Here is a 144,179-nt window from a genome sequence, read left to right as displayed (position 1 = left end):
CTTCAAGATAAAGTTTAGAATCCTTTGCCCATCATATGAAGTTCATCATGGTCTGGCTCCTGTCTATTTGTTCATGTCTCTCCAGGTTAATCTACTACCTCCTCCCTAATACCTCCTGTACACTTGAGCCATACCAACTATTTTCAGGTCCATCAAATCTCCATGGCCACGTGACAACTATTGCTGTTACTTTCTTTCTCCTTAGAAGATCTGTTCTCCAGCTTCCCCCCTGCCTTGTCCTGCCTTTTCTGACTAGCTTTTACATACTCTTTAAGGCTCAGTTTAAATTTTACTGCATCCTGAATCTTCTTCTTGACCTATCATTGTACCTGCCATGCTGTATTGTAATCTTTGATATACTTCCATACTCTATATCAGGAGTCAGGAAATGATGGCCTGCTTTCTGGTTTTGTAAATCAAATTATATTAGAACACAACCATGCCCATTCATTTATGCATTATCTATGGCTGATTTTGGACTTTAACTACAGAGTTCAGTAGTTGTGACAGAGAATGAATGGCCCACAAAATCTAAAGTATTTACTCTCTGGCCCTTTATAGAGACTGTTTGCCAACCCCTGCTATAGATCAGTGTTTCTCAACTCTGGATACTTAGTCAAACCACACAAAAATGTCCTGATGCCCAGGTTGCAGGTCCCCACCCACACCTGGAGATTCTGACTTAATTACTATGGATGCAGTATTGAGAGTTTAAAAAACCCCTTAGGTGAACCTAATGTGAAAGTTTGAGAACCGTTGCCATAGATTGTAAATTGTGAGAGTTCTAGAACTGTGTCTGCCTTTCATCTCTCTATCCTTAGTTCTAGCACAACAAGGACCTCATGGTAGGTGATTGGGAAATGATTGTTGCATGAATGATAGCAAAAGCAATAATAGGCAACATTTACTGAGCATTAACTATGCTCCAGGATTTATGCCAAGTGCTTTATGTACATTATCTCATTTAATCTTCACAATAAATCTGCAAGGTAATACTATTATTGTCTACATTTTACAGATGAGAAAACTGAAGTTCAAAGAGGTTGAATGACTTATTCAAGGTCACACAGTTAGTAAGGAACAGAGTTGTGACTTGAAGTCAAGCTATTTTGATTTTAGAACCTATGTTCTTCATCAAACCAATCTACTATGTCACTTTGAAGAGTCTCGAGAAATCATTAGAGAAAAAAGTATCTGTATGTGGTCACTCTCAGTGAGTTGGTTTACTGAGAATGAGGGAATTGAGATGTGGGTAAGCGGAGCATTTTTTAAAAAGCGAGGACATGGGAAGATCATAACATTAACACAACCAATAATAATAACACCTCTCATTTCTTGATCACTTACCAGTAGAGGAGTCCCACTTACTCTACAGGACAGAGAGAGATACACACATCAAGGTGGCAGAGTGGGAAGAACATTTCTTCCAGAGGCAGAGGATAGTGATCACTGTCCAGATTTCAACACCTGGTGGCTGTGTGACTTTGGATAGGTGACTCAATCTTTCAGAGCCTCAGTTTCTTTGTTTGAAACTGGAAGCTTTATCTGTTTCATAAGTGCGTTAGGAGGACAAGGAAAGATAATAAATGTGAAAGACCTTCGCTGTACACATATAAGAGACTGTTATGTAAAAATGTACAAAATATATAGAAAAACAAAATCTCAGAATTGAGGGAAAAGCTATTGAGGCTTATTTTTAAGTACCATATATATAATTATGTAGATATATGAGAGATAGATAGCTCTATCTATATGTATAACTAAGGAAGTACAAATCAACAAATCAATAATATAGTTGTGAAACACTTCACAAGAAGATTCCAGTTGGTTTTTGTTGTTGTTTGGCTTTTCAAAATTCAACTGCTATTGATAGTTACATATAACCACAAATGCTGTTTCCATGGCTTCTTGATTTCTTATGCTATTTGACACGATTCTAGAAGCAATCTTTCTAGATTGCATAAATTCTAGAAGCATCTTTCTCCTCATTATACAACACAAAAAGGTATAAGCATATGAGTATATTCAAACAACAAGATGTGTATGTGTGTGTGCGTGTGTGCGTGCACGTGTGTGCGTGCGCACGTGTGTGTGTGTGTGTGTGTGTGTGTGAGAGAGAGAGAGAGAGAGAGAGACAGAGAGAAAGAGAGAGAGAGAGAGTTTTGACCTGGACTTTATCAATAATTGAGTTTTTGCTAACACTTCTGAAGCCTTTACTATTTGTTTTATGTGCCCTGGTGCTACAGTATTACTACAGGAAACCATTTTACAGGCTGTCAACAAGAAAATTTTAACCTTTGGCCTTGAAAAATAGTGAATGGTCCATTTCTTCTAGAGCCCTTCTCCTTTCTAGGCCACATCCTCCTCCACTTCTTCAGAAAACCCCCATCTACACCCAAATTCTGCTTCAGAAGTAATTGTGGAAATATTAAGATTATGATGTCTCATTATTAAAAACAAAGATGAGTGCAGCAAAATTATGAAACTCATGGCAAAGAATCATCCCATTTAGTCTCAATGTTGGCTAATGTTAGGGAATTGGGCTAATGCTTATATGTCAATTATTATATCTCTGCATCGAAAACAACTACCAATATGTACACCAGTAAAATGAGCACCAGATGTGCTCTCTATTTCCAAAGAAGTGAGAGGATAACAGGTGTGTTTTTCAAAAAGGAATTGCTTTGCTGACCCCAAAGTAGCAACTCACGGCAGAAAACATGCCATTATTATGTTGTCTTTCTTCTGTAATTGCACTTGAAAGCATCATATGAGATTCTTAATACAATTACATGCATTTTCATAGTTTTATGTGTGCATGTAAGATCCCCATGTAAAGTTTTGGGACAGTTGACCTACCAAAAGATAGAAATGAAGTGGAGTGTTGTTATCATCTTGAATTTCCCAAAATAAGCCAAGCTAGGAAGGGGAGATGGTAGTTTTGCCATTACAGTGATTCACCCTACTTTAAGTGGACAAGATCTGAAATCTCCATAAAGTACCTGGATGTACGGTGTTTCCCCGATAATAAGACAGGGTCTTACATTTATTTTTCCTCAAGAAGACACCCAAGGGCTTATTTTCAGGGGATGTGTTATTTTTTTTAAGTACGGTACAACAATCTACATTTATTCAAATATAGTTAAGTTGTCTTCTTCTGGAACATCACCATAACCCTCCAAACCCCGAATTCCATCCTGAATTTCTTCTGACTCTATTTCCTTTAGAACCATTGGCCCCAATCTCTCATGTCAAGCAATAGAGCTCTCATGGGGTAGATGAGAAGGGCTGCTCGTCTTCTTTACCCCTCCGCGACAAAATGCATGGGTTGTACAGATATGCTGCATAGCCACGCCCATCACTAGGTCTTATTTTGGGGGTGAGGCTTATCTTACGCAAATGCTTAGAAATCCTGCTAGGGCTTCTTTTGTGGGTAGGTCTTATTTTCGAGGAAACACAGTACCTATCCTCTGAATTGACTTCACAGTAAGTCGTGCCTGAAGAGTTTCAGCAGAGAGCATTACAATGCCTTCCATTGATCAAGGACACACCATTTATGAGACACTTGGTTAATTCTTCTAACTACTGTATGGGGCATGTTTGAGTATCATCTCCATTTTACATAGCAGGAAAGGTTAAGACTTGAAGGGCAGAAGTTTGAGGGAGTGGACTTCTAAGGTTCTTTTCCACTTTGTGATTTAGTGGTAGAAGTGGGTACACCACAGGCAGATCTAAGGTCACATCTGAAAATGATGTCTCCCTTCTCTGAACTTTCCTACACTTTACCTGTGCGTCTTGCAGCCTCTTACTGCATTAGTCCCTAAGGTGTAGTTAGTTTTGCACATCTTTTATAGTCTCTCCTAGACCATGTAGGATCTGTGTTTAATTCATCTGTGTAGCCAACAGTGTCCAGCACAGTATCTGGCACTAGGATGGGCTCCAACAAATAATATTTATTGAATGAATGGACAAACGAATGATATCTTTTTGACATTGGCCACTTCTTAGAACCTGCTGGGCTGAAGGAAGTCTTTTACCAGAATAGCTTAATTTTCCTGCAAAGGACTTTACAGGCTGCTGAAGCACCTGGAAGTTCGCTAGAATTACTGTATTTTGTGACTATATATTTAGTTTAAATTATAGTTGGTAATTCACAAAGCCAGTTTCATTGCACTTAGTTCATTTTTATTTCCCTTTGGAGAGTGAATGGAAAATAGCAGTATGTGTTAACCTTGATTGACTAGCAGTGGCTGCCTTGAACACATGTTCAGAAGGTCTATGAGACTGAATCTGGTCAAAAGACTGCTATGATGGATTAATAATGCTTTCATGAATATAATGAGGAAAGTGTAGGCATAGGTGAGCAACACTTGCCATCCCCTTTTTAAAGTTTTCCCTCAGAGGATGTTCCCCACCTCTCTAGCTAGAATACCAGTTTATAAGATATGGATCATAATGCATTGCAAAATTCAGTTTTGAGTTCCTACTTAACTTCTTATTTCTCATGAGCAATTGATACCCACAATACTTTCTGTCTTAACCTGACATAAGTTAGGCTCCATTGTTATAGCAGATGTGAACTGGATTGGCAAAGGTAAAAAAATACTACATAGGTAAAAGAGATTGTTGTTCTCTCACTTCACTCTAGTGCAGTGGTTCTCCAAGTGTAGTCCCTGTACCAGCAGTATTAGCATAACCTGGGAACTTGTTAGAAATACACATTCTCAGGCTGCATCCCAGATATACTGAATCAGAAACCACTGTTCTAAGCTCTCTAAATAATCCAGAGAGCTAAACATCTGATCATCTTCAATTTTGCCTTTTCCCTGAAGGAAGGAGGTACATGATTGCTAGGCTCAGGCTCCAAAATAAGAACTCCATTAGGACTAGGAGTCTTTTAATTGTCTAAGGAAGAGTTCATTCCTAAAACAAAACTGAAAACAACTCCTACAATTCTTTTTCCAATCTACCCAACCAAAATATCAATAACCCATAGGGAAAAGCATCATAGTTTATTATGACTAACATGATATTTAACATGGGGTCTGTGTCTAAATGCAGTCCTTACACAGACCTACCTTTGGTTTCACAGAATGATAATTATATCCTAATAATTGTTAAATAAAGAGGATCTTTGGAATGTGGTTCTCACAGAAGTACTCAGTCTCATCAGCAAAGCAGTGCTATGTGGATTGTTTGCCAAGACATGGGAATAGTTTCATGATGATCATTATACCAAGTTAGGCATTAAAACACTCTTGTAAAAAGAGAATTCTACTTGTGATACAAACAGCTAACATTTATTAATACCTACTAAGCATGTGCTGAAGGCTTTATGTAAATTCTGTCATTTAATTTTAATGGCCATCCTTGAGGGAGGTACTATTATTACCCTCATTTTCTAGAAGAGGAAACTGAGACTCAAAAGGGTTAAAAAACTTGCTACCCAAAATCAGACAGTGGAAGTTGAATCTGTAACAGAATCTATCTTTTTGAAAGCCAAAGATCTATTCCTTAACCTCTCTGCTATAGGCAATCTTGTATTCAGATTCTCTGGGGGAGCCCATTTTTCTCCCCTACCTCCGGCAGGGCAAACAAACTAAACAATCTTCTCTCACTTTTCATGGACATTAAACACACACACACACACACACACACACACACACACACACACACGAGAGAGAGAGAGAGAGAGAGAGAGAGAGAGAGAGAGAGAGAGAGAGAGAGAGAGAGAGAGAGAGTTGCCTGACTTCCTGGGGTCCCCATTAGAATTTGGAAATAGACTTACATAGAGCATGAGAGATTGTAATAATCCTAATTGTCTTTTTTTTCTGTTTAATCTAACTCTGAAGCAAGTTACTGGGAAAGGCTGCAGAATCTTTTTTCCCCAATGATTATTAAACATTAAAGAACTAATCTTCTTACTGAGATGCCCAAGTTCAATCTTCCCTTAAGTCTCATCTAAGTCTGAGAATTTGGATGAATAAAGGAATTATCCATGACCAAATTATCCATGACCATGCTTATTCCTTGAAAAATGTTATGATAAAAATAATATTTCTGTTAGAAATAACAAGCCATGTAGAATCTTAGTAACAAGAAAAAAATTATCTGCCCTCAATGAGCATACAATTTAGATGAAGAAAAGAGATAAACAAATACATCATTTCTAACATTACCAAACACTAATGGAGTTTCTGTGTCAAGCACTGTGCAAGTAAATATGAGAGATATGGATGCACAATTCTCAATAAGGATGTTTTCATTGGCCCATTTGGACATGGGTCCATTTTCTGCTATTTTACTAAAATGCCAGTGTCAAAATTGCTGCAACAGACTGTCCCACGTCACTTCACAATGTGGTTTTTGTTATCAAGAAGCTTAGAGTCATGGAAGACTGAGTGCCAATGTATTGGTGTTTTATAAGCATTATCAGTAATCTTCACTACAACAATTCTGCATGGATGCTATTTCCTTTTTATAGAAGAGGGAACTGAGGCTGAGAGAGTCACACATTAGGCAAGTGACTGTATTTGTCAGCATTCTCCAGAGAAACAGAACCAAGAGAATATATATATATATATATATATATATTCATATATATATGGATTTATTATATATATTATATATATTATTTATTATATATATATATGGATTTATTATGGGATTTGGCTCACATGATGATGGAGGCAGAGAAGCACCATGATATGCTGCTGCTGTTGTAAGTTCTGGAGTCTAAAGGCCTAAAAATCAGGAGCTCTCATGTATGAGGGCAAAAGAAAATAGATGATCCAGTTCAAGAAGAGAGCAAATACCCACTTCCTTTGCCTTTTTGTTCTATCCAGGGCCTCAAAAGATTGAATGATGTCCACCCACATTGAAGAGGGCAGATCTTTTTTACTTAGTCCACTGGTTGAAATACTAATCACCTCTGTAAACACCCTCACAGACATACCCAGAAATACTGTTTTACCAGCTACCTGGGCAACACTTAGGCCAATCAAGTTGATGCATAAAATTAACCATCATGGTGATTGAGCTAGTATTTGAATTCAGGTCAGTCTATTTTTTTGGGCCAAACTAGATGGAATGATAGGAGCAAAAACTAGATTGCAGTGGGTGGAGGAGTCATTTGTAAGCAAGGAGACAGAAAGGAGAACATAGGTAACTCTTTCCCAAACCTGGCTGTAAAGTTTCAGAGAGAAATGTGTCAGAAATATGAGGGTCAGGGGAAGTTTGTTGTTCTAGCTTGTTTGTTTCGGAGTTGGAGTGTTGAAAGAGAACACAATGCCCGCCCTCTAGGAATTTACAGAGAGTTGTACTCCTCAAATTTGCCATACAGAAAGCCATCATAGGCCAGATGCTGTTTGAGGACCCAAAGGCCAGATGTAGACACTAATTAGTCCAAACAATCTTCTTTGATATTCAGTAATCCAAAGAAGAGACAGCCATCATAAGAAAATTATGAAGGGAGCAGGTGTGGGAGACAGGAAATAGAAAATCTATGTCTTGCAGATCTCTCCAACATGGCTATATACCATTCACAGCTTGCCATTTTCAAGAATTATCCTGACATCTGTCTATGGTAGCCAAGATCTTAAGATGGCTTCCAAGATTTCTGTTCCGTGGTGTACATGTCCTGCATAATTCCCTTAAGTATAATTGGAACCTGTGAATATAGTCAGATATTGCTGCCACGATGTTGTTTCATTGTATGGCAAGGGAATATTATCCTAGATGGCCTGACCTAACCAAATAAGCCGTTTAAAAGCAGAGTTTTCTCTAGCTGGTTGCAGAGGAGGGAGTCAGAAGGATTTGGTATACAATTATTGCTATGAAGATGAAGGGGACCACACAGCAAGCAATGTGAGTGATCTCTGGCTGACAGCCAACAAGGAAATGTACTTCAGTCTTGACACCTCAATGAACTTAATTCAACCAACAACCTGAATGAACTTGGAAAAAGATTTTTCCCAGACCTTGAAGATGAAGGCCCAATTGATATCTTCATTTCAACTTTGTGATATCCTGAGCAGAGAAGCCAGCTGAGCCATGCCCAACAGAATGGTGAGCTAATAGATGAGTGAGATTTTAAGCCTCTATGTGTGTGGTAATTTGTTATGAAGTAATAAAAAATAATACAACCTCTTCTGAGAAGCTCTCCCTGACTAACTCCAGCATGGCTATGGTCCCGAGAGCAGGAATCATGCTGTATACATCACTATGCCCTTCACCATGCTTCGTGTACAGCTTGACACAGTAAAAACATTCAATAGATGAAAGCTGACTGCTAGAAAAATGACAGAGAGGAAACATTCACTTAAAAAAGTAATTCTTGGCTGGGCATGGTAGCTCATGTCTGTAATCCTAGCACTTGGGGAGGCCAAGGCAGGAGACCCACTGGAGTGTAGGAGTTTGAGACCAGCTCGGGCAACAAAGTGAGTCCCCACCTCTACAAAAATATATTTTAAAAAAGTAATCCTTGCTTTATCAAATGATGGGAGATGTGCTTTCTGCGAATGAATGATTGAGTGAATGAATTAGTGAGTACCTCTTGTACTAAAAATGCGTGAATGTCTACACATATAGTCATAAGAATTCAACTGTTATGCAGTGAGGCAACCTCTAAGCATGCTGGCATTGCAAAGTTCAAACAGTACTAAAATTGATGATGGCAGGTCTGCTTCCTATGTCACTTAAACCCTGGTTTACCTGGGATGATAGAATATTTGCATAATCCAAACAAGCTTTTCCATAATGAATTTACTCATCCTATTCCTTCACTGGTTATCCTGAAACATTCAGATTATTTATACCTCTTTATCTTCCTCACTGTCAACAATTATACAGATGTGGCAGCTAATTTTCCTTGCACTGAAATAGAACTTGCAGATCTATCTCCAAAGAGGGTAATATGAATGTATAAATGCTGCAGGAAGAATAAGACTTTAAGTTCTGCAGAGAACATGTGACTGCTAATGATTTATTTCATATATCTATACATATACACATAAGTGCATATACATATGCATGTGTATATGCATGCACACACACACACTTTACAGTTTAAAAAGCCCTTCCAGATCTATTGGTTTATTTGAGTCTCACAACTCTTTGAGGCAGACAAGGCAGAGATTTGTATTTCCATTTGTAAATGAGGAAACAGAGGGTAAGTGAAATTATTTGCCCAAGTTCACATAGCAAATCAGGGGAGTCGCTGAGGGTGCTAGGTCCCCAGTGTCTACTGGTACTGCCTGTAATAATTACTTAGGAATACTTCTGAAGAGCTTTTGATGAATTCCTAGAAATGCTCATGGGACTAACTCATGGTTCTTGGCTAACAGAAGGCCCTTTAAAATGATTTTTTAAAGTCAAATAACATCCTAACCAAAAATGTGAAAATTTGACTTCAGCTTATCTCATTCATTCCAAAAATATTTATTGAACACCTACAATGGGCACTTTTCTTGGCTCTAGAGATGCAGTGGTGAATAAGGCAGTCATGGTCTCTTCCTTGTGAAGTTTACATGACTCAGTCATTCACTGAGTTATATAGAAATGCCATCATTGACTTCAGTTAATCAGCCCACACTCTTTCCTCCTTGACTCCCTTAAGTAGAAGTAGCTTCCATCTGCTGAAAGTGAGAACCATTATTGGGCATGCAGAGGACTTTGAAGTTTTTTGTGCCTCATCAATTTTGCAGAAAGGTGCAATGGAATGCTTCTGAGGTATCTCACTGAAAACCCAGTTCTTCCTCATTACTGGTATTAATTCTTGCCACATCCAAGTTCCCAATCAGATCAATGATGTTCTTGGAAGATGCTAAAGAAAGTACAGATCCCAAGCATATATGAATAACAGCATCCCTAGAGCAAGGTAGACAAGGCACTGGTGTATAGCACACAACACTGTGAGTCAGTGGTTCAAGACACTGGTTGGTATAATTGGGGTAATTAACATTAGGTGCTGCAGTAGACACACTCTCCCCCATCTTTAATCAGTGTTATAACACATGATGAAGGTTAAGCAAATCTTCTTGGCAACTTTCCTCCAAATGACTCAGAGATCCCAGCTACTTCTATAGTTCAATGCCTCCATTTCAGAAGTTTTTAGCTCCCAACCACATGGATGAAGAACAGAGCAAGAGAAAGGACTCCACCATTTTGAACTGCCTTGGCCTGAAATGACACATCACTTCAGCTCACATTCCCATTGGTAAGAACTTACAGTATCCCTCTAAGAGAGGCTGGGAAATGTACTCTTCCTGGGTGCTCAGGAAGAGGATATAGGGTGACAAACATAGCATCCTCTTTGCCACATGTTCCATGGAAGGAAGTGAATTTTCCATCCATTTTCCCTTGTGGGCTGGTTTTAGTCAAGGCCCTTTTGCTTCATGGGAGACTCACTCAAGTTATTCCCAAGGCAAATGAAGAAAGTATTGCAAGGACATGCTTGGAATTGGAACTGGCCTCAAAGGGTGCCAACAACAGAGACAGGTACCGTCTCTAGAGCTCAGTCAGGGGATGCCATCTCTTCTTTTGGGTGTGTCTGCTTTATCCTGCCTGTTTGCTCCATTCACCTCTATACCAATCTGATTTCATAACAATTCCACCATGTACATAGTATACAATGGCCTCTTAGCCCTAAGTCTTTTTGATGATTTTTCGTCTCAGTTGCCCTAGAACAGTTTCCCAGATTCTTATAAAATTCCTAGGGGCATAAGTCTATTGCTTTAGCTCTTTTTTTTCAAACCAGGCCATCCAAGCCACTTAGGTCCCTGGCCAAACTACATATGAGCCACCATTAGGCCAAGGATCCACCCCTAATAACACAGGATAGACCCATGAGGCTGGGACATATAATCCACTGACCATTCAACAAGGTTATGGAACAGGTAGTTTCTCTTGAAGCTTCTCCTGCTATGGTACTGCAGACAATGATTGACTTATTTAGTATACAAACATCATTTGTCCATAATGATGTTAGGACAATGGGTCTATCTGACCACAGAGGAGAAAGCTCCTCAGTGCTACAACCATGAAAGGCCAGTAGATTATCCAACAATTAGCTTGTGGGAATATTATGTATTAGCTCACTTGGTCTCCAGTTTACCATCTTTCCAATGTACCTTCCTATGCAACAGAGGTCAAAAAGCCAAAAACTACATTTCCCAGTCTCTCTTGTACCTGGGGTTCTGGATACAAAACAGATTCCTCCAATTGGATGCACTTGCTTGGAGTTGTGAAGGCAGAAGTAAAGCATATGTCATCTATCTGCCCTTTTATTTGTTTTCTACTGGCAAGCTAGGTCTTGAAGACGTAATTTTTCTGTACTGGTGAGTCGGGGCCATTCTCTAGCTTCCTGGGTGTCAGTAAGCAGTTGTAGCAGAAACACTGGCCAGAGTCTGAGTCCCATTATCCAGTCACCATCTCTGTGGGGGTCAAGAGGCAGTTGGGGTAGAAGTACTGGCAGTCACAGCTTCCTAATTCCATCTTGCTGATTCCTGGAGGACAGTAACAGCAGCACATTCTTGAATTTGGTGGTTCCATCAGTGGCCTTATAGGTAGTAGTTCTTCAGATGGGCCAGTTCTGTCATGTTTTAGGAGTCATTTTTGGATATCCAGAATACAGCCCACTCCTTCATCCCCTCAAATAATTTTTCTATATGGATTCCCCATATTAAATAATTTCTGATTAGTATACCTTGAGTGCTTTCAGTTTCTTGCCCTGAACTCTGACTGATACACCAACAAATGTACTGCCCTTGTATGGAGGGGGAAATAGAGGACCCTAAAACTCAAAGTCTATTCATCAACCCAGTGTAGACATGTGAGATTCTGGTAAAAGTCTCTAATTGGAAGATGCCTATGCATCATCCCTACCCTCACTCCACCCCCGATTTAACTCCAAAAATGTAGACAGTTTTATCAATCACTAAGGAACTTTAAAGTGTGCTGAAGCAAATTTCAAAGTTAAAAGAAAGTTGATTTTTAGATTCAACTCAGCAAACAGCGATAGAGTGTCTCCTCTTTGCCAAACACTACAGTAAGGGTGGATGATGCAAAGATAAGGAAAAATCAGCCTCTGTTCTCTGAGAGTGTACTACCTCTGTGTTGGGGAGAATGACTTTAATACAATACAACTCGTAATAAATACCAAAGAAGAGTTCTAGTCAAAACGCAATGGGAACACGGAGGAGGAAGAAAGAGATAAACTCTTCCTAGGGTGGGACAGAGAATGAGTCCTAGATGACATGTCAGCTAAGCTGGATCTTAAAAGATGAGTAGGATTTTGTCAAGAGGAACAACACTGCTCTTCCAAGAAATCCACTAAGCCCAATCTTCACTTTTTAAAAAAGTCCCTATGAGTGTATTTTTCACTATGTCTTTTTTCCCTACCTTTACTTATCAACCAAAAGTGCTTTTGAACCATGTCTACATCTTGGGGCAAGCAGGGAATGAAAAAAAAATCATGGAGAAGAATTGCATTGTGGAATTCGTGAGTGGGTGCTGGCAGTCCACACTGGGGAGGCAACTGTTATAGCTGAGCACTTACTGAAATTACTTTCTATCAGAGAGACAAGATGTAATCAAGTTAAAGGATGCAGTCCTTGAGCAAAACAACAAAGAAAGAAACCAGTGTGGAAATTATTTTCTAGGGGCCTCTCAGCAAATCAGGAGAAATTCTAGGAAAAGCAGGATGATGTAGTTGAAGAAGCAGGGCATGGAGGGACAGAACGACTTGAATTCTGGTCTTGACTCTGATGCTAGTCAGGTCTGTGACATTGAAGAGCCTCTTCCCTGTGCTAACATTTGATGATTTATTTATTTGTCTTTGGACAAGTAAATAGGGAGCAAGTGTAGCCAGCAAACACTAGATTCCAGAAAACTGAAACCTGAGAGACTGAAGAGACCCTAAATGTATTTACCCCAATCCCAATTCTAACCATTTCTACTTTCTTTAAAACAAGAGTGGCCCAGGAATTCACTTTATTAAAATTTTTTTCCATTGAAACACTGGCCTGGAGAATTCAGTATGTGACTTAACCCCAATTAGACCCTGTTTGTCTGTTGAAGCAAGTCAAACTCTTTGTAACGTCAGGTCTTCAATTGTTAAATGGCAACAGAACCAAATCCATGGAAAATTGCCTTAAAGATGGGAAAACAGAGGTCCAGAGAGATTTAATGACTTATCTAATGTCAAACAGCTAGTAAGTGTCAGGGCTGGTCCCAGAAACCAAAATTATCTTGCTCCGGAACCCAAGTTCTTTGGCACTATCCAAATAATACTGAAATAGCTAAAGCACTTACTATTGAATCTCTTCAACTTCTTCATGAGGTATGACTAGTTGGCATTTGCATTTTTCAGAGGAGGTGAGTAATGCTTGTGGATTTTATATCAGTTTTCTATTGCTGTGTAACAAATGACCACAAACTTAGTGGCTTAAAACAACATTCACTAATTATATCAAAGTTTCTACAGGCCAGAAACCTGAGGACAGTTTACCTGGGTCCTCTGCTTGGGGTTTCACAAGGCAGAAATCAAGGTATTGGCCAGGATTGGGCCCTGAGCTAGAGGTTCTCTTCCAGGCTTTTGTGGTTGCTGGCATGATTTATTTCCTTGCAGCAGTAGAACTGAAAGCAGCTTCCTCTTCAAGGCCAGCAAGAGAGAGAGGGATTTCTTCAAGTCTCTTCCCTTAAGGAAGGCCTAGAGGTTCAGCTAATTAGGTCAGCCCCACCCAAGATAATCTTCCTTTGGATTAACTTATGCCCACAACAATCAAATTGAGAACCAAATCAAAGATTCAATTCCCTTCACAATAGCAACAAAGAAACTAAAGTACATAGGAATATACTTAACCAAAGAGGTAAAAAACCTCTACAGGAAGAATTATGAAAACTGAGAAAGGGAATAGTAGAGGATGTAAACAGATGGAAATCCATACCATGCTCGTGGATCGGCAGACTCAACATCATCAAAATGTCTATACTACCCAAACTGATCTACAGATTCAATGCAATACCTATTAAAATCCCATCAGCATTCTTCACAGATATAGAAAAAATAATTTTACGCTTCGTATGGAACCAAAGAAGACCCCGAATATCAAGAGCAATTCTAGGCAACAAAAACAAAATGGGAGGCATTAATATGCCAGATATCAAACTATACTACAAAGCTGTAGTAATTAAATCAATACGGTATTGGCACAAAAATAGGAATATTGACCAGTGGAACAGATCTGAGAATCCTGATATAAAACCATCCTCATATAGCCATCTAATCTTTGACAAAGCAGACAAAAATATACGCTGGTGAAAAGAATCCCTTTTCAATAAATGGTGCTGGGAAAACTGGATAGCCACTTGTAGAAGGCTAAAGCAGGACCTACACATTTCACCTCTCACAAAAATCAACTCACGCTGGATAACAGACTTAAAACTAAGGTATGAAACTATTAGAATTCTAGAGGAAAATGTCGCAAACACTCTCCTAGACATCGGCCTAGGCAAAGAGTTTATGAAGAAGTCCCCAAAGGCAATCACAGCAGCAACAAAAATAAATAAATGGGACATGATCAAACTAAAAAGCTTCTGCACACCCAAAGAAACAGTCATGCAAATAAACAGACAGCCTACAGATTGGGAGAAAATTTTTGCATCCTACCCATCTGATAAGGGGCTGATAACTAGATTATACTTAGAACTCACAAAAATCAGCAAGAAAAATTCAAATAACCCTATTAAAAAGTGGGCAAAGGACTTGAACCAAAACTTTACTAAAGAAGACAGAAGAATGGCCAACAAACATATGAAAAAATTCTCAACATCTCTAATCATCAGGGAAATGCAAATCAAAACCACAATGAGGTATCACTTAACTCCAGTGAGAATGGCCTTTATCAAAAAGTCTCCTAACAATAGATGCGGGCGTGGATGCAGAGAGAGGGGAACACTCCTACACTGTTGGTGGGACTGCAAACTAGTTCAACCTCTGTGGAAAGCAATATGGAGATACCTTAAAGCGATACAAGTGAATCTACCATTTGATCCAGCAATCCCATTGCTGGGCATCTACCCAAATGATCCAGTGACACTCTACAAAAAAGACACCTGCACTCGAATGTTTATAGCAGCACAATTCATAATAGCAAGGCTGTGGAAACAGCCCAAGTGCTCATCAATCCAAGAATGGATTAATAAAATGTGGTATATGTATGGCATGCAGTACTATTCAGCTCTAAGAAACAACAGTGATATAGCACATCCTATATTTTCCTGGTTAGAGCTGGAACCCATACTACTAAGTGAAGTATCCAAATAATGGAAAAAAAGCACCACATATACTCACCAGCAAACTGGTATTAACTGAGCAGCACCTAAGTGGACACATAGGTACTACAGTAATAGGGTATTGAGCAGTGGGAGGGGGAAGGGGGCAAGTATATACATACATAATGAGTGAGATGTCCACCATCTGGGGGATGGTCATGCTGGAGACTCAGACTTGTGGGGGGAGGGGGGAAAGGGCATTTATTGAAACCTTAAAATCTGTACCCCCATAATATGCCGAAATTTAAAAAAAGAGTTAACTGATTAGGGAACCTTACTTAACTGCAAAATCCTGCCACCTTTGCCATATCCTGTTGTTTAGAAGAAAGTAATAAGTTCCATCCACACACAAGGGGAGGGGTTTACAAAAGGGTATAGATACCAAAGTGTGGGAATTACAGGTACCATCTTAGAATTTTGCATAGCATAAAGTTTAATCAACATTTCCAATTGAAGTTTTCTACTTTTCTATAAGAGGCACCCAAATTATTCCATATTTCTGGAACCATATTGTAATTATTGTTTATAACCCCTGCTAAAAACAATAGCTCTGTTTTTGTTGCCATTTAACAATTTAAGACATAAAGTTACAGAAGCAAGTGCTGACAGAAATACTGCCTACCTTTCAGGGTTGTTGAGAAGATTTCATGAAATTTAATAAAATATTTGAAAATCCCTCACATAGTAGTATGCACAAAGTAGGTGCTTAATGTATAATGGCCATGGTAGGGAAGAGCAGAGAGGCCCATCCTGATGCTGGAGACTTCTTAAGACTCTGGGAAGACCCCTCTGGGAGAAGGCCCTCACTCACTGCATCCTTTGACTTGGAAATACAAGGTGAGTTCATTATGCTGACTTCAGGGCTGTTTGGGGACTGAATAGAGAGAAAATATCTGAAACATTTTGGAAAAAAATATGCTAAATGGTAAATATAAAAATAATACATCATCCTTTTGAAGGCAAGGTATGAGATATATGCTAGCTGCTTCTGTCAGACAATTTGAATGTTAAAAAGCATGTTTTAAACAATCCTATCAAAAAGTGGACAAAAGACATGAACAGATTTTTTTCAAAAGAAGACAAACGACCAACAGACATATGAAAAGAAAACGACCAACAGACAGTATCACTAATCATCAGGGAAATTCAAATTAAAACCACAATGAGACACCATCTTACCCCTGTCAGAATGGCCATTATTAAAATGTCAAAAAAACAAAAGATGCTGGCACGGATGCAGAGAAAAAAGGAACGTTTATACACTGTTGGTGAGACTGCAAATTAGTACAACCTCTATGGAAAACAGCATGAAGACTCCTGAAAGAGCTAAAAGTTGGTCTATTCAAGCCAACAATCACACTACCAGGTATATACTCTGTGGGGAAGTAGTTGAGGCAGGGCTGTGAGGGGATTAGCTGTTTTATTTTTTTGTTTGTTTTTTTATGGAGCTTGGTCTTTTAGATAGGGGTCACTATAGAGGGTAAGGAAATTGATAGGAAATAAAGAGAATAAAAGAATATATAGAGACTAAGGTATAGATTTATATACAAAGATTAGATTTAACAGTGGGGTTATTTAGGAGACTGGACATATGTCTATGAAAGTTTAGCAATATGGTTAGATTTCTATAGGTTTTTATAATCATAGACATCAATTATTAGTTGTTAGGGTAACATATTTGTATATTAGGGAATGTAGTTGTTAGAGGAGATAGGTAGTGGGTTGGGGTTAAAAATCTTTATAAAGGGCTTTTAATCTATCTAGGTGAATAAATAGGTATAAAGTTTTTTAGGGGCGAATTTTTAAGTTTTAAGAGGTAGTTTTTAATTAATAAAGGTATAATAAAAGAGGTAGGTTAAAGAAGACAGAGGTGGAGCAAGATGGCGGACGAATAACACCGCCAGACAGAGTGTCTCTGCAGAAAAGACAGATTCTAGCAGAAATTAGAGGAAAGAAGCAAGAAGACGAGCATACAGCGGACAAGGGCCAGAAGGAGGGGTACCTGAGACCCCGGGAGACTCCACGGAACGAGGCTGTGGAGGAGAACTGGAGGCTGAGACCACCGGAGCAGTCCAGAGACCAGCGGAAGGGTAGGTGGATTTGCTGTTTCCCCTCCCCTGCATTTGGGACTGCTGGTGGGCTCCCCAGAGGGTGGAGAGACCTGTGGACACCAGCCCAGAGACCGCCGCCGCCAGCCAGCGGTGAGCCTGTAGCAGACGTGGCACCAGGTTCCCAACTTCCTCCGGGCACCTCCGTGTGCACAGACACGAGCTGCGCGGCAGGCGCCATATTGCATCCTCCTCCCCTCCGCCGACCCTACCCGCGGCTGCCCAGAGAGACAATACAGCCACCAGCCGGAGGCACCTTCAGGGAACGGGACCTTCCCGTTTGGGACCCTACAGCTGACTCAGGGAAACTCAGACTGTGAGCTACCTACCCACCCGCCCTCCCAGGTGCTGCTGGCACGGTGTTCCCAGGAGAATGGTGCCGACTCAGAGGCTGAGAGACACAGACACAGCTTAGGCTCCATGTGGGTGAATTGGGACTGAAAATCCTCTCCCTGGTGGGGATACAGTTTGAAGTCTGGGATCCAGAGTTCGGACCTGCAGACCAGATCCCCTGCACCGAGGGCTAGCATTGCCCGGGGCACAGAAGGGTTATACATGAACAGCCTACTGAGGTGTGTGTGCCTCCAGGGGCGAATCGGTGTCCTAGAGGGCAACCCTCCTCCCAGGAAGAGGCCGTGCACCCAACCCAGGTGGCGTTCCTGTGCAGGGAACCTCCCCGCTGACATCACACTCCCGGGAGGTCTGGTGGCTTGTGGTCTGGCCTGCTGGCAGAGGCCCAGGAGTAGCTGTGGAGTTGGGGAGGGTGGAAAGAAGCGAGGCCCGCTCCAGACTGCGGGTCTCAGACAGCCCCACCCCCACACACAGACTTTCTGGCTGAGCGGACCATTCTAGCCCCGCCCTGACAGCTTTCCCTGGAAGCAGAGACCAGAACTTTGACCCCTGCTAACTGCCTGAGGGCAGGCTTACCCAACCCAGCTCCACGAAGAACCAGAGCTAATAACAGGACACAAAATCAACAGTATAGCCTGTTCCTCCAAGCAAACGCCACCTACTGACAGGTACGGCATCTTGCACAGCCTTTCCACGGCACCCACTGACTCAATATACAAGGAGTGGTCCAATTTCACCCACAGACACCACCTAACGCCTCACAAACTAAACAAGGTGTGTGAATACCCAAACAATAACTTAAGGAAAGAAACAACAACCGATCGATATGGGAAGAAATCAGCGAAAGAACTCAGGAAATATGAAGAACCAAACGGAAAACACACCCACAAAGAGGAGCACCAGCCCCCTAGAAACGGACACCAACCAAAATCAGCCAACCAATATGACAGAAGAGGAATTTCGTATGTGGATCCTAAGAACACTCACCGACCTGAAACAACAACTCAATAACCAACATAAAGAAACCACAAAAAGCCTCCAGGATATGGAAAAAGAAATAGACACAATGAAGAAAAGTGTAACCGAACTCCTGAAAATGAAGAATCAATTCAAGGAACTAAAAAATACAGTGGAAAGTCTCAAGAACAGGGTAGATCAAACAGAAGAAAGAATCTCAGAGCTTGAAGATAACAACCTCCAATTAAATAAATCAGTCACAAAATAGAGCAGAGAAACAAGAGAACAGAGCAAAGCCTACAAGAGCTGTGGGATTATGTGAAGAAACCTAATGTGAGGGTCATAAGGTTACCAGAAGGGGAAAAAGACAACACTCAAGGGTTGGACAAGCTGTTTGAAGATATAATAGAGGAAAATTTCCCAGGCCTGGCTCAAAATCTTGATATACAAGTTCAAGAAGCTCAGAGGACCCCTGGGAGATTCAATGCAAACAGGAAGACGTCACGACATGCAGTCATCAGACTGACCAAAGTATCAACTAAAGAGGCCCTTCTAAGAGCTGTAAGACAAAAGAAGCAAGCAACATACAAGGAAAAGCCAATTTGAATAACATCAGACTTCTCTAATGAGACTTTACAAGCAAGGAGAGACTGGGGCCCCATTCTCACTCTTTTGAAACAAGACAATGCCCACCCTCGAATATTATTCCCTGCCAAACTAAGCTTCGTATATGAAGGAGAAATAAAAACATTCTCAGACAAGCAAAGGCTCAGAGAATTCACCAAGACAAGACCAGCCCTACAAGAAGTACTTAAAACAGCGTTATGCACGGAATATCATAATAATAACCCACGAATATAAAAACAACCAAAACCCAAAGATATTAAAGGCCAGATATTACAATGGCTCAAGACAGAAATCATAGCAACAACATCCAACCCAACAGAATGATCAGTAATCTACCTTACCTATCAGTTCTCTCAATAAATGTGAATGGCTTAAACTCTCCACTCAAGAGACATAGGCTGGCTGAATGGATAAGAAAATACAGGCCAAGTATATGCTGTCTTCAGGAAACACATCTAACCTGCAAGGATGCATATAGAGTAAAAATAAAAGGGTGGAGATCAATATTCCAAGCAAATAGAAGCCAAAAGAAGGCTGCTGTGGCAGTTCTAATTTCAGACGATTTAGTTTTTAAACCAACAAAAGTAGTAAAAGACAAAGAGGGTCATTATATAATGGTGAAGGGCCCAGTCCAACAAGAAGAGATAACAATTTTAAATATATATGCACCCAACTTAGGTGCACCCAGATTCATAAAGCAAACCTTACTGGAGCTAAGCAAATGGATTAATAGCAACTCCATAATCGCCGGAGATTTCAACACCCCACTGACGGCACGAGACAGATCCTCCAAACAGAAAATTAATAAAGAAATAATGGACTTAAACAAAACTCTAGAACAATTGGGTCTGACAGACATCTACAGAACATTCTACCCGAAATCCACTGAATGTACGTTCTTCTCATCAGCTCACGGGACATTCTCTAAGATTGACCATATCCTAGGACACAAAGAAAATCTCAAGAAATTTAAAAAAATAGAAATCATACCATGTACCTTCTCAGATCACAGTGGGATAAAACTAGAAATCAACCCTAACAGAAACTCACATTTCTACACAAAAACGTGGAAATTAAACAACCTCTTACTAAATGATTACTTCATAAATGAAGAAATCAAGACAGAAATTAAAAAAATCCTATGAAGAAAACGACAATGGAGAGACAAGTTATCAACTCCTCTGGGACACAGCTAAAGCACTTCTGAGAGGAAAGTTTATCTCCATAAATGCCTATAACCAAAAGACAAGAAGATCACAAATAGACAATCTAATGAAACGACTCAAAGAGCTGGAAAAAGAAGAACAGACCAACCCCAAACCCAGCAGAAGAAGTGAAATCAACAAGTTCAAATCAGAACTAAACGAAATTGAAAACAGGGAAGCTATTCAGGAGATTAATAAAACAAAAAGTTGGTTCTTTGAATAAATAAACAAAATTGACACGCCATTGGCTAAGCTAACAAAAAGCAGAAAAGAGAAATCTCTAATAAGTTCCATCAGGAATAAAAAAGGAGATATCACAACTGATCCCAAAGAGATACAAGATACAATTTATGAATACTACAAAAATCTTTATGCACACAAACTAGAAAATGTGGAGGAAATGGACAAATTTCTAGAAACACACAGCCTCCCTAGGCTCAACAAGGAAGAAATAGATTCCCTGAACAGACCAATCTCAACAGCTGAAATAGAAACAGCAATTAAAAATCTCCCTAAAAAGAAAAGTCCCGGTCCAGATGGCTTCACACCTGATGTTTACCATACTTACAAAGAAGAACTAGACCTATATTGCAGAAACTATTCCACAACGTTGAGAAGAACGGAAACCTCCCTGACACCTTTGATGAAGCGAATATTACTCTGATACCCAAACCAGGAAAGGATGCAACAAAAAAAGAAAACTACAGACCAATATCCCTAATGAATATAGATGCAAAAATTTTCAACAAAATCTTAGCTAACAGAATCCAGACACTTATCAAAAAAATAATCCACCACGACCAAGTGGGCTTCATCCCAGGGATGCAGGGATGGTTCAACATATGTAAATCTATAAATGCAATTCACCACATAAACAGAAGCAAAAACAAAGACCACATGATTCTTTCAATTGATGCAGAAAAAGCTTTTGACAAAATTCAACAACCTTTCATGATACGAACACTTAAGAAAATAGGCATAGAAGGGACATACCTAAAAATGATACAAGCCATATATGACAGACCCATAGCCAACATCATACTGAATGGGGAAAGATTGAAATCATTCCCACTTAGAACTGGAACCAGACAAGGCTGCCCACTATCTCCACTTCTGTTCAACATAGTGCTGGAAGTCTTGGCTACAGCAATCAGACAGGAAAATGGAATCAAAGGTATCCAAATAGGGGCAGAAGAGATCAAACTTTCACTGTTTGCTGATGATATGATATTGTATCTAGAAAACCCCAAAGATTCAACCAAGAAACTCCTGGAACTGATCAATGAATTTAGTCAAGTCTCAGGATACAAAATCAATACACAAAAATCACAGGCATTCATATACGCCAACAACAATCTCATTGAGGACCAAATCAAAGTCTCAATTCCCTTCACAATAGCAACAAAGAAATTAAAGTACCTAGGAATATACTTAACCAAGGACGTAAAAGACCTCTACAGGGAGAACTATGAAACACTAAGGAAGGAAATAGCAGAGGATATAAACAGATGGAAATCCATACCATGTTCGTGGATCGGCAGACTCAATATCATCAAAATGTCTATACTACCCAAACTGATCTACAGATTCAATGCAATACCTATTAAAATCCCATCAGCATTCTTCACAGATATAGAAAAAACAATTTTACGCTTCATATGGAACCAAAGAAGACCCCGAATATCAAGAGCAATTCTAGGCAACAAAAACAAAATGGGAGGCATTAATATGCCAGATATCAAACTATACTACAAAGCTGTAGTAATTAAATCAATACGGTATTGGCACAAAAATAGGAATATTGACCAGTGGAACAGATCTGAGAATCCTGATATAAAACCATCCTCATATAGCCATCTAATCTTTGACAAAGCAGGCAAAAACATACGCTGGGGAAAAGAATCCCTCTTCAATAAATGGGGCTGGGAAAACTGGATAGCCACCTGTAGAAGGCTAAAACAGGACCCACACCTTTCACCTCTCACAAAAACCAACTCACGCTGGATAACAGACTTAAACCTAAGGTATAAAACTATTAGAACTCTAGAGGAAAAAGTTGGAAACACTCTCTTAGACATCGGCCTGGGCAAAGAGTTTATGAAGAAGTCCCCAAAGGCAATCACAGCAGCAACAAAAATAAATAAATGGGACATGATCAAACTACAAAGCTTCTGCACAGCCAAAGAAATAGTCATGAAAGTAAACAGACAACCTGCAGAACGGGAGAAAATTTTTGCATCCTATGCATCTGATAAGGGACTGATAACTAGAATATACATAGAACTCACGAAAATCAGGAAGAAAAAATCAAATAACCCCATTAAAAAGTGGGCAAAGGACTTGAACAGAAGTTTTTCTAAAGAAGACAGAAGAATGGCCAACAAACATATGAAAAAATTCTCAACATCTCTAATCATCAGGGAAATGCAAATCAAAACCACAATGAGATATCACCTAACCCCAGTGAGAATGGCCTTTATCAAAAAATCTCCAAACAATAAATGCTGGCGTGGTTGCGGAGAGAGAGGAACACTCCTACACTGCTGGTGGGACTGCAAACTAGTTCAACCTCTGTGGAAAGCAATATGGAGATACCTTAAAGCGATACAAGTGAATCTACCATTTGATCCAGCAATCCCATTGCTGGGCATCTACCCAAATGATCCAGTGACACTCTACAAAAAAGACACCTGCACTCGAATGTTTATAGCAGCACAATTCATAATTGCAAGGCTGTGGAAACAGCCCAAGTGCCCATCAATCCAAGAATGGATTAATAAAATGTGATATATGTGTACCATGGAGTACTATTCAGCTCTAAGAAACAATGGTGATATAGCACATCTTATATTTTCCTGGTTAGAGCTGGACCCCATACTACTAAGTGAAGTATCCCAAGAATGGAAAAACAAGCACCAGATATATTCTCCAGCAAACTGGTATTAACTGAGTAGCACCTAAGTGGACACATAGGTACTACAGTAATAGGGTATTGGGCAGGTGGGAGGGGGGAGGGGTGCGGGTATATACATACATAATGAGTGAGATGTGCACCATCTGGGGGATGGTCATGATGGAGACTCAGACTTTTGGGGGGTGGGGGGGAAGTGGGCATTTATTGAAACCTTAAAATCTGTACCCCCATAATATGCCGAAATAAAAAAATAAAATAAAATAAAAGAGGTATAGTGACTCTCTCTTTTCTTTTTTTTTTGATTAGTTATTGTGGACTTAAAGGTAGATATACGGGAGAAAGCAGGAAACCTATCTTTATAAAACAGGTTGTTTATAACCGCTGGGCGCATCTCTGGGCAAAGTGTATTTATTGTCTCTGGCTCCCATCCTGTGGGCCATATTTGCTTTGTCTTGTCTTTCAAGACATAGGGAAGCTTGTAGACTTTGAGATATCAGGAAGCCTTCTTGGAAAACATCTCTATTGGAGATTTGAGAGCTCTCCCATGATAGCAGCCTCTAATAAGTGAACCATTGATTTTATATATTTTTTTAGGGTAAAACCTTATAAACTCCTGTTGTTGTCTTTAATATGGTAATGCAGGGCAATACAATAAAAATACTAGTCTTATGAGCTATATCTCACTAATTCCTGAATCATATTTTCCCAACAACACCCAAAGAAAAAGAAGTCATTTTATCAAAAAGACATAAGCACTCGAATGTTCAATGTAGCACAATTCAAAATTACAAAGATAGGGGATCAACCCAAGTGCCCATCAATACATGAGTGGATAAAGAAAATGTGATATATATATATATATATATATATATATATATATATATATATATATACATATATATACACACACACACACACACACACTCACACACATATATATACACATCATGGAGTGCTACTCAGCCATAAAAGGGAATGAAATAATGTCATTTGCAGCAACTTTGATGGAACTTGAAATGATTATCCTAAGTGAAGTATCTCAGGAAAGGAAAAGTAAAACACTACATGTTCTCACTAAGAAGTGGGACCTAAATGATGAGTGCACATGGGCACAAAGAGATGTAAAGGAAATTAGAAACTAAGAAAAGAGAAAGATAAAAACTTACCTATTTGGTACAATGAACACTGTCCTGGTGATGGGCACACTGAAAGCCCTGACTTCAGTATTATACAGTGTATCCATGTAACAAAAACATTTGTACCACCTTCATATTTTGAAATTAAAAATAAATAAATAAATAAAAAGCATGTTTGTTCCTTAGTCATGAGTTTGTCTTCTTTAAATTGAATAAGGTAGATAATAAGATCCCTTTTGTTTGCATGATAAAAACTATCATTTCAGCTCCCATTTGTGTGTGTGTGTGTGTGTGTGTGTGTTGGTGAAGAGTAATGGGGTGACCCTCAGGCCTTTATGTATTCCTACATATTCTCTCTTATTTTCTTCTTATTTTTCTTCCCTTATATGCACTGCCACTTCCTAGCTCTATATTATTTGATTGTCCCAAGGCAGTTATGCAAAGGGAGCAGTGTGGATGAATGCCTCAATTAACAAAAAGGACTTTTGCAGAATCATTATACAATCTCTTTTTTGTGTTATATATTCAGTCACTATAACTATAAGGAAGAGAAAGAGAAACTCCAACAAAGGACACTGTTCATGAGCCAAGCCCTCTAAGTAAACTTCCATTATTACATGAATAAGTGTTAATAAAATCAAATTTAGCCAGATGAATTTCAGGTAATTTATTTTTGGGTTTTTGTTTCATGTTTTCTTTTTCCCTCTAAAGTCAAAACCAAATTAATTGCCATTATTATTTCTAAAGTCTTTCTGCACAGTACAATGCATGACTAGATGCATTATACTACATATAACAGTACCACTTTCCATTAAACCGGCTTGTACCAATCCTTGTACCATCCTGGCATATACAAGTCAAATGTAAGGGCCTAACCCAAATGGTCACAATTCTTGTAACTGGCAAACTCAATTATGTGGAGTTGCTGCATGTTCTCTTAGCTTAACCTGTCATACTTGAGAACTGGGTCAACCTCTACGAAAGCTTATCTAGTCCTCAGGTGGTGAGAAACATGGTACAAAATGATGTGAGGGTTGGCTGATTCTATAATGCCAAAAGGCAGTCTTTTTTTATTCCTAATAACTATTTTTTTCTTTTTTTCTTTCAGCATATTACAGGGATACAAATGTTTAGGTTACATATATTGCCTTTGCGCCACCCAAGTCAGAGCTTCAAGCGTGTCCATCCCCAGAAGGTGCACACTGCGCCCATTAGGTGTGAATATTCCCATCCCCTCCTCCCCCTCCCACCTGCCCAACACCTGATGAATGTTACTACTATATGTGCACATAAATGTTGATCAGTTAATACCAATTTGGTGGTGAGTACATGTGGTGCTTGTATTTCCATTCTTGTGTTACTTCACTGAGTAGAATGGGTTCCAGCTCTATCCAAGATAATACAAGAGGTGCTAGATCACCATTGTTTTTTGTGGCTGAGTAGAACTCCATGGTATACATACACCACATTTTATTAATCCTGGCTTGTACCAATCCTTGTACCATCCTGGCATACACAAGTCAAATGTAAGGGCCTAACCTAAATGTATTGATGGGCACTTGGGTTGTTTCCATGTCTTTGCAATTGTGAATTGTGCTGCTATAAACATTTGAGTACAGATGTCTTTTTTATAGAATGTCCTTTGTTCCTTTGAGTAGATGCCCAGCAATGAGATTGCTGGATCAAATGGTAGATCTACTTGTATCTCTTTAAGGTATCTCCATATTGCTTTCCACAGAGGTTGAACTAGTTTGCAATCCCACCAGCAGTGTAGGAGTGTTCCTATCTCTCCGCATCCACACCAACATTTATTGTTTGGGGACGTTTTTTTTTGTTTTTGTGTTTGTTTTTTTTTTTTTTGAGACAGAGTCTCACTTTGTTGTCCAGGCTAGAGTGAGTGCCGTGGCGTCAGCCTAGCTCACAGCAACCTCAAACTCCTGGGCTCGAGTGATCCTTCTGCCTCAGCCTCCCGAGTAGCTGGGACTACAGGCATGTGCCACTATGCCCGGCTAATTTTTTTTTTTTTTTAATATCAGTTGGCCAATTAATTTCTTTCTGTTTTTATAGTAGAGACGGGGTCTCGCTCTTGCTCAGGCTGGTTTTGAACTCCTGACCTTGAGCAATCCACCCGCCTCGGCCTCCCAAGAGCTAGGATTACAGGCGTGAGCCACAGCGCCCGGCCCTGGGGACGTTTTTGATAAAGGCCATTCTCACTAGAGATAAGTGATATCTCATTGTGGTTTTGATTTGCATTTCCCTGACAATTAGAGATACTGAGCATTTTTCATATGTTTGTTGGCTATTAGTCTGCCTTCTTTTGAAAAGTTTTTGTTCATGTCCTTTGCCCACTTTTTAATGGGGTTGTTTTTTCCTTGCTGATTTTCCTGAGTTCTATATGTATTCTAATAATCAGCCTTTTATGGGATGTGCAGCAAGCGAATATTTTCTCCTATTCTGTAGGTTGTCTGTTTAAAGAAGCATCTTAATAATTCATATATGGTAGAATTCACTTCAAGGATCAGTTATTTAGTCACCCAAAAATGTACCTCAAGAACCAGAATTATCAATATTTGTCTGTCTATGTTGATGTAACTTGGTATAAAACTTTTTCATTTCTACTCTCCCTTGAACACAGCAGAGAGAACTCTCACAGTCATGTATGGCTTTCAGTTTCCTCTTCAAAACCAGAGTAGGACAATAGCAAGGAATGTGTCCTGAAAAGGACTTTCCTTACCTCCCAAGTGGTCATTTACCAAAATGCCCTTCAGCATTCCACATGACCTCATCACCTCCCCTTTTATCAGACTCTTAAATAAGTCCTGAGGAACAAGTTTGTAAAATCAAATGCTTTCCTTCCTCCCTCTTTTTCTTACTGGAACATTATTGTTCATTAGCATCCTACTATGCTCCTGGGAAATTTCCCAGGTATTTTAAAGATGCTATATTACTTAGCTACTCGATTCATAAACAAAAGTTGTTTATTTTAGCCAAATTTTAGATATGAAGAAATTGAAGCTAACAAAGATTAAATAGTCCCCCTCCCTGCCAAATCCAAGAACTATTCATAAAGTAGAAGCTAGAACTTCAACCTTAGGTGTTCTGACCATAAAGATAATACTTTCCCTATGATACTACATGCAAAAAGTAACACCACTCTTTACTGTTCCCCATCTATGCATTTTTTATGTTTTCCAGCTTTTTTAACAAGGTAGCATGTGGTGGTGGGAACCAAAGGTATTTGTAAGTAGACAGCGAAGGAAATCTTGGCTTTTCATCTTTTTTACTTATTGTTGGTTATTTATTCAAACTGCATCACAACAAATGGTAACCATAAGATAATGGCAACTAAACAACAACTATAATAATAGCTAACAATTTCTGAGCACTTACTATGTACCAAAGTCTGAGTTAAGCACTTCATTCACATTATTTCAGTGTTTTGTATATTAGAATAACCTGTATGTGTATTAGAATCACCTGGTATCTTATAAAAACTACAGATGCTTGGGCCTCAACCCCGGAGACTCTGTTACATTATCTGTCTGTTACATTATCTCATTTATTTTGAGGATAATGAACTTTTTGAGACAGGAGCTATTTATTAGCTCTTATTTACTGATGAAGCAAGTAATATTGAAAACAAGTAGATTAAAATCACATAACTAGTAAGTAGAAACTCAAGAGAATGAGATAATAGACTTCCCAGTCAACTACACCTGGGATGGAAACTTGTTTCTCCTTTAATTCTGTGAGCTTGGGCAAGATAATTATTTTCTTTTGATAGTAATTGTTTACATGCCAAACTGGGATGACAATAGCATCCTGACAAAGTTGAAATAATCACCTAAGGCACGAAGATGTTTTTTGTGGTTTTTTTCCCCCAGTGGTGAAAAAAGAGTACAGATGCGGTCAACCTCCTCATGGGGAAAACTAGGAAAGGAAGCACAGTTACTCGTCCACATATTTCTTCTTTTTTTAACCGACAGGTGAAAATTATATATGTTTATGGTGTACAACATTATGTTTTGATATATGTACACATAGTGGGATGGCTAAATCAAGCTCTTTAACACGTGCATTGACTCACATACCTATCATTATTTTGTAGTAAGAACACTTAAAATCTACTCTTTTAGCAATTTTCAAATATACAATATATTGTCATCAAATGTAGTCACCATGATGTACAGTGCAGTTTATGAACTTATTCCTCCTGTATAACTGAAATTTTGTGTCCTTTGACTAACATCTCTCCATCCCCATCCCCAACCTCAGCCTCTAGTAACCACCATTCTACTGTTTCTATGATTTCAACTTTTTTTACACTGCACATATAAGTGAGATCTTGCGATATGTGTCTTTCTGTGACTGGCTTCATTTACTTAACATAATGTCCTCCAGTTCCATCCATGTTGTTTGTTGTGAATGACAGCATTTTTTTCTTTTTAAAGGCTGAGTAGTATCTCAAGAATTCCATTATGTATATATGCCACATTTTCTTTATTCATTCATCTGCTGATGGACACTTAGGTTGATTCCGTATCATGGCTGTTGTGAATAATGCTGCAGTTAACATGGGAGTACAGAGATATCTCTTCAACATTCTTGTTAATATTTTATATCCTTTGGATATATACCCAGAAGTGGGATTTCTGCATAATATGTTCATTGAGGAACCTCCATACTTTTTTCCATAAACGCTGTACTAATTTACATTCCCATCAACAGTATGCAAGGGATCCCTTTTCTCCACATCCTTGACAACACTTCTTATCTTTTATCTTTTTGATAATAACCATTTTAACAGGTAAGAGGTGATACATCATTGTGGCCTTCATTTTCATTTCCTTGATGATTGGAGATGTTGAATATTTTTTTCATATACTTCTTGGCCATTTGTTTGTATTCTTTTGAAAAATGTCTGTTCAGGTCCTTTGACCATCTTTAAATTGTTTTTTGTTTGTTTCTTTGTTTTCTTAGTATTCAGTTGTTTGAGTGCCTTATATATTTTGGCTATTAATCCTTTATCAGAAATACCATTTGCAAATATTTTCTCCGATTCTAAAGGTTGTCTCTTCACTCTGTTGACTGTTTCCTTGGCTGTGCAGAAGCTTTTTAGTTTAATGTAATACCATTTGTCTATTTTTGCTTTCATTGCGTGTGCTTTTGGGGTTATATCCAAAAAATCATTACCCAGATCAATAATATCATGTAGCTTTTCACCTATGTTTTCTTCTAGTAGCTCTACAGTTTCAGGTCTTATGTTTAAGTCTTTAATCTATTTTAAGTTGTCTTTCATATATGATGTGAGATGATTCTTCTGTACGTGGATATCCAGTTTGCCCAGCACCATTTGCTGAGAGACTATACTCTTTTTGTGTTCTTGTGTCTCTCATTGTGTGTTATTGGTGTCTTTGTCAAAAATCAATTGACCATAAAAGTATAGATTTATTTCTGGGCTCTTTATTTTGGTTCATTGTTCTATGTGTCTGTTTTTATGCCAGTACGATGCTGTTTTGATTACTATAGCTTTTAGTAGTGTTCAAATCCGGTAGAGAGATGCTCATTCACATATTTCTAACAGCAGCTTCTTCATTATTTCTGAGAATGCATATCTACTTGAGGGACAGAGTGACTGGTGTTACCAAAATTCCCAGAGGAAAGTTTATATACAGTGTAATGCATCATGAAGGTAAACCTAGCTGAAGAAAAAAATAAGATGCTTAGAAAGGTTATTATCATTACTCATATTCAGTAATACCTAATTCTAATATTAATAAGAAACCCAATGACAATGAATATTAAAAAGAAAGAAGTAATCATTAGGAATAGTTCTGTTTCTATAACAAAGTGGTTCTTAATTCTATTATTTTTTAATGTCCCACAGAAAGAAAAGAATATCAAAATTGATCTAGACTGAGAAACTGAAAGAAACCTTTGAATGCTAAAGTCACACCTAATGGGTGCCGTATGCACTATCTGGGGATGGGTACATTTGTAGCTATGACTCAGATGGTGCAAAGGCAGTATATGTAATCTCAATGTTTGTACCCCCATAATATTTTGGGAAAAAAAGAAACTTTTGTCTACTTTAAAGTAATTTGGCATCTTGGAAGTATAGAAACAGTGACTTTCTTCTGGGATGCTTGGGGACAGCCCTTCCCAAAAGAAGAATGCTCTGGTAAGGAGAGATTAATCTTTTAAGCCCCCAGGCACACACATCTATGAACCCTTTCCTCAGAGGAGGCCCTAATTGCTGGTATCTTCCTGAAGTCTAAGAATGCAGGATAAAAAGGAATGAGCAAAAGAGAATGCAAGGAGTTTTGGAACAACCCCAGGAGGAAGGAAGACAGTAGAAGGGGTTTAATACAGGTATTTTCATAACTCACAACTGTTGATCACAGAACGTGGCTGTCAGTGTGATTTTTCTTAACTGCTGCTATTTAGGGCAAGGAAGTTACACAATGTGAGATGAAGTGGTAGACTTTCATGGAATCATTGTCTCATACAGTAGGAGAACTGCAAAGGATCAGAAAGGCCAGGTATTTGGGCACCTATATTTGACAGATGAGGAAACAGTGGTACAAACATAGCAATGGACTTGCTTGGGGTCATAGAGCAATTTAGGAGCAGAGTTGGGGCTTGAAATAAAATGAGAGCTCAAGAGGGCAGAGAATGAATGTTCTTCTTCTCTGCGGTCTCCAGTGGGCCATGATTGGTGCTTTGCCCATGGATGGTCAGTGAACAGTTGTTGATTAAGTTGCACTGACTTCAGATATTTTGACTTTATGACTCTCATGATGTATAAAGTGATGCCCAAGATGTAGCATATGCTGAAAATATGTGGGAGGATGAAGGAAACTGGATACATAGCTATATATAGTATAGAAAATATTTTAAAAGAAAAATAGAGAAAACTGTATAGGAATAATGCAGTGATACTCAAGTGGAAGGGGTGCTGGTGGGAAGGGGCATATGCTTTTAATATAAAATGCCCCCAAGGCATGTTATTTTTTAAAATGCCCAAAGGTCATTCTGATTCACCATCCCCTTCACCACTATAATCAGAACTACTTGAATACAGTGTTAAAAGATAATATTGCAGTCATAAGTTACTAGATTACAAAAAGAAAATTTTTCTTTCAATAAATACTTGAATAGGAGCCATTGCTGAGTTTATGTCCTTGGACAAAGACAGCACTGATAGAGAAATATCAAGAGTGCTGGCCTGTGCCCATGAAAGAAAACTGAGTAAAAATGTTGATGACATTAATTTAGCACTACATAGATTTCATCAAGGGCTTGTGTGATTCTAGAAAACCAACAGCATCATCTCTAGAGAAAACTAAATGCAGACTTACGCACAGAATTTTTTTATTACTTCATATTATGGGGTTACAGATATTGTTAGGGTTACATATCTTGCCCCTGTCCCCCCTCCCCCACCCCACTATGCCAGAGCTTCTAGGATGTCCTGCCTCCAGGTAGTGCACACCGAACCCACTGTGTAAGTACATACCCTTCCCCTCCTTCCCCCTGCCCACTTCCCAATTACAGATTTTTTTTTCACACATTTTGGTTACAATGTATATCTTTACCTCTCCCTAAAAAGGAATAGAGGTAATCCCTTCCCTCACCCACAATGCTCACCACTTCCTTAAGATGTCGGTCTCCCCCCCAAAAAAATCCCTGTTGAACACTATCGTTTTTTGAGCACCATAGTTTTAATCAGTCAGCACCAATTTGATGGCGAGTAGCTGTGTAGCCCATTTTCCAGATCTTATGTCATCTCGCTTTGTATTACAGGCTTAAGCTTAATCCAGGATAGCATAAACAGTGCTAGCTCACTGTCATTTGTTAGGATTGAGTAATATTCCATTGTGAGCATATATCACATTTTAGTTATCCACTCATGAATTGACGGGCACTTAGGTAGTTCCCATGCCCTTATAAGTCTCTCCATTATAAAGACATCTGCACCTGAATGTTTATGGCAGCACAATTCACTAACGTACAGAATTTAAAAGCAATAGGTCACACATTTTAAAGGGAATGTGAAGTCAGGTACGAGGACTGCCAAAGAGTCTGCACTGTCACCTCCAAAAATTTTGCTGCCTTTACTACAAGGCATGCTCCTCTTCCTCTTTGTCTGGGTAATGTCCCCAGGACTGGGAAGTCCTTGAGGGAAGATCTGCTTGATTCATCTTTGAGCCCCCACAATGGGACATAGATGGAACACAAGATATGCCTGCTAAGTAAAGGCTTCAGTGGCTGCTCAAACCCCTTAAACCGGCTTCTTTTACTGTAATTAAAAAAACAACAACAACAACAACAACAAAATAAAAACTACCCACTAGTAGAAGATTGATAGCTTGAGAGAAGAGAAAGGCAGTTAGGGATCAAGACACAAAGGGCCTTGCATACCAAAGAGTTTGGATTTTATCCTAGTTATAAAGGGAATCTGTTTAAGAGTTGAAAGTTTAAGTGATCTGATTTACACTTTCAAAATCTCCTTCTGTCTGTTGAGTTGAGAATGGACTGCAGGGACCAAGGGTGGACACACAGAGGCTGGTGAGGAGGCTACTGCAGCCAGCCTGGAGTCAGATGATGGTGGCTGGGATTAGGGTGGATCATACTGAATGAACAGGAGAAGAGACGGGAACAAGGCAGTAGAAGTAGACAGAGGTCAGATCCTGTAGGGACCTCTAGGCCATGCTAAAGACTTTTGGATTTTATTCTAAGTGCAGTGAGAACCTTCTGGAAGATCGAGAGCAAGATGTGCCCTGGTTATGTTCTAGAACTGTGGTCCCCAACTCCAATCAGCTGCCTGTTAGGGACTGGGCCACAGAGCTCCACCACCCCTACCCTTCACCTCCCACCCACCCCCCACCAATAGAAAAATTTTCTTCCATTAAACTTAGGAAGGGGAGTGAACGGAAAGAGGTGACCAGTGCAAGCAAAGCTTCATCTGTATTTACAGCTGCTCCCTATCACTTGCATCACCACCTGAGCTCTACACCCACCTACCCAATTTTTCCCTGGAAAAATTTTCTTCCTTCCGGGAAACCCAGTCCCTGGTGCCAAAAAGGTTGGGGACCACCATTCTAGAACAATTTTCTGGCTGCCATGTAGAGAATGAACTGTAGGAAAGCAAGAATGGATATAGGGAGAAAATAGAAAGAAATCATGAAGTGGAGGTTAGTTGCTCAATGACTTAAGAAAAGCAGCTGAGAAAATACAACTCCTTTTATGATGTGTGGACATATTGCAAGGCATATTTTCTCATTTGACTTGAACATAAAATTTTAATGGTTTAATAGGTATGTTTTGTCATACCAACAATTGATGGACCTTGAAAAATGATGTCTGGGAATGCTGCTACCAACTTGCATTGTTCTGAAAGAGAAATTCCAGAATGGCATTCTAACATATTCCCTCACAAAAACCTAGATCCAGAAAAATAACCTGATTCATTTTCTATTCATTTGCCCCTACTCCTTCCAAGAGGTTGTAATATAGTTCATCTTCAGAGAGCTTCTTGTTTGAGTTTATTGAGAAAACACTCACTTATGAATTAGACCAGCCTACATTTCCTTCCCCTACAACCTGCTGGAGCCTGGGTCTTTGTATATATTTTAGGCATGTGGCTTTCCACCTACCATTTTCCAGTGCAGTAGTTTGCAAACAATTGCAAGTGATAGAGGTGTGGTAAAGGGCTTCAGGATCCACAGGAGGGAAAGAGAAAGACAGCTGTGCAAGGGGTAAAGGTATAGCTGGGCAGCCTTGATGATAAGTGACCTTCCCTCCCTGCCCCTAGCATGTCAGAAATTTCACTGACAACACTCTGCAGCCTGCAAACATCAACAGGAGAGTGGAGGTTGGGCACTGGCTATTGGGTAGAGTCTGTCCCATTGGAACCTTCAGACAGAAAGGTTTCTAGAATCCTGGCCAGCAGGGCTGAAATGGCAGAAGCAGACAAAGTTTGATCCATTGTCTGGAAGACAGGTCAAGAGAGAAACAGGTGAGGTGGGGGAGTGGAAGGAATGTGACTCCCAAAGGCAGCTTCAGTGGCAGAGGTGGAAGCACAAAAGATCATGAATGACCAGGGATAAATTTCAGAGTTTGAAATCATGGGGGTGGTGGGAGCAGTTTGGAGAGGTCTTTCGTGTGGTGGCATGATTGGAATAAGGGGAAGGGGAAGGTCAATGACAGTGAGAGGAAAGTCAAGAAACTCAGGGACCCCAGTGTTTGCAGGGTCATCACAAGGACACACAGAAGTCCCCAAAGATTCTTGCAATTGACAAAAGCAGGAAAACTATGAGCCAGAAGCCAAAGACCTAGAGACTGGAGGAAGTGTGCATGCTCCAGAGACTTTTGAAGGGGACCAGAATGTCAGGTGATAGGGCACAGGGTTAAGCAGATCTCAGTATCAAGGAAGCACTACCTCTTTTCAATGGGGGTAAGAGTGACAAAGAAGGTAGGACTGAAATTTGGGTCTTCTCTCTGTCTGTGGGAGATGTCTTTCTGGAGGGCCCATGGGGGGGCTGGATGAGCAGGGTTGAGCCACCCACTCACGTGTCCCAGCTCAGAGTGGGGTCAGAGGTGAAATAACCACCATCAATCCCTGCTCTAAGCACTCTCCAAACAGTGCCCCATTTGGTCCTCCACAACAGCATCATAAGGTAGGTGCTATCTTTAGTCCATTTTACAGATGAAGAAATCGAGGCAGAAAGATGTCAAAAGGTTTGCCTAAGGTCCTACAGCTAGGAAGTGCCAGCACTGGGATTGATTTTTTTTTATTTCAGCATATTATGGGGGTACAAATGTTAAGGTTACGTATACTGCTCATGCCCCCCTCCCTCCTCGAGTCAGAGCTTCAAGCGTAACCATCCCCCAGACATTGCACATCTCGCTCATTATGTTTGTATATACCCATCCCCTCCTACCCCCTCCCACCCACCAGACACCTGATAAATGTTACTCCTATATGTCCACTTAGGTGTTGATCTATTAATACCAATTTGCTGGTGAGTACATGTGGTGCTTGTTTTCCCATTCTTAAGATACTTCACTTAGTAGAATGGGTTCCAGCTCTATCCAGGAAAATACAAGAGGTGCTATATCACCATTGCTTCTTAAATCTGAATAATATTCCATGGTATACATATGCCACATTTTATTAATCCACTCATGAATTGATGGGCACTTGGGTTGTTTCCATGTCTTTGCAATTGTGAATTGTGCTGCTATAAACATTCTAGTGCAGGTGTCTTTTTCATAAAGTGACTTTTGTTCTTTTGGGTAGATGCCCAGTAATGGAATTGCTGGATCAAATGGTAGATCTACTTGTATCGCTTTAAGGTATCTCTATATTGCTTTCCACAGAGGTTGGACTAGTTTTCAGTCCCACCAGCAGTGTAGAAATGTTCCTATCTCTCCACATCCACGCCAACATTTATTGTTTTGGGACTTTTTGATAAAGGCCATTCTTACTGGAGATAGGTGATATCTCATTGCAGTTTTGATTTGCATTTCCCTGATGATTGGAGATGTTGAGCATTTTTTCATATGTTTGTTGGCCATTATTCTGTCTTCTTTTGAAAATTTTCTGTTCGTGTCCTTTGCCCATTTTTTGATAGAGTTTTTTCCTTGCTGATTTTCCTGAGTTCTAAATAAATTCTAGTTATCAGCCCTTTATCAGATGCCAGCAGTGGGATTTAAACCCAGGTCTGACCAATGTCGGTCCCTGTGCTTTTCACCAAAACCTCCTTCCTGTCTGTCAGAGGCTGGGTTGGGCTGCATGATTGCAGCAGACCCCATCTGAACCCCATCACCCATTCCCCTTGGTTCCTGGGGACACAGAAGCTGGCCTGGCTAGAAGGTGGGGTTCTGGGGGACTGAAGTTGTAGCAGGGACTGCTGACTTGAATCAGTGGGGGAAAGGCACTGAGGCCAAAAGAATGACCAAGGCTGACAAGCACTCAGGAGAAGTCAGAGCCAAAATGCCAGGAATGTGTTCAGAGGATCCAGGGCCAGGAGACAGAATGTAACAGAAGCTAGCAGGGACCAGGGGAAGAGAGGGAGGTTCTTGAGTTCAGAGCCCCCACTAGTGCTTGCATCACTGATGGAAGCGCTGACCATTCACTAAGCAGCACACAAAGGGCTTTACAGTGTGACCTCTTTTCATCCTCACAACAACTCTGAAACATAACCACAGCATTTTCCCATTTTTTTCAGAGAGGAACCTGAGGCTCAGAGAGATTAAAAGACTCAGCCAAGGCCGCACAACAAGGGACTGGTAGATCTGGGAACCAATTCAAATCTGTCTGACCCAGAGCCCAGGCTTCTACCAGTTAACCTTTAAGATGAGTGTGTGGCAAGTATACATTGGTGAGCGGTCACCGTGAAGTCCCAGAGGCAGAGTGGCCAGATCTTTCCAGCCTTGCCAAGCAAGGATTCCATGCCTGTAATACCTGCAACAGACAGGTCAGGATTCTTCTATCCTTTACCAACATTTCTTCAGGTAATTAAGTTCTCCCTCCCATGAGAAAAAAAAATTTGATTTCTAATTCTAATTTATAATCAACAAAACTTTCAGAAAAATCTACAGAGTTTAGTTCTAATTTTGCATAAGTGTGCAAGTATAGCCTTCAGGAATACTACAGAGATTTTTATTCATTTATCTCCTGTATCGACGATGCGTTTACAGCCTGTGGGAAGTATAATTAAAAATAAGTTGTCACAAAAAATCAATTAAAAGAATTGATTAATATTAGAAGGATTTTATTTTTCAAGCCTGTTGACCATCAAAAAGAAGAAGAAAAAAACCTATGTCAGAAATTCTAAGAACAAATGAGAATAACCAGTATTTGGCCAAACACTAAATGCACCACCAGGCTAGGTTGCATAGAAGGATGTGGTCTCAGAGAATGAGACTAGATTCATGAAAAGTTTTATTTTCCTGGTCTTGCTGGATGACCTTAGGACAATCACCCATCACAGGGAGATTTAATAACTCACCAAATATTTATGGAATGCTTATACATGCCAGATGTTCAAAGGAGAAATAAGAAAGGTAGGTGGTGCTCTTCATCCTTCTAATAGGAGGAGATGGTCCTTCTATCCCAGGAGGGGATAGGGCTTCATTCCATCCCATCCCACTCCAACTTTTCCATCAGGGAGCTCAGAGCCAGGGGTGGGCAGGACTGACTCACCAAAGAGCACTTGCTCACCCAAGGTAGGGTTCCTGCCCAAGAAGGTCCGATTTTGGGATGGCAGGTTCAGGGAAGGGTATAGAACAGAGGTGTTGTGAAGGCTGGAGACAAAATTCTCTTATGGGACTTTTGTGTGATAATAATAAATATAATTAAATGTGAAAAAGGAATCCAGACTATTCAAGTTACAGGTCCTGCACTTTCACTTACATGAAGAAATATATCTAAAGGCCTAAGTATTCAACCTGGCACACAGTAAACATTCCACTAATGGTGACAACAATGATGATGACAATAATAGCAATGACAGCAACAGCTAATACTTAGATGGGGATGGCAACATGTTTCAAAGTCCTTTGCATGTATTAACCTAATGCATCGTCACAACAACCTTATGACGTAGATCTTGTTATTAGTCTTATTTTCCAAGTGAGGAAACTGAAGCATGGAGAGTGTATTAGTTTTCTGTGGCTGCTGTAACACATTGCCACAAACTTGGCTTAAAACAAGACAAATTTTTTTTTTCATTTTTTGAAATAGATTCTCATTCTGTCACTCTGGCTAGAGTACTGTGGCATCACCATAGCTCACTGCAACTTCAAACTCTTGGGCTCAAGTGATCCTCCTGCCTCAACCTCCTGATTAGCTGGGGCTACAGATGTGCACTACCATGCCTGGCTAATTTTTCTGTTTTTTGTTGAGACAGGGTCTTACTCATGCTCAGGCTGGTCTGGAACTCCTGGCCTCAAGTAATCCTCCTGCCTTCCAAAGTGCTAGGATTACAGGCATGAGCCACCACATATGGCCAAGAAAAAGGTATTCTCTTGCAGTTCTGGAGGTCATAAATACAAAATCCATATCACTGGACAGAAATCAAGGTGGCAACAGAGCCACACTCCCTTGAACGTCTCTAGGGGATAATCCATTCCTTGCCACTTTCATCTTTGGTGGCTGCTGTAATATATTAACTTGAGGCTACTTCACTCCAATCTGTGGTCACTCCATGATCACATTGTATTCTCTTCTGTCTGTGTCCAGTTTCCCTCTGCCTCTATCTCACAAGGATACATGTGATTCTATTTAGGGCCCACCCAGGGTAATCTCCCCATCTCAAGATCCTTAACTTAATCATATCTGCAACATCCCCTTTTTCATATAAGGTAATATTTACAGGCCCAGGTGATTAGGACCTGGATATTTGGGGGCCACTATTCAGTCTATCATGGAGAGGTTAAGTAACTTCTCCAAGATCACACAGATATTTATTATTTTTAATTCTTACTATATAATTTGGGACAAATTACTTAACCTTATTTGTGAAATGGTAGTGAAAATCCCTGCCATGTGGTATGCAAATGAATAATTATTAAAATCTTCAGGAAGAATGTGAAGATACAAAAGCAGGGCTTCTCTCTTTTCCAGCTTTGTGGCTGCCCCCAGGTCCATAATAAGCATTCAGGACAAGTCTGTTGAAGGAACAAGTAAATGCATGAATGATAGCGCAATATGTTCGTGCTGACCTCCATTCACAAAGCCCTTTCTATCCATCTTCTCAGTTGACTTCACAATGGGCCTTTGAGGTGGGTACTATGGGCTCTATTATCCCAATTTTATCCAGGTGAAACAGGCTCAGGAAGGCTAATAACAATAATAATATCAGTCAACATTATGGCATGCCAAGTACCATGGTAAGCCCTGGTCCAATGTTGCACAGCTAGCACATTACATGAGGTAAATGACAGAGCTGAACAGGTGAAAGACTGGGCTTTTCAGTGCTCAGGACTCAGGCTGTAAAGGAGGTGTCTCTAGTGACCAAAGGCCCTAGATTTTCCTCCTGGAGAGGTCTGCTAAACTCCATGTTTGTAGGATGTCAGGCCATATGTTGTGCCTTGGGGTTACAAACTTTTGTGTCAGAGACCTCAGTATGAATGCAGATTCCATTGTTTGACTTAGGCTACTTCACCTTTCTGAACCTCAGTTTCCTCACCTGTAAAATAAAGATGGCAATGGTTTCTACTTCAGACAGTTGTTGGGAGGTTGAAGCAAGGTAGCCTTGTGTAGGTACACAGTGCCGGGCCAGGCCATCATGTAGGGTTCAGCAGCTGCTATTGCTACTGCTGTCACTGTTATTAGCATTGTTGTCATCCATTGGCTATATAGCCAACTTGAGTGTGGATAGTTCCACTACCCGAGTGATCTTGGATAAAGGAGGTTATTTTCCAGTCAAAGCTCAAAAAGACTTGGTACTTGGTACTCCACCCTTTCATTCCTTTTCAAGGTTGCCTTTATGGTTATTTATTTGAGCCATTTTCCCTCAGTCCATATGTCTTCAGGGGTTGGAAAAAAAGTGATGCCACACAGAGGTGCTCCAGTACTAGGTGTATTCTCTTTTCTCCCTCTCCTTGGCCTTGTCTATGCCCAACAGATTTCTGCTGCCCAAGCAGCCCCCCATCTAGACATCATCCAGGGTACCACAGGGCCCTGGGCTATGACTTCCTCTGGCAAAGAGCTGCCTTGGAAACTTGGATCACCCAAAGGAAGCTAAGTTATCCTTGATACCTGTGTGCCTTCTGCCTGAGGACAGGCCTATAGCCAGCCACCTCTGTGTCACTTGGGTATTTGGCATGGGTATAGCTCTTGAGGGCCTTGTTTATATCTTGTTCAGCAGCACTACACCACCCCTGCTGTTTCACAGAAGACAATGCCTCCCCTGGGACAAGTGAGTCACCTTACTCATCACCCTACACCATCACCAGGCTGGCTAGGGACCTAGCCAGCTGTACAATCTGGGAAGCTTTCCAACTTCATCTTTTTAATAAAAACCCAAACTGCAAACTCAAAGCTGGATGCTGGGGGAAAGGGCTGCCTGTACAAAGCTACATTTGAAAGCCTTTCTTACTTCTTTGAATTTGAATATTTTATATACTATACTTTATATAACATAAAAATATTAGATATCAATAATGGTAATGACAAAGATTTGCTATGTAGAAGATACTAATAAGCACATATTATATACATATCTTATTTAATATTCACAATGACCTTATGAACGAACCATTTTCTAGTTGAGAAAAACAGAGGCACCTCTCTAAGGTCACATAACTAGTAAAAGGCTGAACTAGAGTGTAAACCCAGGCCTGTGGGATTCCAGAGCATGTGCTGTTCATGCTTAACCACTGATATGAACTGAGATGACAGTCATTCTTTGCTCTTTTTCCTCAAATGGTTTTTCAAAACCACTTGCAAAAGAACCCCAGTTTCCACCAGAGGCAGACACTGAATCTTCTGGTGCTCTGTTGTTCTTTTTCATCTCTCTTCTTCTTCCCTTCCTTATAAATTTCCCCTCAGAATCAGGGCCATGGCTTCTAATTGTGCAATCTGTGAACTGCACAAGGCCACATGGCTGGAAACTCAGGCAAAAGGAGCATGAAAAACAGCCTGCACCTTTCACCAAGCAACTTTTCCAAAGGATAGCACCCAAATTGAGGGGCACCTTTTCCTAATTCACACAAAGACACTGCATGGACTAGTCCATTTCCTGTTCAGAATAGGGATGTGCCATGAGCTGTTTGCCACTAGACTTGTTGAGCTCCTCTGGCTTTTAGGAGTGGCAGATTAACCTAGAGTGGTGTTGCATCCATCCATTCATTCATTCATTCAAGAAGTATTTACTGAGCTTGCATTATGTGCCAGGTATTATTTTTTTCTTTGTCCATTACTAGAATTTTTTAAAATATTTTTATTTCAGAATATTACAGGGGTACAAGCACTTTGGTTACATATAATGCATTTGCACCATCCAAGTCAGAGCTTCAAGCATGCCCATCCCCCAGAAAGTACACACTGCACCAATTAGGTATAAATTTACCCATCCCTTCCTCCCCATCCCACCTGCCCAACACCTGATGAATACACTTCCATATGTGCACATAAGTATTGATCAATTAGTGACAATTTAATGGTGAGTGCATGTGGTGTGCATTTTTCCATTCTTGTGATACTTCATTTCAAAAAATGGGCTCCAACTCCATCCAGGATAATACAAGAAGTGTTAGTTCACCATTGTTTTTTTATGGCTGAGTAGAACTCCATGGAGTGTGTGTGTATATATATATATATATCACATTTTATTAATCCACTCACGTATTGATGGGCACTTGGGTTGTTTCCACATCTTTGCAATTGTGAATTGTGCTGCTATAAACATTCGAGTGTAGATGTATTTTTAATAGAATGTCTTTTTTTTTCCTTTGGGTAGATACCCAGTAATGGGATTGTTGGATCACATGGTAGTTCTACTTGTAGCTGTTTGAGGTATTTCCATATTACTTTCCACAGAGGTTGTACCAGTTTGAAGTCCCACCAGCAGTGTATGAGTGTTCCTATCTCTCCGCATCCACACCAACATTTATTGTTTTGGGACTTTTTGATAAAGGTCATTCTCAATGAAGATAAGTACTATCTCACTGTGGTTTAAATTTGTATTTCCCTGATAATTAGAGAAGTTGAGTATTGTTTCATATGTTTATTAGCCATTAGTCTTTCTTCTTTTGAAAAGCTTCTGTTCATGTCTTTTGCCCACTTTTTAATGGGATTGTTTGATTTTTTTTCTTGCTGTTTTACTTGAGTTCTTTATAGATTCTGGTTATTAGCCCTTTATCAGATATATTGCATTCAAATATTTTATCCCATTCTGTAGATCATCAGTTTGCTCTAGTGATAGTTTCCTTGGCTGTGCAGAAGCTTTTTAATTTGATAAGGTCCCATTTATTTATTTTTGTTGTTGCTGTGAATGCCTTTGGGGTCTTCTTCATAAATTCTTTGCCTAGGCTGATATCTATAGGAATTTTTCCAACATTTTCTTCCAGAATTCTTATGGTCTCATGCTTTAGGTTTAAGTCTGTTATCCATTCTGAATTGATTTTTGTGAGAGGTAGGAGATGCAGATATGGTTTCAGTCATCAACATGTGGCTGTCCAATTTTCCTAGAACCACTTACTAAATAGGGATTCTTTCCCCAGAGTATGTTTTTGTCCACTTTGTCAAAAATCTGATAGCTGTTTGAGGATGGTTTTACATCTGGGTTCTCAGTCCTGTTTTGTTGGTCTATGTCTCTGGTCTTGTGCCAGTATCATGCTGTTTTGGCCACTAATAGCCTTGTAGTATAGCCTGAAGTCTGGTAAATTGATTCCTCCCAATTTGTTCTTTTTGCTTAAGGTTGCTTTAGCTATATGGGGTCTTCTCTGGTTCCATACGAAGTGTAGAATTATTTTCTCTAGATCTGTGAAAAATGATGTTGATATTTTAATAGGGATTACATTGAATCTCTAGATCACTTTGGGCAGTATGGACATTTTAAGAATGTTGATTTTGGTAATCCATGTGCGTGGTATGGTTTTCCATTTGTATATGTTCTTTGCTATTTCCTTCCTCAGTGTTTCGTAGTTCTCCCTATAGAGGTCTTTCACCTCCTTAGTAAAATACGTTCCTATGTATTTTATTTTCTTTGATGCTATTGTGAAAATTATTGACTCTTTGATTTGGTTCTCAGTTTGACTGCTGTTGGTGTATATGAATGCAACTGATTTATGTATATTGATTTTGTAACCTGAGACTTTACTGAAATTATTTATCAATTCCCGTAGTCTCTGGGCAGAATCTTTAGGGTTTTCTAGATATAAGATCATATCGTCAGCAAAGAGTGATAGTTTGACTTCTTCTGCCCCCATTTGGATGCCCTTGATTTCGTCCTCTTGTCTGCTCTGCCTAGGACTTCCAGCTCTATGTTGAATAGAAGTGGCGATAGAGGGCAGCTTTATTTGGTTCCAGTTCTAAGTGGGAATGTTTTCAATTTTTCCCTGTCCACTATAATGTTGGCTGTGTATTTGTCTTATATACCTTTTATCATTTTGAAGTAAGACCTGTCTATGCAGATTTTTTAAGTATTCCTATCATAAAAGGGTGTTGAATTTTGTAGAATGCTTTATCTGCATCTATTGAGAGGATCATATGGTCTTTGTTTTTACTTCTATTTATGTAATGAACTACATTTATAGATTTGCATATGTTGAAGTCTTTCTGAATCACTAGGATGAAGCCTACTTGGTTATGAAGGATAATTTTTTTGATGAGCAGCTGAATTCAATTTGCTAGGATTTTATTGAGAATTTTTGCATCTACATTCATAAGGGATATTGGTCTGTAGTTTTCTTTCGTTGAGCCCTTTCCTGGCTTTGGTATCGGGGTGATGTTGGCTTTGTAAAATGTTTTGGAAAGGATTCCTTCTTTCTCGATGCTGTGGAATAATTTCTGCAGGATAAGCACCAGTTTTTGTAGATCTGGGAAAATTTGGGTGTGAAACCATCTGGTCTGGGAGTTTGTTTTTTTTTTCTTAGGAAGGCTTTTTATGACTGCTTCAATTTCAGTGCTTGATAGTAGTCTGTTCAGGAATTCTATTTCTTCCTGACTGAGCCTAGGGAGGCTGTGTGTTTCTAAGAATGTGTCCATTACCTCCACATTTTCAAGTTTATGTGCTTAGAGATTTTTGTAGTATTCAGAGATGATATTTTGTATTTCCATGGTATCAGTTGTAATTTCTCCTTTTTCATTCCCAAATGAACTTAGTAAAGTACTTTCCTTTGTGTTTCTGGTTAATCTAGCAAGAGGCATGCCAATTTTGTTTATCTTTTGGAAGAACCGACTTTTTATTTCATTAATCTGCTATATAATTATTTTCTTATCAATTTCATTTAGTTATGCTCTTGGTTATTTATTTTCTTCTGCTGAGTTTGGGATTGGTTTGCTCTTCCTTTTCTAGTTCTTTGAGTTGATTCATTAGATTGTTAATTTGTGATCTTTCTGTCTTTTGGATATGGGCTTTTATGGCTATGATTTTTTCTCTCAGAACTGCTTTAGCTGTGTTCCACAGATTTTGATAACTTGTTTTCCCTTTATCATTAAGTTCAATGAATTTTTTGATTTCCATCTTAATTTCCTCTTTGACCTGAGTATCATTATACAGTAGGTTGTTTAGTTTCCATGACTTTGTGTAGAGATGAGTGTTTCTGTTGGAGTTGATTTCTAATTTTATTCCACTGTGGTTTGAGAAGATGCATGGAATCATTTCTATTTCTTTAATCTTGTTGAGACATGTTTTGGGGCCTCGGATGTGGTCAGTCCTAGAGAATGTCCCATGAGCTCATCAGAAGTATGTGTATTCAGTGGTTTGGGGGTAGAATGTTCTGTAAATTTCTGTTAGATCCATTTGTTCTAGAGTTCTGTTTAAATCCATTGTTTCTTTGTTTATTTTCTTTTTGGAGGATCTGTCCTCCTCTGTCAAAGGGGCGTTGAACTCTCTGGCTATTATGGTGCTATTGTTTATCATTTTAGTTAGATTAGGTAGGATTTGCTTTATGAATCTAGGTACACCTGTGTTGAGTATAAAAATATTTAGAATTGTTATGTATTCTTGTTGAATTGTTTCCTTTACCATTATATAATGGCCATCTTTGTCATTCATTACTTTTGTTGATTTGAAAACTAAGTTATCTGATATGAGAACTGCTACACCAGCTTTCTTTTGGCTTGCATTTGCATGGAATATGGTTTTCCAGCCCTTTACCTTGAGTCTGAATCAGTCCTTATGGGTTAAATGTGTTTCCTGAAGACAGAAGAGACTTGGCTTATGTATGTTTATCCATTTGGCCAGTGTATGTCTCTGTAGTGGGCAGTTTAAGACATTCATATTTATTGAATGAATTGATAAGTGGGGTGGATATCTGTTCATCTGGTTCAGTATAACTTTGTTGCTTTGTTTTAGCTCTTGAGCCATTATAATATCTGGCCTTTTATCTTTAGCTTTTGGGTGATTTTGCACTGGGTGGTGTTTATTGTGCTTGTCTGTGAATAGTGCAGCTCTGAATACTGAATGCAGGGCAGGGGTCTTGTCTTGACAAATTCCATCAGTGTTTTCTTTTCTGAGAAAGACTGTATTTCCCCTCATATATGAAACTTAGTTTGGCAGGATACAGAATTCTAGGCTGGGCATTATTCTGTTTGAGAAGACTGAGAATGGGACCAAATCCCTTCTGGCTTGTAAGGTCTTAGTTGAGAAGTCTGTAGTTAGTTTGATGGGTTTTCCTTTATAAGTTACCTGCTGCTTTCACCTTATGGCTCATAAGAGCACCTCTTTCATGTTTATTTTGGCCAGTCTGATGACCATGTGTCATGGTGTTTGCCTCTTTGTGATGAATCTCCCAGGAGTCCTTTGAGCTTATTGTATCTGGGTATCTAGATTTCTAGCAAGGCCAGGGAAATTTTCCTCAGTTATTCCCTCAAATAAATTATCCAACCCTCCTATATTTTCTTCTACCCCCTCTGGGATGTCTATGATTCTCACATTAGGCTTCATTACATAATCTGATATATCTTATAGGCTTTGCTCATTCTTCTTATTTCTCTGCTCTATCTCTGTGACTGATTTGTTTAATTGAAAGTTGTTGTCTTCAAGCTCTGAGATTCTTTCTTCTGCCTGATCTAATCTGTTCTTAAGGATTTCCACTGTGTTTTGTAGTTCCTTGTTGAAATTTTCATTTCCAGAAGTTCTGTTTGATTTTTCTTTAATAACTCGATTTCTTTAGTGAATTTTTCATCCATTTCCTCCATTGTTTTTGTAGTTTCTTTGTGTTGGGTTTCTATCTTATCTTGTATTTCATTAAGCTTCCTTACAGTCCATGTTTGAAATTTTTCATCTGTCATTTCAATATTCTGCTTTTGACTTGTATTCATTGCTAGGGAGTTGGGGTTCCCTTTTGGGGGCAACCTTTTGTCTGATTCTTCATATTTACAGAGTTCTTTTGCTGATTTCTTTTCATCTGGAGCAGCTTTTACTTCTTAATTTTGGATTTTCTTTTGTTTAGTTAATGACATTCCCAGTTTAATCTCTGAATCAGTAGGTGGTGCTTGTAAGTGAGAACCTCTATGATTGAGTTGGTAAATGTTGTAAAGGGTATGCAAACTGACCTCCCTATCAGTAGATGGTGTTTGCTGGAGAGAACAAGCTGCGCTGTTGATTTTGGATCCTATAACCAATTCTAGTTTCTCAGGAGAAGCAATCTAATGCTCCAGTTGGTGGGTGTGGCCCTAGAACTTCCAGGTGAATCCTTTATTGTCCACCAAAGCAGAGGTGGGTGGGAGAGTGAGGCTGGACAGGGTTAGATTAGATGCCTACCCTCAAGCTCCAGAAACCTTGGCTAGGGATCTATGGGGTCAAAAGTCCATTCCCCACTTCTAGACAAAGCTGCCAGTGAGAGTCTCAAGGGCCCCACTCCACCAGAATGTCTGTATGTAGAGGTCGGGCTGTCTGAGACCTGCAACCTGGCAATCCGGAGCAGGCCTCACTCCTTTCAACCCTCCCCTATTTCTTAGTTTCCCCTGGGCCTCTGCCAGTATGCAGGATCTCAAGAAAGCCAAGCTTCCCTATGATTGTGATGCAGGCAGGGAGGATCCCTGCCCAGGATCCTGGCCTGAGCTGGGAGTGCAGCTCTTCCATGGGAAGGGGTGCCCCACCAGCATGTTGCAGTTAGAATCTATACTGTGCCCTCCCCCAATCTGCCCCTGTAGGCACCCACACATCCAAGACTTGATCACAAATAGCCTGTCTATTTGCCTGGGTACTGGACTTGACGCTTGGGTCTACAGGATCTGGTCTGCAGGCCAGAAATCAATCCCTGATCATGCCAGGGATAAAGATGCCAGACCTGTTTCACCCATAGGTTGCCCAAGGTAGTTCGATGTCCCTCTGCCTCGGGGCCTGTCTTGCTCTAATGGGGCTTTCAGGCAAGCAACAACAGGGTGGGCTTCTGGGCGGGGAGCTCCCAGTCTGAGCACCCCTCTGGCCACTGCAGGACCCCAAACGGAAAGGTCTGAGCCCTGCTCCCTGTGGGAGCCTCCATGTGGTGGCTCAATTGTCTCTCTCTGCAGCTGTGAGTGGGGTTGGGGGAGGGAACAAACAGAGACTGGATGGAGGAAAGCCAGCAATCAGGTCTTCTCCAACCCTCTCTTTGTGAGGCAGTCCACCCAGAATGATGGAGCTCTGAAGTCATGCAGAAAACCCCAGGACCCACTGGATCCCTGTGGCTCCTACTGCCTGGACTGGAGTTGGGAATTATCTGTGTAAGGATGAGCAAGACAGAACCTGAGGAGTTGAACCCCTCTGTGGAGGACAATGTCACCAGGAGGGTTGAGAAGTAATATAGTGCTTTCTATTTGGCTCATGTCTGTGGGGTGGGAAGCCCCCTGGGGGGGCTGGAAGTGTGATGTTCTGTTCACAAGAAGCTCCGTGTTCACTGGCAGCAGCAGTCTCTGGACTCTTGTGGGTAGAAGGACTCTCCAGCTGCTCAGGAGTGTTCAGATGGCGGCAGACCCAACCTATAGGGCAGGGTCAGGGCCAGGCAGACAGGAGGTGGCTAAGGCCTAGGGGGCGGGCTCAAGTTAACATGCCACAGTCTGCTTCTTGGTGTGGCAGGTATTGTGCTGGATACTGGGAATACATAAGTTAATAAGACCCTCATGAAATTTATAGTCTATTGGACACACATAATAAAAAAGTAAGCCAAGAAATAAATTCAAAATTACAAATTATTAACAGCTGTGCAAATGAAAATAGTATAGAATTATGGGATAGAAAAACAGGGAGGCCCTACTGTCAATTGTGTGGTCAGGGGAGGCCTCTCTTAAAAGGAATATTTACACTGAAAGTAAGGGATAAATAGGATATATCTAGATGAAGAATGGAGAGAACCATATTCTAACCAGAGGGTACAGTACGTATGCAGTAGGCTGACCAACCGTCCTGGTCTGTCCAGGACTGATTGATTCCTGAGCATGAGACTTTTAGTGCTAAAACCAGGAAAGTCTTGGGGAAACTGGGATGAGTTAGTAAGCATAGTGTGATGGCCCTGTGGTTGGAAAGAGCTTGATGTGTTCAAGCAATTGAAATAAACTAACAGAGTTGTTAGCTTAGGGTGTAATAGGGAAAGTATTTGAGGTAAGGGTAATGGACAGGTGGGAACCACATCATGCAAAGCCTGGGACACCATGGGAAGGAGCTTGGATTTGTTCCAAAGAAAGCCACTAAAAAGTTGAAACAGTGTTATGACCTCATTTGAAGGGCATTTTTAAAAGATCTGCTGTGTTGAAGATGGATTATAAGAGAATAAGAATGGAGTCAAGGGAGGACAGTTAGGAAATGATGACAGTAATCAGGGGAGAGGTGATGGTGGCTTAGACCAGGGTGATGACAGTTGGGGTGATGAGAAGTAGCGGGATTCGGGATGTAGATTAAAGAGAGCACCAGGCTGTGCACAGTGGCTCATGCCTATAATCCCAGCACTTTGGGAGGCCAAGGAGAGAGGATTACTTGAGGCAAGGAGTTTGAGACCAGCCTGAGCAAGAGCAAGACCCCATCTCTACTAAAAATAGAAAGAAATGAATTGGCCAACTAAAAATATAGAAAAAATTAGCCAGGCATGGTGGCGCATGCCTGTAGTCCCAGCTACTCGGGAGGTTGAGGCAGAGGGATCACTTGAGCCCAGGAGTTTGAGGTTGCTGTGAGTTAGGCTGACACCACGGCACTCTTGCCCAAGCAACTGAGTGAGACTGTCTCAAAAAAAAAAAAAAAAAAAAAAAAAAGAACAACAATAACAAACCCTTGTGGGGAGAGTTGGAGGAAAACCAGGAAACTCCAGTGTTATGGGACACTGGAAAGGAAATTATTTGAAGAAAGAGGTAATGTTCAATTGTATCTCATGCTGCCAAGAGGTCATGTAAGATGAAAACAGAGAAGTGACCATCTGATTTTTTTAACATGGAGGTAACTGGTAACTTTGATAAGAGCAGTTTTAGTTAAGCAGTGGGATTTGAAGCTCGATCAGTGTGGATTGGAGGAGGTAAAGAGAGATAGAACAGGGAGTATACACATAACTCTTCCAGTTTACTCTTTTTACCACAGAGGCCTCAGGCTGTATCAAACTGAGGTAGATGAATAGTATGAAGACCATTGAGTGTCCTTAGATCTTCTCCGTCACACTCTCCATAGTCTCCATTCCACTTGCTGCCTCAGATTCAGAAACTGCTAAGCTAGCTGGATGTCTTTGGTTTAAGTCCTTCCTCTCTTCGCATCTTACTTTAATCATTTGTAAAATGATGAGTTGGAGCAAGGTTAACATAGCCCAAAGTAAATTCATGACATATTAACTGCAACATTTGCTTAGTTAACATAAAGAATTTTTTGGTCTAATATGATTGGAGAACAGAAGGATAAACAAAGTTAAACAGATATTCTTTTTGTAGGATTTCTCAGAACCTGTAATAGTCTAATATAAATTTCTCATTTCCAAGAGTGGAATATAATATGTATCATGTCTCTAATGTAATTAAGCAAAGAACTCTTATTCTCAGATGATCTATAAACAGCCTGTGAAAATAGTATTCCAAGAAGTATGTGTTGAGAAACACTGGATCTCTAAGGGCTCTTCTAGAGATAATCTCTTTTGACTCTTATACTAATATAGGTATAATACATTCATTATTTTATGCTCCAATCAGTCGAAACTATCAAAATTATTATAATAACAACAGCTGTTATTTTATTGGGTGCTTAGTATGGATGAGATTTTTTATAACGTGCTTTACATGTATAATGAGAAAAAAATCAGCCTCTATCCCATAAAAACAGGGAAGTGGAATGCAACTTGTCTAAAAATTTAAATTAAGTTCTTTTAGGAAGTCATTTTCAAGCCTCAGCCAGACCTTTGCTTACTGAAAGAAAAGCTAATGCTAAGCTTTAAGGGCTAAAGACAGCTGAATTGCTCTGCATCAGGAAGTGGAAAAAAATTGGTTCCTTTGTTTCCAAGAGAAGGGGTACAGAGCCGAAAAAGGCAAGCTAGGTGAGTTGTAGAAATGGCCGAAAAAGGCAAGCTAGGTGAGTTGTAGAAATGGCCAAAGGATTTTGAAGAAAGTTTTCAGTCTTAACCTGTTTGCTCTGCTGAAACAACTTCTTCTACTTCCCCATACTTTCTGTAAAATATGCTATACACATACAGGCTTTGCGAATTGTTGCTTTTGTTGGGGGATAGTGGTGGTGTTGTCAAAATCAAAGACAGAGTTTGAATTCTAAATTTAGAGCTAAAAAAAATTCAAATGGTCATAGCATGAAGAACAAGAAAGGCATAGACAGAGGTTACCATACAATTGGAAACCCACAGAAATTTGCAGACATCTTGGGGAAGGGGAATGGGAGTTTGAGCCAATGTTACCCAGGTCTTAAAGGTAAGAAGACTTCAGTGGCTCACAGCTGTGTTCCACAAGCAGGATCTCACTGAATCCTCACAACAGCCCTATAAAGTAGGTGCTGTTATTTATTCCTACTTTTCACCTGAAGAAACTGAGTCAACTCAGGCTCAGAGATGTTAGGTGACTTGTCCAAGGTCACACAGCCTGGCAGTGGTAGAGTCATGATTCTAGACCAGATCACTTTGAGTCAAAAGCTCTTATACTCAACCACTTTCCAAACTGCCCCCTAAAAGGGATTGCAGGTAGAGTGCACACAAGGCAAGATTTGGCTTATTTTTGAGATATTGCTCACTGACTAAGGCACATATACTCAGGCTGCCAATGGATCAATCCTCAGGCAGGCAGCACAGGAGTGCTCAGGTTTCTTCTGGAGACACTGTGGGCATCCTAGTGCCTGCCAGACACTGCAGCCATTACCTCCTGCTTCTAAAAAGAGACCATGTCCCCCACCATCCCTGTCTAATTCTTATTCATTCTTCTAGACTGAGCCACATGTCAACTCCCTGATGCCCCCCAGGCAAAATTATAGTAAGTATCATGTGTCCTTCTCCCCTACTAGGCTAGACACTCCCCCAAGAAAAGGGATCCAGCATCAACCTTATCCATATCTGCAGTGTCTAGCAAATGTGGGGCCTGGCAAATGTTTGCTGCATGCAATTACATTTTGACTCATGTGAGGTGGAGACCCTCCTGAGAAGTGATGGTACCCACCCCCACCCCAGCTGGCCTCATGCCTCACCTCCCCAGGCTCACTGCACTCTGATGACAGCTGGCAGAAGGGTGCTCAGCCTGTTCATATTCCTTCTGCTTTTTGCAGACAGCCTTATTTTTCTTGGTGGGGCTGCAAGCAGGGTGGAGATGGAGTGCAGACTAATTTCATCTTATTTTTAATCTGCAGGGGCCTAATATTCTAAAATCAGCTCTTCAGCCTGAAAGGACAAAGCTACCTTAAATAGAAAGTCAGCCTGGTATAGCCAAGTGTCATTATATTAATATGCAAAGCTACCAGTCAGCTAATCTCCACAAACCATTTGTTTCCTTAATTGCCCTCTTAGGGCAAAAGTGAAAAAAAAAAATAGGGACGATGAATAACAATTTTATTTAATTCATCCTTCCCATTCTCTCCAACTCCACTTACTGATGCAGTTGTGAAGCTGGCAATTTTCAGCTTCAACCATCTAACCACCCCTCACCCAGACTCCCCACCCCAGCCTCTCCCACCCACGTCAGCATCTGTCTCTGCACCTCTGAGTTCTGTCCACTGACCCCACTCAGAGAAATCTCTTAGGACTGTGAGCCTCAAAAATATACCCCAAAGGGGTGAAGAACAATGACAAAAGTGTAAGTCCTGCATTCCCTACAGTATAGGAGACCATGTGATTCAGAGCACTGTTCTGAGTAGCAGGCTGCATCTGAACCCTGGCCCTACCACTTACTAGCTCTGTCGCTTTGGACAGGTCACTTGAACTCTCTGGGCCTCAATTACCTCAATACAAATGGGGCAGGATTAATCCAGGGTATAAGAGTACCTACTGCATAGGGCTATTGCAAGGATTAAACCAGATCATGCCCCAGCATGTAAGGACCTGAAAACAGAGGGTGCTACTCATGTTAGCTGTGTGGGTTTTTTTGTTTTTTTTTGTTTGTTTGTTTGTTTTTCACAGTTATGTCAGGTAACTGCAAACAGTGTCTTCTTTCCCATCCACTGCACAGCCAAACCACAGAAATCAGGGCAGCTGGTGGTGTGTCACATGGCAATTTGGATGGCAGCTAAGAAAAGGGGAGGAATGAACATGGTGATTTCCATGAATCGACCACCTAGGTCCTTATTATTCCCCATCTCTAGTTTTAGGAACTTCTCTCTAATCCCAGCCCTAATCTCTCAGCAGCCAGTAATTTTCTAGTAGTCTATTTAGATCTTAGAGTATCAAGCCCAATAAAAAGGCAAATCCAACAGAAACTTCCCCAGAAAGGGCTGCTCACTTGTGCACAATTTACACCCCTCTCCACCGCCAGTTCACATTTGGAGGGTAGCTGGGCCTTGATAATGGGGCCCAGGCCCACTAATGTGTTATGCCCCCAGCATCATGTGCACAGGTGCACTAACCAGGAGCTCAATATCAGGAAAGGTCAGTGGAGATCCTGGAGGCTAGGGTTATGCCTGAAGCTATTCTATGGATGGCTGAGGAAGTGCCCTAAAGTTTGTTCTTTTTTTTTTTTTTTTTTTTTTTGAGAGTCTCACTTTGTTGCCCAGACCAGAGTGCCATAGCATCAACCTAGCTCGCAGCAACCCCAAACTCCTAGGCTCAAGCGATGTTACTGCCTCAGCCTCCCAAGTAGCTGGGACTACAGGCATGTGCCACCATGCCCGGCTATTTTTTTCTATATTTTTAGTAGGCCAATTAATTTCTTTCTATTTTTAGTAGAGACAGGGGCCTCGCTCTTGCTCAGGCTGGTTTTGAACTCCTGACCTTGAGTGATCCACCCGCCTCGGCCTCCCAGAATGCAAGGATTACAGGCGTGAGCCACCATGTTCGGCCTAAAGTTTCTTCTTAAGGTTTAAAAAACATCATCCTGAGAAACAGCCCTCTTTGTGAGACTCTGCCACTGATGGACTGAACAGGTTCCTCAAGTGGGACTCAGGTGGAAACTGTAGTGCTCGCCTCACCAGGAGTGTGGTAAAGATTAAATGACACACATTCTGTTATCAATAAAGGTTGATTTCCCACCCTTTTCCCCCACTCATCCCAAGCAAGGCCCTGAATAAGATCTTGGAACAAGTCCCCACTTGTCTGCCCTGAAGTCAGCAGTCCTGGATTGATTCCTGGGTCTATAATTTGTGAACTGTGTAGCCATGGGCAGGTGACTTATTTTTTCTCCGAGTCTCAGTTCTTTCATCTGTAAGTTTGACTTAATACTGACACTTACTTCCCAGGCTTTTGAAAATTAAACAAGATAATTCCCATAAAGAGCTCTGCATAGTGTTTGAACATGGCAAACACTCAATGAAAGTTTGCTTACAGTAAAATAAAAGTAAACATTACCATTTGTTTTTTGTGTTCCTTGAAAATTACTTCTGGGATCTTCAAATTCATTTGCTTTTCCTTTCAGTAACTTCCCGAGAATGTCCTATCATTCTTTTTAAATTTCATAGTATTACAGGGGTACAAACATTTTACTTACATGAATTGTTTTTGTGCCATTTGTATCAAAATTAGGTGTGCCCATCACCAAGATAGCATGCACTGTACCCGTTCCTATCATTTTTATCTGAACCACTCTGTCTACTCTTGCCAACTCCTAGGTGGAAACAAGTGAACCCACTCCACTCTCACTAGGTCTCTCAGCCCTTCCTGCTCCAAGAGGCATGGTCAACACCGGCATTTTGGCTGCCATTTCAGATGCTGCCACAGGTCTTTTCACAATGTGGAATTGTAACCCTACCCTCCCGCAAATGACTTCACAAGGTTTCATTATTGGTCCCCAGGGAGTTGGCTTGATTACAATTTTTAATGGTGCACACGTTCATACGACTTCTGTATTAGCTACCATCTCCTTGAGTGTTCTTTAGTATGTAATAAATATTATTCTTCACTGAAGCTGAGATCCAATTTCTCATCTTCAACATGTTAGGATCACTTAGAAACCACTGATTACACTGACATAAGGAGACCTAGCTGAGACCTTGTAGTTGAGGACAGAATGTTCTCTACCCTGCTTCCAAGTGAGGCAGGCACCCGCAAGCCCATAAACTCCAAAATGAGCAGCAAAGTGAATCTTCCGAGAGAGGCAACCTCAAGGCTATTCTTGGAGGAATGGGATGGGGGCTTTGCTGTGTTATTCACAGGTACCTGTGGTCTGTGAGTCTGGAGGGGATACATGTGCACTCTGAGTATGACATTCCCCATTAGGATGATTCAGCACCACCACTTGTGGACACAGGGCAGTGGTGATTGAATTCTGTCCCTGAATCAAAGAAAGCTGCCAGCTAGAAACTAAGATCATGAAGAATCTGCCGAGTCCATTCACAAAATATGAAAGGCTGAAAGCAGAGCTACTGCGTGTGATCCCCGCTGGACCACCAGGCTCTTTAGTGCTTGATGAAAGGCCCTCTTGCCGACATTGCTGCATAGGACAGGAGTAGGACTTTTTTAAAGATAAAGTTCACATACCATAGAATTAACCATTTTGAAATGTGAAATTCAGTGACATTTAGTACATTCACAATGATGTACAACCATCACTTCTATCTAGCTCCAAAATATTTCATCATCCCCAGAGAAAACCCCATACACGTTAAGCAGTCACATTCTAATGCCCCTCTCCCTCCTTGTCCCGAGCCCCTGGCAAACACTAATCTGCTTCCCTTCTCTAGGGATTTGCCTATATTGGATATTTCATTTAAATAAAATCATACAATATGTAACCTTTTGTGTCTGGCTTCTTTCATTTAGCATAAAGTTTGTGAGTTTCATCCATGTTATGCAATGTATCAGTATTTCATCCCTTGTATCGCTGAATAATATTCCATTGTATGGATACAACACATTTTGATTACCTGTTCATCAATGGCCATTCGGATTATTTACACCTTTTAGCTGTTGTGGATAGTGCTGCTATGAACATTTGTGTACAAGTATTTCTTTATCTATTTTCAATATTTTGGGATATATACCTAGAAGTAGAATTGCTAGCTCATATGGTAATTCTATATTGATCATTTTGAGAAACCACCAAACTGATTTCTATAGTTACTGCACCATTTATATTCCCACCACAATGTACAAAGGCTCCACTTTCTCTACAACCTTGCCATTTCTCACTTTCCTTTAAAAAAATTATAGCTACCCTAGTGGTTTTGAAGTGGTATTTCATGGTGGTTTTGATTTATATTTTCTTAATGAGTAATGATGTTAAGTATCTTCTCATATATTTGTTGGCTATTCGTATATCTTCTTTGGAGAAATGTCTATTCAAGTTGTTTGTCCATTTTAAATTGGGTTGCTCTTTATATATTCTAGATAAGAGACTCTTAGATATAAAATTTGCAAATATTTGCTCCAATTCTGTAAGCTATCTTCTCTCTCCTCTTGATCATGTCCTTTGATGAAAAAAAGTTTTTAATTTTAATTTTGATGAAGTCCAATTTATGTATTTTTGTCCTCTGTTTCTTGTGCTTTGGGTGTCATACCTAAGAATCCATTGTCAAATCCAAAGTCATGAAGATTTACTTCTATGTTTTCTTCTAAGACTATTATAGTTTAAACTCTTAAGTTTAGATCTATGATACATGTTGACTTAACTTTTACATATGGTGTGAGATAGGAGTCCAACTTCATCATTTTGCATATGGATATACACTTGTCCCAGGACTCTCAGTTATATTCTATTGATTTGTATGTATATGCTTATGCCAGTCCCACACTGTCTTGATTACTGTACCTTTATAGTACATTTCAAAATTGGCAAGTGTGAGTCAATTTTTATAGGTTTTTTGTTTTTTGGCTATTCAGTGTTCCTTGCAATTCCACATGATTTTTTTTTTTTTGAGACAGAGTCTCGCTCTGTTGCCCAGGCTAGAGTGCTGTGGGATCAGCCCAGCTCACAGCAACCTCAAACTCCTGGGCTCAAGAGATCCTCCTGCCTCAGCCTCCCAAGTAGCTGGGACTACAGGCATGCGCCACTATGCCCGGCTAATTTTTTATATATATTTTTAGTTGTCCAGCTAATTTTTTCTATTTTTAGCAGAGACAGGGTGTTACTCTTGCTCAGGCTGGTCTGGAACTCCTGAGCTCAAACAATCCTCCCACCTCGGCCACCCAGAGTGCTAGGATTACAGGTGTGAGCCACTGCACCCGGCCTCCATATAAATTTTAGGGTCAGCTTTTCCATTTCTTCAGAAAAGGCTGCTGGGATTTTAATAGAAGTTGCATTGAGTCTGTTGGTCACTTTGTGTACTATTGCTATCTTAACAATATTAAGTCTCCTAATTTATGAATACAGAATGTCTTTTCCATTATTTATGTCTTCTTTAATTTCTTAGAGGGAGCAGAATTTTGATATTCAACTTTCCTTACAGACTTTAGTGAAGGTATGTTAAGATGAGCTGGAAGAGCATCAGTTGAGTTGGGACTGGCATCTTCTTAAATGGACACAGGCTGAGCTTAGCACACATTGCCAACAGGAGGGAATAGGGATGAACCTCAGAATGTTAATGATATTGGCAATTTTGAAATGGAGAAAAAGAATCCCAGAACGGAAGGAGAGGGGTGTCTGAGATATCATGAGCTTGGCATTCAGAAGATGTCAGCTGCCTTTTGTGGTCTGTTCCAGTGTAATTGCTTTTAGACTGGAACCTGGTCCAGTAAGGCTGGTTTCAGGTAAGACTCATGGTGAGAATATAAGCAAATCTCTACATGGAAGCTCTGGAACAGTTTCCTAATTATAGCTAATAAACATATTGGACACTGTCCAAAAGAGATCTAATGAAGAGTAAAACTGTTCTTCCCATTTATTCATTCCTGTGCAGCACTTAGGGTAGCAAGCTGGATTTGGATGTGAAGGCAAGATGGTTCCCAGGGTCTTCATAAAAATAACAGAGGAGCCAGATCATGTGACATCTTGTAGGTCATGGCAGGGACTTTGCCTTTGACTCTCAAATGAGGAGTTGATGGAGAGTTTTGAGCAGAGGGGTGACATGATATGACTTTGGTGTATAGAGAATAGACTTTGGTATAGGAGTGGAAGCAGAGAGATAGTTTCAAGAGATAATGGTGGCTTGAACCAGGTTGAATCCAGTGTAGGTGGTGAGAGCTGGTTGGACTCTGGATATGAGTTTTGCAAACAGAGCAAAGAAAATACTTGAAGGAGATAGACTTTGTGCTAGGCCTTGAGAGGATGTGAGAAGACAACAAGTACAAAGGCAAAAAGGTGGGACTGCATGTGGTATGTATATCTGTGGGTCACTAAGAAAATCTTAAGAAAATAAGACTGGAACAGAGGCTGAAAGAAGACGACAAAAAAGGAAAGAATGGCCAGGCAAAATGGCATCGTATCATCTTCAGAAGCAAAAGGCCACTAATGCCCAAGCAGGAGAGTTTTGGCACTGGGGCCCTTGCAGGCTTTGGAGCAGGACTGTGAGCTGCTTGGCAGTAGGGGCCCTACTTCCTGCACCTGCCATTGCGCTCCTAGCACAGCACTTACACATGGAAGGATGCTAAATAAATGAAGTAATATGTGATAGACCTTAGGGAGATTAGGCTCTATAGCAGGAATTCTAATTGCAATTATAATCAGGATTTATAGGACAATTCAGTGTAGTCCTAAACTTGGTTGGAAAGATGAAAACAAGAAAAGCAATTAACTGCAGAAATGTACAAGAAACACAGGCTATGTGGAGGCTGAATGTGCTTCGCCACTTCTGTAAAGATTGCTAGCCTTTAAATGTCAGGAAAGAGCTTTCTAGATGATCAAACACTTAGGACTTTCATTTTACAATTCTTTCTCCTCATCAGATGTTGACAAGGATTTTTCTACTTGACCAAACTTTATTCAGGCTCCTGAGCCTTCTGCTAGGCCCATCTGTGCACTTCTGTATAAAATCCAGTTTCAGTAATGAATCCTGATAAGTTAGTTTGGTAAGAATACCCCGCCCTCAATGTCTGACCACCCTCAATATCTGATCAGGTTCCTCATTCCACACCCCCCTCCCCGCAGCCCCGAGATACCTGATCACTTGGCCTGCCTTCAGCAAAAATCCTGGTAGGTCAGTTGAGCCAGAATCTTATTTACCGCTGTTGTTTCCTCTTTCTATCCACCAACCCTACCTTGCTCCTTTCCTATAAATTCCTACTTGCCTGTGCTATATTTGGAGTTGACCCCAATCTGTGCATAATTGTACAGCCCCACTGCAGTGGTCCCTATGTCTATCTCAATGGTCCCGAATAAAATCTGCCTTACCTTGCTTTAGTAAGTGTCATTGAATAACTTTCTTTAACAAAATGAAAGCAATCATTTTTTTCTTACCTTGATTGACACAGGAGCAATACTAATAACAAAAATTGACTATGAGACTTTACTGAACTTTAAGAAAAGCTCTGCTCAATGAAATTATGGTCAAAAGAGTCTACTATTCTCTAGATTAATCAAAAGTATGAAAAGAAACTAGCTGATGACTGGATCATTTACATAAATACAGAGCAGTGCTGCTGCTGTGAGCAAAGAACTGAGTTAGGCAGCATCGCTTTCCTGAAATAGATCAAACTCCTCTTCTATGAGGTTTTCTAGAGTTTCAGCAGGTGTTTGAGCTACTGAGATCTTCTCACCATCCAGGCACTCTTCTCTCAGGCTTCTCACTTTGTGGCTTAAGGATTCAGTGACTATGTTTTGGCAGTGCCTCAGTGCTGGAGAAAAGCCTACTGAATGCATGTATCCAGGCCTCACTACTTTCACTCTCGGTACATTCTCTACCACCACCACCACTACATAAATGGCTAGGAGGGGAAAACTGAAGCATTCCTATATCACAGTGGCCTCTGTTCACAACCTTTACGCCACTCTAGCATCATGTTTCTGGAACCTCCTCCCCACAGCACAAGTTCATCAGCCAGTGGGGCTGATGCTCCCCGCTGCAAAGCAAGGAGCCTTCAGGGTTCAAGCCATATTCAGACGGGATGAGTTGTGGGTGTACAGCCTTGTGAGTGAAGTCAGCATGGCACAGAGAAATCATCCACTAGTCAAGCTCTCCGGCTCTTATTGCTGCAGCTTCTCCTTAACACAGCATAGATCCCAAGTTTGGAATTTTGTAACCTATTCATGTTGGCCCTGAATTATAGGCCCACAAAGTTACAGATCAAAAATGCTCTCCTGCATGTGTGTAATAAACATTTTTTTGAGTTTTTGGGCATTCTGTACCAGGCTCTGGAAATATAGCAGTGACCAAGATCGACTTATACTCTCACGGAAGAGACAAGAAATGAGCAAGTGTGATGCGCGCTGTCAAACATCAAGAACACAGTGCCATGGTCACAAGTGCACAGATGGAAGTAAAAATCATTGGAGGAAGGGAAAGGAGCAGAGGGGCAAAAACCCACCTAACAGGGTACAGTGAACACTATTCAGGTGATGGGCACATTTATAGCCCTGACTCAAGCCACATAACAAAAACATTTGCATCCCCCTAATATTTTGAAATAAAAACAATATTTTTTAAAAAAGAATATTTTTTTAAAAAGTTCCATGGGAGCCTGAAGAATAGGATCTGCACATTGTCTAGGGTTCAGGGAAAATTGCCATCAGTGAGTGAGGCTTATTCTAAGCCTTGAGAGATGAGTAGGATTCAGACAGGTAAAGAGAAGAACAATCACAGCATGTTATCATGGGGGTGCAGTAAAAACAGGTTGTAAAACATACTAATCACAAATTTGTAAAGAACTCTATATATGGTCTTAGAGTGGAAAATAGAAAATGATATACTTCAAATATTAACAGTGGTTATCTCTGGGTAGTAGGATTATGAATTATTTTTGCTTTCTGCATAAAACTCCATGTTTTCCAAAATTCCTACTATCAGCATGTTTACATCTGTAGGCAGAAGGTAAAATTTGATCTTATGCAAAGCAAACCTGTCTCAGCCCCAGCCACTCCAGCCCTGATCCAGTGTCTGTGTCCTCCGAATTACTTCCAAAGAGCTCTTCCCTGGCCCCCAAGTGGCCAGCCAAAGAACTATCCCCTCATAACTCCTCCTCAATTTTAGATCACCCCTGGTCAGTTAATGGAATCCTCTCCTGGGAGCCCCTATGCAGCTCCACATGCTACATCAATCATCCTGTCGCCTCTCCAGTCTTCTTACATTTTCTGAGCCCCAATTTCTTTCAACAGCTCTCTTTTTCTTTCCTCCCCCTAGAGTTGCCATCAGATTCCACCAGCAGGCTTGTCATGGAGATTGCCTGCAAAGTAATTCTTGAATGCTACAAACATTGTTAAAGTCTATTTTCCATTATGAGCACTTCCGGCTCAGCTTAAGAAGGCTGCTCTCAAGTCCATCCATACATGAATTTGAAAGATTTTTCTCTGTAATCTGTGGCCCACTAAGGGGATTTGCTCATTTCCTTGTTATCTCCTCTGGCTAATATTTCACTTCTGAGGCAGTAGGGGATTTGAAGCCTCACTCCTGATTCTATGTGATGCCACAACTATAGACAAGAGTAACATCAACCTCAGGACCCATCGGCTAATACATTGGGATGTGCAGAAGGTGGGTTGCTTTTCCTCCTTTTCCTTTTGCAGATCAGGACAACCCAAATCCAGCCATTCTACTTCTCTGGTTTCCAGCTGCACTGAGGTGTCTGGGAAAATTGCCTGGAACCTCGAGGGAACAGGTAAAGGGAAGGTGGGAGCAACAACTTTCCTCTCACTGGCGCATCTCCTGCCATATGCCCACTCCCTGGTGCCAATCCCTTGTGTTTTCCAAACCGTGTGTTTGACAGCTGCACAGCTGCTGAGCAATTAAGCCTAGTCATTTCAGAAAATCTGCAAAGGGACAAAGAAAAAGACTGTCTCCTCCTGTTCAGGCCGTGGTCTAAAAAGTTGTATGAAATTATTTTATGGGAAGTCAGCAGGCAAGAAAGGACAAAATGCTAAGTGAATTTTAGAAACTGTTCTCCAAGAGTTTATCACAGAATCAAAGAGTCTTAAAGTTGGAAGACATTTCCATAAATATTTTCACCATGACTTATGATGCAATTTGCTGTCTCTAAAAGATAAAAACAAAGTTATGGTCTGTTGATCCCTCACTTGATGAATAGAGGTGTTTATCAGCCTTATAGCTAGGCAGTAGGAGGCTACTTCAGAGGCCATGAGATGGATAGCCCATAATGATATCTACAAGCACAATCAACTGTAGATAAATCAGCCAAGTCAAGGCTTACCGCCCTTCAGCTGGTTAGCATGGAGACTCGACATCACTTCTCAGTGTTCAGCCCAATTGACCCCTCCCATTTTCCAAGGCACCCCCCCACTATGGTCTTGTCCAGTCCCAACTTCCTTTCCTTCTCCAGATACCCTCGGGGATGATGTGGAGAAGGGATTGATGTGAACATATGTGTTCATATAAGGAATTGACTATTTCAACTGAAACCTCATAACTTTATGACAAGTACAACAAGAGGTTTGGTTTGTGGTGGATGTTTCTTGTGTCTTTTGTGAAAAGAAAAATCAACCTCATATGTGTGCCTAATGATAAATGCTCTTAGAGTTGTAACATTTCAAAATTTGACAACCTCTATGGAAAGTAATATGGAGATACCTCAAAGAGCTACAAGTAGAACTAGCATTTGGTCCAGCAATCCCATTACTGGGCATCTACCCAAAGGAAAAAAAGACACTCTATAAAAAGACATCTGCACTCGAATGTTTATAGCAGCACAATTCACAATTACAATGATGTGGAAAAAACCCAAATGCCCATCAATACATGAGTGGATTAATAAAATGTGTCATATGTAGACCATGGAGTACTACTCAGCCACAAAAAGCAATGGTGATATAGCACCTCTTGCATTATGCTGGATAGAGCTGGAGCCCATTCTACTAATTGAAGTATCACAAGAATGGAAAAATAAACACCACATCTACTCACCATTAAATTGGTATTAACTGATCAATACTTATGTCCATACATAGTAGTGACATTCATCAGGTGCTGGGCAGGTGGGAGGGGGAGGAGGGGATGGGTATAGTCACACCTAATGGGTGCAGTGCACACCGTCTGGGGGATGGACATGCTTGAAGCTCTGACTTGGGTGTGGGAAAGGCAATATATGTAACATAAACATTTTTATCCCTGTAATATACTGAAATAAATAAAATAAAATAAATTGTTTAGTATGTTTGGCCAAGGAATTTCAAGTACTTAAAATATTGGCTGATTCACCCAGCAGTTTTATTCCATATCTGCTGGAATCTATTAAAGCCAAAATTGAAGAATGGAAATCTAAGGGGGCTGTTTTCAGACCCTAGAATGATTTTTCCCGTGACTTGCAATCTTTTCTGGGAGGCAGGAGTGTGAGGCATGAAGGAAGAGTGTGTCAGAATCTCTGAATAAGGGGACAGGGGCAATGTGTAGGCTTATAACAATTTTCCTATGATTTTTAAAATATAAATCCTAGGGTATAAAGCTCTGAAAAATATTCCTGACTGGAGACAATGTAAAGAAGATATAGTAAAAAATATTGCAGAGGGACTGAGTGATAAAAAGGAAGTGAACACTGCCTAGCCCAGTTTCATGGCCTTGATACAAGGAGAACCAGGAGCATCCACTAATGGGTCAGCACAAATCAATCTACACCACTGGAAACACTCTCCCAAGTGCAGCCCCTTCTGACTGCTAGAACAAGCAGGGCAAACTCCCAAGTCCACGTGAGCTGCTGAAAACATAGCTATACTGTGTTATCCTTGAGGGCAAAGGCTAGGTCTTGCCCACAACTCTATCCCCAACAGCTAGAGCTCTGCCTGGCACATAATCACTTCCCGGTAAATAAATGTTTCTTATATAAATACACTGTAAAAGGAAATGAATCAGCAATATCTCAGATATGTGGTAGATCCACATTATATCATATTTTTCCTATCTTTATACTCACAAAACTTGTTTGAAGAACAATAGATGATATAGAAAGAAAATAAAATCCCTTTGTATTTCATCTACCCAATAATACAAGTTTAGGTCTGCTTTCACCTGAACACAGTGGTAGTTTAGTAGGTACTCAAGAAACATAAATATTTCTTCTATGAATAAATGTCGATGTGACTTCAAAGGAAATGTGTACTGAGAAAATAACCTGCAAACAGCAGACCAAAATCAATGCTTGATTTTCTATCTTGTTTTCAGCTGCTTGTTCAAAAATGGAGCAGGTCAATTAAGACAAATCAAGTGGGTTAAAAACAATACTGAACCACTTTCAACAAGAAAAGGTGAGCTGCATTCTCAGTGCCTACGTAAAGTTGAATATGCTCAGGATTTTTTTCCTGTCTGTGATCCACTGAAGAACATTGCAAAATCATTTCGGGAGCCACATTATATCTAAAGAGCCAATGGGAGAAAAAATTAGCTGTTGGGAGTGCAAGGAAAACATCAACATCTGTATTTTCATGCACAATAATACTATTTTCTCAGTGTGAAGTCCAGTTTATATTACTTTCATTTTCAGACCAAACAGACTTTTAAAGAAATAATCAAATGAAAGGTGATCTGTTTTCTTCCGATGTAGGTATTTACATATAACCATTTGCTCAATCTGAAGAGCTTCCTCATTTCTCTGCTGTACTGTGAGGCCATCTCAGAGATGGTTTGCATAAGTAATGCATTTATTTACTAATCTTCAAAGAGTCTCTATTTTTCCTGCCTTCCCACTGTAGTCATTAGAGGTCACAACCCTGCAGGAAATATGGGCTGCCATGGTAACACAAAATGTCTGCTGCTGGGCTTAGCGTAATTCCTCCCTAATAGAAAAACAACGAGCAGTAAATCCCATCTTTGATAAACTGGCTTATTGTTGTATGGAGCCTCTACCTGGGAGGTGGAGATTCCCCCAGAGCAGTTTTAAATGATACAAATGCAATCCACATCTGGATTGATTTCTCATTTTACACAAGGAACTGGGTAAAATTGTACCAGGCCAAGTCAAATTCCTTGTCACATTTAAAAATCATTGGCATTGCACTTAGTCAGTCATCTGTTGAGCACATTTATCAGATGCTATGTGGTGCTGTGCTAGGGACTAGAAAAAGAAAATTATTTTTCTAAATCACTTTTAATCCCCATAAATAACTACAAATAAAATCCACCAACTTCATCATTTTCAACTATTTAGTAATGATAGCTATTTTATTAGTTTATAATCTCATGTACTGAAAGTGAGGTGAGCATGCTTGGGGTTAGACATTTGAGAAAGATATTCTAATATTGACCATAAAGAGAAATCATATACAAAAACAAGAAAAGACTCTCTCACTTATGTTTGAGAACAAAAGAAATGTCAAGTAAGAAAAGGAAGAGCTGCTACCCAGGTGTTTTGTTCTGAAAGAGAAGTGTTCAGAAAAAAATCCTGAAAATAGCAATGATTACTTAAACAAAATTACACTGCAAATGCTAAAAATCACAATTCTTGTCGAAGTGCATGCTCATCAACATGTATATATGCCTTGGAGGGCCAGTCACGTGATCACTCTCTTAGACATTGACAGGAACACTCATTGACGAGATGATGGTTTTCTCTCCAACAACTCTGCTTCTCTCTTAAATCTCTAAGGCAGACTTGGAATCTGCTGTTTGTTTCTACTGCTTTTCATTACATCCAAAAAACTTACCCTTTACTCTACCCAGGCCACTGGCCTCACTGTTCCCTGAATGTGCCATGCTTGTCCTGCCTCCACATCACTGCACACACTCTACCTCTTATCTGGAATGTCTTCCCCCTTCCCGTGTCACTAACCCTCCCCATCCAAATTCTATGACTCCTTTCTGGCCTATTATCATACATTTGGGCATTTAATGATAATCTGTCATGTATACTGCTTGCCAATTATTTCCAATATACAAGGAAATTGTAAAGTCCTTGAGAGCAAGCATCAAGAGTATCCCTATTGCTTCACTGTCTGCCACACTCTGATGAAGCAAGCTGTCATGATGGAGAGGCCCACAGGACAAGGAACCAAATGTGGCCTCTGACCAACAGCCAGCAAAGAACTGGGGCCCTCAGTTCATTAACCCTCCAGAAACTGAATTCTGCCAACAACCACATGAGCTTAGAAGCAGATCCTTCCCTAGTCCAACCTTCAAATGAGATTCCAGCCCTGGGTGACACCTTGATGGCAGCTTATGAGAGACTCTGAAGTGGAGGACCTAGCTAAGTCATGCCTGAATTTATCATCCACAGAAAGTGAGATTACAAATGTGTATTTATCTAAGCTGCTAAGTTTTGGGACAATGCATTACATAGCATTATATAACTACTACCATAAACCTAGCCACTAGGCTTATAGCAGGACTCCATAAATACTTGTAGAATTTATAATTTTGATATATTTTCCAGTGACTTAAATGTTTTGGAAAAATAGCATCACACTTCTTGTTAGATGAAAGTGGGTCATCTGGGTCAGCTGCCAACTTCAGAATATGGAGAGTGAAGGTTAGGGCATCCATTTCTCATTTACCCCTTCATGATGTCTACCAAATACTGATAACATTTGTTGAGTTCACACAGGACTTTCTCACAATCATCCTTTTGAATGGACCAGTTTGCCAGCTTCTGCTTTTGATACATCCCCACTGTCAATTAGAACTAAGTCAAACTCTTTAACCTGTTGTTCAAGCCCTTTCATAGCTGAACCCAAACTACCTCCACAGCCTTGTTTCTTACCACATCTCCTTCTCAGCCCTATAGTAGCCAGAGTAAAAACACAAATCTACCCATGTCCTTCTCATGCTTAAAACTCTCCAATGACATTCTATTGTTCTTAGGACAAAGACTCTGCAAAGCCTGGCTTCTGCCCACAGCTACAAATTTATCTTACACTACACTTAGCTGAATGTTCTCCTCTCTAGTCACAATGGCCTGCTTTCAATTCCATGTACTATGTTCTGTATTGCCACAGAGCTTTTGAACATGCTGTCACCTTGTCACCAGGCTAGCTCCTATTCATCCTTCAGCTCTCATCTTAGCATCACTCCCTCAGGGAAGTAAGTATTGGCTGATTTTCCTGACCAGATCAAGCACTGCATTTCACATTCTCATGGCACCATGTACCTCTCCTTCCTAGATCTTGTTATATTTATTTGCGTGACTTATTACTGTTAAGTCTTTTTCAACCACTGTAATGTCGGTTCTATATGGCTAGGCCTTGTTCACTGCTGTATCCCCAGCACCTAGCACATATTACGTACCCAATCTATCACTCTATCTATGTATCTGTATACATATATATTAATATTTTAATTTATGTATTATTTTTAATCAATGAACAACATTGCATACATTTATCATGTATAACATGATTTTTTTTTTGGAGAGTCTCCCTCTGTTGCCCGGGCTAGAGTGCCGTGGCATCAGCCTAGCTCACAGCAACCTCAAACTACTGGGCTCAAGCGATCCTCCTGCCTCAGCCTCCCAAGTAGCTGGGACTACATTCATGCGTCACCATGTCCGGCTAATTTTTTCTATATATATATTTTAGTTGTCTAGCTAATTTCTTTCTGTTTTTAGTAGAGATGGGATCTCACTCTTGCTCAGGCTGGTCTCAAACTCCTGACCTAGAGTGATCCTCCTACCTCAGTCTCCCAGAGTGCTAGGATTACAGGTGTGAACCACCATGCCCGGCCTAACATGATATTTTGAAGTAAAAATACATTGTGGCTTGACTAAATCTAGCTAATTATCATATGCATTACCTCACATAGTTATCATGTTTGTAGTTATAACACTTAATATCCATACTCTCTTAGCATTTTTCAAGAATACAATATATTGCTATTACCTATAGTTACTATGCTGTACAATAGATCTCTTGAACTTATTCCATCTAACTGAAATTTTGTACCCTTTGAGCAACATTTACCCAATACCCCCCCCACTCCTCTATCCTCTGGAAATCAATATTTTCTCTACTTCTATGAGATCAACTCTTTTAGATTCTACATATATGTAGAATACATACTCTATATTCTACTTATATGTAGAATCTAAAAGATCATGCACTATTTGTCTTTCTGTGCTTGACTTATTTCATTTAGCATAATGTCTTCCAGGTTCATCCATATTATTGCAAATGACATAATTTCCTTCCTTTTTATAGCTGAATAGTATTGTATTGTGTGTCAATATATATATTTTAAAACAAATGTTGAATTGAAGTCACTTCTCTTCTTTTAGCTTCAATTTTCTCCCTATTTAGTGAGAGATAATGTTCTACTCTGTCTTCCAGTTCTGACTAATTTGTGATTCCAAGTTAGACAATATCCCCACCTTCCACCTCCAACTCCTGAGACAGCAAGTTTTCTGGGCCACTGCACTCCATTCACTGAGACTACTGAAATAAAGGGCAGATCCTTGGTCTACTTTTCTAGCTCAAGAAACTAAACATTAAAATTTAGAAGAAATAACAGAGCATGCAAAAATGTTTCTCTTTTGTAGTCAAAGGGAAATCCAAAGAATTAAAAAAGATTCCACATTGATGAAATGTATGAGTCATTTGTTTATGTACTTGAGTGTTTGTTTATTTAAATCTGATTGTAGCCTAGGAGCTGTCCACACCTTTCCTGGGGTAAAAAGCTATTTGTGAGTACAGCCTCACATTCTGATGGCTTTAGCTCAACAGAAACTCAGTAATGACGTTTATAAATCTCTTTTGGAAGGCATCACTGAGAACAGAGCTTGAAAAGAAAACAGAAGTGGAACTTTAGGTCATCAATTCCTTTAATGGTATGCCTGAAAGCACCTAAGAGATAATCTGTTCCAACATCCTCACTTTACAATTAGGGAAACTGAGGACTAGAGAAGGAAAGTAACCTGCCCAAAGTAACAAAGCTAGTCAGTTCATCTACCAAAAAGACTTTAGTGCAGAGTTGGGACTAAAAACCAAACCAAGACTCTTGACCTTCAATTTCTTCACTCAATAAATACCACTTCTTGTTCTTTCTCTTTCTCTCTCCTTCTCCCTCTCTCTCTCTCTCCCTCTCCCTCTCCCACCCTCTCATAAAAATGTGATGATTTTCTTCTGGATCTGTTTCCACCCTTCAATAAGTATTTAGTTGTATGCTTTGCATTTAGGACGTTTTAATCAAATGAATACTAAAGAGAAACAAATAGCTAAAGACTAAGTCTCTGACTATTGTGATGAGAAAATTGAAGTATAATGAACCCATGAAATGCAGGAAGGGAATCCAGAAAACTCCATCTCCAGCCCTTCTCCAATTCCCAAATCCCAGAATTATATATTTGGCATATAATTTCCTCCACAAAACTTCTATTTTCCTCCTAAGAACCATCACGTTCTTATAAAGCTAATTGCTCCATCACACCAGCCTTGTAGTGTGTGCAATTCAAAGTTATGCCTCAGCAAAATTACAAATTACTACATGTCACAGGCCTTTAAGACCCACTTATAAATATATGAAGCTGTGAATGCTATATCAAAAGAATACCCAGGGTCTACTGAGTCTTTAAAGCATCAGCCTCACCAAACCTGGAGAGGTATTTGAGTTACTGGTCCTAATTCAAAGGAGATACCATGTTACGCATTTGAATTTGGAAAACTACTGGCTCATGAGTTACACGTGAAAGCGGAGAATATATTGGGCAGGTCTAGAAATGGGAGAGTAAAGAAAATCAAATCCATCCTGATCATGGAAGAGCCTTCCTTCTCCATCCTATCTGATTATTGGAGTCTATTTTGTCTGCAGCTGTTGAGTTGAGCAGTTTGTACCCAACAGTGTTATACTATACTGTGGAGATTTACAAAGAAATATCTCAGCTAGGTCCCTGCTTTATAGGAGCTTAAAGTAAAGCTGAGGAGTCCAGGCAAATTCACTAGAAATTGGTAAATATCAATGCAAGTGAAGAGAGGATATTTAACAGCATTTAGTGGGAAAGAAAGCATTTGAACAAGGCAAGATGAGGAAGGCTGAAGTGGACTTGGAAGAATCTATGGAAAAGCTCCCAAATGGTCTAGGGTTTGGCTGCAGTCATGCTCACCATCAAGGAGGAGCCTGAAGAGTCTTTTGCCTATTTTAGGTTTTTTTTTTTTTATCTCTTTGGAAGCAAAAAGAATCCCCAATTATCACCCAGCATGGGAGCTTCTACATAATGGGGGCTCAATAGACCCATTTGGGGGGAAAATTTCACTGAAGTATAACTTACATACAGAAATGTACACAAATAATGTGTTCAGTTTGATGAATTTTCAAAAAATGAACACACTCTTGTAACCAGCACTCAGATCAAGAAACAAAACATAATCAGTACTACAGAAGCACCTCTAATTCCCCTTCCCAGTCACTACCTCCCCACCCAAAAGGTTAATCAGATCAATTTTGCCTGGTTTCAGACTTTCAAAATGGAATCTCGTAGTATGGTAGTATGCTCTCTTTTGTGTCCGGCTTCTTTTACTCAACATTGTATTTGTGAGATCTGTCCATATTATTGCATGTAACTGTGTATATAGACCACTTTGGAAGCAATTTGGCAGTCTCATGATGGTTGAGTGTAGTTATCATGTCAGGGACACATGAAATCATCCATTCACTGCTTCTGGGAACAATCAAATGGAATAGATATTCAACAATGAAGAAAGGAATGAAGGAAGGGGAAGAAGAAATAGGGCTTCTATAGCCGGGTCCTTGAGGGAAATTGGCAATTAGGTGAAAGGTGAAGGGGATAAGAGGTCTGAGTGGCAGACCTGATTGAGATTAACATAAACCATTAGGTTAACCCAGAGACAAATAGGAGTGGCACTTGAAATTTACATAAATGCTATACCCAGCCGCAATCAAGTTTCTGTAGGAAGAAGAAAATTGACAAAAAAATCTCGTCGAATTGAGAAGAAACAATGGTGGCACTGAATTGTCTTTGTCTGGCAGAAAAGCTGAGAAAAGAAGGGAGATTTTAGAAAAGATTTTTGTCTAAGTTGGCACTAAGGTAACCAGTGGACGGTGGGATTCAATGCCCTCCCCTTTGGGGAAGAATAAATCCATATGCTCTGACAGCATTCCTGGAAGCCATTCATTCTCTCCTCTCAGATTCTCTAGCTTTTCTGAACAAGAGAATACGGCATTCATTCAGTAAACATTCCTCATCTCTGTGCCAGGCACTGGGCTTGATGTACAGTGCTGAACTAACTCAGCCTCTGTCCTCATGGAGTTCACAGTCTGTCCAGGTAGGCAGACAGCCACCACCCTAACACAGTGCAACAGCGATATGGCACAGCCTCACACCACATAGAAACATCCCTCTAGACAGTCTGCAGAATAAAAAGCTGCCCCTCTCACCTTCAGCACTCCTCTCCACTCCACCCCTATGCAGGGAATCCAGTCTAGGGAGAACATGACACATCCTTCAGACCATTCTGCCTATTCTATGCCTTAGGAGAAAGGGACTATTTCCCAGGACCTGTAGGAGGCCTGAGAGAAAGGAGACAAGTGCTGGGGACTTAAAACAGCTCTGTTTCTGAAAATCTCATGGATGGGAAATCACCACAATTCCAGAGACAGCTCCTCCAGGGTGACTTTAATATCTTCCCCTGCCTCTCTGCCCTAGAACATAGCCAAATCCTAGGAACACAGATTCTGATTCTCTCTTCTGCCTTTCTCTTCCTGGACATAATGATATGGTGTAACTGGGCATAAAGTCCATGGCTGCCTACTTGGGGAAAACTACAGCACGTTGCTTGGGATTTAAAATCTAAGCTAGCTGGGCACAGTGGCTCACACCTGTAATCCCAACTACTCGAAAGGGTGAAGTGGGAGGATTGCTTGAGACTAGGAGTTGGACACCAGCCTGGGCAACATAGCAAGACCCCATCTCCACAAAAAAAATTTTTTTTAAATTATCTGGGTGTGGTGGTATGCACCTGTAGTCACAGCTATTTGGGAGGCTGAGGCAGGAGGATTACTTGAGCCCAAGAGTTTGTGGCTGCAGTGAGCTATGATTGCACACTGCACTCCAGCCTGGGCAACAAGGCAAGACCCTGTCTCAAAAAAAAAAAAATCTAAGTTTGATCTCTGTTGAAAGAGTTCTAAGAAACTGTGTAGGCTGGGACTATTCCTGAAGACAAGTCGGACTGGTGGCCAGCAGGTAACAATAAGAGCTGCTATTTTTGTTCTCTGTCCTCATGTCCACCTTTCACCTCTGTAAGGCTGCAGTCCCCACCCCCTCGGCTGCAAACCAGTACCAGTCCATAGCCTATTAGGAACTAGGCCGCACAGCAGGAAGTGAGCCCTTGGCCAGGGAGCCAAGCTTCATCTGTATTTACAGCTGCTCCCCATCACTCACATCACTGCATAAGTTCCGCCTCCTGTCAGATCAGCAGCTGCATTAGATTCTTAGAGGAGTGTGAACACTACTGTAAACTGCGCGTGCGAGGGGTCTAGGTTACATGTTCCTTATGAGAATCTAATGCCTGATGACCTGAGGTGGAGCTGAGGTGGTGATGTGTGTGTGGGTGCTGGGGTGTGGCTGCAAATACAGATTATCATTAGCAAAGAGGTTTGACTGCACAATAAATGTAATGCCCAAAAACATCCTCCCACCCCCGTGTGTGAAAAAATTGTCTTCCATGAAACCGGTCCCTGGTGCCAAAATGTTGGAGACCGCTGCTCTAAGGTATAATAGCAAAATTATGAAATGCTTATTATGGGCCAGACCCTGTCTAAAGACTTTACCCATATTAATCCACTTAGCCCTCACAATAGCACCTATGAGGTAGGTGTTAATATTAAATATTACCCCCTTCCCATTTTACAGATGAGGCAATGAAAGCTTAAGTGCATTGCCTCAAGTCACACAACTAATAAGTCAGGGAAGCGCAAATCAAATTCAGGCTGTCTGATGCTACAGTCTAGTTTCTAAGCAGTACCCCACACTCTCTCTTATGTGCTGAGTCTTTTTAAATTTGTGTGCCAGTCCTATGAGGTAGAAGTTATTCCATTTTACAGAAGAAGAGACTGTGGGTCAGAGAGGCTTGATTAGGTTCTCATAGCTAGCATGTAGCAAGACAGGATTTGATGCTAAATCTGTTTCTCTGTAAAACCTCATCTTGAAGCCAGTAGAGCAACTTAAGTAACTCCGAGGTTCAGAGATAAGGTGAAGGGATTTGCTCCGCCTGACCTGAGTAAGGCTTCTAGCTTCAAGTTTTCACCCCTTCTTCCCTCTTCATTCAATGAAGGGAAGTGAGATCAAAGAACTCTGAGACAAAGATGAGCAATCGAAACTGTGAACTAATTTCATGAGGCATAGGGGAAAGGGGGCCCAATATTTTTATTTATCAAAAAAGGAATATGGTACAATTGTTAAAAACATGGTCACGAGATTTCAACTTGCCTGGGCTTGAATCTTGATTTCTATCACTTGCCAGCCATATGACCCTTGGGAAAGTCACTCTCTGAGTCTTGGTGTTCTCATCTATAAAATGAGCATAATAGTTCCTACAACATACAGCTGCTTGAGGAATTAAATGAGAATTAATGAAAGCCATTTATTGCAGTACCTGGCTTAAGGCAAATGCCTGGTAAATGGCCTCTAGTATTAGTTTTAGTTCTCCTTTTTGTCACTTCCCTCATGCTCCTTTCTTAGACACAAGGTATACTTGGTGCTTAGGCTGCTGGTCCAGTTGGCACTTGAAAGACATGCAGATATAGAGGTCATCAAGATGAAGACTGGGAGGCAAAATGCTCAGACATACCAAAGCCACTTCCAATTGCAACATAAATTTCCCAAATCTAAAATCATTCTCACATTGATTGGCTGGAAAATGAAATTTAAAAAAAAAAAACAACCTCTAAAATAACCTTTATTTTTGAAAATGAAAATATGCTAAAGTTCTCTGTAGCTCCTGAGAGCAAGCTGTTCCCTTGGTCTTCAAGGGTGCTTAGCGAAATGACAAATGATTACACATAAAGGCAGCCAAAGGTTCCCAAGATAATCTTTTCCCAGAAAAAAATTTATATTGAATGTTTGATAGCTTCATGGGTACAGAAGGAATTCTACCTCCTTGCTGACTTACAGATAGTTAGCTAAAGTGGGTGAGAGGGGCCTAGGCAGGCTGGGGCTTGCTGTAGCTGGCCACTTCGTTAGTTCCAGTAGCTGTAACTTAAAGCTGTTTTGGCTTGTTTTGCAGCAATGAAGAGTGGTTTTGTGCAGGCCTGCTTGTGTCTTGTCACTTCTCTGGGGATGAGGGGTGGGTTATGGACTGACTACATTTCTAAAAGTGTAGTCTCATACACACCTCATATATCTTTATAACACCAGCCAGAAAAGGCTACTTCCTCTTCTCCCTGCCCTCTTGAATCAGAGTTGCAAGCACCACTTAGGGCCGAACTAAAAATCAAACATTACTGATAATAATAATTTTTAATCTGGCCACTGGGCAGAGCACTTTATCTGCATTAGCTCATTTAATGTTCACAGCAACCCTATGGATTTGGTCCCTGTTATGGCTCTTCATTTCATAGATCAGGACACCTAGGCCATAGAGAGGTTAAATAGCTTCTGAAGTTCTCAGTAAGTGGAAGTGGCAAAGTTAGGGCTGGCACCCCATTTATTTGACTAAAAGTAGAATGATGCGTCTTTAGGGGAAAAAAGAACTTTCTGGATTCTAGTGATTGCTGCCATTTTGGAAAGTAGTCAATTTGTGAATGTACTAAAGCACTGAGTGACCATTCTCAGCATCTCTCAGCAGCTCCTACTGGAAACAATTTGCAGAGGGAAACTCCAAAAACTGAATGTGCTGGAGAATAAAAATGAAATGGATTTTTGACACATTTTAAAAACAAAGCAATGTTTTACATGTCATGTTCATGTTGTCTCAGTATTAAGTTTACAAAACTATCTTATGATACTAAAATAAATTACTAAAAAAAGTATAAGACCAGAAAGCACATACATAAAAATTATAGAAACACAAAAGTGTTTCTGTGCAAGAGAAATTTTAAATGAATTTCAATGAAGTGAAAAACACCAGAGCACTGAATGCCTTTATTGGAAACGACCTACACTTGAAGAATTACTTTGCAAGCTCCTGAATTTCATGTTCTAATAGCTGTCAAATAGCATTGTCATATTGTGGAGGAAAATGTGCTCACTTTCTGCAGATGTGCCTATTTCTAGCACTTACTGGCTGAAAAATCACTTGTAAAGAATTAGGTAAAGGATAATATGAAAGGCCTCAGGACTCAGGAAGTATTTTCTCCTAGATTTTATTAAATCTAATGAGTCAGATCAGTTTGGAGCCCTCTCATTTTGTGTGTAGTATTTTCTTAAAGGATCACTAACAAGAGGGAAAAAAAGACAATATTCTGTACCCTCTGCACCTCCAAAAAAAAGCTCTTAAAAATAGAATCAAGTCCTTTGCATAAGCATGCTTGAGGTAGCCATTTTATTTGCAACCAAGTACTCAGCTTGAGCCCAGTTGAAAAGCCTAGTGTGCAGCCATGCTGAAGGTCTCTCATTTTGAAATGAGAGCCTGACAAGGAAATCATAATGGCCTTTCTAATCCCAAGTCAGTCTGAAAATGTCACAGCTTCCATGAGAACTCAAACTGGCTCAGCACCTACTGCATGCAAGACTCACTATTATAGGTGCTGGAATGGGTACAAAATTGATAAGGCCCAGTCCTTGCTCACAGGGAACTTTGTTGTCTAGCAAAAACACATGGAATTCACAAAAAGGGAGTTAGACGCCTTGAATAAATCTCTCTGGGCCTCCATTTCACATTAATAATGGGACATCAGGTAATAGTCTCTAATTCTGTGAATGTGAATACCTCAGAAATAATACAGTCCATACTGCTAGAAAAGTCCAAAGGAGGAGAAAGGCTGCTAATGGATGAATATATATATATATATATATATATGTATATATATATATATATATATATATATATATCCTCTAACCCACTTCATTTTCCAAACACATACATGGCATTGTACTGACTGGCATCTTTAAATTCAGAAATTATTTCCAGAGAGAAAAACTTGGGAAGTTCAAAATGGCACTTTTTGGCCATGAACACAAGGAATGTGACACTTCACATGATTGCTCTGAGTAATTCACCCAGGCTGGAGTATTCAGTCCATAAAGGCTGTGTCTGCACAACTGTAAACATCTACACACACACATCTAAGAGCATCAACTCAAGGATACATTTTACCCATAGTTGTTTAGAATCTTGTAGTTGCAGGCTTCAGATCAAATGAGCAAAAAACACATTTTTGATTTTCCATTCAATTAGGAGTTAATAGGATTTGCAATTCTGAAGTCTAATGGAGTTGATTCCTTTCTTACAACCTAATTTATAGAACTTTCCTACAGATCAGCTTAGTAATAACTCTAGTGATAAAGCAGCTGTCATGCCCTCCCTCCCTAGCAATTTCCTGAGGGCACATTGTATGCTAGTCATTGTCCTAAGATCTGGGGAGGCTCCAAAGAGGAATGATACTCTGTGCTTGTCCTTGAAGATTTCTCTGCCTCGTAGGGAAGACAGTGATCAGACCAGGAGTTGGCAAACATTTTTCAGCTTAAAATGAGGTCTCGTACTCGAGAAAGGTTGACAATTATTGGTTTGTGGGGGACCTTAAGCTCAAATGTTCACAGCACCAGGCAAGTAACAAGGCAGGCAAAGTAAAGTTCTGCCTTATGGGATGAGGAAGCCACGACTTAGTCTCAGTGAACACTTGCCATGCAGAAATAATGATCCAAGATTGCCAGAGCTTTTGATTGTTCTCAAAAATCCAGAAATCCTGATTTTTTTAAATGGGAAATTTCTCTCAAGTTTTAAATGTTAGAAACTAATATATATATATATATTTCTGACACTGTGCAAGGGCCAAAGAAGAATTATCTGTGAGCCCACTGCAGAAGTCTGCAGGCTGTCAACTTAAGATGCCTGCTTTAACAGTGTCACACTGACTAGGTTTTTGCAACTGGACACGTGACTTAGTGAAAGTCACTTGACCTCTCTGAGCCTTGGTTTCTTCAACTAGAAAATGGGAATAAATGTCTACTTAGGCTATGATAAGGATACTAATGAGATTAAAAATGTAAAAATGGTTAAGAAAATATTTTTTTTAAGTACAAAGCATGGGACTCCAGAGACATACCAGTTTCAGTTGCTGTGTCTAACCAGCTCATTCTAAATTAGAACAATAGCACCAATGGTTTAAAACAGATACTAAACATCTCTTGATATTTTTGTAAGATGAGGCCGAGCATTTCTATATAGGTGAACTTATTTGCAAATGCACCTGATTTCCACATGACATAAACACTGGGTTAATGGGTTTTGAGTAAATAATAAAACTACATTCGTGTGCATCTGATTTGGCAATTATTTAAAATTATATTAGGCCCTGTCTGATGCAGAGGGCATAATTGGCCTTTCTCAGAACTACAGATTAGCACCTTTGTTCTCACTATTCAAGCCGAGAGAACCCAATTTTATAAATAGAGAGATTGGTATTGTCTCCACACCAGTTCAGGGAAATGTTTAAAATTATGAAGTTTAGAACACCTCTTTAAATTAATTCTAGTCATCCCTACCACTAATCACATCACTCAAGCAACACTGACAAATAACACTGCAATTTCTAACAAATAGTTGCATAAAGGCCAGTTAAGCTAGAAAGTGCATTGTGAATTTAAAGATTACAGCTCTGCTGAATGATAAGCCAAATCAGTCCTCAAGCTTTATCTCAACTATTCTGTTACCTATTTTACAGAAACAAATCATGTAGCTCTGTATGGTTTTTATAGAGTCAAATTTTGTTCTGTGATTTTAGTTTATCACCCCAAACACCAAAAACCAACTTTTAAAAGGTGCTGCAAAAATCTGGTCAGTATGCATATTTTTTAGTCTCTGAAATTAGCCCTTGTTAGTAAGATTATTATGTAGAATGTCTAGTTTCAGAATAATGTAGAGTTTCATTTGAAAGGAAAATTTTGCTTTTTGATTACTTGCTTTGAAAACTCTTGCTGCCTTAATTCCATCAGGTTTCTATACTTCTTGCCTGTCTTTATAATCAAAGAGGCCAGAATGTTCCTTTCACTTCTCATACAAAGATCGAGCAGGATTATGGGAAAAAATAAATAAAACCTGTGATTGAGAATTCCCACAGATTGTGCCTGCATAGGCAAATCAATCTATAAAAAAGAAATGACATATCTAATGTGAAACCCCTCTATACAGTTTCCAATGAACACATCATGCCAAGGAACAGATCAGGGACCCTTGCAGCTGTGATTTCGATCCTTTTTTTTTTTTTTTTTTTTTAATCCGGAGATAGCTTCCCTAAAGGAGAATAGCCCCTTTGGAGACCTTTCTGTGTTTCAGTTCTTTCATAAGCTCTACTTGGCCACTAATTTGCTTCCATGGAGAGGTGACTTGAAAACACCACAAAAATAAGCCATTGAGTATGTGGATAGACAGATTTTTAAGCATTAGTAAATTGACTTTTTTGAAAACTAAATTAAAGCCAGAAAAAGTCTTTTTGGCCTATCAATGTGAAATCTTGTCATAAGAAATGCCAGGCAAAAGAACTAAAAAGCATAAATCAAAATCTGACCTACTTTTTACTATTTTGCTTGTTCTGACCTTATACAAATACCACTATATAAATATTTCTTTAAAATAGAATAATATTTTAAACCCAGGGCAAGACCTCCCAAAGCATAGATTGAGGGCATGACAAAACGCTGGTCATCAGCATCATGATTAATCGCATTTTAAGATCTTAGCTATTCTGGTTTTCTGTTATTCCCAAAATGTAGGACACCTGATTTAATCAGTCCTATGGATCCTTTGTCAAAATTGCAGGACCTGAAGAGCACACAGAAAAATAAAATATCTATATGAATATCTATGTATCTATATAATATTTTGTATATACATAATTTATAAAGCATTAACCTGAAAAAAGGATTTTTCTCTTTCAAAGATACTAAGGAATATCAATATAGTACAATTATTATTAACTAAACAACTACTAATTTTTTTAAAAAATGGAAAATACAATTTTAAAAATATTCACTTAGATGAAACAGTTTTTGTTGACCACATTTTAAATATTTCATGACTACAACAAACATTCTCACAATACTTGTTGAGGAGAACCCCAACAAACAAAAAGCAACAGTAACTTTCCTTCCATGCCTTTAAGTGGACATTTCAGTACATGCTAATCACTGCACTGTTGATAATAAAAAGAAGATATGAAATTCAATAATCCCATTCTATTTTTATTTCAAATAAACAACAATCATAAAAACTTCTCAATATTGCCATATTTTAAAATAAAATTACAGTTATATCTCAGCACTACACATAACAATTTATTGCACCTGAATAATTATTTCAGTTGAATAAAGTCCATATGCTTCAAATAAACCTGAAAGACATTTGTTTTTTAAATCTAATTCTCCCAGTTAAACAATATACTAATTAATCACATATTTCATAAAAGTTACAGGGATGTAATAGCAGCTTGTAAATTGCCTTGCATTGCATAATATATGATTTCATAAATCATCACAAAACATAAAACAATGGGAAAGACCTAAGGCTGGGTAAAAATTAAACTATAAAACATGATTTCAAACTAAATTTATCATGTTATTTTTTTTAAGAAGCTATAACCAGACATCTAAAAATAAAAGGAGAAAATGTTTTCCATGAAAAGACAACTCATTTTGTTTATATTGCAGCCATCTTTGGAGACAGTGCAGATATACAGAGAAAACAAGATCATGCAGCCACTGATTTCCATTTTTAAGAGGAATTATTAGCTAACCAACCAGTTCAGATTTGATTACATATAAAAGGTCTCTGTTTCACATGGGGGAGGGAAAGGGGCATGGGATCAAAGTGATGAGAAAAACAACATAAATAGCACTTACTCAATCACTAACGAAATTAGAAATCGAACTGGTTTTTACTCCTCATAGGTGACATTAAAGCAGAAGAATCATCTACTTGCATTGCATTTATTTACAACCCCATCAAAAAGTATTTTGCCTCTCCCTATTTTCTTCCACTAAATTCCCTTTAGGAGAATCACAGAAATGAGATGGCATTAATCAAAATGTACAATTTGAAAATCTTTCCAGAAAATGCCTTCTGTTCTCCTTATTTATTCCTTCTGAATTCTAGGAGCTATGGTAGTCAATCTCTAAGTTAGCTACTATTTGCCATAACCCATAGATGCCCATTTTCTGCATCCTTTCTCAGAAAAGCCAATATAGAAAGCTGATTTTTCCTGTCTAGACACAGATACACAAAAAACAAATATTCTTGCATTTAATGAGTCTCTATATAATACAAAGAAGAGACAAATTTCTAATTTAAAAGACAGAATAAACCAAAATTTCAATGAAAATTACCGTGAGTATTAATATCAACAGTACTGTAAGGAGATACATATGTGATTTTTCTTTATATCACTTTTGTCAGGTAAACTATGATTTTTCTTAGCATTTAAACCATCAAACTCCAAAGATATCACCCCATACCGACAGGAGATTCCATTCAGATTTCAAAATGGTCTTATCAATATACTTGAAATCATCCAATCTACTTTTTAAAACAAATTTTTAAAATCATGCACATTATAATTATACTAAAACCTCTTCAAACTTCACTTAATTTCAATTTTAGCCTCCGAAAACATCATAACTTCTTTAATACCTTGGTGCCCCCTTTTGGTGTAGCTAGATCAAGGCTTTTTTTTTTTCAATTAAAAAAATCATATACACTGTATGTATTCATTCACAAGACATAGTGTTAAACTTGGGAAATGTTGATTCACACTACAGATGGCTCATGGTTATTAGAGCCTTTGTTCTGCCTTTACTATTACCAGTTATTGATCTAAAACATGTGCAAACAAACAAAGCTAACTCTTTGAGTGGGAAAGGAAAAGCGTCCTTTCCCTCAGACAATTGGCATAGCACCGCTCAGATTCCTTGAGTTCTCGTCCCAGTCTTCATGGTAAATAAGTGACCCGTTACCTTTGCTACAGGACATTCAATGGCTCTCTGACGGCTGCATTCAGTAGATATGTTTTGTCCTTGATACATTTATGCTGTAATGTCTATCATCCTGAGGAAAGAAAGGCTGGTGAGCATGTATAGATCCCAACATCTATTGACAAACAGCAAGCCCAAGCATGGAGACACAGTCTAATAAACAAGCTTTGTCAAAAGGGAAAAATAAAAGTTAGCATTTTAAAGAGTTTAACTGAAATTTAAGAAAAGGAAAAAAAAATTAAATATCCTTACGACTTTTCATATGTTAGAGCTGGTAATTATGCCTCAGAAATAAGTTCTTTCCACGTTCAACAGCACTGTGTGAAGAAGACGAGCTGATTTCCAGCAGGGATATTGAATCCTTCCATCTGAAGGACCAATCAAGTGTGAAGTACAGTATAGTTTTAGATTCAATTGAAAGGAAAAAGCTTGACTACTAGTTCATAGCATGACAACTTTCATGGATTAGTTCAGACCCTATTCTCCTCCCTGAAAGGGTATCACAGCATGAAGACAGTTTTCAATGCACTAAACTTTAATAGCTGAGTGGGGGAGCCAAAGCTTCCCTTTGGTCTCTATAGAAACAGTATAGCCAAAATTTGAGGCAAAATTAAGGTCTTTGGTCTTAGGTGCTGTATCTCCCCTCAGAGGTTTCTTTTCACAAACAGACTTTGGCCCTTATCAAATGTACACTCTTTTGGGGACTACTGTAAAAAGGAAGAGGCAAAACCTACTCCATTATTTTCCCCTCTGAACTCTACACAGGCAGCCATTTCAATGAAATACCAGAGAGCCAGATGTGTGGTGCCCCAGGTCAAATGCAGGTGGAAAGATGGCTAAGGAAAGACTTTGCTCTTTGTTGTGTTGGTGGTGGTTGCTGTTGTGGTTGTTGACGGAAAGCACTTCCCACTTATCTCTGCGACCAGTGCCCTGCGCCTGCCTGCAGCACTCAGGCGGGGCAGGCTCCCCCCCTCCCTCCTCTCCCTCTGTCTTCCCCACTTATCTGGCCTTTGGGATTTTCCCACAGCGGCATCCACAGCATTCCCTGAATTGTTCCCCCCCTCCCCCATGCCCGCCCGCATCATAACTGAGTACATTGTCAGAAGAAAGAGGTGTTTCAACAACACACCAAAGAGGTGTTAAAGGTGGCACAAATCAGACAGTTCATTAAAAATTTACCATGTTCGAATTTTCTTTGTCAGAAATCCTTGTCAAAGGCACCAAGACCACCAAACTTAAGGATTTTCTCTAACAATGCAATTTTACTTCCCACTCACGTCAGCTGTATCTGAATCTACCTAAAACATTCTGCAGTTATTTTCTTTCTTCATAGTTACAGCTTCATCTCCAGGCTCAGGACTCCTTTACTGATGAGAAAATGCAGGCTCCTCACCTGCCTAAGAAAGTGGACTCCAAATGTGTGGCGAAGAAGATCTAGGATTTATTTCACTGGAGACTTATTTATTTCACTACAGATACCACCAGAGTAGGATAAGGACTGAGGACATACTCTCATCCCTCAGTGGGGCTGATGGGTTCAGATACTGATGAGAAAATATCTAAAGGACATGAATTAGGGAATATAAGAAATGACTTCCTTAAGAAAATCCTATCAATGGCATGATAGAACTAGCTTGGAAATCTATCAAATCAGCCTTTTGGAGCTATAGGTAGATCCAATTTCCTTCACATTTAGATGTTACCAACAATTCTGCAATACAGTTGTCATCTTCCATTTGGACTTGTAGAACCCTCAGCTTTAGGGACCTAGAAGCAGCTCAAAAGCATTTTTAATAGTGAAAGAGCAACTCATTGATATCCAGCACCAAACAACATAGCCAAAATAGACAGCCTGTGGAATTACTGCAAGGGTGAGGTGACTACTTGGGTTGCCACCTGAAAGGAAAATGACACTACTAATAACTGGCAATACATAAAAAGGTCATTTTTACACTTGAAACCCAATAATCATTGGAGAAGCAACAGATGATAGAATAAAACAAGAAATGGGCAGGAGGAAGTCATTGGAAGCAGAAACAGCAGAAATTACAAGGGGTGGGGGCATCCATGGTAATGGTGGCAGGGACAACAACAGTAGCTCATAGAGGTGAGAAGAAATGATGCCCAAAAGTTTCTTAGGGCACTCCAATCTATTAAGTTGCACAATCTGGAGAAGAGGGGACATTTATCACACACAGAGCAGTGACAAACTCATTTGTGCACTCCTGCAGCCCATCCATGTGTAGTTACACCTATGAAGCACCATATTAAAAAAAAAAAACCATAAGCATATATATAGTATCTTATAGAAATATCTTTGCCAGCAACCATTTGAAATTTTAAAGCTGGTGTGTAAATCTCAAAGTATGAAGAACATTTGCCAATCCAGAGAGACTCATCCCACTGAAGATGCTATATAGCTGAAATATTCCTGGAATGTATGTGATTTTTAGTTCCGTTGTATTGACTGAAATAACTCCTAATGTTTATTATTATTTTTAAATGGCTTAGCATTGAGCCACATACACAGTGGACACTCCACATTGTCGAGTGGATGAAATCTTGAAGATGTGGATAGCAAAATAATTAATAAGGGTTTACTTTAGTCAGGTTCCTTAAATAATTCATTCATTCATGTACTTATTCATTCAATCAGAATTTATTGACTGGGTAACACACATGTGTGCACGTGTGTGTGTGTGTGTGTGTGTGTATGTTGAGGGGGTGCCAGTGTTGACAAAAGTCAACAAAACCCTCCTATCATCCATCAACTTAATATCCATCAGTTGAGCATCCATCACACTAATATGAAAATACAAATGATCAAGAAACACTTGAAAAAATATTCATCTTCATTAATGTTAAAAGAAATGACAGTCAAAACAATGAGACACATATTGATAATTACCTGTAGTGGAGTTGATGTAGAGAGACAAACAGCCTTTCAATAAGGGAATTTTGTCAAGCTAAAAAACACACATTTAACTCTTAGGCTCAGCCATTTGATTTCTAGGAATGTATCCTAAGGTAATAATTAAAGATGTGCATAAAGATTACACTACAAGGATTTCACTGCAATATTATTTGTATTAATAAAGAATACGACAACCTGAATCAGGGGCTTGAATACATTATGCTACAGTCATACAATGGGATAACAAGCAGCCATAGAAATGACTTTCTAGAAGAAAATGTTAAGTAGAAAAATAACAAGTTTAAAAATCTTTATTAATTTGAAGGATCAAAGTAAATCATATTTATATTAATTCAAACTGAACAAAATTGAAGAGAGCTGAAATTAAAAGTCCACTGTGAGGATAGAAAGACTCTCCAGCAGCTCCAGAGCCTGCTGACTGCCAGAGATGTGGGGGAGGGAGTAACAAGCCACCCCACCTACCCTTTTTGCTGACTCCAAGCCTCTCAGGGATTGATCTCTGCTGATATCTTGCTTCTTGTTCTGATCCACAATTTCTTCCAGTGGAATCTCTGGTAGATTCCGGCACTTTTTGCTCAGAATTACAACCAATCCATGTTTGTTTATTTGTTTGTTTCTTTCTTTTTCATCTAAAACTTTTCCTTCTTTCTGAGATGACCTGGCAGCTGATCTCTCTGGTATTTACCCAAAGGAAAAGAAGTCATTTTATCAAAAAGACACCTGCCTTCGAATGTTTATTGCAGCACAATTCACCATTGCAAATACGTAGAATCAACCCAAGTCCCCACCAATTCACAAGTGGATTAACAAAATGTGGTATAGGTATACCATGGAATACTACTCAGTCATAAAAAAGGATGAATTAATGCCTTTTGCAACAATTTGGATGGAACCAAAGACCATTATCCTAAGTGAAGTACCTAAAGAATGGGAAAGCAAACACCACATGTACTCACTATTAAATTGGAACTAACCCGTGGACACACATGTGCACAGAGGGGGAAATCAAGCAGGAGGGAGGGAGGAGGAGGTAATGGATACAATGAAAACTTTCTGGGTGATGGGCACACTTTTAGCCCTGACTCAAGCATTACAGAAGTGATCAATGTAAACAAAGACATTTGTAACCCTGTAATATTTTGAAATAAAAAAAGTAAACATGTAAAGGAAATTTTTTAAAATACAGATTCTATGAGTATTTTAAATTTTATATCTAGTTTAAATGTTTTTAAAATTAAATATTAAGGGCTGGGCACGGTGGCTCACACCTGTAATCCTAGCACTCTGGGAGGCTGAGTTGGGAAGATTGCTTGATCTCAGGAGTTCGAGACCAGCCTGAGCAAGAGCAAGACCCAATCTCTACTAAAAATAGAAAAAAATATCCAGTCAACTAAAAATGAAACAAAAAATTAGCCGGGAGTGGTGGCGCATGCCTGTAGTCCCAGCTACTTGGGAGGCTGAGGCCGAAGGATCGCTTGAGACCAGGCGTTTGAGGTTGCTGTGAGCTAGGCTGATGCCACGGCACTCACTCTAGCCCAGGCAATAGAGTGAGACTCTTTCTCAAAAAAAAAAAAAAAATTAAATATTAAGTATTAAATTATGAACTAGTCATTCTAAAAGGTTAATCCAAAGGTAATTTCATTTGAACTATGCTACATTACTAAAATAAAGAAAACAATGTTAAACCAGAAATTTAAATTAAAAAATAAATAAATAAAAGTCCACTGTGGTGCCAGAAATAAGCACTGTTAGAAGTTTAGTATATATGTTTTAAGACTTATTTTTTTTGCATGTACAAATGTAGTCAGTAAATTGAACTAACAGAAGTCATAGAATTAGAATTATAAACCACTCTCAATATTTTCTTCCACTGTCCCTGTCTCTTTAAGTAATAAAACACAGTTTTAAATGGTTACTTAGAATTACTATTCCATGTTATAAACAAAGCTTTCAACTTAGAGTACTGCTCCTACCCCAGCTGGAACCTGCTACAGGTGAAGAGCCTACACCTGGTAAATGGACCATGGCTCTTTTCCCTTTCCCTACCTTACACCATCAGCCCTTCTCCCCATCTTATTAATTAACTGTGAGTTCTGACCCTGTTTAGAGTAACAGATAAAATACAGGATGCTTAGTTAAATTGAAATTTGAAATAAACAAGGAATGTTTTTAGTATAAATAGGTCTCACATATTGCATGGTAGATAATACTAAAAAGGTCTTCATTGTTTATTTCAAATTCCAATTTAACTGAGCATCCTGTGTTTTTATTTGCTGTATCTGGCAACCCTAGTTCAGAGGCAAAGCAAGGGAGAGAAAAAGAGATGAAGGAGACAGGGAAGTTCTTTCTTGACTGATACTGTTGTAAATTGGCTTTTCACAATCTGGGCCCAGCAGGTGTTTAAAGCTGACTTTTTCGTGAATGCTTTTGTAATTTCTTCTGAGACCCCCACATTGCAGGGGACCACTAATCTACAGATCTCTCATGCATGCGTGGCTCTTGTCTGATACCTGGGGTACACTCACCTGTCCCTTGCTCTGACAGCTTTTGGGAGAGCAGGCAAATCCCAGCACAGCAGCAACACTCATGTCCTTGCTGTTGGAGTACTGGTCAGCTCTCCACATTTTCCAGGTGAGGGTAAGACACCATGTCACCATATCTGTCCATCTGCAGGGGACACATATCAAGCTCTCTAAGCCGTCACTTGAAATTCCTCTCTTCTGAGTTGATGCAGAGCGAGAGAAGCACTCTCCATCCCTCCTTGGAGTGGAGGGAACACGTCACAGCCCTCTTGAAAGAAATCTTCCTTACAAATATTCCCCTAATCTCCAACAACCAGACCTTTTTACATTCTTACTTTGAGTGAATGGGTTAAAGGTTTTGAAACTGGTTATTGGTTCTCTACTTTGAAATTCATACAGGGTGGCCTGTCTCACTAATCACTTTAATATCTATGCTATCTTGATGCCTCAGTCAAAACTTCTAATTTAAGTTTTGTTACACCAACACTCTTATTATAGTTCCTCTTGTCAGCTCTCTCACATTCTTCACAATTGCAAACCTTCCTGACAATCCTCATACCCTGCCCTGTCATCACCATCAATATTTAGGATTTCTAATGTCAGTGCTACTCGGCAAGTGCAGTGGTTCTCAAAGTGTGATCCCTGGACCCACAGTATCAGCCTCAGCTGGGAGCTTGTTAGAAATGCAAATGGTCAACCCATCCTAGACCCACTGAATCAGAACCCATGAGGGTAGAGCCCAGCACTCTACATTTTACTAAGGCCCCACAAGGAATTCTAAGGCATGATTAGACTTAAGAATCATAGGTCTAACCAATGAGCTCTCTCCTACTTTCCAAAGAAGTTATTTCACACCTTCATTCTCCTCATACCCTGTTATCCTTCAGCCACCCCACTTCACTTTCAGCAAATGAACTCACGTTCAAATTCACATTTAAAAAAAATGGAAAGCTTCAGCTAGAAATTCCCTAACATTCTTGCTACCAAATCTACAGACTGGCCTGTACCTCTGCCAATCCTTCTCTCCTATTAAAATGGAAGAAGATATCTCCTTTCTAAGGCTAGTCTTGCCATCCATGCTCTTAGTCCCAACCTCTCTAGCTGCTTAGGAGCTTTGCTTCATTGATCATTTACCCTCCCACTTAAAACAGATAATCTCCATAGGGCTTCAAATCTCCCATTTAAAAAATCTCCCCATCCAGATTCCTTTTTCAGCAATTACACCAGATCTGGTTTCCTCTTTACAGTCAAAATTCTTGAAGAAATTGTCTAACTTGTTGTTTCCATTTCCTCATCTACACTAACTTTTGCTTTTGCTCCCACTGCTCCGTTGAAGTGACTCTCATCAAGATCACCCATGGCCTTCATGTCGCTAAGTTCCACTGGACACTTTGTGGCTCCTATCTTGCTTGATTTTTAGTCCAACATTGTCCAACAGAAGTTTCTGCAGTGATGAAAGTGGTACGTATCTGTGCTGTCCAGTATGGTAGCCACTAGGCACATGTGGCTACTGAGTGTTTGAAATATGGCTAGTGTAACTGAGGACTGAATTTTTAACTTTATTTATTTTAAATTTAAATAGTCGCATATGGCTAGTGGTTACCATATTGGCCAAGACATCTTTAGGCTGCAGGCCACTTTCTTCTTGAAGCATTTTCTTCTCTTTGGCCTTTATGTTGCTCTTTCCATACCTCCCTTTAAGGCTCCCTTTAAGCCTTCTTTGTTGGCTACTTCTTTGCTATTAGAATTTTGAGCATTCTACTGCAGTCCCCTGGATCTTAGCACTTTCTACCCTAGGTTTCAATAACCACCTATAGAGAGAGAATTCAAAAATTTTTATACCCAGGTAGAGTTTGTACATGTGTCTTGAGCTGTATGTGTGTAGATTAAACATATTAACGATGAGAAATGGAATTGCATCAAAATAAAACGTGTGGACGACTTAGTCCTCCTGATATCACCTTTCTGGAAAAGAATTTGGAAAAATGTATTAATTTTTGCTTTCACTGGTAGAGTAGGAGACAACCCACCTGTGTCCTCATAAGCAATTTAATTCTGAACTGCCTCAGGTTCACTCACACTGAGCTCACTTCCTGGTACATCAAGACAAACAAGTAGAAAACATCTACTCTGAACAACTGCCCCAGCCCCCTCCATGTTTTCATTTGACCCTTCCTCTTTCCTTCCTCAATCCAGGTTTCCTGGCTTTCTAAGCCAGCTTTCTTTCTTACAGAAGAATTTCAAGTACAAAATGAACTCTTACACTTAATGTAGATTCATTCATGACTAACATTTTCCGAAATTTGACACACCACACCTTGCTCTCTTTCTCTTTCTTTCCACACACATGCGTGCATATGCACACACATATTGTTGTCATTGTTGTTGTTGCTGGGCCATTTGGGAATAAATTCTAAATATTCTGAACTTTTGTCCCAAGATATTTTCCTGTAAATCTACAAGAAACAAGTGTATTTTCTTGGATAAATCTTGTTAAATGATTGAGTCTGGGAGGTTTAGCACTTATACAGTATTATTATCTAGTATACAGTCCATATTCAAATTTTACCAATGATATCCTTTGTAGAAATTTTCTTTCAATCCAGAATCACACACTGTGTTCACTTCTCCGGCCTCTCCTAAGTCATCTTCTTTTGACCATTTTGGTTCTGCTACCCCATCAGACCTCTCTATTTCAAGAATGATAAGACCATCTTTCCCAGCCTCACTTGTCTGAGACAAATCAGCCTAGTTATGATAGCCCCAGGAGCTATTCCATAAAGAGGGCCCAAGGGGGGCGGAGCAAGATGGCAGACGAACAACACCGCTAGACAGAGTGTCTCTGCAGAAAAGACAGATTCTAGCAGAAATTAGAGGAAAGAAGCAAGAAGACGAGCATACAGCGGACAAGGGCCGGAAGGAGGGATACCTGAGACCCTGGGAGACTCCACGGGAGGAGGCTGCGGAGAACTGGAGGCTGAGACCACCGGAGCAGCCCGGAGACCAGCGGCAAGGGTAGGTGGATTTGCTGTTTCCCCTCCCCTGCATTTGGGACTGCTAGTGGGCTCCCCAGCGGGTGGAGAGACCTGCGGATACCAGCCCAGAGACCGCCACCGCCTGCCAACGGTGGGCCTGTAGCAGACGTGGCACCAAGTTCCCAACTTCCTCCAGGCACCTCTGTGTGCACAGACCCGAGCCTCGCAGCAGGAGCCATATTGCCTCCACCTCCCCTCCACCGACCCTACCCGCGGCTGCCCAGAGAGACAATATAGCCACCAGCCGGGAGGCACCTCCAGGGAATGGGACCTTCCCGTTTGGGACCCTACACCTGACTCAGGAGAACTCAGACTGTGAGCTCCCTACCCGCCTGCCCTCCCAGGTGCTGCTGGCACGGTGTTCCCAGGAGAATGGTGCCGACTAAGAGGCTGAGAGACATAGACCCAGCTTGGGCTCCCTGTGGGTGATTGGGACCGGAAATCCTCTCCCTGGTGGGGATACAGTTTGAACTCTGGGACTCAGAGGTCGTACCTGCAGACCAGATCCCCTGAACCGAGGGCTAGCATTCCCCGGGGCACAGAAGGGTTATACGTGAACAGCCTACTGAGGTGTGTGTGCCTCCAGGGGCGGATCGGCGTCCTAGAGGGCAACCCTCCTCCCAGGAGGAGGCCGTGCGCCCAACCCTGGTGGCGTTCCTGTGCAGGGAACCTCCCCGCCAGCATCACAGTCTGGTGAGGCCTGGTGGCTTGTGGTCTGGCCTGCTGGCAGAGGCCCAGGAGTAGCTGCGGAGTTGGGGAGGTTGGAAAGAAGCGAGGCCTGCCGCAGACTGCGGGTCTCAGACAGTCCCACCCCCACACCCAGACTTTCTGGCTGAGCGGGACCATTCCAGCCCCACCCTGATAGCTTTCCCTAGAAGCAGAGAACAGAACTTTGACCCCTGCTAATGGCCTGAGGGCAGGCTTACCCAACCCAGCTCCGCCCAGAACGAGAGCTGATAACAGGACTCAAAATCAACACCATAGCCTGTTCCTCCAAGCAAACGCCACCTACTGACAGGGACGGCATCTTGCACAGCCTTTCCACAGCACCCACTGACTCAATATACAGGGAGTGGTCCAATTTCACCCACAGACACCACCTAACGCCTCAGAAACTAAACAAGGTGTGTGAATACCCAAACAATAACCTAAGGAAAGAAACAACAACTGATCGACATGGGAAGAAATCAGCGAAAGAACTCAGGAAATATGAAGAACCAAACGGAAAACACACCCCCAAAGAGGAGCACCAGCCCCCTAGAAACGGACACCAACCAAAATCAGGAAACCAATATGACAGAAGAGGAATTCCGTATGTAGATCATAAGAACACTCACCCAGCTGCAACAACAACTCAATAACCAACACAAAGAAACCACAAAAAGTCTCCAGGATATGGGAAAAGAAATAGACACAATGAAGAAAAGTGTAACCGACCTCCTGGATATGAAAAATCAATTCAAGGAACTACAAAATACAGTGGAAAGTCTCAAGAACAGGGTAGAAGAAACAGAAGAAAGAATCTCAGAGCTTGAAGATAACACCCTCCAATTAAATAAATCAGTCACAGAAATAGAGCAGAGAAACAAGAGAAAAGAGCAAAGCCTACAAGAGCTGTGGGATTATGTGAAGAAACCTAATGTGAGGGTCATAGGGTTACAAGAAGGGGAAGAAGACAACACTCAAAGGTTGGACAAGCTGTTTGAAGATACAATAGAGGAAAATTTCCCAGGCCTTGCTCAAAATCTTCATATACAAGTTCAAGAAGCTCAGAGGACCCCTGGGAGGTTCAATGCAAACAGGAAGACGTCACGCCATGCAGTCATCAGACTGGCCAAAGTATCAACTAAAGAGGCCCTTCTAAGAGCTGTAAGACAAAAGAAGCAAGCAACATACAAAGGAAAGCCAATTCGAATAACATCAGACTTCTCTAATGAGACTTTACAAGCAAGGAGAGACTGGGGCCCCATTCTCACTCTTTTGAAACAAAACAATGCCCACCCTAGAATATTATTCCCTGCAAAACTAACCTTCGTATATGAAGGAGAAATAAAAACATCCTCAGACAAGCAAAGGCTCAGAGAAATCACCAAGACAAGACCAGCCCTACAAGAAGTACTTAAAACAGCGTTACGCACGGAACATCATAATAATAAGCCACGAACATAAAAACAACCAAAACCCAAAGATATTAAAGGCCAGATATTACAATGGCTCAAGACAGAAATCATAGCAACAGCATCCAACCCAACAGAATGATCAGTAATCTACCTTACCTATCAGTTCTCTCAATAAATGTGAATGGCTTAAACTCTCCACTCAAGAGACATAGGCTGGCTGAATGGATAAGAAAATACAGGCCAAGTATATGCTGTCTTTAGGAAACACATCTAACCAGCAAGGATGCATATAGACTAAAAATAAAAGGGTGGAGATCAATATTCCAAGCAAATAGAAGCCAAAAGAAGGCTAGTGTGGCAGTTCTAATTTCAGACGATTTAGTTTTTAAACCAACAAAAATAGTGAAAGACAAAGAGGGTTATTATAAAATGATGAAGGGCACAGTCCAACAAGAAGACATAACAATTTTAAATATATATGCACCCAACTTAGGTGCACCCAGATTCATAAAGCACACCTTACTGGAGCTAAGCAAATGGATTAATAGCAACTCCATAATCGCCTGAGATTTCAACACCCCACTGACGGCACGAGACAGATCCTCCAAACAGAAAATTAATAAAGAAATAATGGACTTAAACAAAACTCTAGAACAATTGGGTCTGACAGACATTTACAGAACATTCTACCCGAAATCCACTGAATGTATGTTCTTCTCATCAGTTCACGGGATATTCTCTAAGATTGACCATATCCTAGGACACAAAGAAAATCTCAAGAAATTTAAAAAAATAGAAATCATACCATGTACCTTCTCAGACCACAGTGGAATAAAAGTAGAAATCAACCCTAACAGAAACTCACATTTCTACACAAAAACGTGGAAATTAAACAACCTCCTACTAAATGATTACTTCGTAAATGAAGAAATCAAGACGGAAATAAAAAAGTCTATGAAGAAAACGACAATGGAGAGACAAGATATCAACTCCTCTGGGACACAGCTAAAGCACTTCTGAGAGGAAAGTTTATCTCCATAAATGCCTATAACCAAAAGACAAGAAGATCACAAATAGACAATCTAATGAAACGACTCAAAGAGCTGGAAAAAGAAGAACAGATCAACCCCAAACCCAGCAGAAGAAGTGAAATCAACAAGATCATATCAGAACTAAACGAAATTGAAAACAGGGAAGCTATTCAGGAGATTAATAAAACAAAAAGTTGGTTCTTTGAAAAAATAAACATAATTGACACACCATTGGCTAAGCTAACGAAAAGCAGAAAAGAGAAATCTCTAATAAGCTCCATCAGGAATAAAAAAGGAGATATCACAACTGATCCCAAAGAGATACAAGATACAATTTATGAATACTACAAAAATCTTTATGCACACAAACTAGAAAATGTGGAGGAAATGGACAAATTTCTAGAAACACACAGCCTCCCTAGGCTCAACCAGGAAGAAATAGATTCCCTGAACAGACCAATCTCAACAGCTGAAATAGAAACAGCAATTAAAAATCTCCCTAAAAAGAAAAGTCCCGGTCCAGATGGCTTCACATCTGAATTTTACCATACTTACAAAGAAGAACTAGTACCTATCTTGCAGAAACTATTCCACAACGTCGAGAAGAACGGAAACCTCCCTGACACCTTTTATGAAGCGAATATTACTCTGATACCAAAACCGGGAAAGGATGCAACAAAAAAAGAAAACTACAGAACAATATCCCTAATGAATATAGATGCAAAAATTTTCAACAAAATCTTAGCTAACCGAATCCAGACACTTATCAAAAAAATAGTCCACCACGACCAAGCGGGCTTCATCCCAGGGATGCAGGGATGGTTCAACATACATAAATCTATAAATGCAATTCACCACATAAACAGAAGCAAAAACAAAGACCACATGATTCTTTCAATAGATGCAGAAAAAGCTTTTGAGAAAATTCAACAACCTTTCATGATACGAACACTTAAGAAAATAGGCATAGAAGGGACATACCTAAAAATGATACAAGCCATATATGACAGACCCATAGCCAACATCATACTGAATGGGGAAAAATTGAAATCACTCCCACTTAGAACTGGAACCAGACAAGGCTGCCCATTATCTCCACTTCTGTTCAACATAGTACTGGAAGTCTTGGCTACAGCAATCAGACAGGAAAATGGAATCAAAGGCATCCAAATTGGGGCAGAAGAGATCAAACTTTCACTGTTTGCTGATGATATGATATTGTATCTAGAAAACCCCTAGGATTCAACCAAGAAACTCCTGGAACTGATCAATGAATTTAGTAAAGTCTCAGGATACAAAATCTATACACAGAAATCAGAGGCATTCATATACGCCAACAACAATCTAATTGAGAACCAAATCAAAGACTCAATTCCCTTCACAATAGCAACAAAGAAATTAAAGTACCTAGGAATATACTTAACCAAGGACGTAAAAGACCTCTACAGGGAGAACTATGAAACACTGAGGAAGGAAATAGCAGAAGATGTAAACAGATGGAAATCCATACCATGCTCGTGGATCGGCACATTCAATATCATCAAAATGTCTATACTACCCAAACTGATCTACAGATTCAATGCAATACCTATTAAAATCCCATCAGCATTCTTCACAGATATAGAAAAAATAATTTTACACTTCGTATGGAACCAAAGAAGACCCCGAATATCAAGAGCAATTCTAGGCAATAAAAACAAAATGGGAGGCATTAATATGCCAGATATCAAACTATACTACAAAGCTGTAGTAATTAAAACAATATGGTATTGGCACAAAAATAGGAATATTGACCAGTGGAACAGATGTGAGAATCCTGATATAAAACCATCCTCATATAGCCACCTAATCTTTGACAAAGCAGACAAAAACATACACTGGGGAAAAGAATTCCTCTTCAATAAATGGTACTGGGAAAACTGGATATCCACCTGTAGAAGGCTAAAGCAGGACCCACACCTTTCACCTCTCACAAAAACCAACTCACGCTGGATAACAGACTTAAACCTAAGGTATGAAACTATTAGAACTCTAGAGGAAAAAGTTGGAAACACTCTCCTAGACATTGGCCTGGGCAAAGAGTTTATGAAGAAGTCCCCAAAGGCAATCACAGCAGCAACAAAAATAAATAAATGGGACATGATCAAACTACAAAGCTTCTGCACAGCCAAAGAAATAGTCATGAAAGTAAACAGACAACCTACAGAATGGGAGAAAATTTTTGCATCCTATGCATCCGATAAGGGACTGATAACTAGAATATACTTAGAACTCACGAAAATTAGGGAGAAAAAATCAAATAACCCCATTAAAAAGTGGGCAAAGGACTGGAACAGAAATTTTTATAAAGAAGACAGAAGCATGGCCAACAAACATATGAAGAAATGCTCAACATCTCTAATCATCAGGGAAATGCAAATCAAAACCACAATGAGATATCACTTAACCCCAGTGAGAATGGCCTTTATCAAAAAATCTCCAAACAATAAATGCTGGCGTGGTTGTGGAGAGAGAGGAACACTCCTACACTGCTGGTGGGACTGCAAACTAGTTCAACCTCTGTGGAAAGCAATATGGAGATACCTTAAAGCGATACAAGTGAATCTACCATTTGATCCAGCAATCCCATTGCTGGGCATCTACCCAAAAGATCCAATGAGACTCTTCAAAAAAGACACCTGCACTCGAATGTTTATAGCAGCACAATTCATAATTGCAAGGCTGTGGAAACAGCCCAAGTGCCCATCAATCCAAGAATGGATTAATAAAATGTGGTATATGTATACCATGGAGTACTATTCAGCTCTAAGGATCAATGGTGATATAGCACATCTTATATTTTCCTGGTTAGAGCTGGAACCCATACTACTAAGTGAAGTATCCCAAGAATGGAAAAACAAGCACCAGATATATTCTCCAGCAAACTGGTATTAACTGAGTAGCACCTAAGTGGACACATAGGTACTACAGTAATAGGGTATCGGGCAGGTGGGAGGGGGGAAGGGGCGGGTATATACATACATAATGAGTGAGATGTGCACCATCTAGGGGATGGTCATGATGGAGACTCAGACTTTTGGGGGGAGGAGGGGAAATGGGCATTTATTGAAACCTTAAAATCTGTACCCCCATAATATGCCGAAATAAAAAAAAAAGAGGGCTCAAGAACTGAAGGGTTGCCCTTCTGTAATATTCTATAATAAAATTCTATAATTCTATTCTTCCCTGTGGGAGATGCAGTGCTGGCAATGGATCTGCCTACAAGGGGCCACTGCCCAAGCGACGGTAAGGTTCACCTACAATATCCAGGAGTAGTCAAAGTCAACCCTGAAGCTGAGCCCCACCCTCAGATGAGCTGGGCCACTTCATCTACCTGGAAATTGATGGCAGCTTCAAATAGCAGTAAGCAAAATTCTTCCCACAGATTGAGCACTGTGATGGAGAAGGACCATTAGTAGGTTGAAAATGCCTTTGGAAAGCAGTCATCTTAGATGGAGTAACTGTGACACTGTAATTCATGTAAGCAGACCACACCCTCTGAACACTCACTATACAGAAGAGAAAAAGCACCCTTAAAATTGATCCTCATGGGCCCCAGGGAGCCCTTTCTAAAGCATTCGTAGCAAATAGAACATGCCCCTGGATAGTGTGTATTAATAAATGCTGGAACAACTTTAAAAAAATTATGTGTACAATCAGACCTCTCCAGTCTCATATAGCTAGCTGCTTATTTATCATTTCTTTACAAGTATCTCCAACGGAATTCCTGAATTGCACTTCCACAAAAGCCTATTCCTTTGCCAACCTTCCCCATCTCAGTAGATAGAGCTCTTATCCGCCTAGTTACTAAAGCCAGAAAGCTGGTGGAACTCTTCTACTCCCATGTTTCCAACTGCCATGTACATTCTGAACTTCTTCAAACCCATAGCTCTAATTGTGGAAAGTCAAAATATAATTAGTCATAACATTTCACATTGCTTAATGAAATATTATTGGGAGGCCGGGCGTGGTGGCTCACGCCTGTAATCCTAGCACTCTGGGAGGCTGAGGCGGGCAGATTGCTGGAGGTCAGGAGTTCGAAACCAGCCTAAGCGAGACCCCGTCTCTACTAAAAATAGAAAGTAATTAATTGACCAACTAAAAATATATATACAAAAAATTAGCTGGGCATGGTGGCGCATGCCTGTAGTCCCAGCTACTCGGGAGGCTAGGGCAGTAGGATCACTTGAGCCCAGGAGATTGAGGTTGCTGTGAGCTAGGCTTATGCCACGGCACTCACTCTAGCCTGGGCAACAAAGCGAGACTCTGTCTCAAAAAAAAATAAAAATAAAAATAAAAAATATTATTGAGGAGTGGAATTGCTGAGTCATATGATAATTTCCTGATTAACTTTTTGAGGAACTGCCAAACAGTTTTCCACTGTAGCTGCACCATTTTACAGTCCCACCAGCAGCAATGTATGAAAGTTCCAACTTTCCACATCCTTGTCGACACTTGTTGTCTGTCTTTTTGATTCTGGCCATCCTAGTGGATATGAAGCAGTATTTCATTGTGGTTTTGATTTGCATTTCCCTGATGACAAATGACTTTTAGGATCTTTTCATGTGTTTATTGGTCACTTGTACAACTTCTTTGGTGAAATATCTATTCAAATCATTTAAAAGCTTTTTTATTTGCACATAATTTTAGGTTCTCAGAAAAAGTTGCAAAGATAGTACAGATGGTTCCCATATACTCTTCAATCAGCTTCCAGTAAACTCCTTTCATTAACCATGGTGCATCTGTCAAAATGAAGAAATTATCACCGATATTTAACTAAACTACAGACTTTATTTTGACTTCACCAATTTTTCAATTCAAATCCCTTTTTTTGTTCCACGTCTCAGTACAGGATAGCACATTGCACTAGGTTGTCATGTCTCCCTTAGCTTCCTGCAGTCTGTGATAGTTTCTCAGTGTTTCTTTATTTGTCATGACTTTGACAGTTTGGAAGAGTACAGGTCATACCTTTTGTAGAGTGTCTCTAAATTTGGTTTTCTCTGGTGGGGTTTTTCAAGATTATACTGAGGTTATGGTTTTTGGGTTTTTTTGAAGAATAGTACAGATGTGAAGTTTCCTAGTAATTGCATCATACCAGGGAGTACACGATATTATCAGTGATGACTTATCAAAGATGATGTTAAACTTGATCATTTGGTTAAAGTGTTTGGCAGTTTTCTCTACTGTAAAGTTCCTAATTTTCCTTTTCCATACTCATTCATTGGAAACAACTCCCTTGAGGGGAGGGGAATTAATGTCTACCTCTTGGAGTAGGGAAAATTTACATATATTATTTGGAATTCTTCTCTAAGGAAGATGTGTCACTTGCCCTCAATTCATTCATTCAATCATTTATATCAGTTTTGAATCAAATATATTTATTTTATTTTTTAGGATATAATACAATACTATCATTTATTTTGCTTTTCAAATTGTTCCAGTTTTGGCCACTGGGTCTATATCAGGTTGCTTCCTCTGTCCCTTTGATATTCTCCCTCCCTTCCTTCTTTTCTTCCTTTCTTCCTTCCTTTCTGACCTTCTATCTTTATTTTTAACACTTTCTGTTACTACATGATGCTAAAGGCTCATCTGGTATTTTCTTGCCCTAGTTCTAGAATCAGCCATTTCTCTAAGCATTCCTTTTACTTAGGAATGATATTCAGACACCAAGGTCTGGGCATTGAAGTTGCTAGCTGCAACTGGGCTGTCAATTTCTAGGCCTTTTCAGTGAACAGAACAAGAATATTTATGCATGTACACCAAAGTAAGTATCATTCATATCTATATTTCCATATTTATCTCTCAGTATAAATACATAGGTAAATATATCATTATATGTATACATAAAGATATGGGTCCATAATATCTACAAGTCTAATCTAGCACCACAGTGCTCATTTTGGCATCCTTTCTTTGCTTATTTATAACTTCTTTCTCTGACAGTAAAAAAAAAACCTGACTATAATTACCTGCAATTTATTGACTTATTTAACTCTATAATGCTTGTAAAGTCATTTCAGAATTGTTAATCTGTATCTCCATAAAAAAACAAATTTGACAACTAAACTACAGTGTTTATGCACAGCTCTTTTTTTTTTTTTTTGAAAAGGAAAATAAAATTGTGGGTAAATTTATTGACATCACGGGAATGAAACAACATAAATCCTGGAGAGCAAAAGTTCAATCCAAACCTTAGAAACTTCTTGACCAATTTTCAATATTATTCAGAAAACATTTTAAAAAGTTCCTAGTAATTAATGTCATTGATCATTCATCTTTTCTTTTTAATGAGATGGAATTTATTTTTCTTTAATTGAATTTTGAAAAACATTCAACTCTTCAATTGAGTTTTTTTTTTTATTTCAGCATATTATGGGGCTACAAATGTTTAGATTACGTGTGTTGCCTTTCCCCCCTTACCCCCCGGAGTTAGAGCTTTAAGCGTGCCCATCCCCCAGATGGTGCACATCACACTCATTATGTATGTATGTACCCATCCCCTCCTACCCCGTCCCATCTGCCTGACGCCCGATAAATGTCATTCCTATATGTCCACTTAGGGGTTGATCAGTTAATACCAGTTTGCTGGTGAGTACATGTGGTGCTTATTTTTCCATTCTTGGGATACTTTACTTAGTAGAATGGGTTCCAGCTCTATCCAGGAAAATACAAGAGGTGCTATATCACCATTGTTTCTTATAGCTAAAAAGTACTCCGTGGTATACATATATCACATTTTATCAATCTACTCATGTATTGATGGGCACTTGAGTTGTGTCCACATCTTTGCAATTGTGAATTGTATGCACAGCTCTTTTTTGTCTTTAGCCTTACAGTATTCAGGGAAGTTATATATGCCAGCTCCTTTTCCCCCATCCCTTTCTGTGAAGTTATCTCATACATTTGTAGCACAGATAGGATTTTTTTGTCACCATCTGCAAAGTCTGCATGTTAGGATCCCCTGACATACTTGTTAAAATATTTTGATAAATGAATTTTATTTTTTAGAATGGTTTTAAGTTCACAGAAAAATTGGGCAGAAAGTACAGAATGCCTAAATATCCCCGACCCCCACAAACGCATCACCTCTCTCATTATCAACATCCCCACCACCGTAGTACATTTGTTACAATTTATGAACCTACATTAACATGCTATTATAATATCACCCAAAATCCACGGTTTACCTTAGGGATCACTCTTGGTCTTGGACATTCTATGGGTTTGCACAAATGCATAATGACATGAACCCACCATTGTTGTATCATACAGAGTAGTTTCACTGCACTAGAATTCCTCTGTGCTCCACCTATTCATCCTTCCCTCCCTCCTAACCCCTGACAACCACTGATCCTTTTACTCTCTCCATAATTTTGCCTTTTCCAGATTGTCCTATAGTTGGAATCATACAGTATGTAGCCTTTTGAGATTGGGTTTTTCACTTAGTAATATGTATTTAAGTTTCCTCTGCGTCTTTTTATGACATGATAACTCATTTCTTTTTAGTGCCAAATAATAATCTATTGTCTGGATGTGCTTCAGTTTTTACCTTTATCTACTGAAGGACATCTTGGTTGCTTCTAAGTTTTGACAATTATGGATAAAGCTGCTATAAACATCATTGTTCAAGGTTCTGTGTGGAATTAAGTTTTCAACTCATTTGGGTGAATACCTAGGGGCATAATTGCTGGATCATATAAGAAGAGTATGTTTAGTTTTCTAAGATACTGCCAAACTATCTTCCAAAGAGGCTGCACCATTTTGCCTTCCCACAAGCAATGAATGAGAGTTCCTGTTACTCCACATTCTAGCAAGTATTTGGTATTGTCAGTGTTTTGGGTTTTGGCCATTCTGTGGTTGCTTTTCTTTTAACATGGACAAATTAAAATTCTCCCTTTGTGGTATAAACTTCCATGAATTTTGACAAAAGCATGCTGTCATTTATTTACCAATATACTACTATACAGAACAGATCCATTAACTTAAAAATGTTCTTATGTGGCCCCTTCAGAGTCAACGCCAATCTCCTGACAACCACCAATCTCTTTCCATCCCTACAGTTTTGCCATTTCTATAATGTCATACAAATGGAATGATGCAATATGTAGCATTATAAGTCTGGCTTCTTTCACTTAGCAAAATTTATTTAAGATGAAATTGATAGCCCATTCCTTTTTGTTGAGTAGTATTCAGTTGCATGGATTTACCACAGTGTATCAGTCCAGATTCTACTAAAGAAACATAACCAGTAGAATATATATATATATATATATATATATATAGTATATTTATACTATATATATATACTATATAATATATATAGTATATTGTCTCACTATATATATATAGAGAGAGACAGACAGACAGACAGACAGAGAGACAGAGAGACAGAGAGAGAGTTAGCCCTCTGTATCCATCAGTTTCACATCTGTGGATTCAACCAGTCAACCTCCATATTAGGAAACGGAGGAAGGAAATAGCAGAGGATGTAAACAGGTGGAAGAATATACCATGCTCATGGGTCAGCAGAATCAACATTGTTAAAATGTCTGTACTACCCAAAGGGACCTACAGAGTCAATGCAATCCCTATTAAAATACCATCATCATTTTACACAGATAGAGAAAAAATAGTTTTACGCTTCATATGGAACCAGAGAAGACCCCGTATAGCAAAATCAATCCTAGGCAATAAAAACAAAATAGGATATATCAATTTACCAGACTTCAAATTATACTACAAGGCTATAGTAATTAAAACAGCTTGGGGCCGGGCGCAGTGGCTCACGCCTGTAATCCTAGCACTCTGGGAGGCTGAGGCGGGTGGATTGCTCGAGATCAGGAGTTCGAAACCAGCCTGAGCAAGAGAAAGACCCCATCTCTACTATAAATAGAAAGAAATTAGTTGGCCAACTAATATATGTAGAAAAAAAATTAGCCGGGCATGGTGGCGCATGCCTGTAGTCCCAGCTACTCAGAAGGCTGAGGCAGAAGGGTCACTTGAGCCCAGGAGTTTCAGGTTGCTGTGAGCTAGGCTGACGCCACAGCACTCACTCTAGCCTGCGCAACAAAGCAAGACTCTGTCTCAAAAACAAACAAACAAACAACAAAAACAGCTTGGGACTGGCACAACAACAGAGACATTGACCAATGGAACAGAACAGAGAACCCAGATATAAAACCATCCTAATACAACTATCTAATATTTGATGAAGCAGACAAAAACATACACTGGGGAAAAGGATCCTTAATGACTAAACGGTGCTGGGAAAACTGGATAGCCACCTGTAGAAGACTGAAACAGGATCCACACCTTTCACCTCTCACAAAAATCAACTCATGCTGGGTAACAGACTTAAACCGTAGGTGTGAAAATTTTAGAATTCTAGAGGAAAACATTGGAAATACACTTCTAGATATTGGCCTTAGGCAAAGAATTTATGAAGAAGACCTCAAATCACCACATCAACAAAAATAAATAAATGGGACCTGATCAAATTAAAAAGCTTCTGCACAGCCAAAGAAACTGTCAAGAGAGCAAACAGACAACCTACACAATGGGAGGAAAATTTTGCAAGCTACACATCCAATAAAGGGCTGATAACTAGAATCTATTTAGAACTCAGGAAAATCAGCAAGGAAAAATCAAACAACCCTGTCAAAAAGTGGGCAAAGGACATAAACAGAAACTTCTCAAAAGAAGACACAATAATGGCCAACAAACATATGAAAAAATATTCAACATCTCTAATGATCAGGGAAATGAAAATCAAAACCACAATGAGATACCACTTATATCCAGTGAGAATGGCCTTTATTAACAAGTCCCACAACAATAAATGTTGGCATGGATGCGGAGAGATAGGAACATTCCTACATTACTAGTGGGACTGAAAACTAGTTCAACCTCTGTAGAAAGCAATATGGAGATACCTTAAAGAGATACAAGTAGATCTACCATTTGATCCAGCAATCCCATTACTGGGCATCTACCCAAAAGAACAAAAGACAATCTATAAAAAATACACCTGCACTTGAATGTTTATAGAAGCACAATTCACAATTGCAAAGATGTGGACACAACCCAAGTGCCCATCAATACATGAGTGGATTAATAAAATGTGGTATATGTATACCATGGAGTACTATTCAGTTATAAGAAATGATGGTGATATAGTACCTCTTGTATTTTCCTGGATAGAACTGGAACCCTTTCTACTAAGTGAAGTATCCCAGGAATGGAAAAATAACCACCACATGTACTCACCAGCAAATTGGTATTAACTGATCAACCCCTAAGTGGACATATAGGAATAACATTTATCGGGTGTCAGGTAGATAGGTGTGGGTAGGAGGGGATGGGTACATACATGCATAATGAGTGCGAGGTGCACCATCTGGGGGATGGACACACTTGAAGCTCTAACTCGGGGGGGGGGAAGGGGGGAAAGGCAACACATGTAACCTAAACATTTGTACCCACATAATATGCTGAAATTAAAAAAAAAATTTAAATATAGTAATCTAACACCTCTTGTATTATCCTGGATGGAGCTTGAGCCCATTCTACTAAGTGAAGTATCACAACAATGGAAAGACAAGCACCACATGTACTCACCATTAAATTGGTACTAACTGACCTATACTTATGTGCACATATGAAAATAACATTCATCGGAGGTTGGGCAGGTGGGAGGTGGAGGGTGGGATTGGTAAATTTACACCTAACAGGTACAAGGCACACTATCTGGGGGATAGGCACACTTATAACTTTGACTCAAACAGTACAAAAGCAATTTATGTAACCAATACATTTGTACTCCCATAATAGTCTGAAATAAAAGAGAAAAAGTTTGTATGCTTTAACAATTATTTTCATATGATCAAATAGCTCTCTAGGAGGAAAGGAAAAACAAATTCCTACAAGGAATTAAAAAAATATTAGGGCCGGGCGCGGTGGCTCACACTTGTAATCCTAGCACTCTGGGAGGCCGAGGCGGGCGGATTGCTCAAGGTCAGGAGTTCAAAACCAGCCTGAGCGAGACCCCGTCTCTACTATAAAAAATAGAAAGAAATTAATTGGCCAACTAATATATATATATATAAATTAGCCGGGCATGGTGGCTCGTGCCTGTAGTCCCAGCAACTCGGGAGGCTGAGGCAGTAGGATTGCTTAAGCCCAGGAGTTTGAGGTTGCTGTGAGCTAGGCTGACGCCATGGCACTCACTCTAACCTAGGCAAGAAAGCGAGACTCTGTCTCAAAAAAAAAAAAAAATTAGGAAATGGCAATAAATATATGTAACAATAAAAATACATATTTTAAAAGATATAAAACAGCTATTTACATAGCACTTACCATGTATTAGATATTATAAGTAATCTGGAGATAGTTTAAAGTTTATGGAAGGATTTGCATATGTTGTATACCAATAGTATACCATTTTACATAAAAGATTTGAGCATCCACAGATTTTGGTGTCCACAGGAGGTCCTAAAACTAATCCCCCACAGATACTGAGGAACTACTGTATATATTGCAAGAAATTGGCAATTGTGGGGTCTGGCTGGGCAAGTCCAAGATCCATATGGCAGATCAGCAGGCTAGAAACTCTCAGGCTGGTGCAGACAATGCAGACCACAAGTGGAAATTTTTCTACCTCAGAAAAACCACAGTTTTGCTCTCAAAACCTTTCAACTGATTGGACAAGGCTCACCCAGATTATAGAGGTAAATCTCCTTTGTTTAAAGTCAATTTATTGTAGATGTTAATCACATCTACAAAAGAACTTCACAGCAATACCGAGATGAATGTTCAATTGAATAACTGGGTACTACATCCCAGCCAAGCTGACACATAAAACTAGCCATTACACAGCTTGTTTTCCCCATTCATCTGTTGAAGACTTCTCTTGAATCAGAATAGAATTCCCTCAGAATGGAGTAGAATAAATACGTTGTAGTATATTTGCACAATAGAACACTATAACAACAATGAGAACGAATGAACTACAACTCTAACCAACAGCATAAAAGAATCTAACAAAGAAGCCCTACACAACATAATTTATCATGGACAATTCCACAAGGCAAAATGTATTTATGCCATTAAAAATCAAGATAGTGATTATCTTTGGGGGAGAAGTGGCTAGCAAAAAGGAGCCTTATAGGTGCTGGGTTTGGTTATTTGACCTGGGTTATGCTTAATTAGTGTAATCAATTTGTAATAATTCAATGTATTATATACCTATGCATGGTTATGTATACTTGTTCACTGTTATATATGGATGTTGTACTTCAGTAAAAATTTCAGAAAATTTCCCTTGAGGGTCATAGGATCCAGGTCACATCCTGGCACTGCCACTTACTATTCTACTTATGTGATCTCAGGAAACTTAACCTTTCCAGTTTCAGCTTCCTCAGCTATAAAACGGGATAATAACATTTTTTGAAAGAGTGTTGTCAGGATTTATTTATATAATATATGAGAAAAAGCTATTTTAATTCCTAAAAAGCATGTGGTGATGATCTTGTGGATCTGAGAAGATGCCAGTGAGAATAGAATGGATTTCACATTCCCTTTTTTTTGTTTGTTGGTTGGTTGGTTTTTGATTTCACATTTCTCTCTCTACAGAGCCTTGGCACATGGACAAAGACAATAGCCAGAAAATAGTATAAATGGTTACAACCTCAAGGGGATGTGACTGATAAAAAGAGTACAAATTAGCCGGGCGCGGTGGCTCACGCCTGTAATCCTAGCACTTTGGGAGGCTGAGGCGGGCGGATTGCTCAAGGTCAGGAGTTCGAAACCAGCCTGAGCAAGAGCAAGACCCCGTCTCTACTATAAATAGAAAGAAATTAATTGGCCAACTAATATATATATATATAAATTAACCGGGCATGGTGGCGCATGCCTGTAGTCCCAGCTACTTGGGAGGCTGAGGCAGCAGGATTGCTTGAGCCCAGGAGTTTGAGGTTGCTGTGAGCTAGGCTGACACCACGGCACTCACTCTAGCCTGGGCAACAAGCGAGACTCTGTCTCAAAAAAAAAAAAAAAAAAGAGTACAAATTAAAGGCAAGTGGCTATGACTAAAACATAATTTGATATGGGGCAATCTGTAGCTGCTAATATACTTAGAATATACTTTTCTGTATTTTAGCTAGATTTCCACGTGAGAAAAAGGCATATTCAAACAATAATATAGGTTATTAAAGGCAAACCTCTCTTTATTTTAATTTTATGGCTATTTCTTAACAAAATATTGGAATTAGAAATAATTATGTTGAGATGCTCTGAAGTTGATGAGACTGGACCTTAATAATTTTTAAAACTTTGATGGCCAAAAGAAGAGACAAAATGGCTATTTTAAAGTTGAAAGAAGCTTTCCTCTTGTTACTCTATGAGTGGACGCATATTTCTTGTTTGAAGAAAATATTTGGATGGTGTGGTACCAACCTTCCAAGTTGGTCGCAATGATCTCTGCTGCCTGGTATTCATACCTTTGTGTAGTTCCCTCCCACACTGGACCAAGTTGGTCTTTGTGATCAACAAAATATGGCGGAAACAATGTTATATCACCTCTCAAACATAGTTATAAAATAAAATACAGAGGCATCCATCTTCAGTTCTCTCTTTCTCTTGCTATCTCTTTGATCACTCACTCTTGGAGAAGCCAGCTGTCATGTCAAGGAAAAACTAGATGGCATATGGCAAGGAAATAGCCAGTAAGGACCCAACTAACATCCATATTTATGAGCTTAGAAACAGATATCCCTCCAGATAAGACTTTAGATGAGAACACAGTCCCAGCTGAAAGCATGACTGCAACCTCACGAGAGACCATAAGCCAGAGGGACCAACTTAAGCCACTCCTGGATTTCTAATGCACAGAGTCTGTGAGATAAGAAGTGACGTTTTAAGTTGTTAAATTTAGGGGATGATTTTTTACACTGCAGTAGATAGCTTATACAAATGGTTAATTTCTCTGAAAATATAAATCTAGAGTCCTATTCTATTTATTTTTATTCATTTTTGTTTTTTTTATTTCAGCATATTATGGGGGTACAAATGTTAAGGTTACATATACTGCCCATGCCCCCCGTCCCACATCGAGTCAGAGCTTCTAGCGTGACCATCCCCCAAACGTTGCACATCTCACTCATTATGTGTGTATATACCCATCCCCTCCTACCCTCTCCCACCTGTCCAATACCCAATAAATATTATTCCTATATGTGCACTTAGGTATTAACCAGTTAATACTAACTTGCTGGTGAGTATATGTGGTGGTTATTTTTCCATTTGGGAGATACTTCACTTAGTAGAATGGGTTCCAGCTCTATCCAGGAAAATACAAGAGGTTTCATACCACCATTGTTTCTTAAAGCTGAAGAGTACTCCATGGCATACATATACCACATTTTATTAATCCACTCATGTATTGATGGGCACTTGGGCTGTTTCCACATCTTTGCAATTGTGAATTGTGATGCTATGAACATTCGAGTGCAGATGTCTTTTTTGCAGAGTGTCATTTGATCTTTTGGGTAGATGCCCAGTAATGGGATTGCTGGATCAAATAGTAGATCTACTTGTATCTCTTTAAGGTATCTCCATATTGCTTTCCACAGAGGTTGAACTAGTTTGCAGTCCCACCAGCAGTGTAGGAGTGTTCCTCTCTCTCCACATCCACGCCAGCATTTGTTATTTGGAGACTTTTTGATAAAGGCCATTCTCACTGGAGTTACGTGATATCTCATTGTAGTTTTGATTTGCATTTCCCTGATGATTAGAGATGATGAGCATTTTTTCATATGTTTGTTGGCCATTATTCTGTCTTCTTTAGAAAAGTTTCTGTTCATCTCCTTTGCCCACTTCTTGATAGGGTTGTTTGATTTTTTCTTGCTGCTTTTCGTGAGTTCTAAGTAGATTCTAGTTATCAGCCCCTTATCAGATGTATAGGATGCAAAAATTTTCTCCCATTCTGTGGGAGAAATGTGGGCTAGGGGGAGGAAGTAGCTCCCCAGTCTGCCCTGCACCCTAGTGACCCAGTGGCTGTGGCTCCCGTTGGCGCTACTTCTCTCAGCAGTTTGTTGATCTGGATTATTTTCTTGACAAGCACCTGGATTCAATCGGCTAGGATTTTGTTGAGAATTTTTGCATCTATATTCATAAGGGATATTGATCTGTAGTTTTCTTTTTTTGTTGCATCTTTTCCTGGTTTTGGTATCAGGGCTATGTTCGCTTGATAAAAAGTGTTGTGGAGGGCTCCATCCTTCTCGATATTGTGGAATAATTTCTGCAGGATAGGCACCAGTCCTTTGTAGGCATGGTAAAATTCGAGTGTGAAACCATCTGGTCCAGGACTTTTCTTTTTAGGAAGGTTTTTTATTGCTGTTTCAATTTCAGTGCTTGATATTGGTCTGTTCAGGAGTTCTATTTCTTCCTGGTTGAGCCTAGGGAGGCTGTGTATTTCTAAGAAATTGTCCATTTCCTCCATATTTTCCAGTTTGTGTGCATAGAGGTTTTTGTAGTATTCATATATTATATCTTGTTTCTCTGTGGCATCCGTTGTAATTTCTCCTTTATTGTTCCTGATGGAGCTTATTAGAGATTTTTCTTTTCTGCTTTTCATTAGTCTAGCCAAAGGCATGTCAATTTTGTTTATTTTTTCTAAGAACCAACTTTCTGTTTTATTAATCTTCTGTATAGTTTCCCTGTTGTCAATTTCATTTAATTCTGATTTGATCTTAATGATTTCACTTCTTCTGCTGTGTTCAGAGTCAGTCTGTTCTTCTTTTTCCAGCTCTTTGAGACAATTCATTAGGTTGTCTATTTGTGATATTTTTGACTTTTGGATATAGGCATTTATGGAAATAAACTTTCCTCTCAGGACTGCTTTAGCTGTGTCCCAGAGGTTTTGATAACTGGTGTCTCTTTTGTCATTTAATTCAAAGAAACTTTTGATTTCCATCTTGATTTCCTCATTTATGAAGTGAACATTCAGCAGAAAGTTGTTCAGTTTCCATGACTCTTTATAGAAATGAGAATTCCTGTTAGAGTTGATTTCTACATTTATTCTATTGTGGTCTGAAAAGATACATGATATAATTTCTACTTTTTTAAATTGTTTGAGACATGCTTTGTGTCCTAGGATATGGTCATTCTTAGAGAATGACCTGTGAGCTGATGAGAAGAATGTATATTCAGTGGTTTTGGGGTAGAATGTCCTCTAAATGTCAGTCAAGCCCATTTGTTCTACAGTTCTGTTAAAGTTCATTATTTCTTTATTAATTTTCTGTTTGGAGGATCTGTCCTGTGCTGTCAGTAGGGTGTTAAAGTCTCCAACTATTATGGTGTTGTTCTTTATTTATTTGTTTAGAAAGTAGAGTTTGCTTTATGAATCTGGATGCACATAGGTTGGGTGCATATATACTTAGAATTGTTATATCTTCTTGTTGAACTGTGCCCTTCACCATTATATGGTGACATTCTTTGTCTTTTATTACTTTTGTTGATTTAAAAGCTAAGTTATCTGTAATCAGCACTGCCACGCTAGCTTTCTTTTGGCTTCTATTTGCTTGAAATACTGTTCTTCACCCCTTTACCTTTAGTCTAACTGCATCCTTGCATGTTAGATGTGTTTCCTGAAGGCAGCAGATACTTGGCATGTATTTTTTTATCCATTTTGCCAGCCTATGTCTCTTGAGTGGGGAGTTCAAGCCATTCACTTTTCTTCATTGTTTCAATTTCTTTAGTGAATTTTTCTTCCAGTTCCTGGAATCTCTTTGCTTTTTCTTTGTATTGGTTATCCAGTTTTTCTAGCAAGTCATTGAATTTTCTTACGATCCATGTTCGAAATTCTTCTTTTGTCATTTTAGTGGTCTGATTTTGGCTGATGTCCATTTCTCAGGGTCTGGTGTTCCTCTTTGGGGGTGCACTTTCCGTTTGGTTCTTCATATTTCCAGAATTCCTTCGCTGATTTCTTCCCATCTGAATCCATTGTTGCTTCTTGCCTTTAGGTTTTCATTTGGATAATGGCATGCCCTGTTTAGTCTCTGAGCCAGTAGGTGGTGTTTGTGTGTGAGATTCGACCACACCCTGTATGGTGGGTCAGTAGATGCCATAAAAGGGTGTGCAGAATTTACTCCCTGTCAATAGGTGGCTCTTTCTTGGAGGAGCAGGGTACACTGTTGTTTTGGGGTCCTGTAACCAGCTCTTGTTCCTCTGGAGAGGCCTCAGGTGCCTCAGATATTGGGTGGGGCCCTGGGACTTCCAGGTGTGTCCTTATTCTCCACCTCAGTGAAGGCTGGTCTGGGAGTGAGTTTGGGCAGAGCTGGGTTGGGTAAGCCTGACCTCCAGCACCACAAATGCTGTAAGTAAGGGTCAAAGTTCTGTTGTCTGCTTCCAGAAAAACTGTCAGGGAGGAGATGGAATGGCCCCACTCAGTCAGAAAGTCTGTGTGTGGTGGTGTGGCTCTCTGAGACCTGCAGTCTGGAGCAGGCCTCGCCCCTTTCCACCCTCCCCAATTCTGCAGCTTCTCCTGGGCCCCTTCCTGCATCTCAGACCTCACACCACTGGGCCTCCCTTGGCTGTGATGCAGGCTTGGAGGTTCTGTGCACAGGGTCACTGCCTGAAATGGGCACACGGCCCCCCTTTGGGAGGAGGGTTGCCCTCAGCAACCATGATCTGCCCCTGAAGGCACACACACCTCAGTAGACTGTTCACGAATATCCCTTCTGTGCCCCCAGCAATGTGAGACCTGGGTGCACAGGTTCTGGTCTGCAGGTCTGACCTTTGGGCCCCGGAGTTCAATTCCTGCCCCCAACAGGGAGAGGAGTGCCATTCCAAATTCACCCATGGGGAGCCCAAGCTGGGTTGATGTCTCTCAGCCTCAGGGTCTTCCCCATTCTCCTGGAATCACCAGGCCAGAAGCCCCTGGGACAGCTGGCAAGTTCGGAGCTCACTGTCTGAGTATCCCTCAGTCAACTCTAGGGCCCCAAAAGGGAAAGCCCCATTCCCTGGAGATGCCTCCAGCTGGTGACTATATTGTCTCTCTTGGCAGCCACGGATAGAGAAGGGGGAGAAGAGAATGTAGCCTGCCGCGCAGTTTGGGTCTGTGCACACGGAGGTGCCCCGAGGGAGTTGGGAGCCTGGTGCCACATCCGCTGCAGGCTTACCACTCACTGGCAGTGGCCGTCTCTGGGCTGGTCTCTGCAGGTCTCTCCAACCACCAGGAAGCCCACTCCGAGATGCAAGGGAGGGGAAAGTTTACTACTCCTCCTACCCTTGCCTCTGGTCTCCAAGCTTATCGGGAGGTCTCTTCTTCCAGTTCCTCTCCGTAACCTCCTCCCGTGGAGTCTCCCGTAATCTCTGGTACCCCTCCTTCTTACCCTCGTCCAATGTATTCTCGTCTGCTTGCTTCTTTCTTCTAATTTCTTCTACAATCTGTCTTTTTTGCAGAGACACTCTGATGGTGTTTCTCGTCCACCATCTTGCCTGTCCCCCCTAGAGTCCTATTTTAGAATGGAGAAGTTTGGAACAATGTGGAGCTAAACAGTTTTGCACAATAATGTAAAAAGTTAGTTATCTTCATTACAGGTTTACATCTCTTTAAGGATTCTGATCATACTGAAATGAAAGTGAGGAGGAAAGAGATTCTTCTTTTTCTCTGGTGTACAGGGGTAGGATATTGGGAATTTCACTAAAGTATATGTTCAAAGTCATTCCTGGTGAAGACAAGTAATCTGGCTCCATACCACAGTGATGGGCTAGGGGCTAATAAGAGAGAAAATTAGTAGAAGACTTCCTAGGCAGGGATGGCCTGTGGACCGTAGAGGCCACATTATCTTAAATAAAGTTTTAAGCTTTTCTTTTAAGTGTTATAATTGTTCTTTGTTGTTCCAAACCTTCAATAAACAGCAGGGCCCGTGATAATGATTCAGTCCTACAAGTATGGGAGGGTGGCCAATGTGACCTACAGATACAGAAATTACTAGTGACAACTGGGACATATTTGTCACTACTCCATGGGGATTCTCAAAAATACTTATGGAAGAAAACCCAATAATAGACTAGAATACCTACAGTCATGAATTGTGCAAGCTAAAATGACAGTGGCATGGTTTTAAAGAGGAGGGTGAACCATGAAGATGGAGAACTTGGAGAACAGAATTTCAGTTCCTACTCCTACTGGGTACATTTTGTACCTTATTAATTCTTTATAACAAGCCATTAAAATAGATATTTCCTCATTTTACAGATGAGGAAATTGAAGTTCAGTGAGAGTAAACAACATAACTAAAACTACATATCTAGCAAGGATTTGAATCTGGGTCTCTTGGACTACAAAGCCTGTAAAGTTTTTATGATCCTACTGTCTTTTACATTACAATGAAGAACTTCTGTATCATAAAAATCACCACAAATGAACAAACTTTAGAGATTTTTAAAAATATTAATAGAAAAATATTTGCAATCTATATGACAAATAATTAAAACACATAGCACATAAATAATGTCTATACATCAGTATTAAAAAGAATTGACTAATTATCAATGTACAGGACACACAATCTGTTGTTTATCAGTCTATCCAGTACACTATGTAATCATATTGTTATTTCTGAATTTGTATGTTATAATTGTAAAGATGTAGTAGAGATTTGATTTTGTCTACCTTTTACCCTCTTCTCTTTCTGATATTAATAATAGGCCCTGTCTTTTCCTTTGGGAAAACTGGGTCGTATGCTCATTCCTCTCTCCTCTTGATGGGATTGTCAATCATAGAATCCATCCCTTGGAATAGTGATTATCTGGGATGGGGCACATGACCCAGTTTAGACAAAGCACCATCCCTCTCCCAGGATTTTTAAAGTTGAGTAGTGCTACAGAGGATGGAATTCAACTGGAACTAAATCATTCTTATGGAAATGCCCTAAAGCATGAGTCTGTAATTTTTTCTGTAAAGGGCCAGACAGTAAATATTTTAAGCTTTGTGGGCCATACAGTCTCTGTTGCAACTGTTCAACTCTGTCATTGTATCATGAAAGCAGTTACATAGTAAAAAATGAGCATAGCTGTGTTTCAATAAAATTTTATTTATAAAAACAAGTAGTGGACTGGATTTGGCATGAGGTAGTGGACTGGCTTTGGCATGTAGACTATAGTTTGCCAACCCTTGCAAAAAAGGGATAATCCACAAGCTCCATGATATTAATCCCTAAAAGTGCTCTTGTTATGGGTTTTCTCAAAGCTGGATTATTCAGCTTCTTCAGTTCTGTGAGCCACTCAGCATCCTTGAAGTAAATCCCCCTTTTTGTGGTCGTTAGCCAAAATCAGTTTCTGTTGCTTGCAACCAAAGACAGCTAACTGCCACAATGGTTACTTTCAAAAACAAATGTAGTTTAAAAATCCCCCAATAACCTAGAGTTTTAAGAGTCCATTTGAAATATTTAAAACCAGCACTCATCAGAGTATTTGAAAATACATTATGAAGATATCCTTCACTATCAGGGGTGAGTCTGGATGACCTCTTTGCTGTACTTACTCTAATGATTATTACCAAAAAGCAACCTGCTACTCTTTCAGAATAACTATAGGATATAGTCCTCCATAAATATTCACCCACACAAACTCAAAGCTTCTTTTAATTTTTGAAGGACTTTTTAAAATTTGAAGCCTCTTCATTTTTATTATTCTAGGTTTAAAATGCCCCAAACCCTGAGTATTAATAAAGCTTGCAACATATAGATTTTTTCTAATATTCTTACAAGGAGGAAGAATCAATAAAACACCATTCAGACCTAAAAGGACCAAAAATATTTGGTTCACCAGCAATATGTTTCAATAGAAGATGCTCCTCAAGTTTAAGTGCTCATTTTCAAGTTGTCCCAAAAGCTCAACCTGAAATGCAGCTGAGGATCCCTAAAATGCTGCTTCCTAGAACCACAAAAACTGATACTGGGGCTCACAAGTTGGAAAAGAGGAACAATACTAATTATATCTGCCACTTGTTGAGTGTCTACTTTGTGCAGAACACCTCAAGCATATTCTATGTAACCCTTTAACATCCTTGCAAAATAGAGATTATCATTCCCATCTTAAGATAAGGAAATGGTCTCGGCTACACATACCTAGTGTGTGTCAGATCCAAGTTTTCAACAGTTCTTTTGGCTCCAAAAAACAATGCTTGTGTCACTATTTCACATTTTAAAATCTCCCATCCTGTACATGGGTAGTTAGGAGAATAAGGCACTCTACTTCCTGTCTCTTTTGACTGATTCAGCAGGGAATGTCTAACATTCCTATCATTTCCATCTATAGCTTTTCGGGATGTTAAGTTTTGGTTTTTAGTAGACAATCTAGGTTGATATTCCACTATTGATTCTCTGTTTTCTTTCCCAAAAGAACCCTGATTTTGATCAGGGGGCCAATCCTCTCCCATGTAACTGTATGATTGAGGGGTTCCTGGGTTCAAAAGCCATGAGTTCAAGGGATATGCCTGATTGGTCTAACACAGTGATTCTCAAAGTGTGATCCCTATATGGCAGCATCAGCACCTGGTAACATGCTAGAAATTCAAATTCCTGGGCCACCCTGGACCTACTGAACCCAAAACTCTGCAGATGCAGACAACCACTTTGTATTTTAAAACAAGTTCTTCAGGTGATTCTGATGCATGCTAAAGTGTGAGAACCATTTGTTCTAAGGGAATCTCACTTCCTTGATGGTGATTGTCTTAAGAATGGTCACATGACCTGATTCTGGTCAATTATATTTGAAGTGAGGACTGCTATGTGACTTCTAGGTGAAGTTTGCTTATTCCTAAAAAAAAGATATAAAATATGGTCCTTCTACATCCTGTGGATATTGTCATATCTGGAACTGTTGCAGACATCTTGCTGCAAACCTAAGGATACATCCTACGCTGAGAATGGCAGAGCACAGAGACAGAAAGATCCCAAGGTTTTCATGACATCACTGAAATGCGAAATCAACCAAATTAAAAATCTGCCCTAACTCTGGTCTTCCTGTTTTGTGAGATAATATCTTTCAGTGGAAATAGATAACAATGAAGCAAGGACAAAATGAAAAGAAAGATGCTGTGGGGGTGGGGTGGGTGGATGACATTTACAGGGGAAAGAATACAAGAGGTCTGAATGTTTGCACGGATCCAGCTGCTCAGGTTCTTTAGAGTCACAGGGAAGAGCCAATTACTGAATAGTGACAGCCATGTATCTTTAAGACCACACAGAAATACAAGACAGAAAGGGAAAGGATCCCACCAGCTGCACCCTTACCCCAAGTCCAAGTTCTCTCAGTCTTGTAAGGTGCCCCCAGTTTCACAGGCAACTAATGCCATCAATAAATATTATTTAGAACTGTGCCCCTCATCTTTATTCTTCACAAAGACAGTATTTGATTGTGTTAGATTGGTGACACTGGGTATAGAGTACCTGGACTGGCCAGAGTTCAAGCAAGCCACTTTAGAAACAGCAGAAATCCCTGGGGCCTGCACAGTTGGCTACCTTGCAGTTAATGATCATGATGCCTAGTCCAATAATCTGTGTGACCAGAATAGTGAATGGTTAACAAAACAGGCTATAGGAGCAATAATGCCAAAGTAGGAAGAAACCAGTTGGGGCTGCTCCATCAAATAAAGCAGCCATGTGAAGATCAGGTTTGGAGGTGTCACTGATTTATTTATTTTTATTCCATCCAATATAATGTTCCTTAAACTAATGGCTCTTCTGGTTCTGAATTTTAATGCCTACTCTGTCTACTGAAAGAAATTTTTAAAAGCTGGCAACAGGTTGGGCCTCAGGCTGACTGGCACCACTTCATCACAGCCTAACAGGTACAGAGACTCAGGAAACATTTAATATTACATTTGTGAATTCAACAAAGATGGATTTATAAGCTGTAAAGTCAATGAATTGTCCAGGAAGCTATTAATTTATTCAATAAACATTATTAAGTGCAGAAACCGTTGTCTTCTTACTGAATTTAAAGAGAATGTTTCTAATGTTGCACCATTAAAAATGAGGTTTGTTATATTTTTGGTAGATAGTTGGTATCAGATTAAGGTACTTCAATTCTTATTTGCCAAGTGATGTGGGTTTTTTTTTCCTAATTATGGAAAGGGGTTGAATTTTGTGAAATTTTTTTCTGCATCTATTGAGATTGATCATGTTTTTTCCCTTTATTCTGTTAACACAGTGAATCATATTAATAAATTTTCTGATGTTAAACTCTCCTTTTTCTTCTTGGCTGAAAGAAACATTGGCCATGACGTATTTTTTTCTATTAATATATCTTGCTGGATTCAGTTTTCTGGTAACCCATTTTGTATTTCTATGTCAATGTTTGCAAATGAGATCAGCTCATAATTTTCCTTTTTCATACTGTTTTAAATCAGGCAAGAAGAGCATAAGAAAGGAATTAGAGAGCTTTTCTTTCTTTTCAATTGACTAGGAAAGTGAGTGAATAAGATTAGCATTACCATTCCATTAATTCTTTATAGAAATCATCTATATAACTATCTGGGTCTGGTGTTGTCTTTGTGGAGAGATATTTTTTTAAACAATGATTTTTAATATTTGGAAGACAATAGGGTTTTCTATTTATTTTTTGTTTACATAAGTTATATTTTCCTAGGAATTTATCAGTTTTATGTGTGTTTTCAAATGAATTAACATTAAGTTGTTTATAATAATGTCTTACTAACTCTTTCCGTCTGCTACTACAACTTATTCATTTATTCATATTCTAATTTCTTAAATAGGATTCTTTGCTCATTATTTTTAATCTTTCTCCTTTTCTTGTATAAGCATTTAAGGTTATAAATATCCCTTTTAAGTATTTCTTTAGCTATACCCCATCAGTTTTGATATATAATATTCTCATTTTGATTTAGCTGTATTTTGAGTTTTCAAACATACAAAAACAAAGAAAGCATGTAATAAACTGCCATGTTCCCATCACTCAATATTTTTTTATTGATGTAAAATTCACATAACATAAGTTTAACTATTTTAAAATATACAATTCAGTGGCATTTAGTACATTCACAATGTTATGTAACTATCACTTCTATTAATATTTAGTTCCAAAACACTTTCATCATTCCTAAAGGAAATCCTGTGCCCATTAAGTTGCCACTCCCCATTCATCCCTCTCCCCATATGAATTTTTACATATTTTCTGAGTTTTGATCCATTGTAGTCACTATTCTTGTTAGTGTTCAAATAATCCCATACTTGGCAAGTGGGAGTCAAATCCTTTCAAGTTGGTCCTGTGTCTTTTTGGCATGACCCTTTTAATCTTTGATAGCTTATTTGCTTTATCTCATGACAGGATGTACAAGGTTCATATTGTCCATTCTTTACTCCAGACCTAAAATGAGTTATTCCTCCAAGGAGCTCTTGATGCCTTCTAGTGGGAAAATTGGAGACCACAATATGGATGCTAAGGCTATTTACTGTTACCAGGATTTCATTAGTTCTAGGACTTTTCAGTGAAAAGAGCTAGGATATATGAATATTTTCAATAAGTGAAGGGGCTTTTAATTAATTAAATTGTATACTTTTATCTCTTATTTTGAAAATCTTGGATCCTAATAACATTAACCCATTTCATATTTGATAGTTTCAAAATAGCAATGCTACTATTACTACCAACAAATGGATTACTTAATGCAGCCTAATATTTTTTAATGGCTCTTTTGGTTCATCACATATATTCCACTAGGAATGTACAGTCTAAAGAGTATGTTTTAATGTCACTTGAAATAATTATTTTCCCCATGTGATTATGACATGTCATTAGGATTCCCTTAAATTTTGATAGTCACAATTGACTTAATCAAATCTAAATCTATTCAATTTCTCTTCTCTTTTCCTAAAAGAGGATCCTTCTCAGAAAATTTTAATCCCAGTTAATTTCCTGTTGTAAATAATTTTGTTTTCACTTTGTTTTGATGTTCCCCAAATTAGTAATTATCATTGCATTTTGCCTAATTAAAAGCATCATTGACTGTAAGAATCACCATTATTTTATCTACTTCAAAAAAAGAAAAAAATGATGTCAAACTATGGCACATGAACATATAAGATGCATCCCGATTTCAGAAATGTTGAAGAGATTTTTAAAAGTGCATCATATAATCAATTAAACGTGATATCATTATTATTGCTGTTTGATAAAGTCAATCCTTGTTTAGTTTTACCCATCTGCTTACCATTTTCTTTGCTCTCTATTGTCTGTTTGTGTGTGAGTTTTTTTTTTTTTTTACTTTTTTTTAAATTAAGGATATTATGGGGGTACAAACATTTTGGTTGCTTGAAATGCATTTGCCTCGCTCAAGCCAGATCCACAAACGTGTCTTTCCCCCATCCAGTGCACCTCATTTCCATTAGCTGTGGGTTTACCCCCACCCACTGTACCCTTGACCCTCCTACCGCCCACCTGACTGACACCCAGTGAGTATTACTACCATGTGTATGTTCTCAACTGTTAAACCTCACTCCTTCCTTTTGAGTTAAAATTGCTACTTTCTGAAGTGTGAGTGAGGCAACATATGTGCAAGAGTTTTATACTGAGCAGTGCAGAACTTTGCCAAAGGAAATTAAAGAAGACCTAAGTAAATGGATTGGAAGACTCAGGGTGTTATTGTTAGTCCACCGGTTCTTCCCAAAATGATTATCATAGCTCACTGCATGTTTAGAGGTTTCTTATAAAGTTAAATATATATTTACCACATGTTCTAGCTATCCCATCCTAGGAATATTTAATAGGTTCCCTCTGGGGTTGCTGTGTTGAGAAACTACAGTAGGGGACAATGGTGTAAGAGAGGAGACTAGGTGGGGAACTATTCCAATAATCTAGATGAGAGGTAGTGGGTACATTAGAACAGCAGTATAGTGGTGGAGGTGGTAAGAAATGGTCATATTCTGAATATAATTTGATGGTAGAGCCAACAGACTTTTGCTGATAGATTAGATATGTAGTTTAAATGTTTTTACCCCCATAATATTCTGAACTTTTTTAAAAAAGAAAATTAATAAATTGAAAAAAATTAAAAGATGAAAGGAATCAAAAGTATTGCCAAGCTGTTTGCCCTGAAAAAAGCAGACCTTGAAAAGCAGAGTTATTACCTCCTAAAATGGGGAAAGGCTATAATAGGAGCTATAGGAGAGGCAGGTTTAAGGATGTGAAAAATCAAGAGTTCAGTTTTGGCGACTCATGCCTATAATACTAGCACTCTGGGAGGCCGAGGCGGGAGGAATGTCTGAGCTTAGGAGTTCCAGACCAGCCTGAGCAAGAGCGAGATCCCATCTCTACTAAAAAATAGAAAGAAATTACCTGGACAACTAAAAATATACAGAAAAAATTAGCCGGGCATGGTGGCGCATGCCTGTAGTCCCAGCTACTCGGGAGGCTGAGGCAAAAGGATCACCTGAGCCCAGGAGTTTGAGGTTGCTGTGATCTAGGCTGACACCATGGCACTCTAACCCTGGCAACACAGTGAGATTCTGTTTCAAAAAAAAAAAAGAGTTCAGTTTTGAATATCTTAAGTTTGAAGTAAGTAACATGCTTAACATCTAAATGGAAATGGCAAGTACACATTTGGATACACAAGTATTAACTTCATGTGAGAGACTGAAACTGGAGTTGTAAACTGTGCTTCAGTTTCTAAATGTGTAAAGTATGGAGGATTTTAGAACCTGCCTCATGGAGTTTTGCATTAAATGAGACCACATATGAAAAATATTTGCCTGGCACATAAGAAGCATTCAATAAATGATAGCTATTATTATAAAACTGGAAATATTGAGGCCAGACTTCGAAGAGTCTTGGATCCATGTCTAAGAAACTGAACTTTGTTCTGAAAACAGCAATAAACCAACAAAGGTTGTTGAACAGGAAGGTGATATTATCAAAGTGATACTAAACACCAAAACAGGGAGGTCAAAAAAAAATGACTATTGAGAATAGGCTGTTTAACGTGATGGCAAAGAAGCCACTGGAAATCTTAGAAAGTGCTATTTCAGTGGTATTGGACTGTCCATGGTGCAAGAAAATTAACAAGTAACTTGTAGGGGAGGAATTAGAAGTATAATAGTGAAAGGAGAAAAATAAACAAGTAAAAGATCCATCCATGTCAAATAAAGGTACACAACAATTCAGAAGATTTATGTAATAAAATAAATATAAAAACAACACAAAAAAGGAAAGAAATGAAAATGGGTAAAAAAGAACAACCTATGTGTATTTGAAGACATGGGGAGGAGTTAGTGAAGATAAGATGTTGGAACAAGAGACGGTAAGGTCAAAAGCAAGGTCTCCAAGCAGTTAGAATATGGACTAAAGAGTTCAAATGGAGAGGTAAGCTTTGAGGAGCTCAACTAACCTAGTAGCTAACCTCTCCAAATTTTTGGAGTAGTAGTAACAAGGCTAAGAGCCCTAGTAACAAGGCTCTTCAAGGCCCCAAGCTTACCCAGCCATGTAATCTACAACCTGTCCATGTATTTGTTCTAGAGAGACTGGCTTCCTTACCACCTTTTTCTCCACAGAGCCCTAAAACACCTAGACCCACTTTGACCCATGTTCTCAGGCCTACCTGGAATGGTAACCACAAACCACTCCCTTGCTTTTATGCAAATCTAACTCTTCCTCTAATATTCATTTCCTCAAGGAAGCCTGCTATTATCATCCCACCCAACAATATTCTGTCCCTCCTCTGACCTTCTTCAGCACTTGTCTGTACTCCTCATATGGTATTTATATGCTATCTTTTATTGTTATTTATCTTTAGTGTGTATCTTCTCTCTCTCCAAGTGGATTAAAAGCTCCTCAAGGGCCTTATTCATCTTCGTATTTGCAGTAATGAGCACATAAGAAGAGTTCAATAACTGGCTGTTGTTGATGATGATTACAACAAATCGAATTGAGGAAAAATGTCATCAAGCTATGGCAGCCTGGTGAGTCACCCTTATCATGGTAGAGAGAGACTTATCAAGGAAATAGAAATAGTCACATTAGCCTGACAGGGCACTCTCCCCCAGGGTTATGCTAAAGTCATAGTACCTCTTTTTTTTCCATGTTGGCGCTCCCAGATAGCTATTTGAACATATGGCATCCAACTTTTATAACATGCTCTGACTTCTAAACCTCAGCTCATTCAAGGTTATTTGTTTCTCTATAAAAGCTAGGGACACACCTTAGTCCTATGCAAATCACCCTTTTGGGCTACAAAATTTGCTCCAGATAACTTGCTCTACATTCATGATGTGTGGATCCTGGTTAATTTCACAAAAAGTTCACATCTATGTTTATCTTTTTTCTAATTTCCAAGGCCCACTTGGGTTTGCATTAATATAACCATCAGGGCCAGAAAGCCTAGCTAAGGGTTTGAAATAGAACTGAAGGGCTGTTATAGATAATCATGAAGAGAGTAACATGATATAAGTGACTTCATAGCAATTTACATTGTCAAGCCCTTAATGATTTATAGCCTAGACTAAGGGCCACCCTAGGAAAACAGCTTCTGAAATACCCTCTAATGTTTGAGTGAATTTTATGTTTGGAGAATCTCTCACCAAATGGGCTTGAGTAAGGCAGAACTTGCCTCTCACCATAGAAGATATAAAGGCCTTTCCTAATACTTCCTGCAGCTAGGGTGTGGGCACATGACTGAAGGCATGGCTAATCAGAGGCATGGGACCCAGTGACACACAGAAGCAGAGATGAGGTGAAACTGTACTGGAAACAACAGCATTGCTAGTGTCCAGGGCCAGCAATCTGGAGTTCAGGGCTCAATAGCAGCCATTCAGCAGTGTCTTCACTGTATAGGGTTTGTAACAAGTTTATGGCTGATCTCTGGCTGCAGAATCACCCTTGTTCCTGTCTATTTTCTGAGTCTGGTTCTCCTGCCTTACCAGCAATCGTATGGATAATGAATGTTCTTCACTCATACACACATTTTTATTTTTAAAACTTTCAAATCTTCAGGAAGGGTGAAAGATCAGTAGATTCAATTATTTTATACTCTTCATTTTGATTTAACAATTTGTTAACATCTCACTTTGCTTACTCTTATATATATGTACATATACATGTATGTATGTACAGGTATGTCATATATCACATATACCATATATTATATATTTAACAACTTGGAGACAACATGAGATTTTATCCCTAAATACTTTAGCATATATCTTTTAAGAACAAGGACAATCTACTACATAACTACAGTATTATTATCCAACCCTAAGAAATGTGGTGATCATCCTATAAAATCATCAAATTATAGGACATATTCAAGTTTTCCCAATTGTCCCACAAATTCCTTCTATGTATTCTTTTACCCAGTCTAGGTTCTAATCAAATTTCGTTGCCTTGATGACATTTAATTGTCATGTCTCTTAACCTAGAACAATTTTTTCCCCTATTTGTTTTTCTTCTTTTTTTTCAAGAGTTCAGGTTGGTTGTCTTGTAAAATAGAAAATGTCACACTCTGGATGTCTCTGATTATATCCTCATGGTTAGATTTACATTAAACACTCTTGGCAAAATTACTTCATATGTGCTGTTGTGGAGTTGTTATTGTATCAAATTAGCAGGCACATAATGTCATGTTGATGATGCTAAGACTGATTATTTTTAATTAAAGTGATGATGATCAGAGTTCCTATTGTAAAACTACGTTGTTCCCTTTGTAATTAGTAAGCAACATGGGATGATACCTTGACATCATACCTTGAATACTTTAAATATCTGCTTGAACAAATTACCTTTCACTCAACAGTTTTAGCACCCACTGATGATCATTGCTAAGCTAGATTAATTATTACACTGGAGGTTGGAAAATGAGTTTCTTTTTCTTTTTCTTTTTTATTTTTTGTTGCAGAGTCTCCCTCTGTCACCCCAGGTAGAGTGCAGTGGCATCATCATAGCTCACTGCAACCTCAGAATCCTGGGCTCAAGCGATCCTCCTTCCTCAGACTCTGAGTAGCTGGGACTACAGGCATGTGCCACTACACCCAGGTAATTTTTCTATGCTTTTATAGAGACAGGGTCTTGCTCTTGCTCATCCTGGTCTCCAATTCCTGACCTCAAGCAATCCTTCTACATTGTGGAGGATTACAGAGTGCTAGGATTACAGGTGTGAGCCACCACACCCAGCCTGAGTTTCTAATTCTGTCATTCTTTCTACAGTTGATAATTAGTATTACTCTGAAAAGAAGAGCTTTACTTCCACCCTCACTGACCCCCTTTGGCTCCATCACTTCAAATTCATGGATTGTTTTAATTTAATGTATTATAGTCCATTACCAAGATCATGTTTGTGATGTTAAAATTGTCTTGAATTTGACCAGTGGGAACCTCTAATACAGCCCTTGTGTCCTCTAACTTGACCCCAGTCATGTCTGAGCACTTCATTCTTTTGTGGCACAACAAGATGTTCCAGGCTCACCTTATACCATCCCTGTCCCAGCCTTGGAATCAGTCATTTCTCCAAGGGGCCCTTATTCTTTTTAGTGAAAAATGGCATGTAGAAACCAATGTCTGAGCTCTAGATATGTTCATTGCTACTGGGTTATCATTACATCTAAGTTCTTTCAGTGAATAGAAATAGGATATATATATATATATATATATATATATATAATGAATTTATACTGATATTTCTGATGCAAATTTAACATTACAGGGTTTTCCCTTATTTTCTGTTACTTTCTAGTTACATTTCTTTTCTTGTACTGTGAAAATCTCAGTTCCTAATAACATTAATTTATTTACTTATGTAAGGCTGGTGGCAAGCCCCCTCGCTTCCCTAGATCAAAAAAGAAGAGGCTCCAGAGACCATACCCACCAAGGACCTGCCAAGGACAACTGCCCCGCTGAAAACTACCACACCTGGATAAGAAAGTTTTGGCTCATGGATTCTGCAAATACTGCCAGCCCCTCCTATTCTCAATGACCATGAAAGGTGGCCCCAGCTCTTCCTGCCAAAAGCCCCTAGCCTGGCCCAAACAGTATAAAAGGCCTCACCCCCTTCAAACGGTGGCGACTTCTGGGGCCTCCCTCTCTTAGGACCCCAGAATATCGTCTGGGAGTGCTAAATAAAGCCACGTGGTTTGGCCCCACTCTTTTTCTCTCTCTCTGTCTGTTTATTTCACTGCCGAAAAACCTTACAACTTATTTGCTTCATCCCACAGTATTCATAAATGTACAAATATAATGCACTACTAACAATAAGTTTACTAAGTAACATTTATAAGTACTTCACAGCTCTTTTTGTCCTTAGAACATACAAGGGGATCTTCAAAAAGCTTATGAAAAGTGTGTAGTATGAAAAAACTATACATAGATTTCAAAAGTTTTTGCACCAAAATAAACTAATAACTTGTTATAACATGTCTGAACAAGATCTAATTTGAGGCACTAAGAGGGATAAGACAACAATTTGAAAAGAGCCTCTATCAGAGCAACATGAATTCTGCTAAAACATCAAATTTATGGTGAAGCTTGCGCGGAAGAATGGTGAAATCACCGATGATTTATGAAAAGTTTATGGGGACAATGCCCCCCAAAGTCAGCAGTTTACAAATGGATAACTCATTTTAAGAAGAGATGAGATGATGTTGAAGATGCAGCCTTCAGGGGCAGACTATCCAGATCAATTTGTGAGGAAAAAATTCACCTTGTTCATGCCCTAATTGAAGAGGATCGACAGTTAAGAGCCGAAACAATAGCTAATACCACAGATATCTCAATTGCCTCAGCGTACACAATTCTGACTGAAAAATTAAAGTTGAGCAAACATTCCTCTCAATAGGTGCCAAAACCACTGTGCCCAGATCAGCTGGAGATAAGAACAGCACTTTCAATGGAAATTCTAAACAAGTGGGATCAAGAGCATGAAGTGTTTCTTCAGAGAATTGTAACAAGAGATGAAACAAGGATTTACAAGTAAGCTCCTAAAGACAAAGCACAATCAAATCCATGGGTGCTAAGAGGTGGAAGTGGTCCAGGCAAAGCAAAAGTGGACTAGTGAAGATCAAGAGTCATGGCAACAGTTTTTTAGGGTGCTCAAGGCATTTTGCTTGTTGGCTTTCTGGAGGGCCAAAGGACAATAATATGTGCTTTTTATGAAAGTGTTTTCAGAAAGTTGGCCAAAGCTTTAGCAGCAAAATGCCCTGGAAAGCTTCACCAGAGAGTCCTTCTCCACCACAACAATGCTCCTGCTCATTCCTCTCATCAAACAAGGGCAATTTTGTGAGAGTTTCAATGGGAAGTCATTAGGTACTCACCTTACAGTCGTGATTTGGCTCCTTCTGACTTTTTTTTTGTTTGTTTCCTAATCTTAAAAAATCTATAAAGGGCACCCATTTTTCTTCAGTTAATAATGTAAAAACGACTGCATTGGCACAGTTAAATTCCCAAGACTCTGAGTTCTTTAGGGATGGACTAAATGGTAAGTATCGTCACTTACAAAAATATCTTGAACTTGATGGAGCTTATATTAAGTAATAAAGTTTATATTTCTTATTTTTATCTTGTAGTTCCATTTTCCATGAACTTCTTGAAGTGCCTTTACAGTCTACCAATGATGTATGTAGTCAGAGAAATGTGTTCAAAATTTTGAAAGAAACTTGAATTTTCTTTTCTCTCTGTGATTTGTTACAAATGTGATAGGTTCATTTGTTTCTATTTGTGCTAAGTTTTAATATTGATTTTTAATCCCTTTTTATTGAACTTTAAAAAATATGTAAAACATTTACATGTTTGAAAAGTCAAAACTATCTACGAAGTTATCATTAGAGAAGCCATTCTTCTAGTCCTATTCTATCTACTCAGTTTCCACTAACTCCCTGTAGATTCTATCTTATCATTTCTCCATTTGTTTTTGTAGGAAAAAATACACATACACACAAATATATATATATGTATGTATATGTGTGTATATGTATGCATCTATATTCTTTTCTTAGTTTTTATACAAAAAGTAGCTTGCTGTATCCTATACTTTTCTCTTTTCACTTAATAATACATTCTGGAAATTATGCCATATCAGTTTATAGACTGTGTCTCATTCTTCTGCAGAACTGTTTGTACTCCATTGTACTCCATATCTTAAAATTCCTTATCTCAGGTTGCTAGCAGATAAATTAGAAGTATTTTGTGGTTGGCTAACTAACATAATGGTCTAAATTGCAACACAAACTACTATGGTGAGACTTATATAAGAACATCCCATACCTATAACCCTTGCTAGGAAGAGGCAAAGATATAAAATGTAACCAAATGTTTAAAAAAGAAGAAAACATTTATCCGGTGTGTGGCAGGTGGAAGGAGGGAGGAGGAGATGGGTATATACATACATAGTGAGTGCAATCCGCACCGCCTGAGGGATGGACATGCTTGATGCTCTGACTCGAGGGGGGAGGGGAGGCAAGGGCAATGTATGTAACCTTAACGTTTGTACCCCCATAATACGCTGAAATAAAAAGTTTAAAGATATAATTATTGCGTGCTGGTTAAAATTAAAAGAAATAAAATTTGAGTTTTGATTTTGAGAAATAAATTGCTAATAAAGGTTGTAGAAAATTTTTCCCTAAAAGTCTTAGGAATTAAAGAGAGCGACAAAAATAGCAGTCTAGATTGAGGTACACTGCTGGTCCAGCATCTGTTCTAACAGTCCTCAGCCCTCAGAACATTTTAGAAGCTGAAATGAATTAGAATAAATATCATTCCAATATTAAAAGACTTTTTTGAAATGCCATTATAGAGCTAAAATATTCCCCCAGCTGAGAACACTTTCTTCACAATAAAACTACCAAGATGTGATTTAGTAGTAAATTTCCTTAACATTTCAAAATCCTGTAATGATAGGTCATTTGTTGAGCTCCAATTTTTCCTCCAATTGTGGACTTCGGCACAAACTGTGCCTTTTCTTTGCCTGTAGTTATTATGGAGTTTAATTTTTAAAAATATAGAGAAGCATGTGTTCACAGGCAAGCTTTTTTACTGAAGGTTAAAAGAACCTAGTTAACATTGAGGCTTTAACATATGTCCTGATGCTAGGGCACTTTTTAACTGTCCTCAAGAACTTTGTTCAAATTTCTGCGCCTTGATTAAAGTGCTTGATTCTCTAACAACCCCGCATTACTAGGAAACTTCTTGCTTTTCAAATCATGGTTGGGAAGATCCAATCTAAAAGTGTGACCTGGGACCAGCAGCATCAGCATCCCCAAAGAGCTTGACAGAAATGTAGAATCTCTGATGATTATAGATGTTGAGCATTTTTTCATGTGTTTATTGGCCATTAGTCTATCTTCTTTTGAAAAGTTTCTGTTCATGTCCTTTGACCACTTTTTAATGAGGTTCTCTGATTTTTTCTTGATGATTTTCCTGAATTGTATATAGATTCTAATTATCAGCCCTTTATCGGATGTGTAGTATGCGAATATTTTCTCCCATTCTGTATGTAGGTTGTCTGTTTGCTCTCCTGATAGTTTCTTTGGCTGTGTAGAGCTTCTTAATTTGATCAGGTCCTATGTATTTATTTTTGTTGATGCTGTGATTGCCTTTGGGGTCTTCTTCATAAATTCTTTGCCTAGGCCAATGTCTACAAGAGTTTTCTCAACATTTTCTTCTAGAATTATTATGGTTTCATGCCTTAGGTTTAAGTCTGTTATCCACTGTGAGTTGATTTTTGTGAGAGGTGTGGGTCCTGTTTCAGTCTTCTACATGTGGCTATCCAATTTTCCCAGCACCTTACTGAATAAGGATTCTTTTCCCCACGTATGTTTTTGTCTACTTTGTCAAAGATGAGATGGCAATGTGAGGGTGGTTTTATATCTGGGTTCTCAGTTCTGTGGGAGGAGGGAAGGAGGGGATGGGTATATTCACACCTAATAAGTGCTGTGTGCTTCGTCTGGGGGATGGACACACTTGAAGCTCTGACTCAGGTGGGGCAAAGGCAATATACATAACCTAAACATTTGTACCCCCATAATATACTAAAATTAAAAAAAAATGTAGAATCTCATGCCCCACCCCAGACCTATCAGATCAAAATCTGTATTTTAACAAAATTCCCCCAGGTGATTCATGGTGCACGTTGGAGTTTAAAAGGCACTAGTATAACATTTGCATAAGAGAGACTCAAATGGTTAAACAAGAATATCCCAACAAATCAGCAAGTAGACAGTGTTAATCACATTTGTTGCTACTGGAGGGGGTGAGGGAAAGATGATGAAGTGGAGTCACTGCATAAAGTGATATGGGAAGAGTGGTAAAGAAAGATTACTTAGATGGCACCCAAACCAGAAGCTTTGTTCTGTCAAAAAGCCAGAGGGGTTCATAAACCTCTTCTCACTGCAACAAAGGGGAGGGAGGGAAGCATGGAAAGAGAAAAGGAAGAGATACAGATAATGTGGTGGAGGATGGAAGATGTCAAGAAATCGGAGGCTCAGTCCTGCTGGCAGACTCATTGTAATCAGGGTGCAAATCAGTGATAATGGAAGGATTATGAATAAGATCCCAGTTAAGATCAGCCAGCAAGCAGCTGGTTGTGCACGGCTCAGAAGCTCTGGCTTCTGGCACAGTAAAAATCCTTCCCCTCCCCTTGATTTATTCTCCAGTGATTGAGTTTTTAAAGATCTACGCATACCCGATGATAATGGAGACTTAGTGAAATTTTTATTTCTGATATTTAATCTACATTCATTATGGATTTTCTTGATTAATTAAATTTCTTCCTATCACAATGTCTTAAGAGTGTTAAGAGTGCTTTGGGGGGCAATTAAATACCAATTCCTAGATCTAATAGGAAAAATGTACCAGTAAAGAGGGCAAGATGTTCCCCCAATTACAAGGATAGTTACCTCCTTAAATGAAGAACTAGGAGGCACCATTTAAATCTGTTGACACTCACATATTACATGTCCTTATTGACTTTTGGTTCAAGACTAAAAGAAGATCTCCTCCCCTCCCCAGGGTGAGGAATTGCCAAAACGTGAACTGAAGCATCTAAATCTGCTATTATTTTTATTCATGATCTACAAGGTTGAGGATGGAGAGAGAGGGAGAGAGAAAGAGAGATATTAGATAATGCTAGAAAATGCAATACTTCTTGAGAAGAACCAGGCCATTCAGATCCTGTTCTACCTTCTATTCTAGCTGGGAAGAGATTTGTTTTCTTTCAATTTTGCAAAAATCTGTACTATTTGAGGTTTTGTCCTCATTCTCTCTCCTTCCTGGTAGCCCCTGTCAAATTTTTGTTTAGAATCATGGGGAGAAAGGGGACATCTTTCGCCTGAATTATCAATAACCCTATTAAAGAAAGAGAAACTCAGAAGAAATATGAAGACCACTGTTTGTGCACATGAAATAGAATGGAGTGTATACCCAGCTATTTCTTTTAACAAAGAAATAAGTAAATTAGTTTCACAGAGTAATACTAAAATCGGTTTCCTCCCTGTACAAAACCATGAAGATATTTATATATAATTTATCTTTCTAAGTTGTCATGTGGCAAAAGACCACTTGCTGTGCAGCAGGCTTCTCGTGCTACTTAGGGAGAATTACGTGATTAAATAGAGACCTGAAAAGTTTTGAACAAGCACTGAAGGAGAAAAGGTTTCCTCTTCAAGCCTTAATGAAGTGAGCTCATTCCTCCTCCAACATCAACTTAGCCTTGTGTAGTTTGTTTTCTCGCGGGTTAATCACTGACCAGAGCCTCAGTGCGGACCACCAGTTTCCAATAAACCATAAAAGGCCGATCAGCATCCATTGTGCTTTTCTGTAGGGCTTAGCAGACAGCAGCTGAATAAACCTGTTCAAAGTCAGAACAGTCAAGCAGGAGTGCAGAGGCCCAACCGGTGCCTCTGGTGAATCCTGAAAAGCAAATTAATTTATTAGGACATAATTGATAGCATGTGCAAATACACTAACCAAAGACTCCCCCGTGCTAATTTTGGCATAATTAAACATGGGGCAGCTAATGAATAGTGTTCCAGGAAAGCAACACTATGATAAATATCCAATTATTACTTACAGTATCCCATACTTGCTATGTTATATGCAGGCCAATGCCTCTGCTTTCCGGGTTTAGAGAAAATCCAGAGGGAAAGAAAAGACCTAACAAACTGTGATTCCTCTGAATTAAGCTTGAAATAAAGGCTGTGGCAAGTGAAATACGCCCAGAAAGAGAATTACTTAAATAAGCAGGGAAAGGAGGACATGAAATCTATCAATTATATTTTCATGTAAATGTACATATTCTTTCTTCAATGGAGATTTTCACAATTTGTGAGTCTATTAAAAGCCTCCGTGCAAGTGATGTCTAAACAAGGGCTTCTCTTTAAAAAAAAATTCACCTGCCAAGGTAACGACTATACAACGAACTGCTGGAATATGGCAGAACAAACCTAAACCATTGGCTAATGTGCCAATGGCTACATGGGGTCCTCTGGCTCTGGTTCCCTTTTGTTTCTGTCCTTTTCCTCAAATTTGTCTCAGAAAATACTGCCAAAAATAGTGCTCCCATGCATCAGGACCTGAAATTCAACAGTCTTTGCAGACTCACAGCACAGTAACAACTCCATCAAGCAGTTTCTGATGTGTCCTTCAGCTACTGCCTCTACAGGTTAAGAAAACAAAACAAGAAGAGGAAAAAAAAATCCCTGGTAAAAATAAATAAATAACACCCCCCTAACCAGCTTGGTCAAAGGGGCTTTTGAAGTCACAGGATCAGTATGCATAGGGAATGTCAAATGTCTAAATTGTGCCATTTTTCTCCAAAGGGATCTTTGAAGCACCCTTTGAAGATGGGAGAGAGATCACCACATGCTCCTCTAACCCCTAAGGCTGATAGGTGAGGGAAAGGCGGACACTTTCATTTCCTACATTCATCGACAAGGATTTTCTTCTGAGCAGTCTCAGATCTATGGAGAGTTCATTGTCACTTGAAGTTATGTTTCTCTCCCCAAACAGGAGACTCTTCTAACACATTTCAACTGCTTGTCTCCAATTGTGTTGTCAAAGGGCTAGGGCTTTCTAAATTATTTGCTGCTGGTTACTATGTGACATGTTCCTAAAGGCAGAGGTAATAGGAGGCTTACCCCATCTGCTCTGGTCACTTTCTTTTCCCCAGCTGGCATCAGGGTGTCATTTCTATTCTCCACACTCTTGGAGTTTCTGACAGCTAAAGCTGCCAGATAAATGATCATTCTAGATACATTTGTGATGCATGATATGCCACAGAAAGCAACCAACATGAAAGTGACCCTCAGTATCATTTTAGAAATCAGCAAATGGAGAGGGATAAAAACCTACCTATCGGATACAATGGACACTACTCTAGTGATAAGCACACTAAAAGCCCTGCTCTTCAGCATTATATAATTCATTCATGTAACAAAAACACTTGTACTCCCTTAATATTTGAAATTTAAAAAGAAAAAGAAAATGGGAGTTCATGTGTGTATCCTATATGTGTTTTCTTTCAGGATCCTGATGGTTTTTCTATCAACTTGAGGTTGAGCATCATATAAGTTTAAACCAATAGAGTTTATATTTTCAAGGCCTGTACAATCACCCTGTGGTAGAGGTCTGACTGTACCATGTAGCCATCAGAAAACAGAGAAACATGATAAATGTCTTCCCAAACTAAAACAGCACTTTGGAAAAGGTAAAACAATTTTAATCTGACTAGCAGAGAATCTATTTACATTTTCCAAAGTAATCAATGCCAAAAATCTAAGACACTTCAGAGGAAAAAAACCTAGGCATTAAGTGACTTTTAGAAAGAAACCTGGCCCATAAAAGAACTTTTCAATGGAGACCCTGGACCTACTGACCTGGGAAAGAAGTGTCATCAGGGCAAATCATGAAAAGGTCCAAGACTCACCTGACTCCTGAAAAGCCCAGCTGAAGCCAACACTAGTGTCCAAGGCCCAAGAGAAACCACTGGGAATCATTTTTCTCTGTCACATTGTTAGCCAGCTTTCCAGTGGCTACCATATTCTGGGGAGTCTTGCAATGCAGATAGATGCTTTAAACTTGTGTTTTGCGTGTAATTTGCTATTTTAGAGCAGTTTATTTCTCTCACCTGCACACCCCATGGGGACTCACTGATTGCTTTAATTCTAACATTTGGAGTGGAACTCATTCATGAAACTTTCTGGCTGTGTGATTCAAACGAAGCCTTCTCTTTCCTCTTTTTGTTCTCACAAGAAAATCAATTCACTTGAAGAGCCTCTTAATCCCATTTTTGCAATCAACAATTGCCACTTGTATATCGCTCTAATAGATTAAAAAGTGGGATGATGCGGTTGTCTGGTCTAATTCAACCCTATTCAGGTAGCTGCAGCCTGAGGCACTTTGTAGTGCCAAGTGCAGAGCTCGACAGGAAGACTTTTGCTATCATAATTTCCTGTGGAGCTATGCACTGCCCCCACTGTGGAGCCTGAATTACTTTGAATTAGGCCCGACAACCACAGAGAGTTGAAATCCAGCAAGCAACAATAACCAACTCTTTGAGCATGACTTGCATGGGTTATTTTTTTCTTTGCATTAGCAAAGAAAGGAAGAATTTCAAAATGCACATCTATTTAAATGACAGCAACCTGCCATAAATCAAGTGTGAAATAAAAGAGAAAACAGTTGAAGTGAGAGAGAAGTTGCAGTGGAAGAAAAATTAATCAAAACAGTTTTCAAAAACTTCATAGTTTGAGCCTGTGAAAATTTTCAGGCCTACACTATCACCATGACAACCCATAGCAAGCCCATGTTGGATAACCACATCAGAAAGGGGCTGTTTTGTAAGGATGAAGTCCTCACATATTCATCCTAAGTTCAAGTCTTACTTCTGAATGCCTTAAAACAAAAATAAAAATGTAAGTGTAAAAAGCTACCCGGGCTTCTTTGGTGCTCTAGGAAAAGGCAGATATAGGTAAATCTTCGTATGTGATTTTAAAATGATCATATCATGAAGTCCATTCTAAACCCCATGCAGGCATCACTTCAGGTAGGCAGTGTTTGAATCCTCAAGGAACTGCCACAGAATGCTAGACCCAAGTGGGAAAGAAACAGTCACACAATAAATCATTAAGCAGATTCCAAGAATTGTCAAAATTGGAAGCATGTGGTTAAAATGCATCATTTTCAAAGATAGCAGTTAAACAAAATGTTCTAGGTAAGGAAACTGAGATCCCAGTTCTATTTGCTGTAACTCCTTAATTATTACTGACATGGTCCCAAAAATGAATTAAATCTAAATAAATATAGGTTTCTCTTCTTAATAGTTCCAATCCCTATTTCTACTCTTTTACCTTTCTGTGTTCAGAAAATAAAGAGAACAAAGAGGGAGTCCCACTGATTCAAAACTAGCAGAACAGCCAAACAACAGAGCACAACTGTTCTCTCATGCATGACTGGGATTAGGATAAAAGCAGAAAAAGACTTCTGAGAAAAAGAAAACAACAAAAGAAACAGGAGTGCTGACAAAACTTTTTTTTTTCTTTCTATTGAGGCAAAAGAGAGGGGGGGGGAAAGAGGACTGCTTTAAAAAAGATAGAAGAAGAAAGATTAACAAACAGAAGTAAGGGCTTTCACCTCCTGTTTTACTTTTAGCCCAATCTGATCAGAGAAACAAAACCCAGAAGTAAAGTAGATGATAAACTAAGACACTTTGTCAATTTTCACACTCAGAAAAGAAGCCCTATTGCTATGAGACCTACTTTTATGTTATCAGTTCATTATTCTCTCAGATAGCCAGGATGTGGGACAATGTCTCCTGATCGGAATTTCTCCCTGCACAGTTAGGACAGAATGCATGTGAATTCACACATTCTTCCGCAGAGAGAAACCAGGGGAAGGCAGGGGAGCTTTTGCATTTGGAAATTGCATTCACAAATTAAACATAATTGTTTAAAAAAGAATGACCCTGAGGTCAACGCCACCAGCGTGGCATCACTGGACAGCTGGAGGGAGGGATTCAAAGCTCCGGCAACTGCAAACTTTGATTCAGAGCTTCTCATAAAGGCTTTCAGATCAGTCATATTCCGCTGTGACTGCCCCAGGCCCACTCTCCAAGCGTTCTTATAGATCCCCTTAGCAGTCTAAGTAGGACACCCGTTTTTGCAAGTTTTGACGTACATCTGGAAGATTCTACCACATCTTAAAACAGGAATCATACTCTTTCCCTACTACTATTAACCATGTTGATTTTTTAAAAATTCTTTCAGCTCCCATAGTGGAATCTTGTTCTTCAAACATATATTTCAACCATGAATCAGCCAACAGATAAAATGCCTGCTCCTGGGATGCTTAAATAAACTACCCTCACAGAATCTGAAAATTGACTAGAAGAGTTATGTTTGAGTAGGAGCTTCTCTTGTCAGAAGAAATGCCTTTTATGTACATAGAAGGGCTTCAGAACAAATATTGGGATGCCACTGTTGACAATACGAAATTATTTTTAGATGTCTAATATAGTATTTTCTCACACTTCTCCCTCTAATACATCCCAGAAAAATACTTCACTAAATCTACAAATAGTTTAGGTACTTCACAGAACATCTACTGAGCACCTACTGTGTGCCAGGCATGCATGTACATTCTCTTTGATACAATCCCCCCAATAACACTATGAGGTCCACATCAGTATGCCCATTTTGCAGTATACTATGCCATGCTGCTTTCCTTCATTAATTCATTCAACAAACACTGAGTTAGCATCTACTATGTTTCAGGTACTATAAGTCGTTAAAGATAAAATGATGGCAATATAGACACAGTCTCTATCTCCTGGAGCTTACAATCTAGTTAGGAAAGCAGATATTAAACAAATTATGACATGAATAATCATTTAGTTATTGTTGTGCTAAGTGCTACAGAGAATAAGCAGGGCACTGTGAGAGCTAAGTAGACCTGGACCCCTAACTTGGTCTATGGTGAGGAATTAGGAGGCAAAAGGGGAGGAGTGGCAAGAGCTCTTAAGGAGAAGGAAAGGCAAGTGTGAATGGAAAGAAACGTGCATTTGAGAAACTACAAGGACGAGAGTGGGGCTGGAGTATACAGAGGTAGGCCAAGAGTGCTGGAAGATGAGCTGGATGGTGGCTGATCATACAGGGCCTAATTTTCAGGTCATTTAAAGGTTTTTCGTTTTAAGTTCAATGTGGGAATTTGGAATGGCTTGAAGCAGGTGAGTTATGTAATTAGATTGCTGCTGTTTGCTCCGACTGCTGTTTAGAGAATGGAATGGAGCGGGGCAAGTAGGGCTGACATGTACAGTTGTACAGGCTGCTCATGCACAAGAGGGCCTTACGGAGGAGCAAGCAAGTGGAGGCTGCAATTCAGCCTGAGCTCTTCTTGTTGAGCCATAAGCCTAGGATCTGGGGTTTGTCTACTCATAGGGGGGTTGCTTTTTCTAACTCAGGCAAAGGCATACTATAGGCTAATAGTGACTCTGGGAGCAACGGTGAAAGGAAGAAGATGAATGAGAAGGCTGTTGACATATTCCAAGTGATAACAAAGCAATTGCTTTGAGCCAGATTATCAACAGAAGCTATGCTAAAAGTGTTAAGTTGAAACATTCATGAAGACCTGAATATTTTCAAGATGCCAAGTATTGACCAACAGATTCTGGCTTGTAAAGCAGAAGTGTTACTTTACAGTGCAGAGATCAGAATGTTCCCACATGATCTCAGTGATCCATCAACGTCAGCATCTCTGATGGTTGGACAAACAGATATTATGTACCTCCTGATGGGAAGCAATATGAGCATACAACTTTACGTAAGAGGATTGTATACGTTTGCTAGGGCTGCAATAACAAAATACTATGGATTGAATTTTTTAAACAACCAAAATGATTTTCTCACAGTTCTGGAGGCTAGAAGTCTGAGATCAAGGTATTGGCAGGGTTGATGATGTTTTTGGAGGCTTCACTCTTTGGCTTGAAGATTGCCACTTTGTCACTGTGCCCTCACATGGCCTTTTCTCTGTGCGTGTGCATCCCTGGTGTCTCTCTGTATGTCCTAATCACCTCTTTTTATAAGGATAGCAGTCAGATTGGATTAGGGCCCACCCTAAAGGCCTCATTTTAACTTAATCACCTCTTCAAAGGCCCTGTCTGCAAATACAGTCACATTCTGAGGTATTAGGGATTAGGTCTTCAACATATGAATTTTGGGGGAATACAATTTAGTCCATAACAAAGATTCCTTCCTAAAAGATTTAACCTTAATCCAATTGATCTTTTTAGATCTAACTTCCAGCATACAGGAAATGCCAAGGCTAGATGATGAAGTTAAAAAGCACCACAAAACAGCAATCAGAAAGTCCATAAAAGTGAGACATTCTATAGGACAACTGGCTAGCTCTTTTCAAAAATTCAATGTTCAAAAATAGTAGGAGTAGTTAGGGGGATAATGTTCTAGATTTTTAAAAATTACAAATGCAATAATGGACCTTGATGAAATCTTCCTAGTTAGATCACAGGTCAATGATGTTTGGGGACAATTGAAGAAACTTGAATATGAACTGAGTATTAGATGTTATTATGAAATTATTTGTCATTTGTTAGATGTGATAATGCTATTGTGATTATGTATGAAAATACCTTTAATTTTTAGAAACTCATATTGAGGTATTATGTTGTTAATTTACTTTAAAATACAAAAAATGTAGTAAATATTCAAAAAATCAAGAATGATTAAATCTAGTGATGGTGTTCATGACAATATTCTATCTTTCTGTGTGCATGAAAGTTTCCATAAGAAAACATTAAACATGAAATTTGCCCTAAATGGGAAAAATAAAGAAGTACCGGTAGGAGGGAATGATGACTTGGGCTGGAATGACAGTGGGGATAGAAAGAAGTGGATACATTCAAGTGGTGGAATGGGTGAAGAAAATGGGCAGAATTCGGTGACTTAACTGGATGTGGGTAGTAAGAGAAAAGAAAATGTCAAGGATGCCTCCCAGGTTTCTGGCTAGGCAATTGAATGGACAGTGACATCTTTTACTTAGATGTATAAGACAGAGTAAGGGATTGGTTTGGGATTGAAGATGAATCCCGTTGAGAACATGTTCAGTTCAAAGTACCTTTGAGATGGAAGTAGACATATCCATTCTAAAGGTCAGAGATGTCTGAGCTGCAGATAGAAATGTGACAGTCATCACCATTAAAAAATTAAGAATAGATACATTTAATGATAGATACATGGGTGTTTGTTACACTGTTGTATTTTTATCTATAGATATAGCCAGTAATCACAGCAGGGGGGGTGGGGCAACTGCCTAGGGAGAGAGTATACAATGAGGAGAAAAACAATAATTGAAAAATAGAAAAAAATAGAAATTTCCACTATTAGCTAAGTAGAGGAACTCATGGTCAATTTGACACATATTTATTGAGAACCTATTATGTGCTAGATCCTGGGTTTATAAATATCTAGTTATTTGAAAGTACTACATTTGGAGGTGATTTTTAATAAATAGATTCATGAAATGCTATTAAAATAGCTCCTTAAAACTACTTCCACTGAAATATGAAGAAGTGGAGTTTTCATTCTTACCATAACTGTAATTAGTAAACCTAAAAGAAAAACACAAATTTATCCATCTATGCAATAAATGAAAGGACTCAAAGGAAGCCAATCTGTTTGCCTTATGAGAAATATTTCAAATCAGCATATTCAAAAAGTATTTTTGGAGTAATCATCACATGTCAAACATTTTGTTGGTCACTTTTCCACACATTATCTCATTAAATCCGCAAAGCAACTCATCCAAGATGTTGTAATCCTTATTTTGCCACAGGCATTGAGGCTATGAGAGGTAAAGAAGAGGTTTTCCCAGGGCAAGAGCCAGCTGGTGGCCATAGTTGTAGGAAGACTCTTAGTACCATATTTGATTTACAATAGAGAAGTATGCTACTTAAAGAAAACCCAGAACTACTCTTTTTAAGGAAAGAATAACTTATTTTGTCATTGATCATCCCCTAAGTTCCCCATTTTGTAAAGTTTGGGTTTTTATACAGCAGGTTTCTTTTAAGAAACAGCCACTTACATTTTAGAAGGCTTTCAGAAAGGAAATTGTCCTCAGAAATTGCTCCTTCCTACAAAGCTGCATGATTAAATAACCCAACACAACTCTTGTTATGGAAAATGGTGGTGCCAGCAGAGCACAGATTACATATTCAGTAAATGTATTTTAAATTTTCCTCTAGTTTTCCAAAATAATTAGCTACTTACTGTGTTATGATTGTGGAATATTGACCTTTTAAAAACTATATATATATATATATATATATATATATATATATAGCCACCTCATGGGTTACGTTTATACTTTAAAAGGGCACCATTTTAATGCCTTCATGAATCAGAATTGATGTAACACCATTAAATTCTCTAACCCTTTAAAAATGAGAGTTAATAATAAGCTTTAAGGAATGAGCTATTCCTTCCTTTAGTTAATCAAATAGCAATCAAGAGCACTCTGTGGGGATAGGAGAGCAGCATTCACAGAAACGGACACTAGTGTGCATATATTCCTTCTTGATGATGGAGATTTTCTTAAGTCGCTATCTTGGATTCCACCAGTTTTATCCATAGAGTATCACAAAGAAACAGACAGGTATTTTCAAGACTAGACAAAACAAAACAAAACAAAACAAAACAAAAACAAAAACAGATCTAATCATAACTGCCTAAGAGTAGAGCTCAACTTCCTTTTCAATATTTTCAGAAATGTAGTGCTTCTTCATGCACTATGGATATTTCTCATTTCTGTTTTTAATTTTGAAATATTAAGGGAGAATACAAATGATTTTGTTATATGGATACCTTTTATAATGCTTAAGTTGGGGCTTTTAGTGTGCCCATCCCCCTGAATACTGTTCATTGTACCTGATAGGTAGATTTTTACGCCTTCCCCCTCTCCTCTCTCCCCTTATTGACTTCCTATGACCTGTACATTGCTTTGTGCCCATGTGTGCCCATTCATTAGCTCCCAATTATTAGAGAGTACATGCGGTGTTTGTTTTTCCATTCATGGAGTTTTCTCATTTCTTTAGACAACTTTAGGTTTGTGTACTTTTCTTTTTTTTTTTTTTAGTGGAACAAATAATCACATTTTATTATTACTTGTGAACAAAATATTTTCCAGAGGGGAGCATTGTAAGTATCAATATTGGTATGAGTGGAAAAAATAAGAATAGATAAAATTTTTTAAAGTGATAATTTCTGAGAAATGTCTTAAAGTCATTGAAGATTATCTTAAGTCATTGGTCATGGGAAAACATAATTTTTTTCCTTTTTTAATTTTGGCATATTATGGGGGTACAGATTTTAAGGTTTCAATAAATGCCTATTACCCCCCTCCCCCCACAAGTCTGAGTCTCCAGCATAACAATCCCCCAGACGGTGCACATCTCACGCATTATATATGTATATACCCGCACCCTTCCACCCTCCCACCTGCCCAATACTCTATTACTGTAGTACCTATGTGTCCACTTAGATGCTGCTCAGTTAATACCAATTTGCTGGTGAGTCTATGTGGTACTTGTTTTTCCAGTCTTGGGAAACTTCACTTAATAATATGGGTTCCAGCTCTAACCAGGAAAATATAAGATATGCTATATCACCATTGTATCTTAGAGCTGAATAGTACTCCATGGTATACATATACCACATTTTATTAATCCATTCTTGGATTGATGGGCACTTGGGCTGTTTCCACAGCCTTGCAATTATGAATTGTGCTGCTATAAACATTCGAGTGCAGGTGTCTTCTTTGTAGAGTGTCATTGGATCTTTTGAGTAGATGCCCAGCATTGGGATTGCTGGATCAAATGGTAGATTCACTTGTATCGCTTTAAGGTATCTCCATATTGCTTTCCACAGAGGTTGAACTAGTTTACAGTCCCACCAGCAGTGTAGGAGTATTCCTCTCTCTCCGAATCCATGCCAGCATTTATTGTTTGGAGACTTTTTGATAAAGGCCATTCTCACTGGAGTTAAGTGATATCTCATTGTGGTTTTGATTTGCATTTCCCTGATGATTAGAGATGTTGAGCATTTTTTCATATGTTTGTTGGCCATTATTCTGTCTTCTTTTGAAAAGTTTCTGTTCAAGTCTTTTGCCAACTTTTTAATAGGGATATTTGATTTTTTTTCTTGCTGGTTTTTGTGAATTCTAAGTATATTCTAGTTATAAGCTCCTTATCACATGCGTAGGATGCAAAAGTTTTCTCCCATTCTGTAGATTGCCTGTTTACTTTCATGACTGTTTCTTTGGCTGTGCAGAAGCTTTTTAGTTTCATCGTGTCCCATTTATTTATTTTTGTTGCTGCTTTGATTGCCTTTGAGGACTTCTTCATAAACTCTTTCCCTAGGCCGATGTCTAGGAGAGTGTTTCCAACATTTTCCTCTAGAATTCTAATAGTTTCATACCTTAGGTTTAAGTCTGTTATCCAGCGTGAGTTGATTTTTGTGAGAGGTGAGAGGTGTGGGTCCTGCTTTAGCCTTCTACAAGTGGCTATCCAGTTTTCCCAGCACCATTTATTGAGAAGGGATTCTGTTCCCTAGCGTATGTATTTATCTGCTTTGTCAAAGATTAGATGGCTATATGAGGATGGTTTTATATCAGGATTCTCAGATCTGTTCCACTGGTCAATATTCCTATATTTGTGCCAATACCAGATTGTTTTAATTACTACAGCTTTGTAGTATAGTTTGACATCTGGCATATTAATACCTCCCATTTTAATTTTGTTGCCTAGAATTCCTCTTGATATTCGGGGTCTTCTTTGGTTCCATACAAAGTGTAAAATTATTTTTTCTATATCTGTGAAGAATGCTGATAGGATTTTAATAGATATTGCATCGAATCTGTAGATCAGTTTGGGTAGTATAGACATTTTGATGATATTGAGTCTGCCGATCCATGAGCATGGTATGGATTTCCATCTGTTTACATCCTCTGCTATTTTCTTCCTCAGTGTTTCATAGTTCTCCCTGTAGAGATCTTTTACGTCCTTGGTTAAGTATATTCCTAGGTACTTTAACTTCTTTGTTGCTATTGTGAAGGGAATTGAGGCTTTGATTTGGTTCTCAATGAGATTGTTGTTGGCGTATATGAATGCCTCTGATTTCTGTGTATTGATTTTGTATCCTGAGACTTTACTAAATTCATTGATCAGTTCCAGGAGTTTCTTGGTTGAATCCTTGGGGTTTTCTAAATATAATATCATATCATCAGCAAACAGTGAAAGTTTGATCTCTTCTGCCCCTATTTGGATACCTTTGATTCCATTTTCCTGTCTGATTGCTGTAGCCAAGACTTCCAGCACTATGTTGAACAGAAGTGGAGATAGTGGGCAGCCTTGTCTGGTTCCAGTTCTAAGTGGGAATGATTTCAATTTTTCCCCATTCAGTATGATGTTGGCTATGGGTCTGTCATATATGGCTTGTGTCATTTTTAGGTATGTTCCCTTCTATGCCTATTTTCTTAAGTGTTCGTATCATGAAAGGGTGTTGAATTTTATCAAAAGCTTTTTCTGCATCTATTGAAAGATTCATGTGGTCTTTGTTTGTGCTTTTCTTTATGTGGTGAATTGCATTTATAGATTTACTTATGTTGAACCATCCCTGCATCCCTGGGATGAAGCCCACTTGGTCGTGATGGATTATTTCTTTGAGAAGTGTCTGGATTCGGTTAGCTAAGATTTTGTTGAAAATTTTTGCATCTATATTCATTAGGGATATTGGTCTGTAGTTTTCTTTTTTTGTTGCATCCTTTCCCGGTTTTGGTATCAGAGTAATATTCGCTTCATAAAAGGTGTCAGGGAGGTTTCCATTCTTCTGGATGTTGTGGAATAGTTTCTGCAAAATAGGCACTGGTTCTTCTTTGTAAGTGTGGTAAAATTTGCGTGTGAAACCATCTGGACCGGGACTTTTCTTTTTAGGGAGATCTTTAATTGTTGTTTGTATTTTAGCTCTTGAGATTGGCCTGTTCAGGAAATCTATTTCTTCCTGGTTGAGCATAGAGAGTCTGTGTGTTTCTAGAAATTTGTCCATTTCCTCCACATTTTCCAGTTTGTGTGCATAAAGATTTTTGTAGTATTCATAAATTATATCTTGTATCTCTTTGGGATCAGTTGTGATATCTCCGTTTTTGTTCCTGATGGAGCTTATTAGAGATTTCTCTTTTATGCTTTTCGTTAGCTTAGCCAATGGCGTGTCAATTTTGTTTAATTTTTTCAAAGAACCAACTTTTTGTTCTATTAATCTCCTGAATAGCTTCCCTGTTTTCAATTTCGTTTAGTTCTGATTTGATCTTGTTGATTTCACTTCTTCTGCTGGGTTTGGGGTTGATCTGTTCTTCTTTTTCCAGCTCTTTGAGTCGTTTCATTAGATTGTCTATTTGTGATCTTCTTGTCTTTTGGTTATAGGCATTTATGGAGATAAACTTTCCTCTCAGAACTGCTTTAGCTGTGTCCCAGAGGAGTTGATAACTTGTCTCTCCATTGTCGTTTTCTTCATAGAACTTTTTTATTTCCGTCTTGATTTCTTCATTTACGAAGTAATCATTTAGTAGGAGGTTGTTTAATTTCCACGTTTTTGTGTAGAAATGTGAGTTTCTGTTAGGGTTGATTTCTACTTTTATTCCACTGTGGTCTGAGAAGGTACATGGTATGATTTCTATTTTTTTAAATTTCTTGAGGTTTAATTTGTGTCCTAGGATATGGTCAATCTTAGAGAATGTCCCGTGAGCTGATGAGAAGAACGTATATTCAGTGGATTTGGGGTAGAATGTCCTATAAATGTCAGTCAGATCCAATTGTTCTAGAGTTTTGTTTAAGTCCATTATTTCTTTATTAATTTTCTGTTTGGAGAATCTGTCTTGTGCCATCAGTGGGGTGTTAAATCTCCTGTGATTATGGAGTTGCTATTAATCAATTTGCTTAGATCCAGTAAGGTTTGCTTTATGAATCTGGGTGCACCTAAGTTGAGTACATATATATTTAAAATTGTTATCTCTTCTTGTTGGACTGTGCCCTTCACCATTATATAATGACCCATTTAGTCTTTCACTACTTTTGTTGGTTTAAAAACTAAATCGTCTGAAATTAGAACTGCCACGCCAGTCGTCTTTTGGCTTCCACTTGCTTGGAATACTGATTTCTACCCTTTTACTTTTAGTCTATATGCATCCTTGCAGGTTAGATGTGTTTCCTGAAGACAGCGTATACTTGGCTTGTATTTTCTTATCCATTCAGCCAGCCTATGTCTCTTGAGTGGAGAGTTTAAGCCATCCACATTTATTGAGAGAACTGATAGCTAAGGTAGATTACCGTTCATTCTGTTGGGTTGGATGTTGTTGCTTTGATTTCTCTCTTGAGCCATTGCAATATCTGGCCTTTCATCTTTGGGGTTTCGTTGTTTTTATATTTGTTAGTTTTTATTATGGTGTTCCGTATGTAACATTGTTTTGAGTACTTTTGTAGGGCTGCTCTTGTCTTGGTGAATTCTCTGAGACTTTGCTTATCTGAGAATGTCTTGATTTCTCCTTCATATATGAAGCTTAGTTTTGCAGGGAATAAGATTCTAGGCTGGGCATTGTTTTGTTTCAAAAGAGTGAGAATGGGACCCCAGTCTCTCCTTGCTTGTAAAGTCTCATTAGAGAAATCTGGTGTTATTCGAATTGGTTTTCCCTTATATGTTACTTGCTTCTTTCGTCTTACAGCTCTTAGAAGGGCCTCTTTAATTGATATTTTGGTCAGTCTGATGACTGCATGTTGTGACATCTTCCTGTTTGCAATGAATCTCCCAGGGGTCCTCTGAGCTTGTATATTGAGATTTTTAGCATTGCCTGGGAAATTTTCCTTTATTATATCTTCAAATAACTTGTCTAACCCATGAGTGTTGTCTTCTTCTCCTTCTGGTAACCCTATGACCCTCACATTAGGTTTCTTCACATAATCCTGCATCTCTTGTAGGATTTGCTCTTTTCTCTTGTTTCTCTGCTCTATCTCTGTGATTGATTTATTTAATTGGAGGGTGCTATCTTCAATCGCTGAGATTCTTTCTTCTGTTTGATCTACCCTGTTCTTGAGACTTTCCACTGTATTTTGTAGTTCCCTCAATTGATTCTTCATTTTCAGGAGTTCGGTTAATCTTTTCTTCATTGTGTCGATTTCTTTAGTGAACTTTTGTTCCAGGTCCTGAGGCTTTTTGTGGTTTCTTTGTGTTGGTTATTGAGTTGTTATTGCAGGTCGTTGAATTTTCTTATGATCCACATTTGAAATTCCTCTTCTGTCATTTTGGTTGCCTGATTTGGGTTGGTGTCTGTTTCTAGCAGGCTGGTGCTCCTCTTTGGGGGTGTGTTTTCCGTTTGGTTCTTCATATTTCCGGAGTTCCTTCACTGATTTCTTCCCATGTCGATCAGTTGTTGTTTCTTTTCTTTAGGTTTTCGTTTGCAT

Source organism: Microcebus murinus, chromosome X (assembly GCF_040939455.1).
Source record: "Microcebus murinus isolate Inina chromosome X, M.murinus_Inina_mat1.0, whole genome shotgun sequence".
NCBI classification, from domain to species: Eukaryota; Metazoa; Chordata; class Mammalia; order Primates; family Cheirogaleidae; genus Microcebus; species Microcebus murinus.
This window is presented reverse-complemented; position numbering follows the sequence as displayed.